The sequence below is a fragment of the Acipenser ruthenus genome, chromosome 8 (genome assembly GCF_902713425.1).
Source record: "Acipenser ruthenus chromosome 8, fAciRut3.2 maternal haplotype, whole genome shotgun sequence".
Classification (NCBI taxonomy): domain Eukaryota; kingdom Metazoa; phylum Chordata; class Actinopteri; order Acipenseriformes; family Acipenseridae; genus Acipenser; species Acipenser ruthenus.
In genome coordinates, this window is record NC_081196.1 from 31,245,106 (window position 1) to 31,363,430 (window position 118,325).

The 118,325-nt window shown below is 37.5% G+C and overlaps 2 protein-coding genes across 13 annotated transcripts; both read left to right on the plus strand.

Moving 5' to 3' along the window:
- The first annotated feature begins 5,226 nt into the window (after nt 1-5,226).
- inpp4aa (inositol polyphosphate-4-phosphatase type I Aa) lies at nt 5,227-97,915 on the plus strand. Of its 12 annotated transcripts, none has more exons than XM_034010803.3 (25): nt 5,227-5,350; nt 47,268-47,463; nt 47,740-47,784; nt 50,897-51,015; nt 53,244-53,360; nt 54,063-54,142; nt 54,623-54,734; nt 55,167-55,257; nt 57,713-57,860; nt 58,968-59,098; nt 61,984-62,088; nt 62,982-63,090; nt 66,948-66,965; nt 69,606-69,792; nt 70,635-70,853; nt 71,866-72,130; nt 76,091-76,123; nt 78,353-78,525; nt 83,132-83,255; nt 83,869-83,995; nt 84,669-84,809; nt 85,303-85,400; nt 87,437-87,549; nt 89,974-90,128; nt 94,714-97,915. In XM_034010803.3, the coding sequence occupies exons 2-25, from the start codon at nt 47,364-47,366 to the stop codon at nt 94,844-94,846; spliced, it is 2,943 nt and encodes a 980-aa protein (XP_033866694.1). In that variant the 5' UTR covers nt 5,227-5,350; nt 47,268-47,363; the 3' UTR covers nt 94,847-97,915. The 12 variants fall into 12 exon arrangements, with proteins under 12 accessions (XP_033866694.1, XP_033866697.1, XP_033866689.1 ...); XM_034010806.3 differs by having other exon boundaries at nt 71,866-72,004; XM_034010798.3 differs by lacking the exon at nt 94,714-97,915 and adding an exon at nt 92,642-92,964.
- A 10,565-nt stretch (nt 97,916-108,480) lies between these two features.
- On the plus strand, nt 108,481-116,139 carry si:dkey-4e7.3 (uncharacterized protein LOC402865 homolog). Its single transcript, XM_034011063.3, has 6 exons — nt 108,481-108,648; nt 109,821-110,015; nt 111,900-112,079; nt 113,331-113,442; nt 114,353-114,489; nt 115,055-116,139. The coding sequence occupies exons 2-6, from the start codon at nt 109,836-109,838 to the stop codon at nt 115,400-115,402; spliced, it is 957 nt and encodes a 318-aa protein (XP_033866954.1). The 5' UTR covers nt 108,481-108,648; nt 109,821-109,835; the 3' UTR covers nt 115,403-116,139.
- The last annotated feature ends 2,186 nt before the right edge of the window (nt 116,140-118,325 follow it).

The window sequence follows — 118,325 nt, forward strand, 5'->3', positions numbered from 1 at the left end:
TTTTACCCATGTGTGAAATAGTTTTGGCTGAAATCAGTTTCTTTTTTTCTAACCTTTTTTTTCTCTTTAATAACTTTAAAAAACATTATTAGGTCAATGTTCTTAGTTTCATACAACTCATTCAACTGAGGATTTGCTGATTTAATTAAAAACATCTCCTAAAGGCCAAAAATGAATTATCTTACCAATTATTTTCTGTGTGTCCTTCACTAATGTCCTCATTAAATCTGCAGTCCAACAATTTCACTGACATATCAAAAATATACAACATTCTTTCTAAAATTACCAATTGAAGGTGCTCAATTTTCATCACATAAATTATACCGATAAAAATGAAGCATTACATGGTCACTGAACAGCTTCTTACTTAACATTTTTTTCACTTTCTGTAAAGCTATATGAGGTCCTATTACTTCCCTGTTGGAAAATCCAGTGAGATGGCAGTTTACTGTTTTTTTGTTTGTTCCAAAAAATATAGCGTTATACTTTGTCCCCAAGTGTTGCTACAACTGCTTAAATATCATACCTGTTATTTTACTTTCATGTAACATCTGGTACTTTTAATAATTTTAGTATTTGTAATATACTTTTAATAATCGTTTAATTGACTAACTAATTCTTGCTGATAACTGAATTAGTTCAATACATGTAATGGTAGCTAGGAATGGGTGAAAGTGCTATGCAATAGGAGTCTTATTTTCCATCCTTATTTTCCATCTCTCTCTCTCTCTCCCCTGATCTGACTGTCTGAGGAATGGAGAGGGGTATTGTTGCAGAACAAAGGCTCCCACAGCATAGCTTACACAGGGTAGTGCTGCTCCCTGTGTGAGCTACCCTGTGTGAGCTACCCTGTGTGAGCTACGCTGTATGAGCCACGCTGTGTGAGTTACGCTGTGTGAGCTACCCTGTGTGAGCTACGCTGTATGAGCTACCCTGTGTGAGCTACCCTGTGTAAGCTACCCTGTGTGAGCTACCCTGTGTAAGCTACCCTGTGTGAGCTACGCTGTGTGAGCTACCCTGTGTGAGCTACGCTGTATGAGCTACCCTGTGTGAGCTACCCTGTGTAAGCTACCCTGTGTGAGCTACCCTGTGTGAGCTACCCTGTGTGAGCTACCCTGTGTAAGCTACCCTGTGTAAGCTACCCTGTGTGAGCTACGCTGTGTGAGCTACGCTGTGTGAGCTACGCTGTGTGAGCTACCTGTGTTAGCTACCTGTACGAGCCTTTGTTCTGCAGCTACATACTCTTGGAGGAATGTGCAAACACAGGGTGTTGCTGGAAAATGTATCTATTGTGGGGTGGGGCTTTGGGTTACATGTGTGCCTTACAATGTGAAGACAGTTGGCAATTGCATTTAATTTATCTGTTACTCTGTATCAGGGCTACTTTACAAAGTAGTGAATTTTTCTGTATAATTTTAACTGTATGTTAATAATAAAACCTGATTACTGTGATTTTAAATTGTTTGTCATGTCTGGTCATTTTTACTCTCAGGGTCTCAATAGATATTAAGAAAATAGTAGGCCTTGTTTTCTTACATTTTACACTTTTAAAATCTGCTTCAAATCTCTTTTCAAAATGCCCGCTCTAGTGCACTGGAGTTTGAGATTTGTCCTCTAAATCACTGCAGGAAGAGCTCTGGCTTTTCTGTTCCGAACCATATCATGAGTCATTATTGCTGTGTTACCTGTTTGACAGTGTGGGCAATAATCCATACACTAGTATCAGTGCACTAGGCGTACATTTTAAAAAGAGCTTTGAAATAGAGTTATAGAAAGTTATACGTGTAAAAAGTTGTCCGGATGTTAACAATGAAAAGAAGAATGACAGGTACGTTATTTAAACAGTTGTAGCAACACGTGGGGATGCGTGACACTATATTTTCCAGAACCCCGCTACTTACTCTTTAATAGCTTTCAAACCAACAGTCTTGTGAATCTGTGGGAGTACAGATAAAGTTTAGGAAAAACAAAAAACAAACTGGAGAACTTTGCTTTATTTCTACCTTCATCGTCCATGAAGAAATTACATGTTGTGATCACAGAGGAAATGTCACATATACTGTAACATGAGAGCAATTGGTTGAATGAGTGGCATCATACTGACCATGATAGCAGCCCTAAGATCCGTTTTAATTGTATTTATTTATTTATTTATTTTTTGTCCAAGCCCTGTCTAACACGTCTGTTAACAGGTAATTTCTATCTACTCACAATACCTGGACGTGAGCCACTCAGTACAAGAAACCTTCTACCACATTTTACTATCTACTCTCCTCCCTCCCCTCTCTGTCTACCCCAACTGTCCTGTTAGGTGACTTCAATATCCATCTCTCCAACCCCAGCAACTCTGCCGGATTCCTCCCTCTCCTTCACTCCTTCGACTTCTGTCTCTCTCCATCCCCTCCTACCCACAAAGCTGGCCATCAACTGGACCTCACCTTCTCCAGGGCCTGCTGCCCCTCCACCCTCTCTGTCACCCCCCTGGACCTCTATGATCACTATTTCATCTCTTTTTCTCTGTCTCTCCCCAAACTCCCTGCTGCCTTAGACCTTTACCACACTCTCTTCCTTCTCCTTTACTCTCTCCTCTGCTGAATGTACTTATTTCCAATATGTAATCCAAGCCTCCACTAACAACCCACGTAAACTATTCTCTACCTTCTCCTCCCTCCTAAACCCTCCCCCCTCCTCCTTCCTCCTCTATCTTCTCTCCTAAAATCTCAGATATCCGCAAACTCTTTAACACCTCTCCCTCCCCTGCACCCCCTCCTGCTCCAACCCCTACACCCACTGCATCCCCTACTAACTCACCCTCCTTCTCCACCTTCTCTCCCCTCTCAGACTCTGACCTCTCCACCTTGCTCCAGGGTCACAAACCCACCACGTGTGCCCTGGACCCCCTCCCCACTCTACTTCCCTTCATCTCCTCCCTTCTCAACACCTTTCTCCTTTCTGGTCTCTTTCCCTCTGCCTTCAAAAAAGCCTCTATCACTCCCCTCCTCAAAAAACCTACCCTCGACCCCACCTCCCTCCAGAGCTACCGTCCTGTCTCCCTCCTACCCTTCCTCTCCAAAACCCTCGAGCGGACTGTACACCGCCAGCTCTCTGCTTTCCTGTCCAACGACTCTCTGCTCGACCCTCTCCAATCTGGCTTCCACTCTGCTCACTCCACTGAAACCGCCCTCCTGTCTGTCACCAACTCACTAAACTCTGCCCGAGCTGCCTCTCTCTCCTCTGTCCTAATTCTCCTTGACCTCTCTGCTACCTTTGACACTGTCGATCACTCTATTCTACTATCCTCTCTCGCTGACCTGGGAATCTCTGCCACTGCTCTGGCCTGGTTCTCCTCTTACCTCTCCAACCGCACTTACCAGGTAACCTGGCGTGTAGCAACCTCCACACCTTGCCCTCTCTCAACAGGAGTCCCCCAAGGGTCAGTCTTGGGTCCTTTCCTGTTCTCTCTCTACACCCACTCCCTGGGCCCCCTCATCGCATCCTATGGTTTCTCATACCATTTCTATGCTGATGCTCAGATTTTCCTCTCCTTCCCCACCTCTGACTCCACCATCCCCTCCCATACCTCTACCTGTCTGTCTGCTATTTCCTCCTGGATGCACTCGCATCACCTCAAACTCAACCTCTCTAAATCTGACCTCCTTTTCTTTCCCTCCTCCTCCTCCCCCTCATCTGATCTCTCTATCTCTGTTCCTCTGGAATCTACCACACTCTCTCCCTCCTCCTCAGCTAAGAACCTAGGAGTCACCCTGGACCCCTGCCTCTCTTATTCCCAGCACATCTCCAGTCTGGCACGCACTTGCTGATTCTTCCTGAGCAACATCCGAAGAATTCGACCCTTCCTCACCAACTACGCTACCCAGCTCCTGGTCCAGGCCTTGGTACTCTCCCGCCTAGACTACTGCAACTCCCTCCTGGCTGGCCTCCGTGCGTCCGCGACCCGTCCGCTCCAGCTCATCCAGAACTCCTCTGCTCACCTGGTGTTCTCTCTACCTTGCTTCTCCCATGCAACTCCACTACTCTGCTCACTCCACTGGCTCCTGATCACCGCTCGCATCCAGTTCAAGACTCTTGTACTCGCCTACAGATGCCTTGACCAGACTGCACCCAGCTACCTCCAGACCCTCTCTCTACACCCCCACTCGACCTCTCCGCTCCGCCTGCACTAGAAGACTGGCTCTACTTCCTCTACGCTCCCCTGCCTCCAGAGCCTGCTCCTTCTCCACCCTCGCCCCGCAGTGGTGGAATGACCTTCCTAAAGATGTCAGGACTGCCCAGTCTCTGACCACATTCCGGCGCCTCCTCAAGACACACCTCTTCAGAAAGCACCTGTAGAACTCCTCTGTTTTTCCCCTGGGACACATATCATCCTTCCTTAAAGGCACATTACTTGCTCTTATCTGCCCCCTATTTTACTGCATGTAATCCTGTACTTCAGAGTACTGTAATCTGCCAAGTGTTTAATCTGTAGTATTTTGCATTTAATTATATCCTGATGTAACTATCACTGACACTGTTATCTGCTGTATTATTGAATTGTATTTTGTCACACTTGTACTTGCTTGAACCAAAGTCATTGTATTCATCATTGTATTTATCTTGCTCTTAATTGTATTATTACTTGCACTGTGATTCTTGAAATGTAATTGCTGACGACTGTAAGTTGCCCTGGATAAGGGCGTCTGCTAAGAAATAAATAAATAAAATAAAATTTTACATTCCCGGGTAATTTGCTTTTGAAATGCACAACCACACTTGACCACATATTACATTAAAAAAAAAAAAAAAAAAATGACTGCCAAACATGTACCGCCAGCAATACAACGTGCTTCTCTTAAATGTATATATATATATATATATATATATATATATATATATATATATATATATATATATATATATTAGATGCATTTATACACTTGATTTACCAGAGGACATGGCCTCACTGTAAACATGTTACAAAATAATAATTAATAACAGGAATGCCTTTCACTTGAAGCTCTAGTTGAGATTCTTTAATCAAAAAATAAATTCGTTTCTGTGATGCTCCTCTTTGCTGAACCTTGAAATGAAACCTAGTTTCGCATATTGATGTACTACCAATAGTCACCACAGGGTGGTGTGATGCCTCGCGTCCCTTTTGCTACAGCGTTGAATTCTAGAAGAAAGTGGGAGGTACAAAGTGGCAACAAATTACGTCAAAGAGGATGTCAGAGAAAGGCGGGACAAGCTGAGGTTGCTGCAGACAAGGAATCGGAAAAAGAAAGAATGACGTTTAATTAAATAAACGCACTGAACATCATCACCCAGGAAGGACCATTCCATGCATCTTAATGTAAGTATAACTGTCTAACTGCCTTATATTTGTTTTTTGTTTGTTGGTTTTAGCAAAATTGATATTGAAAAACATTGTTATTATTTCAATATCTAATTGATTTGCTTACTTTGGCACCATTGCAACGAGCAGTACGTGAAGGTTTGAGGTCAGCCGTTATTTTGTAATAACACAATTCAAGAAGATGTGTGTACTGTTTTCTGACATGCAGAAATGGGGTAATGTCACAAAGTATTGCACATTTTGTTGCTTTCATTTGAACACTCTATTCAAAAGAGGAAGTGTGTACACCAGCTATGTACAGCCGTGTATTTTACTGCAATGACAATTTTAAACAATAATAGTCCACGGAAACAATATTACCATCATCATTTAAGTAAGACTGTAAAAACGAAACTGCGGGAATTGAAGTGTAATTATGTTATACTGGCCACAGTTATTAAGACTCTAAACTATACTGTGTTAGAAGGCGTGGGTTTTAGATCGTGCCCTGTCGAGCTAAGGATGCTCGGATTGAAATGTATGCGTAGTGTAAAAGTGTCACTTTTTAAAATGCATGCTGGGTACTGCATATGTTGCAGCTCAGTGGGAAACTAATGTGAAACTGACCAGATACAGGAAAGTTGGTTGGACATAATCTGTTTAATCTGTAATTTGTAATTACTAAACAATAGTGTACTGGATTAATCTGGTCACAGTACGTTCCAATAAAACAGATTCCAAGAGCTCGATTACCCATAACTCTACTGGATGAAGAGAGTTCTATTACCTATCTTGTTGAAGCTTTATAGTTTTGAAAACCTGGTTCTATTCCTGGAACTGTGTTTCTCCAGGGAAAACAAGATCGAAACTGGCACTGAAAATATGTAAGACAGTAGGTATCTAAGCGCTTTATATAACCAAAACATCCAGAAGGGTTACCTTAGGGGAAATAGCTAAAGGATATGCTGTCAGGTTTTAGGTTAATTTGGGTTAATTAGGTTTTGGGTTAATTTTACTCACTGGCTACGTGTTTTTTTTTTTTTTTTTTTTTTTTTTGAGAACGTTGGGGGTCATGCTTTCAGCTGTTATTAGTTAGGCTATACACAAGGTGCTTCACAGCTATGGATAATGCTGCTGGAATGTGTCCGGGACAGCAAATCATCAAGCCAGCAGTAAAAGATGGCGATTTTTACCCCAAGTAATATAGAGCATCAGAATCGGGGGTTATACAATATGGAGGAACCTGTCTGTCACATTTATACATGAATACTGGACTTAACCGCTTATCCAATTGTGATAAAACTTGGTTTCAACAATCTCTAATTTGGCAGGGGATAAATGTGACTTGATTTGTGTATAAGTGAATAGGTAAAGAGCATAAATTAGCTAGAAATGATACACCACTGGGCTTATTTCTCATAGTGCTAAGTAGCAGCCCATTTCAATAGTGTTACAGTACAAAGCAATACCGTTATACAAGATTCTGAAATACCATCATTGTGGGCATAGGTACAATTGAGAAAACAGAACCAGTCCCTTGCCAGCAACTGTTTAATGATTAAATGCTGTAGGCAGAACCATTCCCTAATAAAAAAAGATTAGATTGATTCAGATAGACATTTTGGTGGACTAGTGCCAGGAGGGTGAACATATTTCCACAAAGCTGCATAAATTTTATTTGTTGCCAACATAACTCATTTTTAGTTCCTGATTTGTTCTGTTATTTAATTAGTAATTTCCTTAACCAGTATTCCACAATTTAAGATGTTCATAGTAGTTTGTTTTCTTATGATGGTCCATATGACCAGTTTAGCAATGTTTAATGCAGTGTTCAAGGCAGAAGCTTAGATGAAAGAAACAGACCTAAAATCAAATCATATCATGTTTTGGTGTTTTATTGTGTATGCCCTACCCTTGTACCGCATGTGGAAGTAGAATATTACATAGTTCTGGTACTGTATAAATAGATATCAGGGTAAGTCACAGTTGCTTCCTGGCAGTAAACAATCCTATATATACTTATGCCCCACATGCAATACATATGAAGAATGTTTGGCTACCAGCTTCTTGTTATTAATTGCCTGTGACTTTTGAAACCAGATTACTTAGTATGGTTAACATTTTTTGAAAGTTCACAGATAAATAGAACTGCCATTAATGCAGTTACTTACTGTTGAATATAAATGATTTGATTACCTGCCAGCATTAGACAGCAACATGAGAAAGACTTTGTCTAGTAGCAGTAGTCATAACCTGATTAAAACAGCAGATGCATTCTAACTGTGATTTCTACAGTACAATACAGTCAAACGTCGCATAGCCGACCGTCACATAACCGCCCTGATCAATTAACCGCCTCACTAAATAAATGAATAAATATTAAAAGTAGGCTACGAGAGTAATGGCATTGGCAACAAATGCAGCTTCTGCGATGGAAACAGAAAGAAAGCATTATAGCAATCAGCCGTTTGGTGCATTCCCCTCTGAGAGGCGGGCTGTGTGCGTGTGTCAGTCAGCTGCGTGTAGCAGTGACGTTTCAGTACACCAGCTGAGAAAGCTTTTTTGCAGATGTTGCCAGCGTGGTGTTGTAGCTTTTAAATGCATTTGAATTAAACAAAGCAAGCTTCATAAACGTAATGCTTACCGGTCGTTTGTTTAAAATAACCGTTGTCAATAAAATAAATGTTGGTAATATCAAGAAAGAGCGCGGAAAGTACTGTGACAGAGATATTAAAAAAGCATTACCAAGGAGGCAGGGACTTCTAGAGTTAAGAAAGAAGCCATCAGTTGCAGGTTACTGTTCATTTACTGTTTGTTTTGTATTTTTTATTTTTTTTAAAAGCTTTGCGTGGAAATGGCTTATAGTAAACCGCATAGCAACACTGTGTATTGTAGCCTAATTAATCTCGTTTACGTTTGCTTACTTTTAAAGCAAAAAATGTCTAAAGCAGTTTGTGTGTTTTTGTTCACTAACATATTTATGGATTTGTAAATGCTTTGCAAATCTGACTTTTTCACATATCTGCCGATACCCCAGTCCACAGGGGATTGGATATGTCACGTTGTACTGTACAAGATTAGCAGTTCAGATGTAATCCCAGGTTGCTTCCCATCTATCTTTTTCTTTGGCACATCATACCTCATGAAACAAGTTGATTTAATGTAATCTGCATGTTCTACTAACCTATTGATTTTTGAAAGAGAAAATTGTTCAATAAAAGAGTTTTGTAGTTTTAGCAATAGCTAAAATCTCTCAAATCTATACACAAAAACATGTTATAGCTCTTGCCAAGAACAAAAAGCAGACCCTGTAATGCAAACAAGTAGTGTGTGTTTTTATATTAACATTGAATACTAAAGAAAAGCTCATTGGAGAGCTACTGTAAGAGAGCTCATTTTCTGGTCTTTCACAGAGAACAGTCAGTTGTTGAGAACAAGCTCTCTATTTTTGAATAGGCTTACGCAGATAAACACTTCACAACAAATGCAGCCCAGTCTTCATGTTCAAGTGTTTGCACCCACAGACAAACAGGAATGCACCAGATGCATTAAAAAAGTGAGTCGTGGTTATGCAAGCATCAGTTAAATGCATTCTGAGCAATATCACACGTAACACACATCTTATATACATGTAGACCCAGTCGATCTCATGACATGTCACATAACCACATACATTTGCATACATTGCAGATTATCATTTGTTGGCCAGTCAATGTACGTCATATTGATTATGTATTTTTTTTGGACTGAAGAATAAATGTCCCACGCAGTCCTTCTGCATTGTTATTAAATTAGTATTATTCAGAAAAAAAAATAAAAAATGTTCACATATTTGAGGAGAAGACTGTTTAGAGATAGCAAGATGGACATTGAAAGACTTCAATTTAAAACGTTTGTCATTCAATTCATTTTACTATTTCTAAATTTAGCTTTTTTTGAGATTTTAATAGTTTTGGATGAAGCGAGAGGTCTGGTGTAAAACGGGCATCAAATGCCACATACCCAATTTGGCAGGACACATAATGTCTGTCATCTTACTTAAGGTAGGGACCCCCCTGTTTTTCAATGAAACAAACTAATGTACTTGAAATAAAATTGTGTATTGGGCAGATAACAAGCATCAACACTACAACATTGATATGAACTGATATGATATCACTTTCCTGAAACTGGCAGTATAGTAGAGTGACACTGAATTGTGGCGGATCTACAGTTTGTTTATTTAGCAAATCATACTGTAAACACAACTATGAATTTTATGACGTCTTGACTAAGAGACCTTAACTGCCAAGCTGAGAGCATGTGACAGATTCACCATCTGCTTATGAGTGCGTTCATTGTCGTTTACAACATTAATAAGGTTATGACATTTATAACACTGCAGTTATCCTAAAATAGCTTCTTTTTTCAAAAACAAATAGACACGCAGATAGGATACAGCTGGATGTCACACACGTACGTAGGAAACACCTGTAACGATTCAATGGGGGTGTGGGTGCTTACTCTGTAACAGTATATAACAAGATTCAATTATCCATTAACCCTTGGAGACATGGCAGAACTACCATAGTGGAAGCAGAACCTTTAGTGTGATGTTATGTTATGAAATGCAAAACCACGAATATGTTTGCTACATATAAATGTCTGGTTTAAAGTTCTATAGTTTTCAAATCTTTGTTGCAGGCTCTTTAGGATTCTAACTAGATGTTACAAATAAAGGCAGTCGTGATGCTATCATTATTAAAGTGAGGATCACATTTGTAATCCTAAAATTGTAACAAATGTTACGGGCCAATACATTCACCTGGACAGGTTATCTACAGTACAAAGCAACTGTTTGAGTGTGTATTTGAATTCACTGTATATTTGTAGTGCATTCATTGTATAGGCTTTGACTAGTAAATTGGCCACACTCTGTAGATTCCAAAGAACGTCGGGAACCTTGTAATTTGCTTCTAAATTAATGTTGGATGGGAATCCTATGTCTTGCTTTCCATGTGTAGTAAAGAAAAATGACTGGAGCTGGTTTGGGTGCTCAAAATATCGAACTAAAGTGATTCTACACATCCCTCTGGAGTCCCTCTTCAGTTTAATGTTTGCCATTTAGATCATTAAATTGTATACTATAGGTTATGAAAACCTGCATCTCAATGTACTGTACTTCAAGTCATGAGTCTCAGTGTATTTTGTCTGTAGCGAATTTAAACTGCAGTTGGGGATCTGCTGCGGGGTCTGCTGAACATGATTTTAAAAATGGTTCTACTGTACCTTCTCTTTTAAAGAAAATGCAGAAAAGTGTGCGTTCTGATGACCTGTTTCATGCTTATGAGGACTGTGAGATTTTCTTCGCAAGTTGTGCCAGCATGTGTCATTGAACCAGTCTAGAAGAAGGCCGTGGTAGGCAGTGGCTGTTGGTGAATAGTCCTGTCTGTCCTGACTAGGGCTGCTGTCAAAAAGCAACATTTAATGAAGCAAACCTAGTGATTCTGTTAGTGAATGGAAGCCAGGCTGTTGAACACAACAGGAGTCTCTACAGCTAATTTATTCCTATCCCCTCCTGGTCTTGTGTTTTGTTTTATAGCTGCTGAATGTGTAACTGTTTGTGTAATGCAGGCATCAATAATATTGAATCTCTAGCCAGCCAGGCAACACATTTTGAATCAAATTTTGTGGTAAAGAAATACTAGTGGTGGAACCCAAGCCTACTTGAGTTTCTACCAAGCTGGTCTGACAGCTTTTGTTCTCTTTGTTTTGGTGCTCAGATAGAGATTGCTTTAATCTTAGACTTTTCTGTTCCTTAGTTATGAGATGCAAGACATTGTACACTAGCCTTAAGTAGAGCATCTATCGTGGTGTGGCCTCCTAGCCCAGATGGTATTTGCAGGGACAGAGACTCAGATGCAGAAAGCTGCACGGTTAAATGCGCTAATGTGCTCTTTTATTCAACTAAATAAACAAAAAAAAACACGATAGAAACTCTAATAAAAACACCTTTAACAAAATGGCACAAGGGCCAAAACAAAAGGTTCTACAAAACTCACAAAACGTAAACAGACGGGACAGCACACACACACTAACCTTCACCATGAACACTGACATTACTTCTCCACACTAATTCCAATCATCACCCGTGAATACCTATTTTATACACCCGTGGATCCAGCCACATTCCCACATGTTTTGACAGGGAGAAATTTAACCCCCTTCCTGCCAACTCGTCCCCATACCAACACACACCTGTGCACCGTCACACATGGGTACCTACCAAGGATAATAAAGTCATGTTTGTACCCCCAAAATGTGCATAGCTGGGAGTTCGTTGCCAGTGGCACCAGGCCACCTAGAGTTGAAGTAAAATCTCTTAAACCTAATTCATTGACGAAGATTTGTTTTTGAAGAATGAAAATATGATGGGGAAAAAAAAAAACAGTTGGTTCCACGAATGTATTTAAAAAAAGACAAATACTGGGCTTAACATCAGCTTGCTGCAAGACATAACGCAGTTCCAGAGAGTCCCAGGAGGATTAGCTATTGGATCCCCAATAACAACAACATATATAACCATATTCTACTGGCGACAGACAGCCTTGCACTGTCCCTGCCGAATTCAAATCAGGTATCAGGTATTATTATTATTATTATTATTATTATTATTATTATTATAATAATATGTAGTGGGAAATGTGGATGAGTAGGGTAGTCTATTGTAGGTTTTCTACCAGTATTTAAAAAATGTTATCTCATTAACCTAAGTGCTGGTATTTTAGCTCTGTTTGTAGACAATAAGGATCAGAATTGCTTGAGCTACGGTTCTGTAGGAAAACCTGTGTAGGTGTATAATAGGTTTATAATAAATATATATGCAGTCAAAAAATGTTTAGCAACTAATACAAGGATAGTACACAGAGCTTTCTAATGGAATGTTTTTTTTAATTTTATTTGTGTAACGCTATCTCGGTTTTTGTTTTGTTTCCTATAGTTGTAGTTTTTTTATTACATTTTTTTGGTGGCCAAATGAGGCAGGCAGTGCTTCAACACAACCTACACGTTAGTGGAAACCCAGTTTAAGAAAGCTGTGTGATATCAAAAGTTGTGCAAGGTCAAATTGGAACTAAATATTTCAATGTACCCTCCTGTATTTGAATATGAATTAGGTTATTTGCATTTGGAAGGATAATTTATCTGGCTACATGGGAACACACACAACCTGAAAGTACTACCAAAATAGAGTGAGAAAAATATGAGACTTATTCATCTTTTTCCATGGAAACTGCCTCAATGTTGTTTTCCAGTAAGATTCTGGGTAAAAAAAAAAAAGCAAGCAGCTCTTATTCATGGCAACGTACCAGAACTCATTAGGGGCTGTACGTAAGTTACACAACGACAGTAAAATGTTAAAGGGTTAATGATAGGGATGGGAATTTTAAACGTAAAAACTCTAAAGAAGTGGTTAAACGTTGATTTAATGTTCTTGATGTATAACCAGTCATGTGACAAATTTCACCAAACCATATTTTTTAATGTATTAATTTTAGTAATTTATCATCATACAGCAGTCAGTCCATCGCGTATCCGACTGCTGTGTAGTTTTTTGTAATTGGTGCAACAGAAAGATTGACACTGGGGCGGATTTTACTCTCAGTTGATCTGGCGCTTCATTGGTGCACTCTGTGTTCATGTTGTAGTAGGCGTGGTATGGTATCCAGTCCCTGGGGTAAGAAAGTTAATGACAAACTTTTTCTGATGTTTATTCTGTATTTTTTAATAAAATGGCATCTCTTAACAAAGGAATGAGGCAAAGCCACATTTGGAATTATTTTGAGGAATTGGTCGAGAAAACTGTGGTGTGTAAATAATTATGCCAAACAAAACTGCCGTACCACAAATACACAAGTTCAGTGCTTCACAGTTTGAAATGGAAACATTCAGAATTATTGCAGATGGAGTTACTGATTGCAGTAAAAAGCAAACATCCATAATAAACAGAACACTCTAGATGGCGACTGACATTTGTTTAGCCCTTACATCCCTGTGAATATGTATAACACAATTTAAAAATAAGTTTTTTTTTCAGTATTAATTCAGAGAACGCATACTTGTAAATAAATTATGTATAGGCTTTAATTTAACAGTATACTTTTACACATCTTTATTTTTTATTTTTTTTCAAATGTCCTTGATATCTATGTAATTTGTGAACACAGAAGGGTATTTAAAAAAAAAAAAAAAATTGGATTTCCTGTTTGTGGCACTGATCCCTGAACAGTAGAGTTAATATAACAATGTATTGGAATCTGTGCATTCTGATTGTGTAACATGTAAGCTGTGTTATTTTTATTATTACTGGATTTGTTTTGTTCTTTGAATGTAATGTAATGTAAAAATAAGTTAGCTTAGTTTATTCACTTTGTACCCACAGGGCCAGCACAGGTGCATTCAATAGTACAAAGAGACATTTACTAAGATAAAAATAATACAAATGCTTTTAAAAAGACCAAATTCCCATAGGGCTTTTTTTATTATTATTATTTATTATTATTATTATTATTATTATTATTTTTAAACTTTGTAGTTTAGTCTTTTTGATGTTAAAATATTATTTGCTTATTTAGGGTGTCTTTGATTAGAAATTACTAACCAGGGCTGTTGGTATACATCAGAATTTAATGTAAAGAGTGTGTGCGTATGTAGATGTGGTTTAAACATTTAAAGCGCTGACACATGGATTGCATTTAAACGTTCATAAAAATGTACCAAAAGCACATCCCTAGTTAATGAAGGCTAAAGACTTTGTCTGATGTGGTGAAACTCCTCCTGCATGTGTGCTTCTGCTGTGACTCACTGACTCTTAGTCACACACTGACAGCAGTTCCATGAGCCTCGAAAGAGCATTGGCTAGAGCAGTAGCAGGCTCATATTGATTATCTGATGCTACTGCAGGAAGCGTTGCTAGGTTTTACAGCTGTGGCCTTTTTAGACTCCAGCATTTACAGATTGTAGGAGATGAAGCTTTGCTGCTGAAGGACATGAGGTAAGAATACATATATTATATGGACAGTAAGGGAAGCTTGATCTGATAATGATCGGTTGCAGGTTTGTGTTGACAAAAAGCCCTTCTGTGTGTATCTGCTGCTGCTGCTGCTGCTCAGTTGTATCTGTTGTGTATCCCTCCAGAGAGGCAGGCCTGCTGAAGAAAGGATGAAATACAGTACAGTATGATAGAAATGAAGACGCTCTGGTGCATCATATATTATGTAATGGTAAAGGCAGCCATGTTAGGAGGGCCTTTGAGATTCCGGCCACTCTCAATCTGTGCTGTACATGGAGTAGCGCTTTCAGGAGCTGCGTACTTGGCAAAGTGTGCTTCTCAGTTATCACTGAACACTGCAGCACTCTCATAATATAGATATGGTAAAGCTTTTGGAAATAAATATGCACACACAGCAAGCATATATAGTATATATGGGTTTTCACATGACAAAAAGTGTATGTGTTGCTTGTAGGGCTGTGTTTAAAGGGTTAAAGGTGTGTTCGCTAGCGAGGAATTGAAAGGTAGTTCTAAAGCTTCGAAGGTTTGTCAGGATGCATTCACGCACAGTCAGATATGTTTTTCTTTTTTTCCCCTTTAGCAGAAACAGTTTGACCATGTGTGAATACTATAAAATGACACATTAAATGTAATGCAAAATTCTAGCTTTTGATTTATATAATAACTATTATACAATCTTTCACTAGACGGGCATTTTGAAACAGAGTTTAAAGTTAAGTGTAAAAAGTTGTCAGGCTGTTAACAATGAAAAGAAACGTATTAAAGTAGACCTTTCAATAGAGGCACGACATGCAGCTTTTATATTTTAGTGCTGGGTATACATATAGATAACATAGTCACACAAACCTAACCCACATGTCAACAGTTTCCTTTCCAAAGCAGTTTCTCAGCTTAAGTATGTACAAACTTGATCTTCCATTCAAATGAAATGTATCGTAATCCAGCAGTGTAATGTGTTGTCCCTTGTTGTGGTTTTCGATAAATGTACAATAGGTGACAGGCTTGTTTACATTTCTGCGGCCTTTTCCTTACTTTACTCCTTAACTGAGCTTCATGTTCATTATTATAAATGCTTGTCAATACGTACAGGAAGTGACAACTATAGGCCTATATAAGTTATAGTGCTTGGGTTGGGTTCCTTTTTATTTTTATAGTCTTATTTTTGTCTTTGTTGCGTTATGGATCATTTCAGTTTTAGTTGCTGCTATGTTTCTTTATTTTCAGTTTCAGCATTATACAGTTTTAACCTGTTGCAGTACTGCTTTCTTAAAACAAATTATATATAGGCTGTACAGTATTTGTGCTTTGTTGTGAACACCAAGCACAGACAAAATAATGTTTTAAGACAATGTTATTAACACTGACTGCTAAGTCATTTTTTTGCCTATTCAGTCAGCTTGTTAATATGAGATAAATAGTGCTTTTTCTCCCCTCGTTACGCGTTTACACATTTAAGGTGCTATGTGATCCACCAAACTATTTTTTAATACTGTTGCGTGATTCTTTGTAGATGTATTTTTAGCCGAATGACGTCAGCACTTTTTCTAATTAAAAATGTATCAATTTCAATAACTGCTACGGGCTTTCATGTCAGTATTGACTTGTCTTAGCAACAGGGCATGAGTGGCGCACTGGGGAAGGGAGGGAAGGGAGTACAGGTGTTCCTAAAGGAAAACCTGTGAGGATCAAAATACTTAAGCGCTGGTGTCTTGCAAATGTAAAAATACAGTTGTCATACAGATACAAGATATGAATCATTGCAATTTTCAAAATTATGTGCAGGACAACAAATTATGCAAGGGAGTATTATGTGAGTTTAAAAAAAAAATAAAAATGCAAATCACATAATCCTGGAGGGATGCCTTCAAAAAAACTCATTTATAATCATGAATCAGTAAAACCTAAAGGTTAAGCTTAAATCAACCCACATCCTTTTAAAACCTGGAGCTACAAACAAACAGGAGGCACATAACTGCTTGGAGCTTCTAAGAGGGGAGTCTTCAGTCATCCTAAGTGGGATGGACTGTACTGTACCTAGGGGAGTGCAGATTCGTGATTCTTGATTATTAAAGCTTTGTGTCCCGGATACTGGCCCTTTTAGATTTAGTTGGCTTTATATCCAACATATAAAACCAAGGTCATGTTTTGTTCCAGTGGAAAGGGGATTGGTAAAAAAAAAAAGCTTGATGAAAATGTTTAGTCACATTTATAAATAAGTCATATATTTCAGAATACAGTACATAAGCTAGTACTGCAGTGGAGTCTAGAACAAGTTGTTTGCAATTTAAGTTATTCAAATCACTTGACCCATTTCAGTATTCTAAGTCACTTTATTTGACCATCTGGAAATCCTCTGTATTGTGTAATTTAAAATGTTCGGAAAGAGGCAGTTGCCAGTGTGTCTCCGTTTTTTTGGGCTAACTATAACTTTTGATCATTCTTTAGATACAAGTATCAAACTTGTTAAATTACAAGACAAATACATTTCAGCAGAACCAGGGAGGCAGGGACATCTAGAGTTAAGAAATAAGCCATCAGTTGCAGGTTACTGTACATTTACCGTTTGTTTTGTATTTTTTTTCTCAAAGCTTTGCGTGGAGATGGCTTATAGTAAACCGCATAGCAACACTGTGTATTTGTAGTCTAATTAATCTCATTTACGTTTGCTTACTTTTAAAGCAAAAAATGTCCCCATGTTTAAAGCAGTTTGCTTGTTGTTTTTGTTCACTAACCAATTTATGGATGTGTAAATGCTTTTTCTATATTTGTTTGCATATCTGACTTTTTCACACATCCGCCTATACCCCAGTCCATGGGGTCAGATATGCAACATTGTACTGTAGTATATAAATGCAGCTAAAATCCAGCACTTTGGGTAAATGATATAAAAAACGTAATCCACTTAAAATGTTTAGTAGAGTACATTTTCAAAATACTGGTGGTAACATTTCCCACTACATAATATTCTAATATTATTATTATTATTATTATTAATAATAATAATAATAATAATAATAATAATAATAATAATAATAATAATAATAATACAAAATAAATACCTGAATCTGAGTTCTGTAGGGACAGTGCAAGGCTTTCGTCATTAGAATGCTGCTGTCTTTTTTGTTCTTGGAGACCCAGTTTACCGGTAGCTTGTACGAGTTCAACACATTCCTCAGTACTAATCCTCCTGGGCTTTTTTTGTAACTTTCATTCTGTAAGTCTTGCAGTAAGTTGATATTAAGCCCCATATTTGTCTTTTTGAACAATTTCATGGAACTGACAGTTTCATGTTTTTGTTCTTGTGAAACAAATCTTGCCCAATGAATTAGATTTAAGGGATTTTATTTCAACTCTTTACATGATCCCTCAAGCTTGGTGTGGAGGTTGGCAGTCCGCAGCAATAATATTGGAGACCACTGGCACGAATTCGTACTGTAGCTGTGCTAGATTCTATTTAAGACTAGTGTAACATGGATTGCATCTTGCTTCTAAGAGACTGGAAAGTCAAAGCTTAAAGCTAGCCACCAATCACTAAACATGAAAATAACAAAAGTGTAAAGGATAAAAAAAAAGATTTATCTTCCTGTGATTTGCAATTTGCTTCCTATTTTTTTTACAAAGGGCTTCCCTTTTTTTGTTGCAAAGGGCTACATTTTTTTAAAACTTTGTTGTAGCTTCAGTAATTTTTATAATCTTGCTCATAAAACAACACAAATTATATAAAGCACTATCATTTTAGGCAATACTTTGAAACGTTGAGTAAAGAGGTCTCTAAACCCCTTATGAATTATTTAAAAAAATATTTGGTCAAACAAGCTTGTCAGCAGATCTCAGTTGTTAAAGAATTGCTTGGTATGTCTTTAAAATTTGCTGCCAAGCAAAAAATAAAATGTTTTTTTAGTCAATTTGCGTGGCTTTTTAGCGTGAGAATGCAATGTACCACCCTTTTTAGCCATACCATGTTTTGGTCATGCACTTCCTACAGTGTAAGGAATGTGCGTGCTATGTCACATTCTCAAGACCATGGAGACGCATTTGAAATTTCTAAACTGCATGTAAACCAAGCCATACAGTACCTTGTGAACAGCTTGTTGGATTGATTTTTAAAATGCGTATGACCTTAATAATGGTGGGGGAAACTGCAGATTGTCATAACAAAACAATGAAAACACCCACCCAGTAGATATTAACGAACTGATGAGCATAATCATTTTTGAGTGCATATTGGCATGATTTGCTGAGTTAGGCAACCGTCATTCTGATTTGAATTTATACTGGAACTGGTGTGTTGTGTTCTCTCTAAGCAGTTAAGACCCAACTTCACTTTTTACATTAGTGATGCAAGCCAACTAATTGTGTTGGTACATCTGCTTTTGCATAGTATACCCCTGGAAGCTTTAAGTACTTCACTGTAAACAAACAAAAAAAAAATATATACATGTTCTTACAAATATCTTACTGTTACTTTATTTACGTAACCCTTCTGTCTTCGGAATTTGACAGATTGTTTTTTTCTTTTGTTTCAGTGAACTTAAATGTGCTGTATATATTTCAGGAACCTGAAACCTTATTCTCAAAGGAATAAAACACATTTTACAGTATATAGAATGTAGGATTCAGGTTTCAGTGGTTTATTTTTTATGACTTTTTGCAGATCAACAAAAACAGTGTTAATTGCAGCTTTTATTTTTTTGACCTTCTAAAAAGTAAATTGACTGGTTCCTTCTGGTAATGTCCAAAAGTACTGCAGGTCAGATGCGTTGAGAAATCCTGAAAACTGCTTGGATCCAATATTATCGATTAAAACCTAAAACCAGAAATTACTTACGCACTACTGTCCTAATGACTGAATGAATTCTGTGGAGGTAAGACATAATTTAATTGTCTTTCATTTTTACCACCTCCTTCACTTATTCAGTCTTACGTAATAAGAGCATAACACTGAATGGCATACCTTGGCTGCAGAGGCTTACAGCTTGGTATGGTTGCCAAAAATGAGTAGTCAAAATATTGTAATTTTCCTTTTTTGGGCAATATAATCGTGGTCTATTTCTGTCAGCAATACATCATTTGAGCTTAGAGATAAAAATCTAACTTTGAGATGCTTCAAATGATTTAGAAGCTAATTTTAACAAACATGAACAATACATCACATATTGAAAACCCTGCAATAAGTTGTCATCGCCCACTGGGGAAATGTACTGGCCATGCATACGATAATATGTGGCTAAAAGTAGGTGTCTGTCTGTCTGCCTTCACTTAAGTCACACTTATATTTTACGTATATCTAGAGAACAACTTAGCCAATTTTGCGATAAACCTTTAGCTAACGTTGAGAGTACTGTATCAGAATCTGGGGATATAAGATGTCTGTCTTTTACATACGAGTTTGCGTTTGGCTCAACAAAATCTTTACCTGTTTGGACAAGCCTGTATACACCATTCCCATATAATTACCTTCATAGCTTTCTTCTGGCATTCAGGTTTTCTCCATGATGTTGTTTTTACGTAGGCATCTTTTCTTTTCAGATTGTATGAAATGGTTTGCCTCGCAATTTTGAATTTTTCTCTGATCTCTTTTGGTAAACGTAACATTTTTTTTTTGATAAGTGCATATTTTCTTTCAAAAGATAGCTTGTTGTGTGGATATTTAGACATTTATCGACAACCACACAATTCAGAATGATGCCAACAGCACATCTGAGTAGATATGCACAGTCTTGCTTTTGTTGTTTTGTTTTTTATACTAGTTTTAAATTTACATTGATTTTAGGCAGCAAAGACTTTCAGAATAGACAGGTTCTAGATTCTAGAGGGTATCACACTGTGAGTTCCAAAAATAATGCCGGAACTAAAAACAGTAGCAAATGGAAGTGTATGACGTGCTACAACCACTTTATCACTGTAATTTGTTGTTTTTTTTACCTAGAACACTAGCACAGCAAAGTGTAATAAAGCATGGTAACGTCAAGGTGAACGTGGTGAAGCACAGAGAGGTATGGTAAAGCATTGTCATGGATATGCTTGTGGTGACGTTAGACCAGGAAATGCAGGCACAGTACTGTGAGTGCCATGTGCTGGTGCGCGGATTTATTTCAAACAAAAACACTGAGACAAAAGAAAACGGCACATTGGCCAAAATAAACAGACAAACGAAACACTAACACCCTGTCACATATATGCAAAAAGCAAACAAACAAAAAAAAAAAACATGGTAGACGGTGGTAAATGTACAGTTAGCCATTGGTAAAGCATGGTTGCTCCTGTGAAAGTACTTTATTTCATTGCTTTTTAAAATAACAATTCTTGCTGAATGTATACTAGGGGTGTGCTGAGTAATTGCATTTATAAATAAATCGAAACACCACTTAGTCACAGGAGTCAGCGCAGAAGTGGTAGCGGTGAGCCGAGCTTAAATAATAATTGGATATTCTAAATTGGGAGAAAATAATAAAAAATAATTGGCAAATACTAAATTAAAAAAAGAAGAGTTTACCATTCACTGTTCAATTTGCTGAAAAGGACCAGGGATTATGTTTGGGATTTTTAAAACACACTTGAAGAGTAAAGTTAGGAAGGGTGTGTCTGCTGGAACGCATTTGTAGAAGGAGCAGCACACTGCCATGTTCACGGCAACCTTTTATTTTTTTTTTTATTTTTTTTTTCAGCGTTCATTTTTGTATTCTGTTTTATACAGTGTTGTGTATTGTCGCCTATGACCTATGCCGTTTTTGGTGCTGAAAAGAAAAAAGTGTTATGTGCTGTTTAGTTACAAAATACATTGAATTATCTTTAATTTATCATGTGTTGAATTCAAAACAAGACAAGCTGCCCTTCCTTCAGCTTATCAATTGCAATTGGCTTCCACGTTGAATGTTTTAAAAGCCGATCTGGGATGTTGACATTTTTACTGCCATACCAATGCCGTAAACTGACAATGAAAATATGTTGCAAAACTAGCAATGCAGTGGATTCGTCAAGTAAACATTACCTTTTATTTAATCTAACTAAAACTACCGCTGTGGTAACTGAGCTACGTATTTCTTAGTCCAGTTTAATCAGAGATAACACCTTGCCCAGGACTACAGTCCCACAATTCACTGCATTTCTGAGGAAATAATGAAAAAGAAAAAATAGGATTTCGTATCAAAAGGGCAAAAGAAAGGTGTGACAAATTGCTTATAACTAGGGCTTCTGATTTTCGGTTTTAACCGATGAATCCCCCCCAATACAAAAAAGGGTTAAAGCTGTATTACAGTTAAGACACAGGATTTAAAACAGAATTGTGGTGAAATGTACAAAAATGCCTACATGCAGAAACCCCAGAAGAATGTGCCTGTGACCATAGGGATTTCGTTGTGGAAGACAGCAAAGGAAAGTGTGCAAGTACTGTCAAGTTACTATACATATTTTGGCAGACAACTATTTCCCATACTGCATTTTCACAATGTGAAATCGAAGAACAGTATACGCACACTGCTCATGGCACATTGATCTTTTGTCCTTGCTAGACTGAGCCAAGATTAGCTAGTTCTCTGGTGTAATACAGTGAAGTTGTTCAAATTACTTTGCAGTCGTCGGAATCTTTCTAGTATCAAGGTTGGAAACTGTGATAAACCATTCCTAATTTACATGGACACATTTACAGGGATATTACTGTATTCTGAAAACACTTACATTGAACAATTTAATGCCAGCATATAAATCTGATATGTGAACTTTTTTTCTTTGAAGAATAAGAAATAGGTTAGTGCTTCAGCTATTGAATGAAGATCCTTGTACCGTAGTAGTTATCTGAGTTTTATTGGAAATGTGGAATAATTATGGTGTTCAGCTTTGTGTTCCAAGAGATCTGAAAGCCTCAAGCTAAAATTACATTATCTAATTAGTAGCGAACACACAAAAAGAGCTGCTTCTGCTGGGTCTTAGATAATGCTTAAATGTGTGACCCTGCCTTGCAGAGTCTACGCACCACAGGGGCTTCATCTAATTTCTTCTGGATTCCTCTGTTGAGTGACTTCTAAGTGTCATTTGAAACAAAAAAAATAGAAGAGGGGGGATAGTGTTTAGGTCGGCCAGGGTGTCCTCTGCTCACCGCGCACCAGCGACCCCTGTAGTCTGGTCGGGCGCCTGCGGGCTTGCCTGTAAGCTGCCCGGAGCTGCGTTGTCCTCCGAAGCTGTAGCTCCGCGGTGGCTGCATGGTGAGTCTACAGTGTGAAAAGAAGTGGTCGGCTGACGGCAGGACAGCTTGTGTTCGCCTTCGCCGCTCAGGAGTCAGCGCAGAAGTGGTAGCGGTGAGCCGAGCTTAAATAATAATTGGATATTCTAAATTGGGAGAAAATAATAAAAAATAATTGGCAAATACTAAATTAAAAAAAGAAGAGTTTACCATTCACTGTTCAATTTGCTGAAAAGGACCAGGGATTAGTTTTGGGATTTTTAAAACACACTTGAAGAGTAAAGTTAGGAAGGGTGTGTCTGCTGGAACGCATTTGTAGAAGGAGCAGCACACTGCCATGTTCACGGCAACCTTTTATTTTTTATTTTTTTTTTTTTTTCAGCGTTCATTTTTGTATTCTGTTTTATACAGTGTTGTGTATTGTCGCCTATGACCTATGCCGTTTTTGGTGCTGAAAAGAAAAAAGTGTTATGTGCTGTTTAGTTACAAAATACATTGAATTATCTTTAATTTATCATGAGAATAAATGAACAGTCAGGGTGGCACTGATTTAACAAGACAAGTCTCCAGGGAGTCTGGAGGGAGGGGATCATTTAACAATGATTACCTCCTCTTTTGGGAAAGTTGGGAATAGAAATCTGTAAGAGATTCTGTATGTATTGTGAGCAGTGAAAAGTGTACAGTATGTTGTGATGTCTTAACTACAGACACACTAAATATGTCAGCATTACAGCCCTGAGTAGCATGCAATAAATATTGATATTGAATAAATGTTAGTTGGAATTTACTGACAGGTAAAAACAGGTGGCTGTTTTGTCAGAATGTTTTGTTTTCTCACAACCCCAGATGAAAGACAGATGAACGGTTTTTTTTTCTGGATGAAACAGAATATTCTTATGTCCATTATAATGTTCTTATGTGTGTGTATATATATATATATATATATATATATATATATATATATATATATATATATATATATATATATATATATATATATATATGTGTATATATATATATATATATATATAATGTAAAATGACCAATACATTACATTTTTGAGCAATGAAAGTTTATAGCAGCAATTTTAATAGTTCAAGCAGAATGTATACAATACTGTAATCTGGTTATACCAGCGTCTTCTGCTAATCATCTGTGTAAAATGTATCAGGTAAACACAATATATACTGGTCTCGGTCTTGGTCTTGGTCTCAACGTAGCCGGTCTCGGTCTTGGCCTTAAACTTTTGGTCTTGACTACATCACTGGTGAGAGGTTGACATCCATTTAGATGCTGATTTGTTTCTGTCTAGTCATCAAATGTCAGGCAGGGTGCTAAATAACTGACAGCACCGATGGCAATTGCTGCAGTGCCCGAGCTGCTTGCCACAATGCTTCTCAAATAATTAAAAAAAACTTACGGCAAAAGTTGCCTGTAAGCCCGCCCGTTATGGCCGCCTGTATCCACCAGCACCAGCACATCTGATCTACAACCCATTCACAAACTTGCTTGGCGTCATCTGGCCCGTTCTGTCACAGTTCAATTTAATTCTGTCTAATCTCGTCCTGCGATTATTATAATGTATTATTGTTGCCAATCTTTTTACTGTGCTCCTCCCAGCACTAAGCCACGAGAAAGACGTACTGTATCATTGGTTAATGACTGGCAAACAGAGGGAGGGGTGCGCCCAGGATTTTCAATCGCACGTGTTCACTGGCAGTGTCGATCTACGTTCCCACTAAGACTTTCATTTAGTTAGCCACTGTGGCTAAAGCAACTTAACATTTTGTAGCCACATTGGAAAAACTTAAGCCACTTACAATACTGTAAACAAGTTAAATGCCAGACCCTATCCTTTACAATACACATAAACAGTATATTTAAAGTGCACTGTAACTCTGATTCCCATTTAATAAATGCCAAACTTAGTCCCACATGAAAAAATGTCATTACAGATTTCCTAAATTCTGAATAGGTTTGCAGAGATATTCATGTACTGCATAATCCTTTAAAGTATTTTGACTGTGATGCGGTTTTCTTTCCACTGCAGGACAGTGCTATTACCTGATCAACCGCAGCTGTAGTTACACAAGCTTGCACTAATGTGATTAATAATATTAGTAGGATTGTACAGCCACTACTGTGTTTAAATTTTTTTTTTTTTTTTACTGTGTTTTCACCTGGGACTACTAACAGTAATATTGCACTAATTCTGACATTAAAACTCAGAAGCTGCGTGTTTCTGGCTTTCCGTCTGTGAAAATGTTCTTTTGGGACCAGAGGGTATGTTTGAAACCGTGATTGCTTCACCTCCCTGTGACTATCCCGGTCATATGTTAGTTGTGTGTACATGTTTGGTATTCCTTGGGCTACATCTTTCGGAACATGATTTTGATGTTTTGTGCTGATGTCATTTTCATACCTTCTGTAGATACTATTACCGTCAGCACAGCGATTGCCCAAATGTTCGCGAAGTACCAGCTAACTTGGGGCTTCAACTTGCACAGATTATTTTTTTATTATACATGCCAGGGACATTAAACTTAATCAGAAACAAGAAATGCTATGCATCATATTCCACATGGAAAGTGTGTATATTGAGAATCCCCGCCCCCCTCCCCCCCCGGTGACTATATATATATATATATATATATATATATATATATATATATATATATATATATATATATTAGAACTTGCTTGACAAACCGGGGGGGGGGGGGGGGGCAATTAATTCAACTTCAATAAAACGGGCTAAATGGGCAGTGGAATAAGAAAGGAACACCTTTCTAATTTTACATTCAAAACGCAGACAAGTTACCAATACAGTAATCAGTAGCCTTACTACACTATAAGCAGTGTCTTTGATACTGAAATCTATGTGAATGCAAGGTAAGGTGCAAACTGTTGCTTGATCGATCTAGGGTTGATATACTGCTGTATGTGTCTATTAAAGTAAAGCTTTCCTGCATTATACAGGTAGTTGTTTAGTATCTGCTGGCTCGGTCTATGTTACACACCAACGGTATGTACTATGATACCATGCTGTACTCTTCATTCTGTTTTGGGAGTTATTCTTTCAGCACCAAGAAAGCATGCTTGGGAAAGTGATTTTTCCTTTGGTCCGAAAAAATGATCATGATTTTAGCCTGCATTTCACTTCAGTGATTTGGTGAGTGAGTGCTGGAGTGATGTGCACAGAGTTAAAGCTTGCTTTTTAAAAGCATTATTTTGTGCCAAGCAAAACTGTAGATACGTGCTTTGATGGGTTTTTTTTTTTAATACACTGCTTTTATTTTATTTTTTTATACACTGGATATGAAAAACATATCATTTGCGCCACCCTTGGATGTGCACTTTGAAGAAGAGTCAGACAGTGGTATTCTTGGTATCAAAATAAAGGTAAGCGATTAGTTTAATCGCATATAAGGATAACTCGCAATCTTCAAAGAGTCATGAGATATGTTCATTTTAAACTAGGTGCACTTTCACCCCTTGCCCCTGACCAGAGGGTTAAGATAGCTAAGCTATATCATGCCCAAGGCAAGCTGCTCTTGTAATGTGCTTTACAATTGTTAAGCACAGAGTTTACAGTGTTACTTTTCTTTAGTTTTCCTCTAGCCTGGTATACCACAAGAGCTCCTGCACATAGTAAGGAGGGATCATGCAACACAGCCACTACATGAGGGGAGAATAAATAAGGATAAATGGACATTACTTGAGTCAAAGTGAAAATAAAGTGTTGCAAAGAAAAAGATCCACAGCAAAACTAGAAGGATTTTACACTTCTCCAGCACAGTAAGATGCATTCCTTTACAAACCTGTTGTACAACATGCATTGCCAGTTCCCACAACATGCAGCAGGTCAATAAATGATAATGGATACTAAGCTCAACTGATTGCAGTTATCTCCACCAACAGGTATTTGGCTGGCTATGTACAAAAGACAACATTTCTTTCTAACCTTCGACTTTGTACAGATTTATCTGAAGGGAGGCGATCACTGTGTAACAATTTTTTTTTTTTTTTTTGGTTCCTGGGTAGTAAGTGTTATTTCCTAATTACTTATGCCTCAAAAGTATAGAAAATGGCTATTATTCCCCACAAACTTTGCTTTTGTGACCAGGACAGTGACATTTTGAAATTTACCTATTTCCAATGAGAAAACGGGCGAATTTGTGTCTTTTCGTTCACATAAAGTCAGAAAAAAACAACATATGAATCCAAATTAACATGTATTTATACTAAAGTAATACAAAAATGACTACAAAAGATTTAGAAGTGAGTAGTTTTTCGAGATTTACGATTATACTGTAAATCACTTTCACGAATCAGCCCCCAAATGCAGTCTCCCATCATGTTCTCGGCCCACTCTTCCTGAGCAAACTGCTCCAGCTGTCTCAGGTTTGGTGGGTGCCTTCTCCAGACTGCAAGTTTCAGCTCTTTCCATAGATGTTCGATAGGATTCAGATCAGGACTCATAGAAGACCACTTCAGAATAGTCCAATGTTTTGTTCTTATCCATTCTTGGGTGCTTTTAGCTGTGTGTTTTGGGTCATTATCCTGTTGGAGGACCCATGACCTGCGACTGAGACAGAGCTTTCTGACACTGGGCAGTACGTTTCGCTCCAGAATGCCTTGATAGTCTTGAGATTTCATTGTGCCCTGCACAGATTCAAGGCACCCTGTGCCAGGCGCAGCAAAGCAGCCCCAAAACATAACCGAGCCTCCTCCATATTTCACTGTAGGTATGGTGTTCTTTTCTTTGAAAGCTTCATTTTTTCGTCTGCGAACATAGAGCTGATGTGACTTGCCAAAAAGCTCCAGTTTTGACTCATCTGTCCAAAGGACATTCTCCCAGAAGGATTGTGACTTGTCAATATGCATTTTAGCAAATTCCAGTCTGGCTTTTTTATGTTTTTCTGTCAAAAGTGGAGTCCTCCTGGGTCTTCTTCCATGGAGCCCACTTTTGCTCAAAAAGCGACGGATGGTGCGATCAGAAACTGACGTACCTTCACCTTGGAGTTCAGCTTGTATCTCTTTGGCAGTTATCCTTGGTTCTTTTTCTACCATTCGCACTATCCTTCTGTTCAATCTGGGGTCGATTTTCCTCTTGCAGCCTCGCCCAGGGAGGTTGGCTACAGTTCCATGGACCTTTAAATTCTTAATAATATTTGCAACTGTTGTCACAAGAACATCAAGCTGCTTGGAGATGGTCTTGTAGCCTTTACCTTTACCATGCTTGTCTATTATTTTCTTTCTGATCTCCTCAGACAACTCCCTCCTTTGCTTTCTCTGGTCCATGTTCAGTGTGGTGCACACAATGATACCAAACAGCACAGTGACTACTTTTCTCCATTTAAATAGGCTGAATGACTGATTACAAGATTGGAGACATGTGTGATACTAATTAAAGAAACTAATTAGTTTGAAATATCACTATAATCCAATTATTATCTTTTCTAAGGGGTACCAACAAATGTGTCCAGGCCATTTTAGAATATCTTTGTAGAATAAGCAATAATTCATCTCTTTTCACAGCTTCTTTGCCTTATTCTATGACATACCAAAGGCATGCAAGTATACATGATAAAATAGCTTTTAATTTCATCACTTTTCAGGAGGAATGAAGCATTATTTCAATAAGCTGCAAGGGTACCAACAAATTTGGGCACGTCTGTATGTATATATTATATATATATATATATATATATATATATATATATATATAATTATATGAATATATATATATGAATGAACTGTCTGAAATCAGGATCTACTATATATTATATTTAAATATAGGTACTAAGAAACTCAGTATTTTCACATGAAGTTTATATCATTGCCTTTTACATTTCTTTTTAGTGCCCTTACTACAGCATCAGTAAGAAACAACTGCTTTGTGCAAGTTACACTTTGAAACAAAACACTTTAAATATACTGTAGCACATTATCAGTCACTCCAGGATTTAGACGTATGAGGTTAATTAATGTGTAACCATTCAACTTTTGATCAATAGGCCAACACAATATTCCCAGGATAGGTTACTACCAAAAACCCATTAAAAATACTGTAAAAGGTAGATGGCAGATTGACAGCAAAAATAGGATTGCTAGGTTCATTGATTGCAAAACATTTTATTTCCAAACCACATACAAGCAGCCCACACAGAACTTTGATACTTGTTATTAATAATAATAATAATAATAATAATATTATTTATTTCTTAGCAGACGCCCTTATCCAGGGCGACTTACAATCGAAAGCAAATACATTTCAAGTATCACAGTACAAGTAATAATACAATTAAGAGCAAGATAAATACAATGACTGTGGCGTTATCTGTTATCTGAGTCATTTTATAACCACCAGTAAACCAGGTGAATAGCAGCAGACCTGTGAACACAGAACAAGGATGGAACACAAAGAAAACAAAACGTTAGCATGTCCACTTTAGCTCACCAACAATCAGCACACAGAGGCAGTAAAGCAATAGCGACCAGGGAATACAAAACAATGTCCTGTGTTAATAGTCACGTAAAACCATTCTCAAAAAATAATCCAGCAGCAAAAAATCGTATTGGTTGAAAAAGCAAAAAAAAAAAAAAAAAAATCGCAACGCGTTTGTAGTCCAACCCAGGAAAAACAAAGTAAAAAATATCCAAGGAAACGAAAACATCCGCGGTCAAAATAATAATAAATCAGTTGTGTCTCCGGTTTGTGTGGTTGTCCGTAGGCGCGCCAGTTACAAGAAAAACACGGACCCGTGTAGCTGCAAAGAATTCTGAAAAACAGCTGCCAGTCCAATGAAAACATAATCGCCTTTTTTTCCAGGTAAACGGCAAGGTAAGAAATAAGGGTAACGCTTTATATTGCGTGGCATAAATTAATATTAAATAGATGTGCAACTGCATATTAAATTAATGTTAAAGTAACCCTTGAAAATATGTAATCATTTCCCATTGTTTACATGTTTTTAATTGAAAATACAGTTTCTGACTTAATGCCGTTTTACATTAGAATATCTACTTCGCAAACCTGTACACATTTTAAATATCCTGCGATACACATTCAGCAGCAAACACAAGCAGAAAGAACAGGAAAAGGTGCCCATAGAGCAGGGGTTACCAAACTTCGCTGCAGATGGATTTATTTCATAAGTTTTGGTTAAGTGGCGCAGCTGTGCTTTGATTTTTTTTTTTGGGGGGGGGGGGGGAGGGGGGATGTTGCAAGCCAACTGAATGTGATTTTGCAAGTTGTATTTGGTTGCACAGAGTAGTGGCGAAAAAAAGTAACATGCAAGGCTTTCGTTTCCTTCTGTGTTGTGCGCATTCATCTTTTTTTGTGCATGGCAGTTCTGCGTCAGGTAACGGCTGGATGTTTTAGTTACAGTGTTCAGAAATTAGGATTTAGACTGTGTTTTTGTGCACATTGTACTGGTTTTACTCAGTGATTCCTGTTCAGCTATTTATGAATGCGAATAATAAGAGACATGCACTTCTTTCTTGTTTGATGACCACAAAGAAGTTATACAAAGGTGTCTAATTTAAAGGTTTGATAAAAACGTCTGTTTAGTTTTTGCAATGTATTTTATTTACTAAAATTAGTGTTTCATTTTTTTTTTGTCACATATTCTATGTGATTTCAATCTTTCACAATATTTATTCAAATGGGAGAGAGGGAGGGAGGAAAGGGAGGGAGAAAGGAAAGGGGGGAGAGAGAGGGAGGAAGGAAAGGGGGGAGAGAGAGGGAGGAAGGAAAGGGGGGAGTGAGGGAGGAGAGGGAGCAGAGGATGGGGAGGAGGAAGAGGGGAAGGGGAGAAGGGAGAGAGGAAGGGGGAGAAGGGAGAGGAAGGGGGAGGGGGGGCTGCTTTTATTGTATTACTTTGTTTTTTGTAGATACTGATTTTGTTAAATGTATTATTGGCACCTTCTTTAGCATACCGTGTTTCCTGCTATCCCACTGCTGAAAGTACTTTAAAAGAAAGAAATCAATATACACTACTGGTCAAAAGTTTTAGAACACCCCCATTTTTCCAGTTTTTATTGAAATTTAAGCAGTTCAAGTCCAGTGAATAACCTGAAATGATACAAAGGTAAGCGGTAAACTGACAGAGGTTAAAAAAAAAAAGTTTAGGTTACCAAAAACTGAAAAATAATGTACATTTCAGAGTTATACAAAAAGGCCTTTTTCAGGGAACAAGTAATGGGTTAACAACTTACAGCTGTTCTGCAGCAGTGGAAGTAAATTAAGCCTTGAAAGTTGATGCTAACAATTCCTACAGGTGTCCCAACTTTTGTTGATTACTTACAAACCCTCTGTCTGTATAAAAGCAGTGTTGGAACAGACTGTGTTACTACACCCTCTTAAGCATTATTTGGACAGTATTGTACTGCAGGAAGTAGTATATTGCTCTCATAATGGCGAGAAAAAGGCAATTAACAAAGGAAGACAGACAGACCATTATAACCCTTCAAAATGTAGGTCTTTCCTTTAGAGAAATTCCAAAGAAAGCCAAGGTGTCGATGAGTACAGTTTCCTACACCATCAAAAGGCACTTGGAAACTGGAGGAAACTCACAACAGAATAAGAAGGCAAGTTTCTGAGAGTCAACAGCTTGCGTGATAGGCGGCTCACAGGACAACAGCTTCAAGCACAGCTTAACACGGGTCGAAGTAAGCAAGTCTCAGTTTCAACTGTGAAGAGAAGACTTCAAGCTGGTTTGACAGGTCAAGTGGCAGTAAGAAAGCCATTGCTAAGATGGCAAAATAAGAAAAAGAGGCTTGCCTGGGCCATGAAGCACCGCCAGTGGACTACTGAAGACTGGAAGAAGGTCTCATGGACCGATGAATCAAAATTTGAAATCTTCGGTTCATCACGCAGGGGTTTTGTATGCCGTCGAGTAGGCGAAAGGATGGTTCCTCGGTGTGTGACACCAACTGTCAAACATGGAGGAGGAAGCGTGATGGTCTGGGGCTCTTTTGCTGGATCCAGAGTCGACGACTTGCACAGAGTGAGTGGCACCCTGAACCAAAACTGCTACCACAGCATTTTGCAGCGCCATGCAATACCCTCTGGTATACGCCTAGTTGGTCAGGGGTTCATGCTGCAGCAAGATAATGACCCAAAACATACCTCCAGGCTATGTCAGAACTACCTTAGAAGGAAAGAACAAGACGGTAGGCTTCAAACCATGGAATGGCCAGCACAGTCTCCAAACCTACAAGTGCAACACATTTGTGGGAACTTCTGCAACAGTGTTGGGAAGAACTTTCCGAACAATATTTCCATTGTAGAAAGAATGCCACGAGTGTGTTCGGCTGTTATATCTGCAAAAGGTGGCTACTTTGAGTCAAAAATTTAGATTAAATTTTGTTAAACAAAACGATTCCATGATTTCTGTTTTATCTCAAATTGTTTATTTGTTCTATGTTTTAATTTCAGAGTACATTGAGACATTAAACTGCGTAAATTTCAATAAAAACTGGAAAAATGGAGGTGTTCTAAAACTTTTGACCGGTAGTGTATATTTCCAGTTATAATCTATGTAGAAAATACAGAATTCTCCAAAGAACATTTTTATTGTTAAGGATTGCTGTAGAAACAGTTTTGTTTATGGATAAGATGGGGAGTTAGCTGGGGCATTCCAAGCTGTAGTATTTAATAATTAATAAAGCAACTTCCAGCCATTGTCGTAATGTAAATGACGTGATCGATTTTGGAAACATGCAGTGCTGCAGTCTACAGTAGCTTGTGTACACTATAGTAAATAGGTTATGGAATAATGACAGCTGGAACATTACAGCAAGTCTTTATGTGGTTGAAATGTGTTTCTAATTATATTACTATTTGTTCAATACTAATATTGTCCTTGTGTACATTGTGGACCTATGGTATAGGAATATTTAGATTTTTTTTAAAGTATAATGGAATAGAACATTAAATAGAGACTAGCACAAGCTGATGTTGAAATCAGAGGAGAATCAGATTGTATACATCACATAACAGGACACATTAATCCACCTAAGTGAGCAATTAAATGGACATAACAACATTAGCTGAAGTGATAATATAAAAATATCAAATCTGCTTTGCAGTATGAAACGGTGTGAAGTGATCACTTAATAACTTGTATCCTCATCAACTATGTTCTTTGCAAAGGTGCTTCTTATTGCAAAATAAACAGGTCCTGAATGTTTTTTTTACGTAAAATAATAAATACATTAAACCAATATTCCTATAAATTTCATAGGAACCACCTTACTCTGATATCTAGATTTAAAGGATTTACATAAGATTTTGTATGTCCATCTGTATGTCACACTGACAAATTAGCATACATCTGGAGAATCGCTTATCAAATTGTGATTAAACATTTCATTGCTAATTCTTATTCTTCTCTTCTGTACTGTTAATATATGTCATGATCAGCCACTTTTTCATCATACTGATCACTCTAATTTTAAATTTACAGCCTTGGCAGTGGATGCATGTTACTGACATACTTGTTAAAATAGTTCAGGTTTAATGAGGCATATACGAAACCTTCAGCTCTGAAACACTCTCATGAGTTGGTCTTATATCATCTCTAGGGAACCCTAGGTCGCCACTCAATGGTCACAAACCAAAAATGAATCCCTGTCCTATATGACTTGTAAAAATGTGCAGTCTACATTATTTCATGTAATTCTATGTCCTGTAGTATATAACCAAACTCCTGGATAAATGAAGACCTCTGCATTTATAACCCTAGTCATTAATACACATATTCATGGACGAGCCCTTGTTCTAAGACATAAAAGAAGAAACAAAGGCACCTGTTATGGGTGTGCAAAAACGTGATACTAGCACTCTGAATTGCCTTTTTTTTTGGCAGGTATTCAATTCACATGTTAATTTCAAAACAAGAAAAGCTGTCCGCCCTCATGTTTCTGATTGATTTCCAATCAAGCTGATTGGAAGAATATTTTCCTCTCATCCAGGGCGCTGACATTTTTATTGGCATATCAAGGTCATAAACTGACTTTTCATTGTCCATTTACAATCTTGGTACATCAGTACGGTAGTAAAAATGTCGTTCTGCCTCAGTAAGATAATGATTCTACAATCAATTTCATACATTTTGACACATGCAATGATGTTAATCATACTATAGGAGGCAGTGTGGTGCAGTGGTTAAAGTCCAGGGCTTATGCAAGTCACTTAACCACCTTGTGCTCCATCCTGCGGATGAGATGTTAAATCAATGTCCTATTGTAAGTGACTCTGCATATAATGCACAGTTCACAGCCCATCGCTGTAAAGTGTTTTGTGATGGTGGTCCACAATGAAAGGCGCTAGATAAAAATAAAGCTATTCTCTTATTATTATTATTATTATTATTATTATTATTATTATTATTATATTACTAAACTAGCACTGGCTTACTTCCTTCAGGCATTCAATGCTTGAAATGCGCATTTCCAAAATCTTGAAAACTATAACATGATGACTGTATGATGACATAGACAGTTGAATTTATTGCAGACAAGGAATAGGAATTTATTGAGGATTTGATACAAAGTGCTTTTATTCAATATTTATGTGACAAAGTTAGCAGCTTAAAAAATATAAAAAAGGTGTAACAGGGCGATGTTACATACATGGGCCGTCACTGAATAATACTGAATCAGACAAAGAGCATTGGGTGTTGACACGCCGCACAGGCGCCCAGATTTAATAACACAGGCCTGACGCCTGGCTACCAACAATGGTAATCGTAGCACCGGATTCAATAAAGAAAAGAAAACCAAAGCTAAAAATAAAAGTTTGCCACACATGGCGAGTGGTAGCTTCACTAAAAGAGATGTCCCGTTCCAGGAACCTACCCTACGAAACCCTCACTCTACTGTTGTTGGAATCAAATACCCTAAACCTAGCCAAAACCCGGTGTCTTCCCGGGAACACCGGCCTCTTCCTGACAGCCTTGGCTGGGCAGTGCCTTCACGAGCACTGTCTTGGAGTGGCAGGGTTTCGTGCAGTATTTCTCTCCTCTGGAGTGGACGCTCTCCTCCTCGGTGTACACGAACACGGAGGCTTTCTCCCGGTGCCCGTGTGTGTAGCCGTGGCATTGCAATAGCCTCCAACATTGCCGCTACTTAAACAGGTGTTTGCTCCCTGTGCACGCCCCACCAGCCAAGCAGAATCTCACAATCAGCACAGCTCTGGTCAAGCCTTGTCCTGTTTACCAAAGCAGCAGTGCAGCTGAACCAGTGACAAGGTCCTCCCTGTCGCATATTCTCTCCCTCAGAACGGCACCACCGGTCCGTTCGATATCTCCGTCTGGTTCCTCTTCTCTTAGGGGGTGGGTCCGCAGTTGCCTCCAGCGCTACCTCAAAGGGCCCAAGAAACAGCAAATGGGACCAGCAGGCGTGGACAGGGCGTCCGTAGAGCAGACTGGTTCTTCTGACTGCGCATCCAGGCAGCTAACTACTCTGTGCCTATCCTGCCATGACTCAGCAGGACCAGTGACTTCCCTCTTCTGACACCATGTGTGGTATGATGGGGCATGTAAATAACAAACGAGTCCAGACAGTGTTGTAAATGACAAAAACTTAGGTTTATTTACAAAAAAATAAATAAAAGGAAACCGTGAGGGGATTGCTGTGAGGGATTCAATATATAAACAAAAGAATAGCGCTGGTCGTATCTTCACCTGTCGTCTGTGTCCTTTTTGTCTTCAGTCATGTCAGGGAGGACCATATAAGACAAAAACTAAATAAACAGTCAGCACTTTACATGCAACAAAAAAATCCCTCCTCCCTCCGGCTCCACATACTCCTCCTGTTCCAAGGACCAACCGTGAGCACAGCGGTGCGTCCACTTTTGTATGCCAAGCTCCGCACCTCTATCCAGTGGAACACCACTCTCTGTATGACAGGTGCTCATAACCTTCACATGACTTGTGGCAGAGACTTACATACTCACACTTCCGCCCCTCACCAAGATGGCGCCCCCATAATGGTGACTTATGTTACAGTCACGTGATCTTGGTGAGGGAAGCCTTGGATTAATTCGATACCTTCTGCTGTCGGGAGGCTGCATTACAAACCAAAACCCCTTTGACTAATCACAAGGTAATCCGGTTTTTAGCTCATTACTGTGTGATTAGTTATTATAGGGGAAACTGATTATGGGAATTCCTCCAGGTGCAGTCATTTTTTACCAATTATTTGCTGGAGACAGCAGCTGCTAGGCAACTGAATCCCCCAGCAGGGTTTCTGCACACAGAAATACAGGGCTTGGACAAAAACAATGATACCACCTGTGATATGTACGGGACTCTGAAATTTCTTGCTCACTAAATATCTTGGCATCCTGAAATAAATAATCTCCACATCTTCAAAAATATGAATATTGTTTCAGCTTTGTACCTTCATAATACAGTTAACCTATGACAATAAACCGTATTAAGTCTATAGATATTAAGAACGGAACGGAAATATGTTTCATTTCTTAGTATATTTTCCCCATGCAAATTATGCCAGGGTTCTCCCCAGGCCTTTTTAGCCCAGCGAAGTGGCTGTCGCTGCCCGGCTGAAAAAACCCAATCCGCCCGTCTTGCAGATGCTACTGTGCTTTTAACAATGATTGATTGCGCTTCTAGCAGACAAGATCCCTTGCGCGTTGCTGGGTGAAAAAAAATAAATCTTGGAACCACATGACAGCTGTGTTACGTCTTGACACAACATTTAACCAATCAGAGAGTTGAGGGGCGGGTTTTGTGTGTTAAGCACTTCGAGAGGCTAAAACGTTAGAATGACTGCTAAAAAAAAATAGCCGATTTATTTTCAAAGCAAAAATAGTGACAATGAATGCAGGGTTTTCAAAATAAGCCGGCGGTCGGTGCAGTCCACCGCCTACTTTTATTAAAAATATTAAGATTATTTTCAGGTATTATCATTCAGTCCATTTTTTTTTTGTCGTATACTGTAAGGCGATATATAGTACATAATAGCTATACATATGCACCAAAAAAAAAACGCATATTCCTTTTGTTGTGATATCGTAAAAATATGTACCCAGGTGTTTGTGAGAGATATTGCAGGTTCATGTATAAAGGCTGTATGGGATATCAGCTGAACATTTGTTAGCTGACATACAAATGCTTTTAAGTGCAGAGGTGCTGGATTGTTACACTCCGGTTTCATGCAACCGTTATGATGGTGACCAAACGTGTGTGAGTACTGTTGTGTAACAAAAAAAAAAGGTTAAAATGAACTGTTGCATTCAAAAAATGTAGAACAGCGAAAAACAAAAATAGACGTGCATTAACAAAATGACCTGAAAACTTAACATAAGAAAACAATTTAAATGAAGCAATAGCTCAATAATTATGCTAAAAAGGGAAGTGAAAAGGTTACTGTTGTGGGTTTTTTTTTTGTGTGAACTCCAGTAAACCTACGTTATCTTTCCCCAGTCAAATCGTAGAGTGCCTAAACAAGCACGGTAATTTACCATAATAAAAAACAGTAATAAAAATGTAGAACATAAAAAAGAGCAACCAGATACAGTCAACAAAAGACAACACATTATTCAAATTCTTTGTCGTATTATATATTTAAGGTAAGACAAGTTTATTTTTCCGTTAAAAGTGCTCCTGGCTATAATGTTCTGCCGCCTGACTGTACAGAATTCCTGAGGAGAACCCTGTATGCATATCATTAATTGCAATTTGGATGGTATTTTTTTATATTAACATACCACATAAACGTACCACTAATATTGGAAGTATGAATACCAAACAGCCTTTATCAGGCAGGCTATAAATCATACATGGAGCACAATAATATTAGTTTAAGTCCTGTTTATGTTAACAATGAATACAGGGAAAAAAGATGAGTCATTTTTTTTCTATGTATATATATATAATTTTTTTTTTTTTTTCCGGGAAATGATTTGGTCTAATTATATTAGCACTATAGCACACAGAACAATGTTTCTTCAAACAGTTTAATCTCCTGGTTTATATTTTCCATCTATACGGTTAGTTCCCGTGATCAGTTTAATTTGGTCCACTTGATCAGATCAGCTAAATAATTAAATGGATCTTCTTATTAGTACTCTGCAATTGGGACTCATTTTGTTCAGTTTCCAGGGATTTTCTTGTCCTGGACTAAACCAGTGGTGTGTTTATTTTGATATTTCTATTTGTGACTTGAGCTTCAGATAAGCTGCGTATTGTGTGTTGTATGCATTGAAAAACTATTAATTATGTCTGATATTTAAATTTAGTGCATAAAGAATATGCATTGTAATTTTGCTGCAGAGCCTGAGTTTGCAAGTCTATTGTACTTCATTGGTTCCTGATGTCTCGATGGACAATTGTGAATATAGTGCATGCAGCAGCTAGTGAATGAATCATAGAAATGCCGATGTCCTAGGAAATAAGTTGATCGGGAAATAAGTTGATCAAGCTCTAGAATTTAAAGGAGAGGTTCCATCGTTTCTACGAGCTTAGGCTGGGAAATAAGTGGATTGAGCCCAGGAAATAAGTAGATTGGATATATTAAATAAATAATTAAAAATGAATAGATCGGATATATTCAACAGTGTGACGCTATATAAGGGAATGTGAATATTGCTGTAATATATATTAGCAACAAATCATACTTGCCAACATTTGGAAACTGTTCAGCGGGACGCTCGTCTCCGGGGGGTCATAGGCACCATATACATGGGAGGAGTCATACGCAAAAAATACTCTATCATATAATAGACGTACCCCCCCCCCCCCCAACTCAACACGACACGACTATCATGACAGTAAAAATAGACATAATGAATGAAGCGTTCTTACCTTTTATATAAGTGAGTGATCAGTATCAGATACCGGGACTTTCTTCCTGTGCATCGGGACGCATTTGCTAGGAAATCGGGACTGTCCCGACCTGCATTTCTGGAGGTGTTCATGTTTTGGGAAGCACTACTGTATGGACAGGTATACGAGCGATTTTTCCAAAAGTTAAAGCATGAGTTTCAGTCATGGAAAAAATTGAGCTCCCTGCTGCGATGGTGCACATCAATCACATGATGTACTTAGTGGTTAGGGCTCTGGACTCTTGACCGGAGGGTTGTGGGTTCAATCCCCGGTGAGGGACACTGCTGCTGTACCCTTGAGCAAGGTACTTTACCTAGATTGCTCCAGTAAAAACCCAACTGTATAAATGGGTAATTGTATGTAAAAATAATGTGATATCTTGTAACAATTGTAAGTCGCCCTGGATAAGGGCGTCTGCTAATAAATAAAATAAAAAATAAATAATTATGCGCTTTGTTGTTTCATTTATTTTTACATACAGTACTTTGTATAATTAGAACAGAAAACGAACAGGAGCCTGGTATCATGCATGTATTTCAATTACAAGTTTGGGAAGAAACAATACATTAATTAGTTAAAAACTAAAGAGTTAACGTCTTTGCTAAACCATGGTAAATACGTGTAGTTCAATACCAACCAAGATAGCTATTGTAAGAAAGAGAGATCATACAGTATATGTAGGCTACTGTAGATCAGCATGATTTTAAAAATGGTAAATTCCTGTAATGGAACAGCCATGTAAGACATAACGAGCAATCATATCTACCATGGCATACGTTTTTCATTTCTGTATTTGCTATCAAGAGGATTTGACAGGGTCCTTTTTTTAACATAGTATAAATCTTATCCCTTAGTAGTACTTTATGTTACTGCAAGGAATACAACTGTCATGTTTACGAAAAATATGGCATTTATGTTAATGTATTGTGTGCAAACAACATGAGAGATTTTTTTTTAATTCCCAACCTGAGTACACTACACAATTCCTTTCTAAAAAAAACTTTCATCTGGCTATTTGTGGTTAATTTTCTTCACCCTATCCCAATTTAAAAACCACAACCCTAAAAACCCTAAACCTAGAACCTTTTTTAAATAAACATAAGACATGCAGACAAATCAAGGTACTGTATATACTATTCATTTTTTTTTAACTGGCAGTGGTAGGCCTACGTTTTGCCACGTCTAAACTGTAGTAAAGTTACAGCTATACTAATATTAAAATGTAAAAATACGACCTTGTCATACCAATATTATGGATGCAGCATGTCATTAGATTATATTACTGAAACATTTTAATTTTGATTTAAAGATTGACAACATTTGGACGTGTAAAATCATTTAATATATAAATAAATTTCTGCGGTCACACATAAACTACATCTGATTAACAACAATGTTATAGAAACATAAAAAGACAGGGATTTAAAACATTTTACCGTATAAAGAGTCGTCAGTCACACATTTTAAAGTTCATAGGAAAAGACAGTCGCACGAACACACACCAACATACAGTCTTGCAAATAAAACAGTCAGATAAAAATAAAAAGACATGTAGTGAACCTCCCCTTTAATCTAAACAGTGGCAGAATACCACTTCCCTAAAATGTAAAAACATGATTTTCAGCTAAATTAATTTAACTGTAAATGTATTGTATGTAGTAATGTCACTAAGTGGGTCAGTAAATCACCCCTTGGGAAAACACCAGGGGGCTTAAAGTTAATTAGAAAACGCTATGACGGGCATTAATACACAGTAGATGCCAGCTGGAACCATCAGCTCAGGACACAGAACTCCAATCACGATCAACTAACACACAGTAGAGCCTTCATCGACGGCACTATCGCTCATCGCTGTTTAGATCATTTAGAAGGGAAAATGGTGATAGTCTCCAAAGGCAGTTCCAGTGCTATATTCCTTCGAAAACTGCCAGAATGGGATGATTAAATAAAATGTACCATTGCACTGTAAAAAACATTTTATAGTTGTGAGAAAGTTATGCTAATAAGGGAGTGCTCTGTAAGTGTTGTATAAGACTTTGTCCTTCTTGTGGACTAAATAGGCTTAGTGTAATAACTTTCTCTCTGTGTTGCATTGGAGCTATGATACTGTGGCTGCCTGATACAATCTCATGTGAATTAGAATTTTCTAATGGTAATAATAGCCTGCTCCCTCCTGGAACTGTCTTTATTAACTGTGGCACTGCTCTGATGAAATGGGTTAATTGCTTTCAAACAATCATGAAAGAAAAGCACTTCAGCATCAAAGTGTAGGGCATGTATTTCCCTGGTGAAATCAAGAATCACCAGAAAAAGAAAAAAAAAAACTTGGATATACGACACCCAATGTTACAATTTATTTTAATCTCCATCACAGCCCACAGTTGTTTTGTTTTTTTTCTCGCATGCCAAATCAGTCTGTTTTTATTGTGCAGTTAGTTACACAGCGCTTCCTCCAGTTTCACCTGACGAAAATGCAGCCAAAACAATGCAAACAAGACAAGCTATGTTAATGTAAAACAGTTAATCATTAAACAGTTTTAGATCGTGATTATATTTTTTTTCAATCTGTGATCTTTAGTTGCTTTTGTGCATTTTCATTTGCAAGTGTACTGTAACGTTAGGGCCTTATCGAGCACTATATTCTGCAATTTGAACACTGACTCTAGATGCTGTTTTAATCCTGGAAACTGTTTTTTTTTTTGCTTTTTTTAATCAATTGCTAAACTGCATTGCCTTTTACGTTGTATGGGTTTATGTGCATGGGTAACATTTTGATTCAGTTTTGCTGTTGGAGTGTTAATGGGGAATTTTACATACTGCTACAATAAGTAGCAGATTTAAAAGTATACATATTACAGTCAACGTGTCATCTCTTTTGGCAAGTGATATTTTCAGAATCATATTGTTCTGAATTAAAATACTAACCCTAACTGCTGAAAATGTAGTACTGTGCCAACAAAACCAATACAGTACATCTAAATGGGAGCCTAATTATTTTAAAACAGTCCTTTCAGTGATGTATTTTTAACATTGTATCTTTTTTGTGTTCCCTAAAAAACGGACAAGGGTTGGAACGGGCCAAAATGAAATAATCAGATATGCGTCACATGTGTTTAACCATCACTAAAGTCAAAATTTTATAGGATCGGATATGTGAGTGCTGACTCTGTGTGTGTGTGTGTGCGTGTGTGTGTGCGGCTTAATGTCAACAAACGCCGCCATATTTATCACTAACAGGCACTGTAAAGAGCACAATACTTTCAGTGTGAGAAATAAAGTATTTTTTTTTCTCTAATTATGTTTGTGATCCTTTATGAATATCTTTGGGACTATTTTCCTAAAACTTTCCTCAGTGGAAGGATACCCAACAAATCATTACAAGTTCAAGGTATATGTAAGTTTCAAAGTGTTTTTTAAAGAAAATAATTTTCTAATAGTGATAGTGCCCTCTCGATGAAGGCTCTACCGTGTGTTAGTTGACCTTGACTTTCACCACCTACCTGAAAAAGACCTGATCATACACCTTTCGAATTTCATCTTGTCAGTAAAAAAAAAAAAAATGGTACGACTTTGAACACATTTCTCTACAAAGCATAGCGGCGTAACCTGCACAGACATAACTATGAATGCAGACAGCAGCATGCCGCAGTTTACACAAACTTAATAAAACTAGAAGGTAAGAAACAGAATATATAGAATAATAATATGGGTCAGAATATATTACCACACAAAAATATGTGTCTCGTTAGTTTTCAGCTACCAATGCACTTGTGGCTTCTCCACTCGAGACATATATCATTGTGTGGTAATATATTCTGACCCATATATTTCTCTCTCTCTCTCCAAAGCACACTGTTGCGGTCGTGTGTTACAGCCAACTAAGTGCAGTCTCTGGTTTCTTTCCTGTCTGTTCTACAATCTTTCTCTCAGTCCAGCAGCAGCTCATTCCTCTCAGCAGCAGCCTGTTCATCTCTCTCCGGCAGCCCAGCAACAGCAGCCCTTTACTTATTATTTATCCAGGGTGACTTACAATTGTTACAAGATACCACGTTATTTTTACATACAGTTACCCATTTATACAGTTGGGTTTTTACTGGAGCAATCTAGGTAAAGTACCTTGCTGAACCCACAACCCTCCGGTCAAGAGTCCAGAGCCCTAACCACTGCTCCACACTTATCCCCGCGTCCAGGGCACGCCCCCAGTGCACTATCCACCAGTCCCAAGCAGACATGGCTTCCCTCTCTCGATCCCCTGATGGTTTGATGGTTGCAACATCTCGTCCCGTGGTTTGTGGCAACAATATTGCCACCGGTCCCTCTCGTGCGGCAAGCTGAGCTTCTGGTTGGAGGAGATTCTCCCGTCTCTGACATCCATGAACACCTGCTGCCATTGAACTGTTGACCCTGGGACACAGAACCTTCCTGAACGTGGTTACAGCAGACGCAGGGTCATTTACAATACTATGGAAACAAATATTACAGCTTTACAATATGTCTATGTGTTTTAATAAATGTGTAGCTCTGTGTTGCTGCGCTTCCTCATCATACAAAGTATTCCTTTGAATTTAAGACACCCTTGAATTTAAGACACAGCACAAATTTCCCACCCTCAATTTGCGGATAAAATAAAACCTCAAATAAATATGCATTTACAACCTCAATTACGCATATGGAGACAGTTTGCGGCCATCAGCTATCGCACAGCATTACAGTTATGTGCTGCTTCTCATTTGCAGTCGTTATTACTCGCACCTGTTTTTCTCCCAGTTTGTGAACTGTGGTATTGCTTCACATGTCGAAAAATAGGGGGTCTGATCAATATTTCCGATGTCAAAGCTGGTACTGAATGTTTAGAAATGGTTAAATTCTAAAAATGTCTCTTCAAATTCAGGAAGCTAATGACGTTTCTTTGAAAATGGCTATCTGTATGTCATGGTTGATTCGAGATCGGACAGTAACGTTTTGGTTCGTCGTTTCTCGGCAATAAGCCACGTTGCTGCTTGTGTATTCGGGCAGTGATGTCTTTGTTCATCTTTTCTCGGCATTCACATTGCTGTTTGTGTATTTGTGTAGTCATGTCTTTTGTTGCCGATTTTTAATACACACATCACTATACTGTACTAGAATGTAAAGCTGTTTTTGAGAAGAAAAAAATTGTTTAAAATTAAAAAAATATTAGCAGATGTTTGTTCCATGTGGTTATTGTCACTGATGTAGTTCAGTTTACTGGTTTCACTCTGGTGTACTAGCTGTACTTAGAGAACACATGTATGTATGAGAGCTCAATTGAGGCCACAGTGGTGTTTTAAAAAGTCACCAGGATGATGTGACTGAAATAGAAAACTATATTCAAAGTGAAACAAAACAAGAATACATAGTTAAAATAACTATGATCTTTCATATCCATACTCAATTCAGAGACCATGGCATTGTGAGCTTCCTCACATAGTACACAATAAATAACTCAAGTCATTTCGCAAAGATTGAATGTGGTATGAAATATAGTTCTCCCCCTTTATAGCACAGTATTGTGAGGCCATAGTAATTGTGTTCTGCCATGCTAGTAGAATGGCCTTACAAGGCAAATGAGAGCCTTGGCGATATCACTTTATTCAGTCATATCCAATCCTGTAAGATATGATACCCTCTATTACCCGGAGGACGTCTGCCATGTGTCATTTACACATGCTGCTACTAGCTGAATGATACAAATGGAAACTGATCAATGCACATTTTATTATGGGTCTAAAACAGTAAGTAAAACAATAAATTCAGCTCTTGGCAGGACAGAATGCATTCAGGTGCAGATTTAAAAAAAAAAAAGAGAGAGATTTGTTTGCAAATTCAGTGTCACTTTCTAAATGCTGTCACTTTTATAAGAGATTCTGCTTCCGAGAAGCTGGGATCCTTTCTCCTGGACCAGCAAAGAGATCGGAGGTTCACGTGTGGAGTTAATCTCAAACCGAAAAAAAATCCAATTACAGATAATTATGGCATTTTTCACTGATCTCCAAAGCCAGTTTGTGTTTGTCTTTGCTTTTGTTGTTGTTTTAAATGCCTTTTCTGTCTCGGGTTAATACGTACTTATGGTGCAAAAAAAAAAAAAAAAAAACACCAAAACAATACTTTCGGATTACTTTGGCAGAAAAGCACAGTAAGAACTGTTTTTGGAATGAATGCTGTTTTGTAAATTGCCAAATGCTGTCTTGGTGCTTTCTTTTGCAATAATTTTCACTGATACATGCAGTACCATACTTTGGTAATTTAGACATACAGATGTACCTGGCATTGTTATTAATATTAATGAAAAAAAGCAACTCCAGTATAGTACCATGTAACAACTCTGAGATACGATATTTTCACATATCTAATGGACCCCAGAACCCAATTTAATCAGACTGTATTTTTCATTAATATTTATCAGGAAAAATCCTGACCTATTGAGAACCTAGCAAAGGATTGGTTTTCATGCGTTCTTCAATAAAATACTGCTTATTTATGCTTGTTCCTTGAATTTCAATGTGCTTTTACAATGTCCAGATCTCATCTGATTATTGCATTTTTTTTTAATTTTTTTTTTAAATAGAAATGAATAGTTTGAATCATCCATACTAATTAATTACAGACTGTGGTCTTATCATCCCATTAGATCTATAAGCATTGAAAGATAAGCATAGATGGTTGCACCTTTTCACCATGCTTATAAATGTAAATGATGGAGAATTAAGCAAATAAAAGTGCAGCAATTTGCATTTTACTCCTTTCTAATTTGTGTCTATGCAAATAACTTCATGCATTCAAAGGCATTTAGAAACCGCAGCAGTGAGTAAGGTCACTTCAAGGAGACCTACGCAACAGAGGAACCATTCTGCGTGAAAAATAAACATTGGTACTTTTAATGTATGAATTTTATTCAGAAAGGATTCGTATGTCACTATAACAGGAAATCACTCATTGTCTTTCACAGATTCATTTAAAGCATGCTTTATGCGCAGGGAACATGTTCCGTTGTGGGAATGAGAGAGCTGTTCTTCATGCACATGCAGTACAGTTCTTAGACTGTGTGGCAGTTTTGTTCTAAGGATTACACTTCGTCTCACAGAGAGCTACAGTATGGTAACACCACCAAGCTCTTTTCAATTGTGACCTAAGCGACATACAAACCAGCGGTAAAGGGCTGGTGCACAAACCCACTGTATATAGTCCTAGCCCCTCTAGTATTTTATTATAGTCTCAAGTATGGACCGGGTTTCAGAGTAGTGTATCATATTTACTGTTATAAACACGGCTTGGAAAAATAACAACCTCTGATTGGTTAAACAGCATCACATGACCATGTGTAAATATAGCGTATAGCACGGCTTGCATACTAATGAGCCGCTTCACACTGAATAAATCGTTTACGCACCACTGCCTTCTAAATTCCATGACAAACTGCCATTTTATTTATTAGTTACAAAACCACTGCCAAAAATGAGTTGCATTTCACCTATTTCCTTTAATATATTTGGGGATGAAACTCCACATAACTGGTGCAACACATCTTTCTGAGTGAAGACAGCAGTCCATCTGAAAACAATAAATAAATAAATAAAATAAGAGCACCAGCAAGTGTAGACACATAACAGTAGATGAGGAACTGCTAAATGAAATAGAAGAAAACAAAAATAAAAAAACACAAAAAAACTACAGCATGGGCTGGTTAATTTACTTAAAGAAAAAAAAAAATATGGACATTCATTTTATGGAAATAAGTACAAAAAATCTCAACTACATTAAGGGAATTTTATGCCAGTGCAAGAAGTTCAAGTGGGGACCAGTACTATATTCGGTCTCCAGTTTTATAATGCTGAGCTGGACTAAATACATATTTTAACAGTAGAAGTTTTAACATCCCTGCTGACAGCGAGTTTAAAACAAGCAAAAATTATGTATTCCTGTCAGTCAGGAAAACTCTTAGAAAAGCAGGTAACGACAAGGCCAGACACCACCCCCCGATTTATTGGCCTGGATTTGAAGTGTCTGCGGTTAACTGAGGTACTGTCCCCTGACACCGTGGTCGGATTGGTGCATAAAATCTGGTTTGATCGTCAACTTAATCTGGCACGATTTGGACGCGAGGGTGTCCGACAACTAACAAAAACATATTTTGAGATCCAAAAGTATGAAAACGTACTACAATGTGTTCCTCGCATATAACGACTTCACAAACTCACTTCAAGATCCGGCTTCAGTTTGCATCGCAGCTGCTCCCCTTACTTACTTAGTGTCATTTGAAACTCCGCCCATCATCACAGCTTGTGGTTAGTCCTCTATTTTCTAGTGAGATGGCACTTTTGATGAAGAAATTCACTTACTTTATATAACGAGTTAACATGAATATATTTAGGATCTGTTTGTTTAGCCAAGACGTTTCTGGAGAGCTGCAGACTTTTTCTGAAACAAGTCCTTAGTATTGCTACTGCATTGTTATGGTTTCGAATTCTTCAAACCATCACATTTTAATTTCCAAAGACCTAGTTATCCAACCGTTTTGGGACTTGGTACGGACATTCATTAGTGCAATTTCTTGATAGCTTTTTAATCTAGGTCATCGTGACCTCTTTGCTGTGATTGGTTTGGGTAAAAAGGGCTGTATGCATGTACATTGTTACTAGAGTTTTTGAAAATTCTTTTAATATAGATAACACCACAAGAGAATAACATTTTGCAAGACTGATTTTTGAAATGTAACCTAACTGCGTCGTCTGGTTTCAAATAATAAATTTTGTATCTATCTCTGTAGAAAGACACGCAGTCCTTGCCAGATACATACTTCTCACACTTTTTTCCTCCTATTTGTTACAGATAGACTGCATAAGATTGAATTGATTTAGTTGACAAAACTCCCTAGAAATTGACTGAAGGACTGGCAACCAGGCTGCAGGCCCCACTCATGACAAGATGTCTGCCAGGGAGCGGAGTCCTCGCCACAGGCCGTGGTCTGTGTATCGGGCCAACACCTTCGACCTCTCCTCTGAGATGATGGGATTAACTCTAGCAGGTAGAGGGTGCACAACTCACCAGCACAAGTATACCAGGGATGGTATTTGAGGGAAGGTTTTTTTTTATACAGTATAATTGTCTTCTGTTCAGTTTGGTTTCATTGATATTTTTGAGTTAAGAAAATTCTTCTTTTGATTTGCTATACCTCTGAGTTCTCAACCTTTTATCAGGTGCTTAGTGTCACTTAAAAGAAACCATTCTTTTATAGTTCTTGTTATTAATCATTTCAGTCTTGTTTTTTTACCTCCATGTTGTTCCTGTCTTTTTATTTTAGGCAATAGCCAAGATCCAGATGAACCTGTATTAGAATTTAGTCTAGGTAAGTACAAACAATCTCAAAGCATTTGGATATTTAGAATGGCATACAGGTCGGAACATATCCATTATCTTAAGCCTTTTGTAGGAAAAAAAAAGATAATTAATTACTGAATAGCTAACACTGTATGTTGCCAGATACAGTATACAGTAGGAGCATGTTAACTCTGAACCACTAAATCCGTTTTGTCATCTACCCAGCATGTTCTTGTTGTAGAGGTGCCTTCAGTTCAGATCATATATAGCAAGGTCCTGACTGCCTAATGCATTATAGTCACTATTAATCCCCATTATGCCATGTTTATGATCATGATTTAATGGTAAGCAACACACTAGTTTGCTACAATGCATTCATGTAACTATTTTGTTGCTGGTAATTATTGGAGCTGCCAGATCTACAGTATGTAGTGTGAATGATTGCTACTGCTTTGCCACAGCACGTTATTCACCATTCCTTCATGCCCTGTATGCTGTAGTGCAGTGAGTTTGATCTCAAGATTAATGATCATGATTGTAGGCATGAGAGATTTCTTCATATGAAAAGAGGGAGATGATAGAACAATCATAGTCTAAGAGTCTTTTGTTTGGAGTACATTTATTAGGTGAGCTGTTCATAACAAAGTAGATCAGCTGAATATGTATGTAAAACACACTTGTTTTCAACACCACAAAGGTCTCTTCTTCAGGTGAAAAGTGGAAACTGAAAGTAGTCAGTTCAGCAATACATTTTTTAATTAGATTAGAAATTGTGATTGTATATATTTGCATCCTAGTCTATTTTAGGCTTTCAAATCATTGCCAGTATACTTCACATATTCAAACCCAGATCCAAGTCAAAACCACAGTTTACAAAGCGGTATCTTCCGAGTGAATAAAATCCAAGATGGATTCAAGGTTTTTATGCATACGTAAGATACATCCTCTAGTTCAGGGGTCTCAAACCCTGGTCATGCAGATCTGTTTATAATGTACATTTGTATACACATACATTCTAAATGCAATATAGAAGTTGATATACATACCTCCTCACTGAAATCTCAACAAAGAGCTCTATGTTTAGAGCCATCAATAAACCCTTATGGTCCCTTAAGATAATAGTATTGAATCCCGCTGCTGAAAAATATTTTAATACAAAATATCTTCTCTTATAATAATTGTAGCAGTTTGTGGCAATGTGCCCCGCCCCTGTGTGCAATTGTGTGTTATGTGTTGTATGTTGCGTGCGTGTGTTAATGTTGGTGTATATTCATTGGTACACGGGATATAAACGGGTCTGTGTTTCACGTGTATTTAAAAAGTGTAGATTTGTATTTAGGCACGAGGAGGGCACAGATCACTTCACGTGCTGGTTAAATGTAATATGTAAGCACGGGGTTGCACAGAATTAATTCACGTGCTGGGATTCAAGTGAATAATTAATTAGTAATTGAATCCCAGCACAACAGTATATATAGAGACACGTAGCATTCACTCGTGGTTGGGTGTTCGGTGAGTGGAGAACGGGAGAGAGAGGAGAAAATAAAACAAAGTAAGAACGTAAATTAGAAGTGTTTTCACTCACCGTGTTTGTTCATCTGTCTGTTTAAGTGTAGTACGTTTTGTTTGTCTTTTTGTTTTGGCTCGAGTGCCGTGTCCCGTGTTTTTGTGTTTAAAACCTTTTATTTTCTGTTCAGTTCTGTTTAATTATTAAATGCTGAGCGCAATCACGCGCCCAGCTTCACCAAACCACATCTCTCTGTTTATTTATTTCCTGGCTCTGGTCTGACACCACCCACTCCGGCCGTCTTTGTGACACAGTTACTTCAGCCTTTCTTTGCAAATAAATTGATTTGAAGTTAAGAATCGCACCTCTTTTTACCAGAAACATTTGTATGAAGTTCCTATTACCGTGTAGTGATTCTGATGGTCGCAATGCTGAGTAACCAAAAAACAAAGCACATATTAAATTACGTAGTTAAGAAAATAAACGTAATTTAATTTGTAGTAGTGTTAGCATGTTGTCATAACTATAGCAGAGCACATTAAGGAATCATTTTGTACTTTAAGGGAATCTTAATAGAAACATTTAACAAATACTTGCATTTTATCCTTGGAGATATATATAAAATAAGAGTCACCAGTAGAATGCTCCAGTCACATATGTTGTAAACTCAGATGGCCACGAATAAGTAAGTAAAATTGGAACGCTTCTGTAATATCAAGTCGTGTTACTTTTTTAACACAGTGCGCATTTAATTTTTGGTTCATTCTTATGATGTGTGCAATATGAAATATTAGCATAGTCCCTCCGTAATTACCATAAAATAACACCCACTGGCACAGCACTGTAAACTTTGTTTGTAAACCCTTTTCAAAATAAAAAAGGACACAGTCAAGGTATTTGTTTTCAGGGATAGTGCAACAATAATAGTGTGCTACCCAGCTCTCCAGATAAGGTTTTGGGTCTGGTAGTAACTTACCCTCTAATTTTGACACAGAGAGTGAAATGTATTTTCAGAGGGTAAAATGCAGCATTACCTTGAAGTCATCTCAAAAAGTACTGTACAATATTGAATGGTAATGGGGTAGGCATAAAAAAGAGCCTTCCATTTTAACTGCAATATTACTTTGAACTACTACACAACCTCCAACGATGGTTCCAGTTGGATTGGTAGCTGGACTTCAACCTGTGTAGCTTGCTGGCAAATTTCTTATTCTTACTATGACTGGCTGCAAAGATAACAGGGCTAGCCAAAGATTGGATAATGTTTGTTGGGCTGGTTTTTCTTGTCTACAGTTTTCCTAGTAACTTTAGACATTGTTTAGACAAGTTTTAGGGTAGGCAGACAAGCTGTGCAGCAAAAGTGCTATGCTTATTTCGAATTATTTAATTGGTCAAAACGGCAGGTACGCAGCTTATCGGGACAGTTGATGCTACCTCTGTTTTTGTAAAAAATGTAGCCAATGAATTTTAACCTGAAACAAGCACTAACAAGAAGTGGCTGTAGTGAACATGCAGTTACCGCTCTTTTCACAAATGTTATAATTAGACAGATATGTTCCAGTGATTAATAACATTTGTTTTAAATAATTTAACATATTTTGCATACAACTTGACTTCTTATTGCTTTTTCTAGCTTGCAGCGAACTAATAACACCATCACTGGATCGTAAACCAAATAGTTTTGTAGCAGTAAGTGTAACCACACCCCCTCAAGCTTTCTGGACAAAGCATGCCCAAACAGAGATCATAGAGGTAAGTGGAAAACTAAGAATAACAACACCATCATTATTATTCTAACTATTGTCATCAACGCATTGTGCCTTCCAAAGGTGAATCAATGTGTTTTACAAAGTAAGAACATGGCTTATTCCTCATATTTATTTTAGCATTTCGTTTCCTTGAATTTAATCTCTCCTATGAGATTCTAAATTAACCGCTAAGCAACTGCCTGTTTTTGAATTTAAATCACGTTTTACCTAAAAGGGAATCATTATTGGAAAAACTTGGTTGTATTTCTGGAAGGAGAATCCACCCACAAATCAACACGCCATATCCAAGTACCATAAAAACTCTGTGTGGCTTTCATTCATGTCGCTTCTTTTGTTTGGCCTCTCAGTCACACGCGGCAAGGCCAAACAGGGAGATGGCCATCTTTAGAGTCTGGAGGAAGGGCTACCCTCAACCATGGATTACCTAAGGTTTCCTCCTACCAGCGAGTATGGCGTTTTTCCTTACCTGAGTGTCGAGTGGTTCGTATTTAGTTTCTGCAGGGTGCGTGGCATGCTGGAGGGGCCGGGTTCTCCCTCAGTGCATTTCATGCTCTGGGGGCAGGCCCGTGTCTCCGCTGCTTACTTTTTTTCCTATTTTTTTGGGGTAGGTGACATTGCACCACTGCATTTTATCCAGCCATAGTTTGACGGCTTTGTCTTTTGGGGGAGGTGGCCCTACGAGACTACATGATGTCATCATGCATTCGCTCGTTAGCCAGCACCTATGGACAAGGTCTCCGGCCAAATTCATCATCCCTCATTAACCCTTTCACTGCTAGGGTTTTTTGGAACCCTTTTTCCTGAATTTGGGACTGAATCGTTGCATGGAGAGGGTTTGTGCTCCAGTAGAGGGCAATTGTTGACTTATTTACAATTCCCATCTCTAAACAGGGTCCAATTGTACACTGGCACATACTCCCTTGGCCTCCTGAGGCGTGCAGGCTGTTCCTCAGACTCGCGTTCTGGATTTCTACCAGGCTCTTCCATGGAAGAGAGGGGCAACCTTTTGCGTGAAATTTAATTTACAGTAGTTACTGCAATATACGTCACACAATAGCAAAAAAATATATAATAATAATAAAAAATAGATAAATGTTTTAGAACTAGTAGTGGGAATTAAATGTACAGTTGCAAATTTATCTGACAGCTACACAAATTCTGAAAATCACTAGGATAGTGTTGGGAAATATATAACAATTATTTCACAAATTAAAAAATGAGATAAATATATTAGAACTAGTTGTGGGAATTAAATGCAGTTGTAAATGTATATACCAGCTACAAAAATTGTGAAATGAACTGTGACAGTGTTGGCAAATATAGAACAATTATGTCACAAATAAAAATAAAATAAAAATGAGATAAAAATGTACTCAAACTAGTAGTGGAAATTAAATATTGTTGTGAATGTATCTACCAGCTACAGAACTTCTGAAATGAACTGTGACAGTGTTGGCAAATATATAAAAATTATTTCACACAAAAAAGATAAATGTATTAGAACAAGTGATATACAGAATTAATTAAATGTAGAGTAGTAAATATATTTGACAGAGCTACCAAAGTTCTGAAATTAACTAACAAAAGAAGCGACAAATGCAGTAATTGAAAAATGATTGAAAAATAGTGACGAGGAAAAATACAAGAATCAGTCATTTATTTCCTTTTAGTTATATGGAAAGAACAGATATTTCCAACCCTGAATTTAACAATATGGTGGATCAGTGAAAATGTGAATTTGAAAATGGAGGGTCAAAACATGTTATGGTGCTATTTATATGCATTAATTAAATATAATCCCCAGATGATTCCCAGTTAATTTCCTAAATGTGTTGAGTGGTTAGGTTTCACAATTGAACTGTTTCTTTTGCCCATTGCAATACATTTGCAAATAATGTATATTCTACTTCCAACTATCCTACTTAGTGGGAGGTTATCATTATTCTAGGACTCTTCCAAGTCTGATGTTTGTGATAAGAACCTTTCATGCTTGGTTCCTTCATGTATTTGGGTTGATTGCTCTGTCTTTTAAAGACTCTTATCATGTATGTGATTTTTATAAATCAATTGATTCTGCTCATTGCTAGCTGACTAGACGATTAGCCTCAAAAGACCCCTATTATAGTGTGCACAAACAGCAATGTTTGTATGGTTCATGATTTGATATTCTGGGCACTCATTAATGTTGCTGCTGTTTTTGACTCCTTACAGGGCACAAGCAACCCTATATTCCTAAGCAGCATTGCGTTTTTCCAGGACTCTCTAATCAATCAGCAGACACAGGTGAAGCTTTCAGTGTACGACGTGAAGGATCGATCTCAGGGAACAGTAAGCAGGCATTTCTTTCTGTATTCTGTATTCTTGTGATTCGTGTGTGATGTGTTTATCCCTAGAGAGGGAAGAGAGATAATAGAGATACATAATTCAGAATTCTTACCAGCACTTACTGGGTCTCCAGGGTAGCCCCATTTCTGTTAAACTATTAAAAAAAACAAAAAAAGAAACCTTAATGCGGTAACCTAATAAATACATTGCCAACCTATGTAGTTAAATAAAATTATCAAACCATACGATTTATTTATTTATTTACATTTCAAAAGTACAAAAACGGATGCTCTTCAGATCGGCTTTGGGTAAAGTGCATTTTCTGCATCCTGATTGGGTCATATTTCAGCTTGGGGTCAGATAGCTAGATAGATCGATAGCTAGCTAGCTAGATAGATAGATAGATAGATAGATAGATAGATAGATAGATAAAGAAAAAAAAACACTCTTGTCACTGTCCCAGCTTTATTGGGGCGTGTCTCTTCAGGAATATGGGAAGGAAAAAAAGTACAAAAACTTGTCAGGATGTTAACAACGGAAACAAAAATTACAGGTGTGTTACTTCAATAGTTGTAGCAACCCGTGGGGGCGTATAACGCTATATTTTCCAGAACCCCGCTTCTTACTCTTTAACCCAGTAGTAAACATCTTGAAGCTTTTCTGTTGGGAATTTTTCAATGCAGTGTTTTTATAATTCTGTTTCAGATGTATTTACTGGGCTCTTCATTGTTCACTGTGAAAGAACTGCTACTGGAGAAACAACACAGGTTACATCTGATGCTAAGGTAGGCACAGAATTCATTAACTGAATATACAGTTCTATTTTAAAAGCGGTTTTGATTAAAAAGAAATCTGTTAGATACACATCTGGATTCACCACCTTTGTTGCATAATGTGATAATGTTCAGTCTTCTATTTGAGTTGAATGTTGACAGTTTGCCTTTGGGGTGAAGTTAATCCTAATGTAAAGACTAATATAAAAGAGTGATTTATGTCCCACAATTAACCCACTGAATACCAGTGACCCTCACCTAATTGTCGGGTCCTGATTTCTGCGGAGAGCTCAATCTGAATAATCGATTTGTGGAACTCTAATTAAAATTCAAATATATCCACATTTATTGCATTGTAGTGCCCTTCAGCATCTGGTTTGTATCACTTCGATATTTTCTCAGAACTTCCTAAGGCATAATGTACCCAGTTGACCTTTTATAATATGAATACTAAAAGCTGTGTTGCAACTCCCACTGCTTCTGTCATTCCAGGTCTGCTGAAAATGAGAGAGTGGGTAATATCACAATTATAGCATGGCAGATGGAAGAGAAAAGAGACCAAAGGGCTCCAGTGACACGGTTGCCTGACACTATAAACGGAAGGGTAAATGCTAACTGTACTTGAGACTTTTCCATGCATTCAAATAAGCACAGTATCTTGTGTTGGATTGTATCCATGGCAACAGAACATGTTCTGCATCCTGTTACAGAGAACTAGAACTGTATTCTAATATTAGATGTAATTAGTACTGTGGAGACTAGATCTGGAAACACTCATGGTAGCACATGGATTGAAAAGAAACCTTTATTGAGTTTTTAACTAAATTAGTTTGAAATGAATGCTTTGGTACTTCTTTGATGTACTGTAAAATGGGTCATGTTGGCAAGGAACAGCAGCTAATGTGTTAAATCCCACTGATTCAATCAGTCTGTAGAATTAAGTGCATTTCATCATTACATGAAAGAGAAAAAGTTGAATATAAAGTTTTGATATTTCTATTTTATGCATACATTTGATTTCTGCTTTGTGTTTCAGATGGTCCTGCCAGTTGATGAAAGCTTAACAGAGTCTTTAGGAATTAGAGCAAAATATGCATCGTTATGCAAAGACGCTTTATTAAAATCAGGTAAGGCTGACATTATGTTTTTACACATTCATATAGTAGTGCATCCTGTTATGTTTTGTGCTGGCAAGATGTGGCTATAGAGTGCATGATATCTGTGGGTGAGTGGAAGTTGGTTGTCTTTCCTGTGTCTGCCATCTGGAAGATGTTATGTATAGTTTGATTGTTTTTATACTTAATTGTAGTGATACTAAGTTTGATTTCTGGATGGGACCATTTATGTAATAAAACATGTATTATCCTGTCAGGGGTTGCCAGTAATAACTGCTTATAATGAACTTAAATTCTAGATTTGACTAATTGATGTCCAGTTTTATTGGCTCCATTTGGATATTCTTCCACAGACTGGATGGGAAGTTACAAAGTGATAACAATAAATGCAGTATGCTTCTGATCAACAGCCTGTAACAACTGTAGGAAAGGCTGAGTAAAAATATGTGTGTGAAATATTATTACAGTGTTTCTGAGCAGGCTGTAGGGTTTAAAACACAACATATTACCTTCTCCAGCATTCTGCTTTGTTTACATATTCCTGCAATATCTTTTTCAACATAAGCAAGATTTTTGAAATATGTTTATTAACATATCCCTGGTCATTGTTGACTAGTTTTTTATTTCACATCAGTTATGCATCAGGTCTTCCTGTCAAAATGTCTTCTGAATTCCCCCTTTCTTTATTGGAATCCTTTGGCTCCTTGCTTGTTTTTGATATACAGGTACAGAAGTTTCTCGTAACCGTGTAACTCACAGAAGCAGTACCACAGTGGTTAGCACTCCTTAAATGCTGGCATTCTTTGACAGATGTTTCTCTAGTTCTTCCAGTTCACCTGTATTTCAATAACAAAAATAAAGTTTTGTCCTCAGCAGCGCTCCATGGAGACTTTCTCCTTGGATACATCCCAGAAATAGGGCGTGTGAAGAAAATAGTATTTTTATTTACCCAGGCTATCTGAGACAGTGGGTCTTTTCCTCTGGGGCAGCAGCGTGGAGTAGTGGTTAGGGCTGTGAACTCTTGACCGGAGGGTCGTGGGTTCAATCCCAGGTGGGGACACTGCTGCTATACCCTTGAGCAAGGTACTTTACCTAGATTGCTCCAGTAAAAACCCAAGCGTATAAATGGGTAATTGTATGTAAAAAATAATATGATAACTTGTAACAATTGTAAGTCGCCCTGGATAAGGGCGTCTGCTAAGAAATAAATAAATAAATAAATAAATAACATATTGTATTACTATTTTTAAACCTGGGCGAGGCTGAGAAGTGATTGGAAAGCCACTAAACCTATAGAGGATCAGTCCAGTCTGACGTGGGATGTAGCTGGGACACTGCATTCTGTGGATCACCACATGCACAAAGAGCACCTAGGAGGAGGGATAGCACTCAATTCAAAGCAGGAGCAGAGCAGCATTTTACTAATTAACTTAAAAATAGTAATGTTTTTGTGTGTTTTAAAGTGTATACTAGTAGTGAACTAAATGTTGCTATTTTTATTGTTTTCAGCTGCTTGAATTGAAAGAGAAAGTAATTGTGATGCAAAGCATGCGGTTTCAGATGGACGGAATAAACAAGTAGCTAATACAATTTTAGAACATTAACAAATAGTTTTAAAATAGGTCAATGCGGTTTTTAAATAGAGTGCACAAACAGCAAAGTGTAATAAAAGAGTATGTTCTCAAATAGAACAGCAAAACTATAATATATATGGTTTATCTTTTATTTTTTTTAAGTTTAGTGTAACTATTTTTACCTTGACTATTAGTCAAATTACAAGTCGTTATTATTATTATTATTTATTATTATTATTTATTTCTTAGCAGACGCCCTTATCCAGGGCGACTTACAATCGTAAGCAAAAACATTTCAAGCGTTACAAGACAAGTAATACAATAAGAGCAAGAAATACAATAACTTTTGTTCAAGTAAAGTACAAGTTTGACAAACCACAATTCAATAATACAGCAGGTAATAGTGATAGTTACATCAGGATATGATTAAATAGTGATAGTTACATCAGGATGTGAGTAAATACAAAGTACTACAGGTTAAAAACTTGGCAGATTACAGTATTCTGAAGTACAGGATTAAATGCAGTAAAATAGGGGCTGATAAGAGCAAAATAAAGCACATTTACATGAAGGGTGATAGTGTCCCAGGATACAAACAGAGGAGTTCTACAGGTGCTCTTTGAAGAGGTGAGTCTTAAGGAGGCGCCGGAATGTGGTCAGGGACTGGGCAGTCCTGACATCTGTAGAAATCTGTTATTCTACTAGGAGAGAGTGGAATCCTTTAACTATCTGTCCAGTCAACTTCCACTGTTGTTGTTGTTAATTAGTCATTTTCTTGTTTGTTGTTATACAGTACCCTGTCACTAAAATGCTACTGTATAGAAGCAGTGCAGATCAGAATGATGCCTGGGTGTTGAAGGTCACTACTAGGGTTTTGTGATCTCTTGTTCCAGTGTTTGGTGGTGCAATGAGTCGGATGTACCGTCTCCCTACCACAGATGGGAACCACCTGCGAATACTTGAGCAGATGGCAGAAAGTGTGCTTTCTCTCAATATCCCTCGACAGTTTGTAAAACTGCTCCTTGAAGAAGACGCTGCCAGGTAAGCACATTATTCCCAGATATTTTGTTTTAGGCCGATTTCAGGTATTGCACACATAACAGCTTTTTATTTGTCTATAAGAAATCTAAGATGGGATGTTGCTCTATATATTTTCCTGTTTACACATTCTGTCCTGTTAACAGAGTGTGTATTGCCATACCAATTATTGATCATTACAATACTGCAACAATTAAGAGATATTCAGGTTTATCACACACCATAATGACATATGGAGGGTGGACTGGGAATTTGAATATTACCTTCACCTGACCTCACCGGACGACCGTTTTGCATTAGTGTAGAGGCATTTATTTAAAACAGAATTTAGGGATTTATAAAGCCTAATATACACATCTCTGAAAATATCTCAATTGTTTGTAGCAGTGTATATAAAATGATACTCTACATGTTTGTTAAATAAAAGTCATACAGAGCCAATTTACAGCATAGCATCCTTTCACTGAGCGGAATGACTGATTTGATTGAACTGAAAGCTACTTCAATTACCTTTTTAGGGTCTCTTCCAAAAAAATAAGGGGCCCTTACACACTCACTGTGTCCTGCACAGGTTATTAGAAATCAGGACATTCAAAGTAAAATATACTAAAACTCTCTTGTTCGGGCAGCATTGTGGAGTAGTGGTTAGGGCCCTGGACTCTTGACCGGAGGGTCGTGGGTTCAATCCCAGATGGGGGACACTGCTGCTGTGCCCTTGAGCAAGGTACTTTACCTAGATTGCTCCAGTAAAAACCCAACTGTCTAAATGGGTAATTGTATGTAAAAAAAAAAATAATGTAATTGTATGTAAAAATAATGTGATATCTTGTAACAATTGTAAGTCGCCCTGGATAAGGGCGTCTGCTGATAAATAAATAATAAAATAATATAATAGCTATGAGCTAGTAAAATAGCTATAGCGTTGCTTGTTTTACACCACTCAGACCACTTTCATTCTAAACTTGTTTACTGCAGACTCACAAGTAACAGAGAAACACAGAAGATATAGTGCTTAAAAAAAATAAGTTAAAAACCGTTTTATATATCTGTTTATTAAAGTCTTGTGTCTTGCTATTCAGTTTAAAGTAAGGACCCCTTGTGTTTTTGCAGAGTTTGTGAGCTGGAAGAGTTGGGGGAGCTGTCACCCTGTTGGGAGGGTCTTCGGCGGCAGATTGTCACCCAGTATCAAACCATCATACTGAACTACCAGGAAACACTGACCGACCTGCATCAGTATAAAGGTCAGTGCCAGCCAATAGCTGTAACCAAAAATAGTGCAGGAAAACAGACATCAGTTCATTTTAATATATAAGCCACAGGCTTTGTTCTTTTAGAAATTGATTAAAAGTAAACACCTTGCCTATTCCGAGCTGAGAAAGTCAAATACTATTCCTGTTGGGTGTTGTCAGGTGTTCAAGGAAGTGATTCAACAGAATTTTGTTTTACTTTTATACATTTGTGAAATGGATTTTCTGTCCACACGCATTGTTTTTTTTCATTGGGTTTGTTGATTTTATGTTGTGTTTTATATTCTGTTGACACTCACAGAGTTTCAGCTCTGGCTGTGATACACTTGTCACTTTTACTGTGTGTGTTACAATGGCCGCCATCCCTTGTACACTATTAAATCACTTTCTTGTCTTACTGGAGTTTACAAATAAATATCTATTGTAATGTATGCAAAATAGTTTTGCTAAAAGACACATACACTCGGATTCAAAAACTTTATGTACACCAGATTTGTATATACATTATTATTTACTTACATTGGATGTACTGTAGTCATGTAGTAATCTATTGACAAATATGTCACAAAGTTTAAAAACTGTAGCTACTCATTTGGGATCTATTAGTGTCAGTAATCTCTTTTTAATACTATATTATTCACACCTGTTGTTTGAAACGAACATATGTGTGGCTGTATGTATTAGATTAAGCTGCTTTTTTCATACTCTTCACAACGTTGCAGATCCTCATTTTATGACCTTCTAACTTCCCCTAGCTGTTTACTTTGGGAAGTTAGTTTGGGATTTGACTGTATGGCATTGAATAAACAAGGTTAACAGTAACTCCGTGACCGCCCAACAGCTAGTACCTCACAGAAATGTTTTGTGCACATAAGACACAAATGAAAAATGGTAGTCACTGATTACGTTGTGTTTTGTATGCATTTTAGAAATGAGCTTTGCTAGAGACCCGTCCACAGAGAGCACTCAGACTCAGGCTCAAATGTAGTACAACCCAAATTTACAGGACACACAGAAAAGCAAAAATAAAAAAAATAAACAAAAAACTAACTCCACACAGAGCGCTAACTAACATGAAACAGTTTACACAAACAAATTCCTAATTCTAACCACAGGACAGTTTGGGCTGTTTACCTGTTTAACAAAAGTATTAATTATAAACCACTGTTCTAGGGATATCACGGTATGGTAACCCTCAAAAAATATACCACGGTTATCGTCGTACCGCGGTATAATGTCATTTTTTTGTAATCCATTTTTAAATGGCTATTTAAAGAAATACACTGTGGTCAAGTCATTTGTTAACAAAAAAATAACTTTTAAAGTTTTAAAACAAATCTTAATGTTAAATTGCTGTAGTTAAATTTCTGGTACTGAGAAAATAAAAAGTTTCTATCAATTTGAAAAACAAAATATTACAGCAGAATATCTGTATTTAATTTATACCACACTAATGAACTGGTCTGGCTTTGAAATCTCCATTTGCAAATGAAAAAGGTGCTATACATTGTACAACAAATCAAATTACAGAGGCAGGGGGTTGCTTTAATAAATTGGCACACACCTACATACATAATGGAATATTGAACTTGTAAATAAATTTAAAAATATGTTAATGTACCGCAAGTTATTTTAAAAAGAAGGAAGTTCGCTAGTCAGTGTACTGTTAACAGCAACACGACTGCATACTTATTTTATTACAGTATCTGAGTTAAATGGAACAGCAAGGCGGACATGTTGCAGATATGAAGATTCACATTTTAAATCAGTGATGTTTATTAGGCAGTCAGACATTGTCTAGATCTGTACAAAAGAAAATTCACAATTCAAAGTTCCTCTTGTGGAGGTATTTAATCACAATGCATACTATATGTTCTACTTCGTAAAGATTAGAGTGATTCCACTAAAAACAAGTTAAAAAAAAACAAAATGTGGTGAAAACACACTTTCTGTTTGCTTAACAGTCTGATTTTCAAGAGGCAAAATAAAAACTAGGTTGCAAAGGGGGGGTAGGGTATCTACAGTAATACAGTACAGTTTACACATGCTACATAAAAACAGAATTTGATTTATATTTTCCCAAGACATTTGGCAGCTTACTTAAATAATATACATAATAATAAAGTTGTGTACTTAATGTTCATAAGCCACTTCTCTCACGCGATTTTTTAAGAATATATTTTGTGGTAGAAAGGTATAATCCTTATGCAGCTGTATTTTCTTTATGATGCAGTAGGAAACCGAACATGCAACACAATTGTTTTGTTTAACACTGGGACAAATTACGCAGCTTGAATTAAAACGTATTCTATGCACGTCACAGAATTTATAAATGACAGTATAGAAACTACCATGCAAATGAAACCACTGTATTAATGAGGCGTGAAATAAATAAAAACGCGCATTACTATTACTGACATCCCTACACTTCTCTCTTATCTTTTTGTGCTTACTTCTTATTGTAATCTTTCTCCTCCAGCTTCTTACTCCATGCCTAACTCTCCACCTGAACCAGACAGATGAGCTGGCTTTTATACACTACACAGGAGTCCTTAATCACAGAGTAATTACATAGTCAACACCTTTAGTAGGGTTGCCTGAAGGTGTGCTTCCCTGGCTAACTTGCTCTGGGTTGACACCTGCTGGCCACCTTGGTCAATTACAGTCTCTCTTTCAGACAGGGAAACAGGCTTTTAACATTCTTGGGCTCACATCCTTGCTGTTAGTCACCGTACCACAATACCAATTTCTCGTTGCGGCGCCACTATATTATATATATATATATATATATATATATATATATAATATATATATATTCATTTTAGAATCTATATATCTCATGCTTCTGTTGTGTGTGATGTTTCCTTCTGTCTCCACAGGGCCATCTTTCAAAGCTAGCAATTTAAAAGCTGAAAAGAAATTGGAGTTTATTCCAACCAACCTCCACATCCAGAGAATGAGAGTGCAAGATGACTCAGGATCAGGTACTGTGGAGTTTGTTTCTGTCTTAATTTGTACTCGGTCAGTTAGGATGGTGATCATAAGAATTAAAAGCTTGCAAGTTCCTGTTGTATTTGTATTTTTTAATATTCTTATTATTATTATTATTATTATGTTTTTTTTTAAGGTTCCATTTCAGACATAGTGAACAAAGTGTTTGTTCTTAAAATAGAAATTCAGTCAGTCATCTCATCATTGCTGTACTTTAAATATAGATGATCAAGGGCCACTGTATTAAGCATAGATATTATAAGCAGGGTTGCTTCCAATAATAGCTAGATTTATATTTTTTCCCCTATAATTCCACTGCTGTGGCATGTAAGAAGCAAGTTTAATGGGTTGATTTTGATCAATGTATACCTCTCCAGAATTAGACACATCTGGATTTCATCAGCATTTTTCGAGGTTGGGGAATGCCTCTGGACTACATCCGTTCTTAATTCCACCGATGCCATATTCTGTGGTAGTGCCCTATAGATAACTGTGGTGTATAGAAACCAAGGAAAGCTAGATAGGATAGGAAGTTTATCAGGTAAAGGCAAATTTTGTATTTTTTTTTTTAAATAATAATATTAGAGCAACAAAACCTAGAACCAGTCAAATAGTAAGGTAAATGTAAAAAAAAAATGTAATACCAAAAATGACATTGCGCTACTTGCTGTTAAGCAGGGATGGCTCAGCTTGTGTTAAATTATTATTATTATTATTATTATTATTATTATTATTATTTATTTCTTAGCAGACTCCCTTATCCAGGGCGACTTACAATCGTAAGCAAATACATTTCAAGTGTTACAATACAAGTAATACAATAAGAGCAAGAAATACAATAATATAATAGATATTCTCAGTAAAATTACAATTTTTTGCTGAACAGATCTGACGTATGACATAGTTACTATCGGAGCACCAGCAGCACATTGTCAGGGCTTTAAAAATGGAGGCCTTAGGAAGCTCATTCACAAGTTTGAAGAAGCCAAAAAGCAGTAAGTAAAAATAAGGGTATTTGCGAATTTAGAATAACCTATTGTTGTTTGGAAAGCTTGTAAAACCTATGTTTTATATTTTTGTGTTTGCTTAATTTTATGCTTTGCTTTATTTTAAAGCCTGCCCTGCTGTATTTGTTTGTTTTTGATTGTTTTAATACTTTTTAATACACATGTAGTTTTAGAAACTATATAGACTGATTTCAGTAATAAGAATAAGAATATTTAGCTTTTTTTAATTTAGCTTTTAATTATAAGTTACAAAGAGAAACAAAATCATTCAGACAGTTCTGTGTCCATATATGGTTATATGTGTTTTCTCTCTTAAGCTATAGCCTTCAGTAAACCATCTAAATGGCCAGAATAATTTTAGTAATACAGTGCACTCAGTTTATAAGAATCACATCTGTCCCGGATGATTTCATTCTTATAAGCGGTTGATTCTTAAAAGCAGACCGATATGATTACAATTAGGAAAAGCGTGCTTCTGCGCATCAGTAGTTTAAATACAGTATACAAATGTAAATGGTGCTCTATCACTGTGGACAGTACATCAGAACAAGTCCTTGCGGGTAAGCAACCTGTTATATGATCACGATTATGTTTACTCAAGGCTGCAGAATCCTATTTTACTACAGTATACTTGAGAAGCGATCGTCTGTGCCTAGTTCAACTGCTGTGCGGTGTTTCGTGTAGGCCTTTGAATTAAAATGAAATTACAGTACAGCATTTTATTGTCAGGACTACCACTGCATTTAAGCATCTGTTGCTTGCTTTTTTTCAGTAGCAATGCAATCCCCCCCCCCCCCCCCCACCACGCCTCTACACAATCCCCCTCCCTCTACATGTATATCACACAATAACAGTGCGGTACTCGGTATATATTCAGTGAATGTGCATTCACTTTATTGAAACTAATTTTCACTAACAGAAAACAAAAATGTTGACTCACATGTAAACTGCACGACAGGGAGTCACTGGGCCAGGGATTGTACTGTATACACACTGCGTATGTGCCTATATATGGTCAATTTCAAATTCCAAAACAGCTTTATTTGCCATACACGTCATTGCACTTGATACAGTATCATATTACACGTAGTCAGTTTGCTCCAAAATGATTCTTATAAGCAGATTGCTTGATTCTTACAAGCTGAGTATTTTAGCATGGTTAGTATCGGAATGATTTTGTACCAGTGATTTTGATCACTGTATTTGGTTGATTCTTGTATCAGTGATTCTTATAAATGGAGTGCACTGTAGTCATTTTCCATGTCTCTGAGCCATGTGTAAATTATATTATTTCTCAAAGATTATTTACTCCAAGTTGTTCTAAGCATGTTTGCACCCAATAAAGTGACCAAATAATCAACTCATATGTTTGGTTAGGGAGGTTTAACCCTTTGCTGCCTAAGCAGAATGTCCATATGTGGGCATAAATATGACCACTTTGTTTTAACCCTGGCAGTTTGGCAACCTTAAATCAGAAATTAACACCCAATCTATCTACAGAAAGGCATTAAGTAAATGTTTCCAATGATATCATGTATTTTGTTGTGGAATATATTATGTTTTTCTCATATAAACCACACCTCCCAAAAAATATTGAAAAATGTATAATAATAAATAGTTATTTTTAAAAACTGCCAATTTCGACCGCTTTTCAAGTTATATAGAAAAAAACTAGAACATGTAGGAGCTGTGCAATCTTCCAAGTATTTCAAATTAAAAAAAAGAAATGAAATATCTTGTACAGTTGCAGAGCTGCACAAGGTTTTATGATACATGGTATTTTATGAGAAACAACCTCCGAAATGGCAAATGCAGACCAGCTGAAAAACTGAGGCTGGAAACATTATTACCCTGTTTGTGATAAAAAATATATTTATTTATGAGTAAAGAGGTCACAAAAATAAAGAAGTACCACACAAAATGTTGAGTAATTCTGTTTTTTTCTATTAAAAAAGAAGCAACTTACAAAACTTTCATAGATTTTTATTTTCAAAACTAGAATACATAAAACACGCACAGAAACAAAGAAAAAGTAAACTAATAATAATAATAATAATAATAATAATAATAATAATAATAATAATCACTACAGCTAAATAATGACTCTCCACCCTTTTACACACACATACACACACAACAAGATTGGTGATTGGACGGCCAAGATATGACATGAAAGGTCATCGATCATATCCGATCAATTTTAAAGCACTTCGGCAGCTAAGGGTTAAGTAGTCCTAAGTTGTTTCTTATTCAGATTGATGATTTCCATCTGTAGTTGATCGGGGTCCCCGAGTGGCTCACCTGGTAAAAGCACGGCCGCAGGGTGAGTCGTACAGTCTGGGGAGAGCAGGTTCGTGTCCTAGTTGTGCAAAGTTGCTGGGGATTTTGAAGGGGGTTTGCATTGGCTCTGGCGGGTCTACGGGTTAGGGCGGCAAATCCGTCGGGGACTGGTGATCTCAGGAGGACACCTGCAGTGCAGGCCCATGTCCTCCAGAGGCCGGTAGCTCGCTTACATTTGCTTTCGAGTTCCCGGGTGTAAAAAGGAAATTGGCTTGGTCATGGGATCAGAGGACATCCACCGAATCTTTAGTTCTCCTGAGCTGTGTAGGGAATTCGTGTAGTGAGAGAACAGAATTGGACATTGTAAATTGGGTAGGAAATCAGGGGGGTAAAATAGCTGGGCAAGAAAAAAAAAGAATTGTAATTGATGTTTTTTTTTCTTCTTTTAGACAAAAATATGTTAATGGCCATTTGGAGTAAAAATCTTTGAGAACTGGTCAAAGGTTTTTTTTTTTGTTTTTTTTTAAGAATTAAAATCTGGTACTGAGTTTTACTTTTTTAAATGCACAATTCTACCTAACTATGATATTTTGTTTATTGAAAGTCATGGTAACTGTCTGAATAATGTTAGGTACCACTGTACATAAATGAGAAACAATGTTAACAACTGTCAGGGGGAGCGAATGTAGATTTGAGATTTATTTTAATTCAAACAGGTCTCCTTGGTAATAACTTGGCACTCAATCCTCCTGGTCTAGAATAGTAATTCATTTCCCCAGTAATGGTTGGAATATCAGCCCAGCTGCTTTATGTATAGATATCTTCTTAGAATATCAGGAGGAGGCAATGCCAAACTTTGTTTGAGTTCACAGATTAAAATATTACTCAAAATGCGAAAAGATCTTTGGATGTAAAACAAAACTTTGGACTGTACAGCTATGGCCAAAAGTTGTGCATCACCTATAATTTTATGATTGAGACATTCATTAAATACAAACAATAATAATATATGAGCATAATTTAGATATTTTATTTAACATTATGTAATCAAAGAAACTACAAAATGATATCACTAAATTAGTTCATTCTAGGATGATGCAAAACTTTTGGCCATAGCTGTAGAAGTCTCAAAAGTTCACATGATGTAGTATTTATTATTTAGTACGCTCACTTACCAGAATACACGTTAATTTAACTGAACTACAAAATATAATTTACATAAGTCAATAAAGACTATGAATTTAGTATTCCAATGCGCTTAAGGTCACTTATTCATGAACTTAGACATTTTCAATACGAACAAGCATTGTTTTCAACAATAAAATGTTTGAATTTGATAACATATATTTATTAACAATTCCGGTAGACATTTTATCATATAAGACACTCATAAATGATGACTGACAGACTTTTTTTTTTTTTTTGCAAAGTTATTTATTGCTGATGTGCTTTGAAATTGCTTGGCCTTGCTTGTACAGTTTGTAATGTTGCTTAAACAGCAGCATTCTTTCTATTACAATTTATGATTTGATTGCATTTTAATTGCTTCTTTGTTTTTTAATCAGCATTTATGAGGAGGGTTGGTGAGTTCCTAGCTTTTCACATATTTTTTCTTTTAAATTTGTTCTCGTTCATTTACTCTGTCAATGTGAATCTGCATGAAAAAAAGAAAACATGTTCATGCCAATCAACAGCAACCTTTCATGTATGCCCGTGTTCAACTTGACTGTCTTACCAGTTATCTTTCTGAAATGGTTCTGCTTGTTCGGAGTCCACAACATGAGCTTTCTTTAGGCTGTGCATGGCTTTCTAACAGGGTTTCTGATTTCTGGGTTTGCTTCTCACTGATTTGGGGTTAAAAGGTGAACCTGGAAATATGGCATGTTAACTGAGAGATGTATTTAACTGAGTGTGGTTCCAGATAAAATGGCGTCCTACATAGTGAATGGAAGTGCATGGCAGGTAAGGTGGAATTATTTAATTAGCAAACCAGTTTAATACTGTACCTTTTAAGAGGTGGTTTCACAGACCCCTACTAACTCTAATCATGGACTTCCTTTCCTAAAGTAACATTCGTCCAACAGTAGTAATAATCTGGGTCTTTTAGACCAGTCCTTAACACTAGAACAACAACGTTTATAGGCATACCTAGAACAACCATGACCATTCCATTTGACCGACATATTAAAAACAACATAAATATTATAATGAAAGGACAAACAATTGAATATAAGTCGTAGTTTTATTCAGGAATGTCATATAAAACATCTACACAACCGACACATTGTAAATAAACGGACAATTGAACAGAAATGTGTTTATATACAGACACATTACATAACGAGCATCCGCAAATAAAACTAAAATGAAATAAAAAATGAAATAAACAAATATTTGTATATACAGGCATATCATTTCTTAGAAAAATGTGTGACTTATAGTAACCAGTGCAGACAGACAGCCTGGCGCCATGAGCTGTCAAGGCTGATGGGCTATCAGAGGCTCATTGAAAAAATAGAAATGTCAACAGAGAGCTCACTTGAAGAATGCAGACTGATACAATCAAACTTCAATACGCCTGCAAGTCCCGACTGATAAACACAAATAATACAACATTTAATTGTTATAATATGTATCGGTCAATTTGACCACGCCTGGTCTGAATAGGTATGACAGTATTTTATCTCGCTAATTTTTGCAGCTACGTGATTCTTATTTGTCATGGGAATTAGTACATATATTTAGGAAAAGTCAAGAAAGCACAGCTCCTTATCTTAAACACACGCACATCAATTTAAATTTAAATTACAAAAACGGTCAAAATGACCGCCTTGGTTGTTCTAGTTTTAAATGAATGGCTTTATTTATTTATTTTAAATGAAGGATCCTGGCCATTGTTTGAGAAAATGTCCCATCTACTCAGCATTATGGTTAATAACCAACAAACAAATTGACAACAAAATATAGTTTATCCCTTATTTTAGAAATACTGTCCAGAAGTCAAGCTTCACAGGTAAACCCTAAAATCCGAACCCCTAATTTAGAAAGTTTCAAAAATGAATACATTTTCTATGTCTTTCCTCCTCCTTTTTTTTTTAATAATTATTTTTATTAATTCACAATTTTCTCCCAATTTTGGAATTTGTAATTATTATTCAACCTGGCTCACTGCTACAGCCCCAGCACTAACTTGGGAGAGACGAAGACGAGCACACACATGCCGTCGGCCATCCACTTTTTTTTGCTCTGCAAGCTCCATCGTGCTGGCATCCCAGAACTTAGTGTCAGAGGACCATGCAGTTCTAAATTGCATGTGCCCGGCCAGCCACAGGGGTCGCTGGTATGCTGTGAGCCAAGGACTCCCCAGCCGACCTAAACCCTCCCCGTCTGGGCAGCGCTTGGCCAATTGTGTGCCGCCCCCTGGGAACTCCTGGCCACGATTGGCAGTGGCATAGCTTGGATTTGAACCGCCGATCTCCAAGCTATAGGGCGAATGCTGCACTCCAGGCAGAGTGCCTTTACCGGATGCGCCACCTGGGAGCCCCTCCTCACTTTTTTTTTTTTTTTTTTAACAAATTAAACTAGAAATGCAGTACATCCAAAATGAAAATCGTTTGCTTCTAATCTGATAAAAACTTCAAAACAGAAAGCTATTTCTGGGATACAGAGCATGCAGCTGCATCAACTGCTGACCTGCAGTCCCGAGGGATTGTATCACTATAACAAGAACCAGCTGCATGGTGTGCTTCAGAGGACCAACCACTATAGCTAAAATAGCATCTAAACTTGCACCATGTAATAAGCTCAAACATGATGTATCATATCTTACACCTACTGTAGCAAGTATTTGGTAGTCATATCAATGAGCTTTGTTACATTCATTCATTACAATTAAGGCTAATACAATATTATGGCACTAACAATTGCATCAATCTTGAATGGGCATGCATTAATGAGGACTAAAAAAGAAGATGTATATTGTTTTTAATATTGTACATAAGGACCGTATTTATCAAGGCTTTTTTTTATCCTGAATTACCTCAGGATAACCCTGTAAAAGGCATTTCTTTTGAAATATGTTTTTCCCAATACTAAATTCTTTCTAATTGTGTTTTTCCACTGCCTACCCACCTAAAAGGCTTTGTATTATATCTAGTGTATTGAGTGGTTACAGTTCTGGATGATGCCATGTAAGATACTTACATTCCATATCTAATCTGCAGCAGTTCCATGTCCAGCTCGCAGTCCATAGTTTACATACCGCAGGACATTATGAAAGCGAAGGAGATCATAGCACACATCAATACTCTGAAGACCCAGGTCAGTTACTATGCTGAGAGACTCTCAAGGGCAGCCAAGGACCGCTCCTCAAACGGCCTGGAAAGAACACTTGCCATCTTAGCAGATAAGGTACGCAGAGCTGCAGCAATAGGCCGTATGAATGTAATGACTGTACCAGTAAACAATTACAAATCTTGAACACTATTACAATTGATCAGCCAACAGTAATAATACTTCATTCTGTCTATAAAAATGAAATAAGTACATAGGAGCATTTCTTCAACTGGAAAAGCAGACATTAGTTACTCAAAAGGAGAACCAGAGTGGTAAGTTCTGGTAAAACAAGTGACCTTGAACTAGAGTGAGAGGGTGTGGCAGGAGTGAAATACATGGGGATCTGTAAATGTATGCCTGCTCTACCAGTTTCTTTTAACAGTCTACAATATATCATGTAATTCACATGAAGTCAGTAGTAGAAATGATTATGAATTGATGAAGTTCATTTGATTCATGCTCACACTTTTTTTTATCGTCCTTGAAAATGTAACTGCACTTCAGTTTTTCGTCATTTAACTGCACTTCTTCAGTAATTTAGTCGCAGAAAGACAGTAACCTTTGTTCAATTAAAGAATAAATAGCAAGTGGATTATGGGTTCATGCATGTCTTTTGCCTCTGAAGTAAATAAAACACTTAAGTAAAATGAATCCAACTTAGCCCCACAATACCATTTGTGTGGCATTTACAGTAGACATCCTTATTTGGATGTTTACAATCAAATATTCTGGCTTGAGCTAGAAAAGCGATATTGGTCACCATGGAAACTGATAAAAAAAGCAAATAAAAACACCACAGATTAGTTTCAACATTAAAAAAAAAACACAAAAAGGGCACATATGTTAATGCTTACTTTTAAATGCTAGTTTGTTGATTTACCCATTAGTAAACAAGCAATGTTATTTATCATTTGCAGACTAGACAGCTGGTGACTGTGTGTGACTGTAAATTACTGGCAAACGCAATCCAGGCGCTGAATGCTGCTCGACCCGAGTACATTGCCTCTAAAACCTCCCCCACAGCTGGGGATGCAGACCAAGTGATGCTCAGGAACGATCAGGACACCCTGGTGGCGAGGTGGACTGGCAGAAACAGCCGGTCATCACTGCACATCAGTTGGCACGAAGAGGAGTGGGTAGGTCCTGCGCCACATCATTTCTGTGATAATGTCGAATCCACGTGTCCTGGAAAAAAATATTTTCAACTTTCCCTTATTGTTTTTCTTCATTTTAAAAAGTCTTTGAAGGTGCAACACTTCAACAGCCCTCTCTTCTATTTTGGTCCGCATCTCTTTGTCATCCATGCATTCTTTGGGGAGAGAGTCCCTTTCCAGATACGCAAGTTTATAAATGCTTTGAAATTCTGAATGACACAAAGTTAAATACAGAACTTTTTCTAAAAATAGATACTCTCTCCAGCACAGTTTGGGGATTTCGATACTTGCAGGTCAATATGGAGGAGAGATCTGCGCTGTAGTTTTGTACTTTCAGAATTGAACAATGATAAGGAAAGGCACATATTTGATTAATATTTCTTTTTTTAATATGGACAGAACTATTGGGTGGATTCAGTAAAAAAAAAATCTTTCCTCAAGTGCCGATTAGGACAAGTTTTTTTTGAAGTGGTGTGCCTGGGGAGTGTCTTCCTGTGTCTGCAAGTTTACTAGAATATTGTCAAAAAGTACAGAAGAAAGCTTCTGTGTGTTTACTAATTCCACCCTTAACTTTGCTTCAGAAAGCAACAGTTCATATAGGAAAGCGTTATCCACATATGTTAACTCACTTTATTTTTTTTTATCAAGGGCTGTTTTTTGAAGTATGTTTAGATTAAGAGACCCAGTCAAACAGAAAAATGTTCTGACTAATGTACCAGTGAATTTGGATTAAGCATTTTAAAATGATAGATGATTTCTCTGAGATTAAACAGAGCTTAAACAGTGCTTTTAATAAAGTTCTTACACTCTATAAAACATGGTTGTATTATCTGCAAACTTTTGACTAACCAAAACCGTCCAGGTTTTGTGATGGGGCCCAAGATCTCTCTTAAACACAAAAGGACACCATTGCATTAAAGTTCTATATAAAAAAAAAAAATTGTAAATAGTATTTAGTATATCTTAACAGCCATATTTGTGCTTGCTTCTGTAGGAAAAAGTTTGGCTGAATGTCGACAAAAGCCTGGAATGCATTATCCAGCGTGTCGACAAACTGCTTCAGAAGGAACGTCTACAAAGTGACAGCTGTGAGGACGTGTTCCAGTGCGATCAAACCTGCACCAGCAAGAAAGGTAACCTGGAGAGGCGCGCGTACTGGATCAATCCAGACTGCAGAGGTGACACTAGCTCATCATCAACATCACCACCATCCTCATCATCCCCAGTGTCATCTATGTGCCATTTTCACACACACAGAAGTGCGTATGGGTGAATCTTTTATTTACAATTGAAAGGGGCGGTGAACAATGTGCTAACCCTGACCTTATTTTGAGTTAAGATGGGCAGAGCTGCAGGAGTTATGGAGAGTTCAAGACAATCACACACACACGCACACACACACACACACACACACACACACACACACACACACACGCACGCACACACACGCACCACACACCACACACCACAGTGCTTAATCTAGAATACTGGCAAATGCAGGGTGTAGCTAAATGGGTTGGAATATGTTACTGCAACTAATCTGTAGTCCAAATAAGGGATAGCACATTGTTACACCAAACCCTTCTTACTTTCAAACCTTTGGTCTGTTTAATTTCCTTAAAAGTTCTATCAGTTGTCCTAAAGCACAAGGCCATATAAATATGCTTTCTGAATTATCTTAAAATCTTAGTATTAGAAGGGTCGATTATATCAAAAGATTGCAGCGCTGCTTTATGTTGTGTGTTATTTCCCTATTTTATGGTGCTCAATCAAACCATATGCTACGCAATGAAACCTTTTCTTCTGTGCAAAATAATATTTATTTTCAATATGTTGTTTGAAAATACATTAATAATATGGGCTGTATCTGTATTTTATGCGTAACGGCCTCACCGGAAACACACCGGAAACGATGCGACCAGCGAAACTGCAGCAATGTGACAAAACTTATACTTGTGTGTCTTTCACACAACAGGCGACGCAGGGGTGACACCTGGGCAACACTGGAGCAATGCGAAATAAATAGGATTGAATCCTATTTTTTGCAATGTGTCGTGGGAACTAGGGAATTAACCAATCAGAAAACATCTTCAGTGCACGTGGTCCAGCAGGGTGAAGCACTATCCAGACGGAGGAAAAAAATAATACTTGCCGTTCAAAAAACACCTAGAGCTTTATGACAAAGGTCATCGCAATTATAAAGATACAAGTTTGAAAGACAACATATGTATGGCAGGGTAACCGAGGGTTGACAATCCCAGACCAGAGAGCTGACAGAGACCACACAGGCAGGTACCTGGGTGAAAAGCACACTGCGGCGGCGTTTATATTGAAACAAAAATAAAATAAATAGTTGAACAAAAAACACTACTCACAGAGCAAAATAAAATTTTAGATAAAAACAAATCACAAACACAGAACACAAAACACCAAACAAATACTGTGCTGGTCTGCTTGCTTTCTTTTTACTTTCTGTTTTGTTTTCTTTACCTCGTTCTCTTGCACAGTTCCTCCTTCCTGAACACCCACCCTGAACAAGGAAAGCTGCAGGCTTTTATACCAGTCACCATCTCCGGACCAGCAAAACATTAATCAATTAATTAATCTGGAGATGGTCATCTTCTGCATGGGGTTTTTAATATTTGCGTGGTCGACAGCAGCTCTGTTTATAATTAATCCGCTGCCGACCACGCATTTTCACAAGATGTCTGGCATGGACGAGCTGCTAACAATCGCCCCTGCCAGACCACATCCAAACTAAACAATAACAAACAAAACACTTTGTCTTTTTAACTAAACAAAGTACATTCAAACCAATTACAATAACAAAACCAAACGTTGTTTTAAATAACACAAAACAGTACATTTAAATCATAACACATTCACCCGTTCCAACACCAAAACAATACAATATTTACAATACATTTTATTAGCAGGGCTTTGCCCTGCCCCCTTTTATTATGTATATGTTGAAATATCATCAGAGAAGACAATATTGATCTGGCAGTGTTCAAACCTGTCGCATCCCCTCTGTGTCGCTGTTGATGTGTATGGTAACGTCGCTGCGAAAGTATTTTGCCGCCCAATGGAAAATCTGGTGTGTGGCAGCCTTATACTTTATACTGAAATGTAGCCTGAAACTGGGAAAATGAACATCCATGGCTATCAATGCGTGCAAGAAACATTTCTGTGAAAGCTACTGAAAAGAAAATGAACATACCAATGGTTTTCCTGTGATCTTTCCTTTATTCTGAAGTATGCATCAAATGCACACACAGTTTCATCTTGATACAAAACATCAAATCGGGTCCCTTGCCTCTGCTTGGTTGGTGTTGAGTACATCATTTTCTTCGTCATGCATCCTGTCACTGTCTTACATGCAGCATGATGTTTATCTCAGACTTTGGGCATTGGCTATTACTGTTTTTGTTTTCTGTTTTTTTTTTTTTTTTTTTTTTTTATATTGCCGGCATCTGCAGCTTTGGGGCTGAATAAGCATGCACTTTTTTTTTTTCCTAGACTATATTCTTTTTCCCCCGCAATCTTTTGTTGTGTGTATGTGGATTAAACTTGTTATTTATTTACTGTACAACAGTATACATATTTAGTATACTGGAGTCATGCTTATCAAAACCCCAGTTTATGTCATACTCTCAATTGTATGTTGTGATAAAAAATGGTTACATAATTCTTTGTCAGAAATTATCAGAATATTGGGATATATGGAGGAACCTCTTCGTGTGTCACATTTGTACAGTACATTCGTGATGCCATACATACACCAGTAGTTATAAACATACTATAGTGATGAAAGTAAAATGATGAAATATTTGTAGTATGTCCATCACTGTTCAAACACAAAGACAGGATTGAATATTGTAGCTTGTTTAAAGTAAAAAAAGACACTTCTAACTGCTCATTTTTGTTTGTCAAATTGGTTTAAAGTCATCTTTAGGCTGCAGTGGTTGATTTAGGAGTGGAAGTTTAATGTTCCTCGTTTTACTGTGAATACTGTTTTGGATTACAGGTTTATTGGATGACAAAAGGATTGTACAATTATAAAGCCAGGGATATAAATAGCGGTTTAATTTCTTGGTGGTTATTCCTCCTAAAATAAAGCTCCTGAGGACTAGATATTTATTCATGTACACTATGTACAGATAACAAGTGTGCATTTGTATGTTTCTTTGCACGTTTGTAATTGTCTTACCAATTCAGAAGCCACCAATTCAAATGCACATTGTGAATATTATTATTATTATTATTATTATTGTGTCAGAAAACACTATTAATAATAACCTTTATTTATACCTGCATTTTTATATGTACAACAACAATATGTCATTATAAGAACTTGTTTTTTTTTTACTCTTCGTAAGTGATGGAATCTACATAGCCAGTGTATTTATCATGTTCATAATAGCCTGCATTCTTGTCATATATATATACTATTTCCTTTAATAGCCATTTAAATAACAATATATGTAGTTGTGTAAAATTAAAAGCAACTAGTTAAAAAAGACTATTGGCTGGTTTCACAGACCTTGGTTAGCACGAATATTGGACTTCATTACCGAGCTAACACTGAAGCCAGCTGTCAGTCTGTGGTGGGGTATGTCTGTTTTTTTTTTTTTTTTTTACACTATGTCAAAGTTAATATAACTGGCATATTTACCTTCTATAGAATGATTTTACTAGAATCGAGAAAACGTCACACATTGTAGAAGTTCTTGAAATCAACATCATGATGGATTGGAAACCCTACCAGATCTTTTGTGTGTCATCACTGCTTATTTACTGTCTGTAGCATTCTACACTAAAAGGCCATCTGTCTCAGAGTTACACCCAGGACTTGGTATTTTCCCCATAAAGTAAATTTTTGAAAACAAAAAGCAAAGCATAATATCATTTTTTTGTAATTATTTTGTACAGCTGTAGAGATTCTCTATGTTTGTACATTTCTGGGTGTAACCTCGATATCTAACATGCCACTTTGCTGGTGCTTTTTCAGTAGAATAGCCTGCATTTAAAAACAAAAATTCCATAGAAAAATATTTTCTGCTCCATTTTAAAAAAAGCCAGCTGTTTGCTTAACCCATGCTGACTGCATTATTTAAGCCTGATTTAATTCCAGTGTAAATACAGCCAGCTTTTTAGAGTTGCTCATATTGACTCTGCTGCTTCCTAACCATGCATGTTGCACCTCCATTTTTGTTTAGATTGCAACACCCCTGCTGAGGAGGCTGCTCCAGGTATGTGCGTTTTCCATTCGCTGCCCCTGCTTGGAAACATGACATAATGTGCAGTTACCTTTCCACTGCAGCCATGATGCAATGAAGAGCTTCTGCTGATTTTATCCGACAAGCAAGATCTGTTTCTTTTCTGAACGCCAATAGTTTACAAGATCATATCATTTAATGTTATCCTCATGCAAATCATAAAAAGTGGTATTATTTCAACATAGACAAAAGCAAATTTAAAATATTGAAGTACAGCTTTATATAAAAGGTAAGTTCTTTGAAATAGGACAATGGTAATACAGTTATTTATATATTGTTTTATATGTAAGTACCAATCAACATATTGACAAGGCCACTGAGGCCCAAATTTATAAAGCGGAAAAACTGACCACAAAAAGTCACTTAATGTGCACGTTCAGTACGGCCGCACTCCGCGTCAAAATAACAACCTATTTTATAAGACTAATTAGGTGAAGCAGGCGATTCTGCAATCAAACAATTTAAATACCCCTCACTGCAATTAGCAGGTTTGCTATTTATTGCGTGTGTAGGCTACACATTCCAAAAGAAAATGAATGGCACAGGATGCTCAGAAGCGAAAACTGAAATTTACCAATATGGACGTGGAGATTTTGATACAAGCAGTACTTGTAACACATGAAGATGTGTTACAAGCTCGAAATACATCACCAAGACAAATGAATAAAATATGGAATGTGTGGAGGCTTCTTAATAAACAACTGTGCCACTTCAGAGTTTGTAGTAGGTTGCTTATACATTACGACGCATCATCCAGTTACTGTGCTTCGCATATTAGTTCAACTTCTTATTTCGTATAGAATAATTTTAGGCATATAGACTTTTCAAACTTCAGAAACAATAAGTTTTATTTACTTACATCCATGGCAGTCAAACGGGTGGAAAATCCTTCCATTTACAGCAATATGTTCAACAACAATAACTCCATACAGCTTCATACGAACAGTCTTCTGTTTAACTACGACTTATATCTCCTTAAATTCTTATGAAGTTACAACTCTCCTATTTTTTATGTCTGTCATTACTTCTGACTCTGTATGATTTTAAAGCATATCTGTATGGTCTATAATATAGCTACATTATTCAGATGTATCTACAACCAGTTGTACTGAATTTGCTCTAGCTACAAACTAACTGCGTTATCTGTCCCTCTGTCTTTTTTTTTTTAACTGTTTTCTTTCAAACTCGAATTTAACAATACTGCCTGACCTAGTATTGTTAAATACCAGAATGCCATATAATACAAAACATAAATTCTGTAGGCATTACTAAAATAACGGTGGAGGATGAGCCCTCGTTGTATTATATGTATATGAGACTTTTTCTTAAGTGCGCCTCGGAATTTCGTTCCATATTTTCTTAATCTCCTCCACCGTTCTTATAATAATGCCTACACTCTAGAAGTAAAGGATCTCGTTAGAACCTTGCTTTGCCACTGTGGGTAGACCTTTTTAGGTGCTTCTAAGAACCTTGTTTTTACATGGATTCTATATTCTCTATTTGCAGACTTTCTTTTTTGTCATGTAAGCCATGAAAACTGGAGTTTGCAAAACAATACGGTATTATAAACCGCAATTTAAAAACTGACTTGATCGGAAGGGTTAAAAAATTATCTATTTGCAAAATGTTATTAAATGTTTCTTTGTCCTTGAAAATGATGTCTCCTTCTTGCTGCAGACAAGTCTCCCACATCACCTTGCCTTTTATATAGCCTACTGTCTGACTGCGGCAAATTAACGCCTGCCTTTCAGAGTTCTTAAAATGATCAAGCAAATAAGAGGGCCGGCAACTTTAATAAATTAGACGGAATATTTAATAGACTCATTTGCAAAATCCCCTCCCAATTTTAGCGGTTTCGTTCAGAAACGCCCAGAATTACATATGCATATACAGCATTACATATGCATCAAGGGCTAAATCGCACAGAGACATTGCCCCCGCAAATCATGTATATAAATCCCATCTAAGAATTCAGAACCCTCAGAGCCCGTTCTGCAGTCCTAAAACATGCGCAATCCTTTTATAAATCTGGGTCTGAGAGAGTGTTTTTTTCTGCAATGCTGCATTAAACAGATTTTCTAAGGGAGCGAGTGTGGCTTATAAAGTTGTTGTTTTTTATTGGCATAACTAATACTACATTTTTTAAAGGGATCATATATAAATTATACAGTACCTTTAATAGAACTGACCCTGTTTCCCCAGGAGAATGGAGCGAGGCCCTTTATCCGTTGCTAACGACTCTCACAGACTGTGTAGCTATGATGAGTGATAAAGCTAAAAAAGCTATGGTATTCCTGCTAATGCAAGACACTGCCCCAACAATAGCTATGGACCTGAGTCTTCAGTACCGGAGGGATGTTGTCTTTTGTCAGACAGTAAGTGCAGTGTTTAATTATATACTTAATTATTAGTGATGAATGTACTGTAATACTATTGAGAGTATTGACAACACTGGACATCCACATTCAGTTGATGTGAACAGCAACAGAGCTTCATAGCCCTGTGTGGCAGGGCAAAAGCCCTGCTGAAGTACTGGGGTGTGTGGAATATTGGATGGCAGGGAGTTAAAATCCTCCCTGCAAAAACAAGTGGCAATGTGGCTGGAGCCATGAATTGAATACAGTGCCTTGCGAAAGTATTCGGCCCCCTTGAACTTTGCGACCTTTTGCCACATTTCAGGCTTCAAACATAAAGATATGAAACTGTAATTTTTTGTGAAGAATCAACAACAAGTGGGACACAATCATGAAGTGGAACGAAATTTATTGGATATTTCAAACTTTTTTAACAAATAAAAAACTGAAAAATTGGGCGTGCAAAATTATTCAGCCCCCTTAAGTTAATACTTTGTAGCGCCACCTTTTGCTGCGATTACAGCTGTAAGTCGCTTGGGGTATGTCTCTATCAGTTTTGCACATCGAGAGACTGAAATTTTTGCCCATTCCTCCTTGCAAAACAGCTCGAGCTCAGTGAGGTTGGATGGAGAGCATTTGTGAACAGCAGTTTTCAGTTCTTTCCACAGATTCTCGATTGGATTCAGGTCTGGACTTTGACTTGGCCATTCTAACACCTGGATATGTTTATTTGTGAACCATTCCATTGTAGATTTTGCTTTATGTTTTGGATCATTGTCTTGTTGGAAGACAAATCTCCGTCCCAGTCTCAGGTCTTTTGCAGACTCCATCAGGTTTTCTTCCAGAATGGTCCTGTATTTGGCTCCATCCATCTTCCCATCAATTTTAACCATCTTCCCTGTCCCTGCTGAAGAAAAGCAGGCCCAAACCATGATGCTGCCACCACCATGTTTGACAGTGGGGATGGTGTGTTCAGGGTGATGAGCTGTGTTGCTTTTACGCCAAACATAACGTTTTGCATTGTTGCCAAAAAGTTCGATTTTGGTTTCATCTGACCAGAGCACCTTCTTCCACATGTTTGGTGTGTCTCCCAGGTGGCTTGTGGCAAACTGTAAACGACACTTTTTATGGATATCTTTAAGAAATGGCTTTCTTCTTGCCACTCTTCCATAAAGGCCAGATTTGTGCAGTATACGACTGATTGTTGTCATATGGACAGAGTCTCCCACCTCAGCTGTAGATCTCTGCAGTTCATCCAGAGTGATCATGGGCCTCTTGGCTGCATCTCTGATCAGTCTTCTCCTTGTATGAGCTGAAAGTTTAGAGGGACGGCCAGGTCTTGGTAGATTTGCAGTGGTCTGATACTCCTTCCATTTCAATATTATCGCTTGCACAGTGCTACTTGGGATGTTTAAAGCTTGGGAAATCTTTTTGTATCCAAATCCGGCTTTAAACTTCTCCACAACAGTATCTCGGACCTGCCTGGTGTGTTCCTTTTTCTTCATGATGCTCTCTGCGCTTTAAACGGACCTCTGAGACTATCACAGTGCAGGTGCATTTATACGGAGACTTGATTACACACAGGTGGATTCTATTTATCATCATTAGTCATTTAGGTCAACATTGGATCATTCAGAGATCCTCACTGAACTTCTGGAGAGAGTTTGCTGCACTGAAAGTAAAGGGGCTGAATAATTTTGCACGCCCAATTTTTCAGTTTTTTATTTGTTAAAAAAGTTTGAAATATCCAATAAATTTCGTTCCACTTCATGATTGTGTCCCACTTGTTGTTGATTCTTCACAAAAAATTACAGTTTCATATCTTTATGTTTGAAGCCTGAAATGTGGCAAAAGGTCGCAAAGTTCAAGGGGGCCGAATACTTTCGCAAGGCACTGTAAGTGATTAAATAATTAAGGCTCCAGCCACAGGTGTATAAATAAGGTGACAATGGGTTTTAGAGAGGATTAGTGTTTTGAAGTTAATGTTGGTGCTGGAGAGAAGGTATGTGTTTTTCGTATTCTGTGCTGTGCCGTTCGTCCATGTGTGTTTATGTTTGTGAGTTTTGTATAGACCTTTTGTTTTGGCCCTTGTGCCTGTTATTTTGTTAATGTGTTTTGTTTGTTTGTTTTGTTTATTATTTATAATTAAATATTTGCGACTGACCCGTAGTACCTTGCCTGTATGTGTAGTTCCTGGTCTGTGACGTCACCGCTCGACCATCCTGTCACACCTTGGTACACAAAAAGAACTAATTTTCATTAACAGCATTTCAATTCACCCCAGTGAGTTTTCCTGTAATTATCAAAACAATGTGCTTCAGCAGAACCCGGGATTGCCATCGCAACCACTGCACATTTTCAAATCGTTTTTTCATAGCAGACCCTGCACCTTTTCTGTGGTCTCCGCTTGCCTTATGTTGGTGAAATTGTAACAAATGAATGTACACGGCTACCAGGCATTGCAACTGATCTGCTTGCCGTAGAAAGTTGCGTCGGAGCCATATCCAGAACTGTACCGAGCTGGTTTGGTACTTGACAGTTCAGCATAATTCATGAAATGAAGTGGATGCCTAATGTTTTGAACCAGGCAAGAGTTTTCCTGCCGGTTTCATACGGCTCTAAATCTTGATCGCAGTCCTCCACTGTTCCCATCAGTTGATTGTACTTTGCAATGTGGAATGGCTTGTTATACATCTGCTTTATCCTGCCATCTAACCAGCAACAAATCATCATTTCTAACCAAACATGCCTGTCCTTTGTTGTGTTATTCTTTTACAACTTCCTTTGTTACCCCTCTGTTGGATCGAATAGTCCCAGTGATGTGCGTATTTTGGGTAAGCAAGAATGATGCAAACCTGGAAGACATATACCAGTTGTCAACAATAATGTGACACCATTGATTTAGTATACAATCTGCCAAATACACAGTAAGCCTTTCAGATATGCTGAGTTCACTTGCTACTAGATAATGTGAGACATCATATTTATCCTGGCCAATGTATATTTGAGAATTCCAGGTGTAACATCTCAGCCTTTGATCACTGGGACACATGCAGAACAGCTTGATTCCAACATGCAGAACAGTTTTTAGGTATTGATGAAAAGACACAATTTTAAACTGTACACCGGCTGTGCCAACAAAAACATAGAATAAAATTAAACGGCAACTGTTTTTCCTGCCCAATGTCACAAATGCCGCCTTGATTTGTCATTTACTTTCTCGGATGTAGCTTATTTGCGCAAAACATCTATCTGTGGAACAGGAAAATTGTACCTAATAAAACAATACTGTATGTATGAAACTGCACATATTAAATGCAAAAGACAAGCCTATGGAACAGGAAAGCTGTACGTATTAAACAGTATATATGTTATAAACGGGTCAGTTTTAACCAGAGTAATTCCCCATTAAAACCCATGTTGTTTGGCAGGGACATGCCTCCTCAATACGTTGTAAACTGGACTCCGTTCAAACAGGATCTGTTATAAGTGGAGTGCACCTGTATATACTATTAGATCGTTGATGGTTTGCTGCTATATCGCCAACTCTTCTCAATTTATTAACAGATCAATGAGGATCTGTGTGCGAAATGCAATTGAATAATAGTCACCTGACGAATATGATTTCTTCCCCCCAACCCCCACCCCCCTGATTTTAAAACACAATTCACATTACTAACAGTGCCTTCGGGCATTCATACTAAGAGACCAGATTGAAAAAAAAAAGAAAACCTATAGAATGGATGGCAAACCTTAACATACGCAGGTACGGCATGGTACTGCAGGTGCGCTTTCATTTGATGTACCTGCTTCCGTCCTGCAGCTGAAGTGGTTACAGTATCCCATTGCCAATCTACTAAGGGAACACCTGCTTCAATCTGGCCTCATCCTCAGCCCTGCTAAAAATATAACCACTTGTTCAACTTACATTTGATACTGTGGGGTGCCTTCTGCTGTTAGACATTTGCTTCCATACTTGCACTTGCCATGCCTACAGTTCCATAACTTCCTGAAGTGTGTCCATAATGTAAACAGACTACAACTGTATTAATCATAGCTATTGTCAATGCATTCCTGACCACAAGGATAACAGTCAGAAACATGTGCCTGTGTCTCTATTGGTTTGGACTAATAAATGGTATTTCTTTAAAACAGCTTGTCCAAATGTGATTGAATTTTACACTGACAGTTATTTCACAAACTCTATATGTAGTAATCCATATTTCCCAGTACAGGTACCTGATTTGTAGAGCTACTGACTACTATTTATCTGAGTTTGGAGAACATATTATTCATTATTTGTCCCCATATTATTTTCTACTTACTGTGGATATCAGCCACGGTGATGTACTTTCTCATGGTGCTGTTTTTATACTTGGTGGGTGGAATATGTCTGTTAGTGATTTACCTTGTTAAATTTTGAATACGTAAATTGGGTGAGTGTTTCAGTTGTACTAGAAACTTAGATTTTGTTCTATCTCGTTTGATTTTCACTGTGTTAACACTGTGGTTTTCAACCTAGTCCTCAAGTTCCCCCTACAATCAATGTTTTTGTTTCAACCAGGAACAACATTTAGTTTTGAGTGTTCACTTGGGGGAACTTAATGTACTTTTTTTTACATTCCAGCTGACAGCCCTGATTTGTGGATTTATAATCAAGTTGAGGAACTGCCTTCACGATGATGGATTCCTACGTCAACTCTATACCATTGGCCTGTTGGCACAGTTTGAAAGTCTTCTTAGTACATATGGTAAAAGAAAAACATAGCATACTAATATTATATAAACTTTAAGAAAAGGATCCCAGTTTATTATGTTATTTTACTCCATGGTGCATGTTGCAGGCTTTTTATGAAAGTAAAGTAAATCTGGAAATGAAACCTGAAGTTGTTTCTTGTTAGTTCTGTAGCATTACTGATGTGTTTTTTGGCCAAATTGTTCATTCACTTATGCTCTTATAAAATCTTGTGACTGTAGATTCTATATCGTAGAGACCATACATGTTTAAAAACAAAACATACAACATGTATCTCATTGTACCTCTTTTTATTTACAAAACACTTCAATATAGTTTTTACTGACCTCATACATGCAGATGTTTACTGGGGTTTCAGAAGTGCTGCTTTCAACACCTTCAGCAAATCAATGTCATGAATACTGTCCCTTTAAGTACCCCATACAAAAGCAAACATAATCAGGCTAGATCTTTGTGTAAAACTGCTGTCTACTGTACTCCAGTAATATATCTTCATTCTTCTGATTTTTTACAGTAGGGTACACACTGTAGGAAATTGCCCACAAATACCAATATAAATGGCTGAATACTACATGTATAAATATTATTTTGTATGTTTATGTGTTCAGGAGAAGAGCTGTCAATGCTAGAAGACATGAGCATAGGAATTCTGGATTTAAGAAACGTGACCTTCAAGGTTACACAGGCAACTTCAGCGTCATCTCCGGATATGTTGCCAGTTATCACAGGAAATCGGTACAGTACCATATAGTAATTTACTAATGTACAGGGGGGTTACGCATGTGAAAGTTCCACCAAGAAAGGTATTTTCTCTTTTTCTAGTGGAACTGCAGTACATTTGGAGAAATCAACTAATATGTTGCCATTTATATATGTTACAAATGCATTTTGTGTACATTTGCAATTCACACACCTAGTAATAGTGGCAAAATGTAAAATAATTCCCAAATTGAAGTGTTCAAAGTGGAAAGCGTGGATCAACAAAACTGCATGTTCTTTCTTTTTATATGAAATGTTACCTGTTGCTTTAATTATTTGGCATCCGCTTCTTATTCCACCACTACTTCAACTGCTAATATGTCACAAACCATTTGAGAGGCCAACTTCATTTTGTTCAGTGTTACAGAAACTCCTCACTATTTGAGACAGTGACTTCACATTTGCTGGGTTATAGAAACACTGAACGTTATATTGGTGATCATAACATTAACCTGGCCTAATAATGTCATATTGAGTGTGACTTAAGTTTATGAGTATAGAGAGAGGACTTTGAGTTAAAGCATACATTTTTTTTTCAGTTGAGTTCCATTACAAGTGTTGCTCATTAACCTTGTATTACCTCTATTACTCTGGAATACGTATCAGCCTTTACAGGGTTTCTTAAATAAACATTTACTGCTGATTTTAGTGATGGATTTAATGTGAGGATCCCTCTGCCTGGCTCAATGTTTGATGCACTGCCCAGAGAGATCCAGAATGGAATGCTGCTACGAGTACAGCCTGTTCTCTTCAGTGTGGGAATCAATGAGCAGCAAACACTTGCAGAAAAGTATGTAGAAATTCCTTTGGGTTTTGTCTGTGATATTGTGGTTGGATTGTGTTTTTAGTTATATTATTTGTCCTTTACTTCCAACCCCCATATCAAATTAATTGAACTATAGGGGCTTTAATGGTTCGTGGTTTATGGCTATGGGGACATGAATATCGTAATTTGGGTGAAATGAAGTCTCTACCATTGGTTTTACTCTTTTTTTTTTTAATATATGTGATTTGGATGTCGTCAACTCTCAATGCATGCTATGTTTGTACAAAAGAGAGAAATGAAACAGTAAATGTAAAAAAAAAAAAAAACAAACAAAAAAAAACCTTAGCCTTTTGTTTGCTGCACAACAAGAAACTGATTCCACATAATTGGCAGGGAATAATTCCTGAAATAGATTTGTTTGTAAGATATTTTCGGACGTGTCTATAACAGTGACATTGTGTGACTGTCTGTCTTATTATGTCAAGGTTTTGTTTTTATTATATTTTTTTTATCATAGGTTTGGAGACACATCATTACAAGAACTCATTAACATGGAAAGTTTAGCTCGCTTGAATTCCTATTATGAGCAGTTTAAAGAAGTTTTGCCTGAAGATTGTAAGTATAGTTCAGGGGCTGCTCGTTGTTCCCAGGGTCAATAAAATCAATACGAGAGGTAGGGCTTTTTCTTCTAGATCCCCTAAACTATGGAATGCACTACCTCCATGTGTTAGGGAAGCTGGGTCTGTGGGTATTTCACTCTAAACTTAAAACACATTTTTATAAAATGGCATTTTTATCTTAGTGGTTTTAATGCAACATAATTGCTAGCTTTTAATGATCATTTTGTATTATTATTATTTGTATATTTTGTATTTTATTGTATTTTTATGTATTTATGTACAGTGCCTTGTGACACTTCGGTATGAAAGGCACTATATAAATTAAATAAATAAATAAATAAATAAACATAATTGCATTGTTACAAATGGCCTTAACCTCTTTTCTAGTCTTAAAATTGTCATTGAATAGTAATATAAAACATTCAGCCATAATTATTAAACACTCAGTTGTATTGTGTTTGTAGAATACTAAAATTAATGTGTAGAAATACAAAAGTAATGTAGAATTCTTCAATTGAGAAAGACTTGTAATCAAAATGTTTGTTATTTAATTTTACAGAATTTCTAAATTTACCACAACTGTTTAAGTTATGGACGAAGTTAAGATTTTTTCATCTTAAAAACCTGACAGAATCAGACCCCAATTAATTAAAATCTGAAGTAGACTGAGTTGTCTAATAATAAATATTGTAAAAAACAAGATACGTACTTCTTGCCTGTCATGAGGCAGATTGGAACTATTGCACCAGGATTGCCTTCCCTCCCTTTAACCCAAGTACATGAGTCTCAGGCAGTGAAGTAACAAACCATTTCCACAGCCAGTTAGTCCTACCTTAATAATATGAATACTATTATAATCTGAGAAGTTGCTACTGTTGACTAGACTGTTGCCTTTTTTCTGTAAATCTTCCTCTCAGTCTCTTGTGCTGTTCCCATCCACTCTCCCTAAAAATGTAAAAACAAACAAGAAAAAAAAACGGTACAGACCGAGACTGCACTAATGCAAATAAAGAAACGATAATTCCTTATTGATTGCCTTGCTATGGCAATGCCAACTCTCTCAAAACAAAGAATATTGTGTTTATTATATAGATTTACCTTCCAAAAATTTGGTTGACAGATAGGTAAATTGGTAGGTTGGTTGAGGGGGACTAAGTCAGCTCCGCGAAATCTTGAAGATCAAGAATCCAGTTACTTATTCACAAGTCACAAACACGAATTGCAAGTACGTGGTTTTTTTTTATTGAAAACTGGCACTTATTGGTGTCCCGGCATTTGTATGATCCATTCTCTAGCTACCAGAAAAATTGCTATGCATATTCTTGATGCATTAAATTTAAATATCATGCGTAATTCATATTTTTCAATGTGTAAAACACCCAATACACAACTTAACCCAGATTATATAATGTGTGGAATGTCTCTTCTAGTTGCTTTCTTTGGGATTACAAATCATTGTATCTAGCGATTAACAGGACATGCTACAGTTGGGAAGCAGAACATAACTGACTTTAAAAAAGAAAAGTCCAAAGCATGGAATAGCCCATATTAGTTATAGAGGATGCATCAAGTCTACTTGGAGAATTTTTTATATTTTTTATCCACTTAACTATTATCTCCTTGTAGGTTTCATGCATCCTGTAGTTATCACTGAAATAACAAAATAAACAAAAATAATGTATGGAGAGAAAAAAAAAAAGAAATTTGCTCTAGCATGTGATAAGCATTGTTTTCAGTAAAAACCAACGGGCTTCTGTTCCTGGTCATGTTCTGATGATTATGCCAACTCAGAATTACTGACAGTATAGGCCTTCATTATGGTTTGAGAAAGGAGATGCTCAACAGTATTCAGACATTTCATCAGCCTGCACAGGTTATCAAATTTAGCTGTTATATGCATCATCTTATGCGCATGCTTCGACTGACCTTGTCAGACCAGAAAACCCCCATAATAACATTGTTTTGTTAGGACAGTGTTAATGAATATTTTTCAAATAAGCATTAAACAAGGTTTTTGTTTGTTTGTTTCAGGTCTACCTCGATCGCGCAGCCAGACTTGCTTGCCAGAACTATTAAGATTTCTGGGCCAGAATGTGCATGCAAGGAAAAACAAGAATGTGGATATCCTTTGGCAAGCAGCTGAGGTATAGACAGTCTGTCTTTTTTAATATATATATATATATATATATATATATATATATATATATATATATATATATATATATATATATATATATAAAAAGAGCAAGCAGATCGTTGATTGGTAATGCATTTGATTTTACTTATTTGGGAAATGCTTTAGCATATACTGCAGTGTTGGCAAGTCACTTTGGCTGTCTCACTGGGGCAGCTGTTAGTTTACTTGGTTTACTTAACAAGGTCAGTTGAGACTCAAACATGCTTCCAATGAAGCTTGGGTATTAGTGACATAGCACAGAAAGGTCTTAAATGTAGAATACAATTCATTGTTCATTATAAAAAATTGAATACAAATGTATAAGTTCATAAATGCAAGCTCTTCTTAGTGTTTTGTCATAATATAAAGTTAGCTGTGCACACAAGACAATGTTTTGAGAGCCCAGTTTTGGCACCAAGACGACTACTAGATGTTTGTGCCAGTTTGTCAAACCAAGCTTTCAGTGTAATTCTGCTGTTCGGTTTTGTGAAATCTACCAGGAAGAGTGGGCTTCCATGGAATCATAAGTAAAGTAGCAACTCAGAGTTTACAAAGCAGTGCATGTGTTTTGAGTGATTTGTAACCCAGTGGAAACTATGTGACTGGGGCAACTTTGAATCTGACAAGTATTGTTGGATTTTTCTAACACGTGGCAACATCTATCTCAAATCAAAATAATTACCTGTTTCTACACGGGTGTGTGACGGGGTGCCCACCCCTTGTGTGTATTTTATTTATGTGTTGTTGTTGTTGTTGTTGTTGGTAGTGTAATTATTAGTATTATTATTATCATTATTGTACGTATTGTGTTTGTGTGCGGGCGGACGAGAGCGGTCCATTATTATATATTCGAGACCGGCGAAAAGCCGGTCTTGTAAAATGTGGTTGGCAGAGATGGGGTTGAATCCCCATCCTGCATAGCTTGTGGGAATGTGGCTGGAGCCTTAATAAGGTAATTGTTTAATGGGTAATTAACCCTTTGCGGTCCATTGTCGGACTGGGTCCGACATTGCAATTATTCCTCACAGGTCCTTTGTCGGACTGGGTCCGACATCATTATAGCAACGCAATAAACGGGTGTCTAGTCGTTTTTTCTCCGGAAAAAGCCGAGAAAACCATTCAATTGCCGAGTGGGAGCGACAGGAGCCGAGACAAGTCGAAACAAAAAAAAAAAAAAAAAAAAAAAGGTGTATCTCATGAATAGTCATACATGGTATCAGGTATCAGATAACGGGGGCGGTCTGAAGTAAACAAGTTGGCTGACTGAATCAGCGCACAGAAAACACAGACATTTGCAGAGCTTTTTTGAGATGTTATAGTAATAAACTAATGACTTGGATCGCATTATTGAGGAGTTTGGTGATAAAACGAGTGATCCGGAGATGATCGATCGGTATGTACAACTATTATTATTATTATTTATTTCTTACATAGGTGAACGCTATAGCAAACGAAAGGGTGGGGCGGGGCTGGAGATGCCTAGTGAGTGCTTTGTTGATATGCAGGGCCATTTAAACCCGTTTGACTGTGAAAAAAAATACTTTTAAACAGCGCGTCTAAAATTAACTGCGCGTGTGAAAATTAATTAGACCTGGCGTGCCTGACACGCAATTAATAAATGGACCGCAAAATTAAGGCTCCAGCCACAATATAAAAGACCTATTTCGGGCTCAGACAAGGAGTTTGTTGAGAGGAGTTTAGAGGAAGTACTAATGAGAGCGAATGCTATCCAGTGAGCGAACCACGAGTAATGGGGATTCAACCCCATCTCTGCCAACCACATTAAGCTGGTCTCGAATATATAATAATGGACGGCTCTCGTCCGCCCACACACAAACACAATACAAATAATAACAACAACAACAACATCACATAAATAAAATACACACAAGGGGTGGGCACCCCGTCACAGGGTGATATATACTTTCAACTCAACATCAGTCCTTAAAAAACATTCTTTAAAACAGTCATTAAAATTTCGTGATAGGATCCAACATATTTGAAATCCATTTTTGGTAACTCAGCTGCAATGAAGATATTCTGTGTGACTATGAGTTCTAGAACAGATTACCTCAAAATAGTTTGTTCACAATGCTCCATGCTGAGCTTTGAATACCGGGCTCATTTATTTTATTGTATCCTTCGTTGATGTAACTATACTAACAAACAACTCTTGCTATAAAATAACATTATAAATATTCAAGGCTGCTACCATGAATTGATCAAACTACCAATCTAAAAGCCAATTAATCTTTCCCAGTAAAGTAACCTGAGGAACCAACAACAGAAACCAAAGAAAAAGTGCATGTAATATTCATGCAAGATCATTACAGGCCTTTATTTGTCAAAGCGCAAGATCCATGAATTTTAGTATGTCTTCCATTTTTTCTAGATTTGTCGTCGCCTGAACGGAGTTCGCTTCACCAGCTGTAAAAGTGCCAAGGATAGGACAGCCATGTCGGTGACGCTGGAACAGTGTCTGATCCTGCAACATGAGCATGGGATGGCCCCCCAGGTCTTTACACAGGCCTTGGATTGTATGAGGAGGTAGGTATCACACTGCCTGGCTCTCTTAATATGGGACAGTGCCAACTACAGAAGGAACACGCCCACTACGAACATCTTGCTGATTTAGAAATATTTCCACACAACTAGTAAAACAAAAAAAAAATACAATATATATATATTGAAATTGGCATATCTTTTTTCTACCTGTCTTTCTATCTAAGCCTTTTTCTTTACCTATGACTATGATAGCTTTTTATCAATGAACTGCGAACAAATGTATTGGTGTCAGATGGAATTTGTGACATTCTTAAGTGATATTCTGATATACATTGAAGTGCAAGATAATGTTATTTAGTTGCAAACAAAAATGATTGAGGCTTAAGACTTCTGCACCTATTGATTGCAACCTATTGACCCAAAGTTACTATTTTATTTATTTATGTATCGATTATATTTTATGTTCCCTATCTTAAGAAGAGTATTAAAACACCACTTAGGGGCTCCCGAGTGGCGCATCCGGTAAAGGCGCTCCGCGTGGAGTGCAGGATGCGCTCTATAGCCTGGATGTTGCCAGTTCGAGTCCAGGCTATTCCACAGCCGACCGTGGACGGGAGCTCCCAGCGGGCGGCGCACAATTGGCCGAGCGTCGCCCGGGGGGAGGGAGGGTTAGGTCGGCCAGGGTGTCCTCGGCTCACTGCACACCAGCGACCCCTGTAGTCTGGTCGGGAGCCTGCGGGCTTGCCTGTAAGCTGCCCGAGAGCTGCATTGTCCTCCGACGCTGTAGTTCTTGGGTGGCTGCTTCGGAGGACAGCGTGTGTTCGTCTTCGCCCTCCCGAGTCAGTGCAGGGGTGGTAGCGGTGAGCTGAGCCTAAAAAATAATTGCCCATTCCTAATTGGGAGAAAATAATAATAAAAAATAATTGGCAATGACTAAATTAAAAAAAATAACTAAATAAATAAAAAAAACACCACTTATCTGATATCAAAATTTGCTGGGAAGGATGGAACTGGATCAGTTTTGAATTCCCCCATAGCCTCTATCTGTTAGTGCCTGCTTTCTGGACAGAAGCTGAGATTATCTTCTCACTGTTAGGGGGTGGAGGTCCATCCTTCTCTTCAGCAAGACAAATTAGACACACAGCTGACTGATGGAACACAAGGTTTGGTTCTCTTCTGAGACGTGAATCGGACTAGTAAGAGGCACATGAAGCCTTCAGTGTTGAGCTACTGTGCGGTCTCAAAGTGGCTTTCTATTTTGTTTTTAAGATTATTTTAATAATTTTTTTTAAAGAATTTTTATTATCTGATTACTCATCTATAACACTATTGCTGTTGACTAAAATATCTACAAAATGAGAGCGTTAAGATTTACAGCTTTGAAGGATCTCAGGTTTATGAAACACTGATCCCAGATGCTAAATGACACACACAATTTATACTCTGAAGAATCTCTCTGCAGTTAGCACTTGTTCCTTATGCTTATTATTTTTTAGCAATAACACTGCTTGCTATTTGTCCAGCAATTTGGCAGCAGGAATGATTCATAATACTACAAGTGTCGCTCATACCTGTCAAATAAGCATTTTTCATTGATCATTCATGATGTCTTGTTTGTTAAAGTGCTGCTTTCTGAAGGATAGTCAAAGTACAATCAAATCTTTGATACTGGCACAAACATCTTCTGATTGCTTTGAAAATGTCCACTAAGAAAGGATAAGACCTGAATCCTGTGTGGTAGTACAATCCTGTTTGGTCCTTGTCGACTTTCATTTTTGTTAAGCATACTTTTGTGTGTTGTCACAAATGTTCTATAGTGTTCAACTTTTGTGTCCTTTCTACATGTTTCTGTCTGATTTGCTCCTCTCTTCTGAAGTACGGTAGTTAATGGGTGCTAAAGTACCCAGCTCCTAATTTAAATGTTAGCAGCTGGATTCAACACCCAACTTATAACTGAAATTAATTTGCTTAGATTGACTGCTGTTGTTTACCATACATTTAAAGAATTATAAACTATACCAGTATGGTCAAGTTAGTTACAAAGTGCACCAAGTTATGTGGTTTTTAGTACTTTGGATGAGAAAGGGTGAAATCTACGATGGTTGTTCATGTTCGCCTTTTTTCAGCTTTTTTCTTGTTGCTCACTTATCTAGCATGTGGAAGCATGGAAGTGCAGCATGGCACACTGCTTGACAAAGCAATTGTACTGAACATGAAAAACCATTGCTGTTTCTTACCTGTCTTGTCTTTTTTCAAAAGACTACAGAAAATTTCTCTTATGTTTCTCTTCTTTTTTTATCCTCTCTCTCTCTTTTTGTTGATGGCTTATGATTTATGCTTTGGTTTTGTTTGCTTTCCATGATTGTTCTTTTTTTTTCGTTGATTGGTTTGTTTTGACCTCTACACCATCTCAATGTGCTTTCCTCCCCTGTTCCTGGTTCTTTCTTTTAACCTCTTCTGTTGGTATTATTTCCATGACAATCTTGCCCTTGCATGTCTTTGTCCCATTCCTCTTCTTATGCTTCTTCCCCCTCCCAACTTCTCCTTTTTCACAGCATTGGAACACGGGAGGTAGTCACGCAGAAGAACTTGAGTGGTCTGTTGCCCATCCGTGATTTCAGGCTAGACCCCAGCCTCCTCTACTCTATCCCTTTGTTAGCACTGAGCCCCAATTTACTTGTTGTGTGGCTGTTTCTGAGCGTAGCCTACCTGCTGGCTAAAATGCGTTGCAAGTGAAGTGAAGAGAAGAATGAAAAGTATATTAGCAAGTGGACAGAGGAATGTGCACTTCAAATGCCTGCCATAAAATATAAAGCCTTACTGTTATTTATATATATATATATATATATATATATATATATATATATATATATATATATATATATATATATATATATATAAATATAATAAAAAAGATTGTATAATACATAAATGTAAATATACATTTAATTATTTTATCAAATATTATAAAGTAAGTTATATTAAAAATATTAATATTGTTTATCACTGTTATAAAAAAAAATAATAATAATTCCCAGTACCTCGTAGTTCTAGTGAATACATAAATTAAGGGTTTAGAAGACAGTACATTTTCCTTTTTCCAGTTCTTTCTACTTCTTCTCTCTTTGTCTTAAGCTTTACTGTCTGTTTTTTTAAGTCTTCCTTGTACGTTGTTTCTTATGGCAAGAGCCTTACCAAGCTTGTAATACTATTTTTAATTAGTGTACTTTCTAAAGTTACTTGTATTTTGACAACAGAGAGTATTGTGATTTTAATATCAGGGTTAGGTCTTCCCATTGTGCAGCAGTAAGCAGTTATTTGCCTATCGTAAAATAATGTGCATTTATTGCGGTTTTTGTGAAGAACAAACCAAGATAAAAGATCCGAATTTTGTACATTTTTTTAGGTGACAATGTTGGCAAAAAATACACAGAATAATGCATTTAAAGAGAAACGGCTTTAAGCTGTACGATTTTAAGTTATATTATAAGAGCTTTCATTGTGCTTCTAGCTGTAGTTGTAATGGCAGTAGTTTGGTTAGTGGCTACTTAAAGATGTTCCCAGGAAGAGTTTTGATGTTACAAGTGGGTAATAAAGAGATGGAGGATTGTGCAGCAGATATGACTACCATCAGTATTTTCAGTAAAGGATCAAATATCTAGAAGTAAAAATGAAATAACTTCCCTCAACTGCCTGAATCACAGAGCGAGGTGACACACAGCATTTGATAACTCTGCATAGTTATGGAGAAATGTTTTTTTTTTTTAAGGTTGTGCATGTCCTTGGAATCATAAAAATGTATCATGGCGTATCATGTTAACTGTCGTAATAAACTGAAGAAATGGTTAATGTTGAATAATTTGGAAGTCACAAGAAAGTGATCTGATCCACTATTTTTAGTGTAGACAGTCTGCAGGCCTGTCATAGCCAGAAACACTCAATCGTAACATATATAAATGTGCTAAAAAGAAACTTTGTAAAATCTTAGTAATGAAGTATTGTCAAAATGATTAAACTTATTTGTGTGTGGCCATAAATATTACAGTGAGGTTTTGATTGTTCTGAAAGAATCTGCCTAGGCACAACAGCTTTAGCAAGAGAATCCAAATTATATCCATGTCATGTGGGGACTCAAACTGTACCATGACCAGAGAGTAGAAGCTCCACATTGGCCAACAAATATACATTTTCTGTGAGCTCAGGTGTTTAAATTAGCAGTAAAAGAACATATGCAAAACTTCGCTAAAAATATTTTTAAAACTAAAACTCCAATAAGTTGTGTGTTTTCACAGAATCTTGGAATCTATGGGAAATATATATTTTGTTAATAATTAAAAAAGAAACTAACAAACATTACCTTTTTTTACATGTAGTATATTGCTACTTCACAAACTACCAAGGCGAAAACATTACATGCAGCTTTTTTGTTTCCAATAATTATGTTTTATGATTTACTTTGTTATAATTAATATCACTACAATACTTGAAGCATTTGCAGTCCATGTTTCATTAGCTCTGGCTATCCGCCATTGTCCTTCGTGCTTGTTAAAATGGTTCATTTTGTCATTGTCTAACAGCCATTTTGTTTCTTCACTGCTATCATTCTCTGTACTTGTTTTTCCCCCAGTGAGGGTTGTCGCCGAGAAAACACCATGAAGAATGTTGGATGTCGCAAGTATGCCTTTAATACTCTGCAGTTGAAGGCTTTTCCAAAACATTACAGGCCTCCAGAAGGAACCTATGGGAAAGTTGAAACTTGATAGGACATAAAAAAAAAAAAATTAAAAAATAAAAACTTTTAAACTTAAGATAAAAACAGAACATTGTGGATTGCGTAATGCACTGTTAAATATTATAGTTAGTGATATGAAAACAAACAAAACAAAAACACAACAGGTAGAACCAACAAAGCTTACCAACAAAACTGTTTTGTAGAGATTTCACTGAGTTACGCCACTCCATTGTTTACACAAGAATATACATTAGACAAAGCATGCTTCTTCAACATACTCTGTTAAATAGGACAAGAAATAAACCTCTAATTAATAGTAGTGTACTGTACAATAAACTATAAATGCAACTCGATTTCCTTCATTCCTCGCACATGAAAGCACTTCTCACACAGTGCATCAAGTATACATGTTGTTGAGTGTAAACTTCCATGGTAAGGGAACTGTGATTAAAACACTGCTTTAAACTGAACCACGTTTGTGAAAAACTGGTATAAATTTAGGGTGAATTAAAACTTGTTAACAAACTGGTGTTTAGGTTTGAAAATAAATGAATGTAAAAATAGTGCAGTGGTAGAAAATCCCAGGAAGGTCACTGGAGGTTTTAAAATATACATTTCAGTCTAAAAGATTTGGTGGGTTTGTGACAAGTTGTTAAATATTGTGATAAAGACCTAAATTAGTAAAACAAAATATATAATAACATTCCCGTTAACATCACTTATGTAGCCAAAATGTCAGTTTTCTTTATTTCCCAGTGAAAATATTTCAATTTATTAACCTCAATGTGTACTGTAAGCTTGCTTCACATTTACTGTAAAGTGATTCCACAGAATGCAATTTTCCCTGGGATTGCTTTGCTGCACAACTACTGTGAGTGTCTTAAGAAATGAACAATGAGGCAAAAGTTCCATACACTTTATCTCATTGGGTTTTTCAAAATGTAATTACAAAATATATATCAGCAAAGTCATTCTTTAATTTGACATTTTTAAACATTGTTTTCTTTTTTTTTTAATTAAAAAGAAAAAAAGACCTAGACTTACGCAATTGCTTGAATTAAATTTCCTGCCATGCTCACAGAGCTTTACTGCATACGTTATGTTTGCTGTATTGCCTGCATCATTGAGCATACAGTTTTGAGAATACAGTACATACCACCATTTGAATTCAGTTAATTTCCATCACTTCACAGCAGCTTCTTGTGGCTGAAAATATGCAGTACATGAACAATATAATGGTAAATAAAGCTGCTTTAGCATGTTTAATATAGTAAGGCACAAATGACCTTGTTATACATTAAAATTGTTGCCTGTGTAAAATCTTTACTTAGTTTGCATAACTGATTGGATCTTATTGATCAGAAAATCTATTGACAATGCAAATCACAATTGACTGAGACTAATATTCACATTAAAGTTAAGATCACACTGAGAGCAGTTTAAGCAACAAAGTGCTTTATTTCACATGAAACACACATGTGATTTTAAATATGTTACATTGCTAAGGTTGCTGTTCTTTAAAGCCCCTTGTAATGTATGTGTTCTAGTTTAATCATTACTGTGAAATATGTAGCATTATTTCAACTGGGAATGTTCTGTGATTGTTACATCAGTGGCAGAGATCTGATCTAGCCCTTACTGTTGTTGATTCCCTAGTCCATTGAAAAAGTAAATTAACCATTAGTCTGTTGAAGTGAACTGCAAATATTCAGCTTACATTACTGTGACATAATTTTCATGTTGCTTCAAAACTCAATAAATTAAAGATGCTGAACAATGATCGGGGGAAAAAAATACAAACGAAAAAAAAAAAAGTAAGGAGCTTGCATGTTAACTTTGTGATTAACTGAGCACCCAAGTACAAAAATGCATACTAAAGGCATACTATTCGGGTGTATTGTCATGCTGACTACAGTAGGGGCTCAGTTGAAAATGTTTTTGTAAAACAGTGATAAATTTGTGTAGGTCACTTTGGTACTTAATGAACTGAAAATATGAAAAGTTGATTAAACACATTATATTGGGAAGCAAGAGACAAAATAGCAACCCATAACTGTTGCATGCAGGTGGACACAGCTGCTGAATTTCAAAAGTACAATCAATAGATTTCACTGCTGTTTACATGCCAATTAGACAATCGCCCCTCAAACTGTTATTGCTGTGCTCACAAAAGCAAATTCTTCAAACAAAGCTCACAGTTCTGTGCGGAATCTATTGACTTACATTGTGTGATTGACTGACTGTAAAAGTAAAATCTTGTAAATTACAATAAAATGCAAACTAGTGTAGCAGCACAGTTCAAGATTTGAAAGACTGCACTTACAGGTTAACAGCACAGCTGAAGTTAAATACCAGGTTGTGCATTGCCACCTTCAGAGGCATGTCAAATACATTGCATAGGTAACACCATGTTAGTAGCACTTTGTATTTATCAAGAATGGGGAAAGAAAAGTGTCTTACTTTTGATGCATGTAGCAAAGCTAACATAGTTGTACTTTAAGGTACTAATTTACTGCATAATAGTGACAAATTGATAAGAACAACTGTGCAACTTGTATTGTCTAATTGTACTGTGTGCACTTTACAGTCATTTTTATTTTGAAGGATAAATATATTGTAAATTTTTTAGGCTGAGCACCTAGAGTTGCATTTTATTTTAGTTTTGTGTTCTTTATATATATTGTAACATTGTATAATTCAAGACAAATGCTCAGTCACAATGCCAGTTGCCAAGTTGAAGCATTCGGTTTTCTTTATTTATTTGTTTTTTTTATTTAACGTTTTATGTTTTTGGTATACTCACAGCCAATCTTTTTAGATTTAGCTATGCTGTATATGTGCTTTTCCCAGTGCTCTCCTATACAACTAAAGCAATTAAAAGAACCGACAGTAAAAAAATTAATTAAAAAAAAACATTCTGTTGGTGTATTTTTTTCTTTTGAGACTGTTCCAATTTCAGCAAAAGTATGTGCTGTATATTTCAGGTGTTACCATTTGTTACTGTCCAACTGATGTATGTCATACACTGTAAACTGTTTGCATTGAATTTAGGATTTGGAATATGTCCTCATTGCATAATAAAGGAGTTGTATGCAAAGTTTTGTATTTAATGAAAATACAGTTACGTTTTAACCCAGGTTTTAAAAAAGATTATTATCTACTGTCCTTCCTTTTAAACTTCCCTTTCTGCACTCCATTAACTGACAAACTCTGTAAAATTAGGCGATTTTGGCATTTAATAGCAATGAACATTTAGCTGTACACTCTACTTTTTTTTTCATAAACTGTTGCTTGAAACTTTTGAACTGTTTTAGAATTAAAAAGGATACAAAATCACATGGCATTTGGAAATAAGGACATTACTTCCAACATAACAATTAAACATAAAGACTGAAGTTGTTGAAAGATGGTGTTCACATTAAAGAAAAGGATGCAAAGAAGGTAAAATGACCTTAGAATGAGCAAAATAGCACCAGTCGGCCTACTTAGGATTCAATAAACATGGGAAAAATAAGATATAGATGTTCATTTCTGCAAATATAACCTATGGTAGTTCTATTAAACTTAATCAACTTCCACTGTAAAAATGTCATTTTTGGCTGTCACAGACTAAATTCCCATCTTATCCTGTCCTTTAACTTTATGTATGTGCTGTAGTGATACTATAGCACCCCTCTGAACCTGTGCCGGAGCGAGCAGGTAGGACAGATGAACCAATCAAAATGCTGAACTTTGGGAGAGCTGGGGACCAAGGAAATGTTTCTAATTGAACAGGTAAGATTTTTGAAGTCAATGTTGTAAATTCAGAAGGCATTTTGACGTTAAGACCCGTAGCATAACTGATGTGAAACGAAAATAACAGGTCAAATTGATTTACAGCTAGCGATTTGTTACTAAATATATCAAAACAATCACAATTATTTTGATGAAAAACATTTCAAGAATACATACAGCATATCAGAAAACTAGGGAAAGTAATGCGTCATGTTTAACCTACAGCTTGTAACACTTAGGTTACGTGTTTATAATGAAGACTTTTATCCAGAAAAAGATCCACTGCATTTATACACTTTGAATATTCAATTTCAATATCCCTCATGTTAATGTCCCCCTCTGCTTGTTATTTACATCATGGAAATGTCCTGGACAGACTAGAAGTGACTAGGGATAAGCTCTTGATAATATAACTTTGTTTATTATCACAATGTGGTTAATATCAATAATGTAATAGTTGTACAAATAGTAATATTTGTTGTATAAAAACTTGTTATGCCAGGTTATTTTGACTTCTTCAGTTCAACCTCTGCTTAAAGTTATAAAAAGGGGTTGGCTTTATAGAACTACTGGTACGGCATTTACGTTGGTGTTAAATAGAATGTTTTTTTGAATAGGGTATGAATGTCATACATCTGCACTGCAGCCCATAAAAAATAACTACATACCGTAACAAACACTGACACATGACCGTCTGTGACATCACACAGCCTGGAAAGACTACAGCAGAACTTTTCCCCAAAACTTTGTGGATTTTGACGACAAAATCTCAGTTTTACAGCTCCCAAGCCCCAGTACCGGTACCAAACACTTAAGCAATTACTGGAAGAAGCGGGTTTAGTTCTTGATATTTGACAAGTTTGAAATCAGTAACTTCACCAGTTCTTCAGAAGAAGATTTTGAATGTTTTTTTTTTCCCCCCTTCAAAAATGCAGCAGGCAGTCATCCTGATTCACGCGCAAACACAATTTTTGAAAAAGTCAATTGTATTGACAACTGTCCAACTGACGCGGTTTTAAATTTAAAAAACGAAACATAGGTATGGCCGCCATCTTGTTTTACGAAAGAACACAATTTTTCCATATTTGAATTATATTGTCCCCAGGATGATGCCTACCAAGTTAGAAGTTGGTTAAACGGTGTGCAAACAGAAGCAGTTCGATGTTTGGGGGGCGCATTTTGGTGAATTTGGTGGCAGCCATTTTGATAGTAAAATTTATCGCAGCAACTTCTGCTTCGCAAACTTGAAGCAGATTTGGTTGCTGATGACATACGGGAAGTTTCAGATCAATCGGTTCACCGGTTCCCAAGAAGAAGATTTTGAAAGGTTTGACACAGGAGTTCAATTTCTTTGTATGTGAACTATAATCTACACACGATGATACCTGCCAAATTTCATGTTGATTGGTTACACCGCATGTGAACAGGATAATTTTGAAATTGATGGAAGAATAAGAAAAAGAAGAAAATCCTAACAATAACAATAGGCTTTCCAGCCATTCTGGCTTGGAAGCTGAACTAGAACTGCCAGACAGTTTTACAGCTTCCAAGCCCCAGTACCGATACCAAACACTTAAGCAATTACTGGAAGAAGCGGGTTTAGTTCTTGATATTTGGCAAATTTGAAGTCAGTAACTTCACCAGTTCTCCACAAGAAGATTTTGAAAGTTATTTGAAGCGCAGGAGAGTTAATGAAAACCACACACTGTGCTCTTTGTGCGGCTGACACATCTGCTGATCACTAACTTATACAAAGCCAGGTAAGAACGCTTCATTGTGTCTGTTTACTGTCGTGTCGTGTTGAGTTGGGAGGGATACGTCTATTATATGATAATGAGTGTTTTTTGCATATGACTCCTCCCATGTGTATGATGTGTATGCCGTTCAAATGCAGACTATGAATAAATGTATCAATAGGCAATTTATTACAGATTTGTATTTATTTACATCAATACAGTATTTGTTTTATTAAAATGCTCCATGAGAGTTTTAATGTACGTAAAATAAAATGAAGTGTTTCTTTGTTTTGCTGTAGGTATTATCACGCTTATTTTTATTTATTATTTATTTCTTACCAGACGCCCTTATCCAGGGCGATTTACAGTCGTAAACAAACATACATTTCAAGTCACAGTACAAGTGTTAATACAATTAAGAGCAAGATAAAATACAATGACTTTGGTTCTAGCAAGTACAAGTATATGACAAAATACGATTCAATAACGGAGCAGGTAACAGTGTCAGTGATAGTTATATCAGGATATAATTAAATACAAAATACTAGATTAAATGACTCTTGACAGATTACAGTACTCTAAAGTACAGGGTTAAATGCAGTAAAATACGGAGCAGATAAGAGCAAGTAAAGTGCATTTAAGGAAAAGTGATGTGTCCAGATGGAAAAGAGGAGTTTCTACAGATGCTGTCTGAAGAGGCGAGTCTTGAGGAGGCGCCGGAAGATGATCAGGGACTGGGCAGTCCTGACATCTGTAGGAAGGTCATTCCACCACTGCGGAGCGAGGGTGGAGAAGGAGCGGGCTCTGGGGAGCGTAGAGGAGGTAGAGCCAGTCTTCTAGTGCAGGCGGAGCGGAGAGGTCGAGTGGGGGTGTAGGGAGAGATGAGGGTCTGGAGGTAGCTGGGTGCAGTCTGGTCAAGTCATCTGTAAGCGAGTACAAGAGTCTTGAACTGGATGCGAGCGGCGATCGGGAGCCAGTGGAGTTGCGTGGGAGAAGTGAGGCAGAGAGAACACCAGGTTTATGGGATTAAATCATAACTTTGACCCACCTGATAATCACAAATTCCAAACCTGTACTTAATAGCGGTTTCTTTCTTTATATTTTATTTTATTTATTTTTTAAGAAGCTTCTTTGTTCTACTCATAAAAACACCCGCCATCAAATTCTGGGTTGTAATTTGCGATTAGCGGATGGGTCAAAGTTTTGATTTAATCCCATCTTTAAACACAAGCAATTGATATGTTTATCGATAGCTAATAAACATTTATTTCAGACATTTTTATTACATCAACCTACTTGTATGTAGTTATTTTAATTTTCTTTGTTAATCCAGTTGCTATGTGAGAATTCTGATCTACATAAATTACAATAAAGTAAAGAAGTGTTTCACTATTTATTTCTCCAATTTATACTGTGCCATCGTTAACAATAATAACAACAATCAGGCAACTTGAATCTATTTCCCTACTTAAGGGTTTGGCATCTGTCATAAGCAACTATAGTACATTTTGGTAAGGGAGCAAATAAGCATCCACTAGAGAAAGTAAACAAAAACAAACAATATATGGGACAAAAAGTATTTAGATCAAAACATTAAAAGCAATTATATGAAATACCAGCGCAGGCGTTTGAAACATGACATAGCACATATTACCCTGTTCAATACCACATTCAGATGGACACTAAAGTGCAATAGAATTTTAACATTACACATATTATTTTCGAATTATCGTGACGATGAATGTATTTCTGTTGGTTAATGCCACTACATACGCCCACTGCATACTACCATTATAGGAGAGAACAAGGAGGAGCTAATCTTGTTAAATTCGCCTTTGTGTTTAATTATCCACTTACGACTACACCTAGTTATAAGAAAGATCTCTGTTACATAACGGTAAAAATGCCAAATAGTCCAACACACTTTTTCAACTATCTTTTGTTTGTTAACTTTTATCTATGTAATCCTAACTATCGCCATAGACTTAGGTACGTTGGGCAATCAAAAATGCTAATTTACCGAAAACAATGGAAAAATTGATATTTTGTTTTCCACTTAAAAGTAACATAAAGATTCAGGCTAGCATGCGGTACATCCGAAGTTACACCAATGATTTAACTTTCATATTTATAATTATTATTAATTTGGTTACGTCGTTTAGCTGTACAATTTTGCATACAAATATATAAACTTTTCATATATTAAATGTGTATTCGAGTGTGTTTGAAAAGTAGTTGTGACAACTCTGCAGCCTGAAATGGAGAATCCAAAAGCTGCAGGACTGCAGCTGCAAGCACTCTGCATTCCCTGCATAAACTAGTTCTGCCTTGATCTGACTGCAACAGCTCAGGTTACAACAGGCTTGTGTCCCCAGAAAACAAAACTTAAAACCTACATTTTGCATTGTAATGTAATATATACTGTATGTAAAACACCCTAACAATGCATCAATTACAGAAACATTGGTCTCTACTCAAAGCATTTTACAAATATTTGCTATTATTGACACTTTTTCTAAAAGGAATAAAATGTAAGAAGTCACAACACATATGCTTAATATGTATAGTTGTTGTGTATGAGGAAATTGTACTTCATAACTTGCATTTTATGTCAACATTTACAGCTCTAAAAAAAAAAAAGATGCTAATACAAAATTTGCAAAAAATGCTTTGAGTATAGAGGCCATTGTCACTAGTTATTCAATATACCTCACTGTACCAATATACATAAGTGTTTTCTAAATTTCACATTAGCTACAGATCATCCAATCTCAATGTAGATACACTGATGTATATTAATTGTAGGTTATTAATCATGTTGTAATTTGCTCTTTGTATTTCAGTTACATATAACAGCAGTGAAAGGAGGAGTGTTGCCTGAGGTGAAACGGTGTACCCAGTGCTGCACTGTAAAACCTAGCCAATAAGGCAAGGGCACTAGCAACTCACCTCCTCCCTCACTCACCTCCTCCCTCAACTCCCTCTGTCCCCTCACCTCCCGACCTGCTCGCCCCTCCCCTCCCCATCCCTGGCTCTCCTCTGCGCTCCGCTTGGCAAGAATCACACTGCGATCTGCTGAAAAGAAATGGAAGAGAACCAAACTCCCCGCTGCCCTAGACCTTTACCGCACTCTCCTCTCCTCCTTCTCCTCTACTCTCTCCTCTGCTAAATGTGCTTATTTCCAATCTGTAATCGAAGCCTCCACTAACAACCCACGTAAACTATTCTCTATCTTCTCCTCCCTCCTAAACCCTCCCCCCCTCCTCCTCCCTCCTCTATCTCCCCTGACGACTTTGCCTCCTTCTTCTCTTCTAAAATCTCAGATATCCGCAAACTCTTTAACACCTCTCCCTCCCCCGCACACCCTCCTGCTCCAACCCCTACACCCACTACATCACCTACTAACTCACCCTCCTTCTCCACCTTCTTGCCCCTCTCAGACTCTGACCTCTCCTCCCTGCTCCAGGGTCACAAACCCACCACGTGTGCCTTAGACCCCCTCCCCACTCACCTCTTTCAAGCTGCTGCTCCTGCTCTACTTCCCTTCATTTCCTCACTCCTCAACACCTCTCTACTTTCTGGTATCTTTCCCTCTGCCTTCAAAAAAGCCTCTATCACTCCCCTCCTCAAAAAACCTACCCTCGACCCCACCTCCCTCCAGAGCTACCGTCCTGTCTCCCTCTTACCCTTCCTCTCCAAAACCCTCGAGCGGACTGTACACCACCAGCTCTCTGCTTTCCTGTCCAACCACTCTCTGCTTGACCCTCTCCAATCCGGCTTCCGCTCTGCTCACTCCACTGAAACCGCCCTCCTGTCTGTCACCAACTCACTTAAGTGTGCCCGAGCTGCCTCTCTCTCCTCTGTCCTAATTCTCCTCGACCTCTCTGCTGCCTTTGACACTGTTGATCACTCTATCTACTATCATCTCTTGCTGACCTGGGGATCTCTGGCACTGCTCTGGCCTGGTTCTCCTCCTACCTCTCCAACCGCACCTACCAGGTAACCTGGCGTGGAGCAACCTCCACACCTCACCCACTCTTAACTGGAGTCCCCCAAGGGTCAGTCTTGGGTCCTCTCCTGTTCTCTCTCTACACCTGCTCCCTGGGCCCCCTCATCGCATCCTATGGTTTCTCATACCATTTCTATGCTGATGATGCTCAGATTTTCCTCTCCTTCCCCACCTCTGACTCCACCATCTCCTCCCGTATCTCTACCTGTCTGTCTGCTATTTCCTCCTGGATGCACTCGCATCACCTCAAACTCAACCTCTCTAAATCTGACCTCCTTTTCTTTCCCTCCTCCTCCCCCTCCTCTGATCTCTCTATCTCTGTTCCTTTGGAATCTACCACACTCTCTCCCTCTTCCTCCGCTAAGAACCTTGGAGTCACCCTGGACCCCTGCCTCTCTTATTCCCAGCACATCTCCACTCTGGCACGCACTTGCCGATTCTTCCTGAGCAACATACGAAGAATCCGACCCTTCCTCACCAACTACGCTACCCAGCTCCTGGTCCAGGCCCTGGTACTCTCCCGCCTAGACTACTGCAACTCTCTCCTGGCTGGCCTCCCTGCGTCCGCCACCCGTCCGCTCCAGCTCATCCAGAACTCTGCTGCCTGCCTGGTGTTCTCTCTGCCTCGCTTCGCCCATGCTACTCCACTACTCCACTGGCTCCCAATCACCGCTCGCATCCAGTTCAAGACTCTTGTACTAGCCTACAGATGCCTTGACCAGACTGCACCCAGCTACCTCCAGACCCTCATCTCTCCCTACACCCCCACTCGACCTCTCCGCTCCGCCTGCACTAGAAGACTGGCTCTACCTCCGCTACGCTCCCCTGCCTCCAGAGCCCGCTCCTTCTCCACCCTTGCTCCGCAGTGGTGGAACGACCTTCCTACAGATGTCAGGACTGCCCAGTCCCTGACCACATTCCAGCGCCTCCTTAAGACTCATCTCTTCAAACAGCACCTGTAGAACTCCTCTGTTTGTATCCTGAGACACTATCACCCTTCATTTAAATGTGCTTTATTTTGCTCTTATCTGCCCCCTATTTTACTGCATTTAATCCTGTACTTCAGAATATTGTAATCTGCCAAGTGTTTAACCTGTAGTATTTTGTACTTAATCATATCCTGATGTAACTATCACTATTTAATCATATCCTGATGTAACTATCACTATTATCTGCTGTATTATTGAATTGTGGTTTGTCACACTTGAACAAAAATTATTGTATTTCTTGCTCTTATTGTATTACTTGTATTGTAACACTTGAAATGTATTTGCTTGCGATTGTAAGTCGCCCTGGATAAGGGCGTCTGCTAAGAAATAAATAATAATAATAATAATAATAACTAAAAACCCAGGGAAAGATTATAACCCAGGTACACAAGTTATCTATATGTATTATACACACACCATCACAGACTCTTTTGGAAATCAGGTAAGTTGTCACAATGTCCTCTCATTGAAAGCCCACGACACAAGTTTTATAGAAATACAGATACCTTGGTTTTTATTACATTTACAGCTGTACCAGAAGGGGTGGCTGGCTGGAGACGCAGCTCTGGTCGACCCACAGCAGTGCAACCAAACAAATCAAAATAAACAAGCAAATAAACAAAATAAAATAAACACTCCTAAACAAAATAAAGGATAACTACTTCTACAAAAGTGAATGAATAAATAATCAAAGAAAGAAAACACACTAGACCACACAATTAATCACACACAATTCCAATTCAAAATACTGTAGAGCTAGCAGGAGTGCAACACCAGCCCAACCCACCAGGGAGCGATCTTCCAGAACTGGCAATACAGCAATTAAAGATAAAAATGTATACTTAGCTGGAGTAAAGGTATACTTAGATATAATACAGCGGTAATAACAGCACAGACAGTAGCAACAAGAGGGAATACAGTACGCAAACATAATACACGGATCGCTACATTACCCCCACCTTAGCCTTTTTGCCCCCAAAAAGTTCACAGGGCGCCATGCAGCATATTATGACCGTGATCGGCAACCTCCACCCCTGAACCACAGACCCCATCTCTGCATGTCTGGTTTTCCTTCTAAGGGCTTTGGTGAGTGGGCCGGCGGGCCGTGCGGAAGGCAATCTGCTTTCCTCCTCTGGCCTGAGTGACTCTCGGCACCCCAGTATCAGGGGCTCCCTCTCAGGCAACAAGGGTTCTCCCTCAGCCGGCGGCAGATCTGTGCACTTCGGCAGCGGTTCATTGGTCGCACCCCCTGCAGGAGCCCTTAAAAGGACTGGCGCTTCCAACGGTGGCTCTCTTAACAAGGCAGATAGCGATGGTGCTTTCTCAGGTGGCAGCGACGGCGGCCCTCTCTCATTTTATTGCGTATACCTAGGCTAACCTATACAGACATGTAAGCATGTCAATTTTATATTGTATAAGATGAGAATGACACACAATTCTTACTTTAATACGATTAAGTAAATGTAGATTGTGTGAGGCTATACCCCTATAAAAAATGTACCGTGGTTCTAGTGTAGCTATACTATGGTTGTACTGCATTATTGTAACCCAGGGAATTGTACATTGATAGTGTAGGATACATATATTATACAATACAATTGTACTTTCTCAGATACCACCGTACCTTGTTCCAAAATCCAGTGGTACATTTTTATAGGGTTCCGTTCTAACAGTATTGTTGCAATAGAAACAAACGGATAATTGAACAGTTTCCAAAGAAGCGGAGGGCAGTATATTAATCAGAGAGTATCAAGCAATATTTTTTAAATACGCTGACATCAAGACCATTCCCAACAATGCTTGCATTTTTTTTTTTTTACATACATTACATACCGAAAATAGTTAACGATTACTGCTTTTATATATATTATATGGAAACGTAAGCGCATAAATTAATATTGCCTTTATACATGTAATTATGATTAAATTGTTTATTTAGAACGCAATGTCGATGTATTCATTATTTGAAAAACAAATAAAATGGGCATATTACATTTTACGTCGTTGTAGAGGTGGAGTTAGAGGCGGAGTTATAAGGATCCAGGCTTGGTGACGTCCGTCTTGCAAGTATACACTGTTGAGCATACAGGGTGGTGGCAAGATTGCAGACGAGAGTCTGCGCGTAACGTCATGGTCTGTGCAGACAGAGCGTGGACAGCTTCGGTAGATGAACACAACAGTTCTGAGCAGAACCAAAATGGAGGTGGTGTTGGGAGAAATTCTAATCGCAGAAGTGGATGCAATCGAAGTTCCCTTTGTGCTCGACCAGCTTCATAATTTACAGCATGATCAGAACATGTATGGCAATATTCTGCAATTGTGCAGTGTGGAGTAGTGGTTAGGGCTCTGGACTCTTGACCAGAGGGTCGTAGGTTCAATCCCAGGTGCGGCACACTGCTGCTGTACCCTTGAGCAAGGTACTTTACTTTTTTAGTGCTCCAGAAAAAAACCTACCTGTATAAATGGATAATTGTATGTAAAAAATAATGTGATATCTTGTAACAATTGTAAGGTACCCTGCATAATGTCGTCTGCTAAGAAATTAATAATAATAGTAGAAACATTTCCTGCTATAAAGAGATAATATAAATGTATGTTTTGTGATGAGACAAATTAATGAGTATTATAACGGGCAGGATTCCCCCCGCCCTCTCACAAAGGGGTTGTTAGACAGTACTGTATTTTTACCTGGGACAAAAATAGTTCAAATACTTGCACATATGGTCACATATCTCACTTCAACTACCTGTTATTAAAGCTGATCTATTCTGCTTAATTCAAAGTAGGTTATTCCCAGTCCCTGATAGCCTTTCATCAATAACCAATTACACCTGCTGAAAACAGAGCGGTTTTAGGCTCATTTCAACCGTTTAGTATTATTATTTTTTAAAAACTTTAGAATAAATATCTGAATATTTGAAAAGTATAATAACTGTGGAAAAAGAGTCAAATAATTTTAATTTGTATGACCAATCTTTCATAAGATATAATTAATGACATGACTCAAAGGCGATTCACACTCCCTGACTAGGTAGCAGTAGCACATGGAGTGATGATTGTATCTGGTTGCCTACACACTTCTTTGTCAGCCAACACTTGTCTATTGTTTTGAGCCGAGGCTGCTCCAGCACAGTACCTCTTGAGAAGCTGCGCGTCTGTGCAGACTTTTAAGCCCGTGGATGCGTAACTTGGTGACGTCTTTTCCGGCTGAGTTCACGCAGACGATGAATTTGGACAGGTTTTCCACAGAATCAGCAGGTGTCTGCGTAACGTGAACGGAAACACGTTATCCGCAACAGCCAGTCTCAAAATCAGAACAGAGGTAAAGTATTTAAATGAACACATAAAGTAAATGTATGTAGTTCATATGTAATTTGTTGTGTGTTTTTGCATACTTAATCGTTCACGTTTTCTCAATGTCTTTCTGTGTATTGTTTTCCAGTATTAAATAAAATTAAAGGTATTGGATAATATATATGCATATTACGTAAACTTTAGAAACTCTCATTTGTAATTACAAATGCTAAAGTTAAAGGCTCTTTAGAGTAAGTAAGGCTGCGTGCGAAAGGTCAGTCTGAACAGTGGAAGAAGATAAGATACCTGTACCAGTACAGTATGGCGAGTCACTCGACGTGAAGTGATCCACTGTGATTTGATTTGTTGTGTTGTGTTGTGTTTCAGACTAAGTGGGTCAGATTTATAAAGTCTTTTAGTTTAAAACCAAACTGCAATTCTAAAGTGAAGCATGTATAACTGCATTTTGGGGAATTCATTTAAATGATGTTCTGTTGGTAAAAATAGGAGGCTGTGTGGCCTAGCGGTTAAAGAAACAGGCTTTTAACCAAGGTCCCCGGTTCTAATCTCACCTCAGCCACTGACTTATTGAGTGACCCTGAGCAAGTCACTTAACCTCCTTGTGCTCCGTCTTTTGGATGAGACCTAGTTGTAAGCGACTCTGCAGCTGATGCAAAGTTCACACACCCTAGTCTCTGTCAGTCGCTTTGGATAAAGGCGTCTGCTAAATAAACAAATAATAATAATAAAACTATAATTGTAAGTTTAGACTGCTGTGTCTGAAAATACTGTAGGTGTATTTTGTAAATTTTAAACTTTGGGGATTTTGTCACTCAGTTGATGCTGAAAAAGTACCCAGTGGGGGAAAAAAACAAATAACAACAAAAAAAAAAACCACAACGGTGTCACAAGATGAAAAGAATAATCTAAAGGTGGCAAAGCAAATGAAGACTATGTTTAGACCAACCTCAAAATTGTCAGAATTCTGCGGCAGAGCATGCATGCAGTCATGAGTGTTGAGACTTTTACCTTGGCTATACAGTATTACTAAGTTCTGTTCTGTCATTTGTAACAAACTAATTTGCAGCTTTTACATATGGTGTTTAATTTGCTTATCAAATTCACACAGAAGTGTGTTTTACATCTTGCATGACTTAATATATTGACTTAATATATTCTCAACCCTCTATCTTCATTTAGCCAGGAAAGCATAAGATGACAAAGAAACTGCTGATTGATGTTGACTGCGGTGTGGATGACGCCCAGGCGATAATGATGGCCCTGGCAGCTCCTGATGTGCAGATCCTGGGGATAACCTGTGTTCATGGAAACACTTCCATTGACAATGTCTGCAAAAATGTGCTCAGAGTTCTCAAAATTTGCAAGAGGCTTGAGGTAATCATTCATAAGGGTAAACTGCAATGAAATTACAACATTACAATACCCTGTGGCCTGCAAGCAATTTTAGATTAGACTTTTAAAATTTTCATACAGCAGTGATGTGATTCACTGAAAAGTACACATTCTATTTGGATGAAATTATCGAAGCAAAAGACGCATGGAGAGGCAAAATTGGGAAATGTGAGTTCTGTACAAGAGCAATGTAGCAGGACACTAACTAGAGACAGCCGTGGCAAAGGAAATTGCTGATCAAATTGAAAACAAAGATAAAAATAGCATTTGAAGCTAGTACTCTGCCATTATGGCCTGTTTCGGTAGTCACAGCACCCTTTTAGCACTTAAAATGTACCTAATGAGTTGTTTAACAATAACAATTTTATTATCCCCTGCGAAGGGGATATAGTGGAGGCAGTCATATGTCTCTTGGTAGCTATCAACTACAGCAAAACTGAATGGTTCTTTTAATATTTGGGAAGCAATGCATACAAGGAGCACAGAACAAGCAATATACTTTTAAAACATGTATTTAAGATAAAATTGCTTCACAAAGTTTAAAAGAAAATACGAATGGCCAAAATAAAGTAACACTGAAAAGAATAAGTAAAAAAAAAAAAAAAACATTAAAAAAAGTCTAATCATAGGCCTTCTCCATGTCCTAATAAAGTGTCCAAGCTCAGTTCTCTAAAATTGAAGGGCAGGGCTGCAATAATAAACCAGGGCTGGTGGGAGGTGTCATCTTTTTTTGGTTTAAAAGGGAGGAGGGATTTCTAAAAGAAAAAATAAAACTACTAAGCAACAATTAGAGACAGTTAAAATGTATAAGCACAGTGAAAACAAAACCAATACAAATAGATAAAGCACTTAACTTCCCCCTCTAAATGCCGAATCTGCCTGAAGCCACATCTACGTTCAGCTGCTTTCCTGCACATCTCTCCAGCTCTCTGCTTCTCTGCTGCTTTGCTCTATCCGGTTCTCGCCCTGTTCTGCGAGACACTCATCTCAGTCTCCGTTGCCACAACCGCTACACCTCACCGTGCTGCTCTGTGTCTTTTTGTCTCTGTCGGCCTTCACTGCTGCAAGCTGCACTGCACCTCGCCTCAGGTCTCTGTCTCAGTCTCTGTCTCTGTCTCTGTCTCTGTCTCTGTCTCTGTCAGCCACAACTGTTGCAAGCTGCACCTCACCTCAGTACTCTGTCTCCCAGTCTGCTCGCTCTGCTGTTTTTAAAGCCCCTTCTAAATGGCAATCTGGTAAGCCTTGTGAACAATGTCCTGTATAATTGGCGCATTAGTCAATTGGGGAATGAAGTCCGGGTGAATATCACCTTTACATTTATGAAGAAAAGAAAAAATAAAACAAATCATACATGAACCACATGTAAGTCATAGTGATAATTAGTGCACAGTGATTATGTAAATGTGAAGGAGGAAAAAAATAAGTATATAAATATTTGTGCCAAAAATAAATAAATGATAGTTTACACCTGCAACACATACATCCGTAAGCTGTATATCTATACTTGTATGTCACACCTACATTTTCGTCATATATAGGGAGAACTGCTTATCCAATTGCCATGAAATGATATTAATATTATTTAGCTTAAGTTATAGAGTATCATATTCTGGGGGTCTTACTATATGCTATTCTGTACACACTGTTGATACATGTCATAGTCATGCACTTTTTCAAAATAGTACAGCTCTACCGGTAATTTTTAATTTACAGCCATAGTAGGGGGTGTTTGTTATTGACATACTTGTTTTACTTGAAACAAGTTGGAGCAAAATGACTTTTGGTGTAAAGATCAATAACTCAGGCTCAGCATCATTACAGCCACTCTGTAGTTAAAGAAGGTGTTTTTAAATCATTTCCTTGTAGATTCCTGTGTTTCGCGGTGCATCTGCACCGATTCTTTCGGACTCCCTGAATGCTGGCCATTTCCATGGGGAGGATGGCTTGGGTGACTTTCCAGACCCGGAGGCACCGGGATTGGACCTGATCCACAAAGAACGAGCAGTGGAGGCCATGATAAGGATCGTCACTGAACATGAGGGGCAGGTGAGGTGGAAGTAATGACATGTACGGTTCTTTTTTAATGTTAAAATCTGTTTATTACCAGGGTTCTCCCTGGCTTGACTGCAGTCTGACAACCAACAGATTCCTTTGACTTAATGCATAAATCAAATCAAATTGATAAAAGTATAATGTGGGAAATGTACTATTAGTTGCACTGTTAGAAACTTTCACGAGGATTCCATATATAGATATATATTTTTTTTAAATAAGCACAATTAAGTGCAAGGAATTTGCTCTGAACTGATGATGCTTTTAACAGCAGTGTTCGTATAGAAGATGGGGTGTGTTCACGATACGTTGGGGGAGTCCTGCCCATTATAATACTCATTAATTTGTCTGACATTACAAAACATACATTTATATTATCTCTTTATAGCAGGGACTGTTTCTACTATACCTTTTCTGAACATGCTGTAAATTATGAAGCTGGTGGAACACAAAGGGAACTTCGATTGCATCCACTTCTGCAATTAGAATTTCTCTCAACACCACCTCCATTTTGGTTCTGCTCAGAACTGTTGTTCATCTACCAAAGCTGTCCATGCTCCGTCTGCACAGACCCTAATGTTACGCTCAGACTCCCGTCTGCAATCTAGCCGGCAAAAAAGTGTTGTGAACGCACCCTTAGTGTCACTTGAGTCTGGAGGTTATTAATTGGTTGTTTAGGCAGGCATTTAGGATAATTAGATTTTAAAAGTGCCTGATTAATCAAATCTTTTCAGGAACAGTTCTATCATAGCATGCTTTATTTTTGTTGTAAACATGTGCTGTTTAAGATACAAAAAGACAGTCATGGAAGTCCCTCTGTAGAACATTTTCATTCTTGTTTATTATCATGTCCTAAATGTGTTTAAATTATTATTATTATTATTATTATTATTATTATTATTATTATTATTATTATTATTGGTTCATTTTAATGCTGAAATCTCTTGACTGTAAGACTGATCTCCAGTCAGACCAGAGCAATGTAAAACATAGATTAACTTTTATTATATCCAGAATAATTTTGTATACTGCTATTTAATCATTTTAGTAATTGTACTAACAATGGTGTTTGGTTAAAATAGACTGGTGTACCTCTCATACAAGTTTTACAGATGATTGTACTATAATATACTTTATTGAAAATATATGTTCAAATGCCAAACAAAACAATACCCAGATAAACTGAATGAAGCAATTTTTCTGTGACTTGTTTGTAGTAGCCCTGAGGTGTGATGTGTTTTATAGGTCTGTCTTGTTGCTACTGCACCGTTGACTAACCTTGCTCTGGCAGTAAAGATTGATCCAAGTTTTCCTAAGAAACTGAAGAGTCTTTTTATTATGGGAGGAAACATGGAATGTAAGTTTTTGTTGTGTTAGCTCAATAGTTTGTGATGTGGTGTACCTTATGAAGAATGGGCATTAATCATGTCGGCAACCTAAAGGCAAATGCAGATTGGAGCAAAATTCTGAACAGGAGACCTACGTGGTCTACATGTTAGACTCCGATACGACTATTAGCAGTTCAAAGTAGTGATGATTGGGGATGGGTTTTTTTCTTGTTTTTATTTGTCTAATCTTTTTAACCCTTTGCGGTCCTATGTCAGACCTGGTCCGACATTGCAATTTTCCCTTTCCGGGCCAATGTCAGACCCTGTCCAACATCATCAAAAAGACGTAAAAAACAGGTCTCTAGTCACTTTTTCTCTGGAAAAAGCCAAGAAAACCATTCAATGGCCGAGTGAGACCGATAGAAGCCGAGAGAAGCCGAAAAAAAAGGGGGCGGATCTGAGCAATAGACTTAATCCCGGCACCACAGAGATAACACAGACAAACAAACAAGATAGCTGCTTCTGCATCCAGCACTCAGAGAATATCACAGACATGTGCAAAGCTGTTTGAGATGCTATAGTAATAAAATAATGACTTGGATAGCATTATTGAGGAGTTTGGTGATAAAACGAGTGATCAGGAGATGATTTATCAGTATGCACTACTATGAAGAGGTATGTGAAAAATACAGCGAACAAGGGGTGGGGGCGGGGCTGGGGCTGGAGATGCAGTACTGAGTGTCCTGTTGATATGCAGTGCCTTTTAAACCTGTTTTACTGTGAAAAAATACTTTTAAACAGTTCGTCTAAAATAAACTGTGCGTGTGAAAATAAATTGGACCTGATGCGCCTGAATGAATGGACCGCAAAGGGTTAATGCATTAATCTCATTTCAGAGCTTTAAATTGTTATCGGTGACGCCTTTTTTTCTATGTGTAGCAAGAGGAAACACCACAATCTGTGGAGAGTTTAACTTTGCAGCAGATCCAGAAGCGGCCTACATCGTCTTGAAAGATTACGTGTGCCCTACATACATTGCCACGTGGGAATACACTTCTCATCACAAACTCTCCTTGGTAAGAATGTAACATGAAAGGGTTTAGCCACTAGAAATACTTCCGTTTTGTTACCTTCTGTGCAAAATAACCTAAATATATTTTTGCCATGACTGTTGTGTGAATTTCAAAGAAATCAATTAAATGGAAGGGGTTTGAAGACTGAAGCCACTATACAATCCATATCACAATGTGCACTATGATGTGTATCATATGTAGGATATGTAATAAGGTCAGATGACAGGGTTAGAAACTTGCACTTCCCCAGCACTCAGTCCTGGGTTTCAGAACTCCCTTTGTTTAGGTATATTATTACATTGACCAAGTGCCCATAAATCTGCTCTGACTGAACACATTTCACAGCATGAATATGTAGGGCCTGTAGGGTTATTATTTGGAGTTGATCATGCAACTATAAGGGAGGGACTGTTTAGGAGGGGGCCAAGTACCTCAAACTTGAGTGATCATTACTGATTTCTTAAAACACAAAAATGACAATGGGCTCATATAGACTGGAGGGGATATAGATAACAGATACAATGATACATTATTAATACTTTTACAAAATCTATTTAACATCCTTTAGGATTTCTGTCATAGTTGGATGGACCAGAACACAGAAAAAGCCAGATTCATGAAGAACATATTTGCCTACAGTATGGAGGTGATAAAAGGTGATAGGATTAAAAAGGAGATGATTGGTGGTGATGGCTTTCTGTCTTGTGACTCCTATGCCATGGCTGCAGCGATTGATGAAAAAGTTGTTACAGAATATATCGAGTGTGCAGTATCTGTGGAGCTGTCAGGAAAATTAACCAGAGGGATGATGGTCCTAGATACCCTGGATCTACTTAAGAAGAAGCACAAAGCCTTTGTTATGAAAACATGTGATTTAGAAAAGTTCCAGTGTCTACTAATGGCAGCCCTGAAATGACTAATTTTTTTCAAATTCTCCATCTAGTCCTTTTGTAAGAATGCATGGAAAGTAATAAGTCAGGAAGTTTGGCCATATTGATTATTTGGCAATTCAATTAGGTTTTGAATTCAAATCTAATTTTAACAGATTAATTGTTTTCTTTAGTATTTGGGGATCTAAAAGTAATTGATTTTAACATAGTAATTCCACAAATCATTGCCATTTGTGTACTTCCATTAGCTACATTGATGCAGTTTTAAAAGAAACACATGTATTTTAATTTTAAAACATGATATATTACTTTATTACAGGAAGCTTTCCTTTTCTATGCCTTATTCTCGGGTTATCGGTTTGCACTTGCACTTGGGTCATTTCACCCCAGCAGTGTCTTCTGGGTCACAGCATGTTACTGACTGACAGCATGTCAGTCAATAGGGGAAGCAGCTGTTTGTTTGGACCTAATATATTGTTTTTCTGTACAAGTACTCTGCCAATTTTGTGTAATTCTGGTTTTAACAGGGCAGGGCCCCTCTGCCTTTTATATTGGCAAGTATATTTTGAGGTGTTCTACTTTCATGTTTCATATGGTGGACTATTATTTCTTAGCAGACACCCTTATCCAGGGCGACTTACAATTGTTACAAGATATCACATGATTTTTACATACAATTACTAAAAAACTATCTTGAATCTCAAGTTTGTATTTTTTTATTTTTTTTATTTTAATTGTTAATAAAATCAGTCACATGAAGAAATTAATCTTTCTGTGTTTTTTATTTTATTTTTATTAGTAATGTCCTTTTTTGTGCCAAATCTCAAAGCAAGGCTCCAGGCAAAGAGGGGTTTGGCAATCTGGGCACCAGTAGGCAGTTATATATTCATCTGCTGTTCCGGCATGTGTACAGGTTGGAAGTCACTTGTGAGGTCATAAAAAGGTCGGGATTTTTTCAGAACATAAACTCATATTATTGCTGACTTGGAGCATCATCATTAGAGACCTGAACCTGTCGAGCTGCAAATCTACGATGTAGGACCGGATTTGTGGACCAGTAATCATAGAGCTTTGGCTTCTTGACAACGCCACAATGGAAAACACTCTGTTTCTACTTTTATGTCTGAGCATTGCTTTGCTCATGAAATATTCAACACATTTGAGTGGTCCAGTTTTTTTGTTAGAGAGATTTTCAGGCCATGGGTTACTTTAAAAGGCAGGAAGATAGGAAAGTTTTCTAGATTTTCTTTCCAGCCCCCATTCTGAAATTCCTCAGCTACAGTGCCTTGCGAAAGTATTCGCCCCCCTTGAACTTTGCGACCTTTTGCCACATTTCAGGCTTCAAACATAAAGATATGAAACTGTAATTTTTTGTGAAGAATCAACAACAAGTGGGACACAATCATGAAGTGGAACGAAATTTATTGGATATTTCAAACTTTTTTAACAAATAAAAAACTGAAAAATTGGGCGTGCAAAATCATTCAGCCCCCTTAAGTTAATACTTTGTAGCGCCACCTTTTGCTGCGATTACAGCTGTAAGTCGCTTGGGGTATGTCTCTATCAGTTTTGCACATCGAGAGACTGAAATTTTTGCCCATTCCTCCTTGCAAAACAGCTCGAGCTCAGTGAGGTTGGATGGAGAGCATTTGTGAACAGCAGTTTTCAGTTCTTTCCACAGATTCTCGATTGGATTCAGGTCTGGACTTTGACTTGGCCATTCTAACACCTGGATATGTTTATTTGTGAACCATTCCATTGTAGATTTTGCTTTATGTTTTGGATCATTGTCTTGTTGGAAGACAAATCTCCGTCCCAGTCTCAGGTCTTTTGCAGACTCCATCAGGTTTTCTTCCAGAATGGTCCTGTATTTGGCTCCATCCATCTTCCCATCAATTTTAACCATCTTCCCTGTCCCTGCTGAAGAAAAGCAGGCCCAAACCATGATGCTGCCACCACCATGTTTGACAGTGGGGATGGTGTGTTCAGGGTGATGAGCTGTGTTGCTTTTACGCCAAACATAACGTTTTGCATTGTTGCCAAAAAGTTCGATTTTGGTTTCATCTGACCAGAGCACCTTCTTCCACATGTTTGGTGTGTCTCCCAGGTGGCTTGTGGCAAACTGTAAACGACACTTTTTATGGATATCTTTAAGAAATGGCTTTCTTCTTGCCACTCTTCCATAAAGGCCAGATTTGTGCAGTATACGACTGATTGTTGTCCTATGGACAGAGTCTCCCACATCAGCTGTAGATCTCTGCAGTTCATCCAGAGTGATCATGGGCCTCTTGGCTGCATCTCTGATCAGTCTTCTCCTTGTATGAGCTGAAAGTTTAGAGGGACGGCCAGGTCTTGGTAGATTTGCAGTGGTCTGATACTCCTTCCATTTCAATATTATCGCTTGCACAGTGCTCCTTGGGATGTTTAAAGCTTGGGAATTCTTTTTGTATCCAAATCCGGCTCCACAACAGTATCTCGGACCTGCCTGGTGTGTTCCTTGTTCTTCATGATGCTCTCTGCGCTTTAAACGGACCTCTGAGACTATCACAGTGCAGGTGCATCTATACGGAGACTTGATTACACACAGGTGGATTCTATTTATCATCATTAGTCATTTAGGTCAACATTGGATCATTCAGAGATCCTCACTGAACTTCTGGAGAGAGTTTGCTGCACTGAAAGTAAAGGGGCTGAATAATTTTGCACGCCCAATTTTTCAGTTTTTTATTTGTTAAAGTTTGAAATATCCAATAAATTTCGTTCCACTTCATGATTGTGTCCCACTTGTTGTTGATTCTTCACAAAAAATTACAGTTTCATATCTTCATGTTTGAAGCCTGAAATGTGGCAAAAGGTCGCAAAGTTCAAGGGGGCCGAATACTTTCGCAAGGCACTGTATATCCCTGTGACTTTCAATTTCTGGGACACAATCAAGATTTTCTACCACCT

What these genes read in the sequence shown, in the direction of transcription:
- si:dkey-4e7.3 (XM_034011063.3), top strand. Translation starts at nt 109,836, where the DNA reads ATGACAAAGAAACTGCTGATTGATGTTGACTGCGGTGTGGATGACGCC. An exon ending in AAATTTGCAAGAGGCTTGAG is followed by an intron (nt 110,016 to 111,899) that starts GTAATCATTCAT and finishes ATTTCCTTGTAG; the next exon opens with ATTCCTGTGTTTCGCGGTGC. An exon ending in TATGGGAGGAAACATGGAAT is followed by an intron (nt 113,443 to 114,352) that starts GTAAGTTTTTGT and finishes TTCTATGTGTAG; the next exon opens with CAAGAGGAAACACCACAATC.
- inpp4aa (XM_034010798.3), top strand. Translation starts at nt 47,364, where the DNA reads ATGTCTGCCAGGGAGCGGAGTCCTCGCCACAGGCCGTGGTCTGTGTAT. An exon ending in AAGTCTTCTTAGTACATATG is followed by an intron (nt 83,256 to 83,868) that starts GTAAAAGAAAAA and finishes TTATGTGTTCAG; the next exon opens with GAGAAGAGCTGTCAATGCTA. An exon ending in AGAAGTTTTGCCTGAAGATT is followed by an intron (nt 85,401 to 87,436) that starts GTAAGTATAGTT and finishes TGTTTGTTTCAG; the next exon opens with GTCTACCTCGATCGCGCAGC.